Below are 144,179 nucleotides of genomic sequence, written 5' to 3'. Positions count from 1 at the left end.
GACTCGTTTCTCCTGAGAAACCAGTTCTGTCGAACTTCTCATATAGGACAAAATTTTCAGCATCCAACAAACATGTGTACTATTCGGTGATTTAATGTGTTTCCAATAGGTAAATATTTTTTAAACTGAATAATTTAAATTTACAAGCCGAAACATTAATAGCACATCCTCTGTCACTTTATTTCTCTGTTTAAATTTTTAAGATAGGAGATGTTCTTTTTTTTAACTAAAGTCTAAAAACCATCCAATGCTGTGGCTTTTGGCTTAAGATAAACAAAAAATCGTACTTAATTAGAACAGATTATTGTGACATTTCACGGTATAGTCCGCGGGTAAAGGAATCTTGCCCTGTCCGAACAAATCCATTCATTGACAATGTATCGTATTCCATAAAGCCCGCTTCCAGAGCTACCAGAAAAGGGGCCCCCACGAAGAAGCGGGTCAGCCATCTCTGAATTGTACGGGACTTTATTCATACCGAACACCCACGCCTTTCGATTTACAACTCACGATCTTTAGCCGGAGCTGACAATATTATTTTATAAAGGCGTTATTTCACGCCACTTGTCCTCTTGTTGTAAATTACAGTAATTCTCTTTGCTCTCCAATGGGACAAATGTCACCCCCGTAAATATCTTGTGTTTAACCCATGGAGGTGGTGTGTTCATGGGGTTTTTTCTTTTTCATGTTCGTAAAATTCTCCTGATGCCTGTTTATGTATATATTTGAACTGTATTTGTGAACTCCCGAATATTTTTTTTATTGAAAGAAATATAGCTGACTGGATTTCTTCTTCTTCTTTTTTTTTTACAACTGCATTCTTCAATGCAACAAGAAAACATTAGTATATACAAACTATAATTGAAGCCGTTATTACATCAATATGATGAGTAAAAAGAGGAACATTTAGGTCGGCATGGATGGTGATTGACAATTTTTCTGAAGATTTTAAATTGAAGAAATCGGATTCGATTATGGTTGGAACTTTCCGAAAAGTTGAGGTCCCTATGTCAAAATGGAGGCCAGCAGGGCAATGTAATGTTTTCTTTCGTTTTTCAGTGAAAGTTTAGATCGTCTTTCGAGTAACATGTTTTAGCATGATAAACAGTATGCTACGGTCTGTGCGCTTAAGTCGTACGGGGGGGTCCCACGTCAGTCATTTGACCAGGTAGGGATGGCCATAATATCAATACAAATTGAAGAGCTGCAATAACTGTGTCAAGGTTTAGAGGGACGGATGTTTTATCATAAAACATAGATGCTTTTTATGTAATAACTTTCTAGAATTTGTTCCTTTTCGTCTATTTTGTAGGTTGCGTATGCGAGATATTGGAAAGTTCTTGATTGATAAATGGCAAATTTTAAAGCCTCTTGTTTAATTTTCTGACTGGGCTAACTGGAGTACTTCGAACCTGTAAAGAGGGTATAATATATAGTTATCAATAACTTCTTTTAGCTGGACATTTCATCTTCAAAAATAGCTTGTCATCTTCACAAAGTTAGTCTGTGAAGTTTATGTTCCAGCAATCCAAATTAAAATTAGAGTTTTTATATATTTATTATATAATATTATATTTATATTGTATTTATTAATTATATTATATTTATTAAAAAGTGGTCAGATTTTATATATTTATGTTGGGATTTTTTGTTATTTTTTATGAATTTGCCGAAATATTTGGCCAATATTTTGAATGGCCAAAAAGTCCCTAATCGTATCGGTTTATACCTAGCCCGTCTAATTTCTCTGATTCTCTTTTGTTAAATAACACAATATATTACATACAATTTATTTCCTTTATGATTTATAATGTATAATTTAATCGTTACAGATCTTCTTGGTGTGTCTATTCTCGCTGTATTGGTCCGTCAGGCGCGTTTCGCCATTTCGCCATCTTCACTGTCGGATGTTATTTATTGATGTGAATATTAAATAAGTAAATATTTACAAACATATAAAATTGACAGGTCTGACCAAATATCACACAGATCATCGAAAAAGAAGACAGTCATTGTACCAGATTGTAGAGTGAAAAATGTCGATGTAAGCAAGCATAAGAAAGGCTATTGGCTTAAGAGTTATGGGCAATGTCCTTTCTGATAATTTAGAAAAGTAACGAAACAAAAAAGCTACCTTGAAATACATGCTGGAACATAGAAAGGTACAGAACGTGCATTATAAAATTTCAGCGATCAACAGTTGTGAGCCATGAAAACCATATAAACTAATAATAAAAAGTCTATATATTAAATCGACCTGCCCTTCTAACCGAAGGACCGAAAAATACAATCTAACTTATGTGAAAAATTTTGTGATAGTAAACTTATTTTTGAGAAAAAAAAAAGTTCGTGTACCATGAGAGTGAAAATTAAAATAGACAATTTGTCTACCAATAGACCCTCGACAAACTTTGAACAACCAAGACAGTGTGGTAATTGGCCTATAATTTATTGTAGATGAAGGATCGCTAATTTTGAAAACTGAGTTCATTTTTTAGTATTCTAGGGAAAAAATCGGATAAAAATGGAAGGCTGTGAGAGAAGGATTTTGAATATTATAATTTCAAGGATTTTGGAGGTATTGTGATAGGTTGAAGGTTGTGTCTGATATGTTAATAATATTTGACGGAAGGTACTTAGAGATGGGAGCATAGAGTGTTGAGAATTTTGTTAAAAATAAGTTGTTTATTCTATTGGCTTGACTTTTGGAAAAGCTTGGCATCATTTGGGGTCTTCTTTGTTACTTATAACACAAAAAAGATGCTGGGTTGATTGAGACATGTTCTGAATGAAATACACAATCACAACAGCTAATCCATACTTCCTAATCCTGTATTCATATATAATTTATGAAAGAACTTTTATGCAAACATAAGATTTTTGTTTTAAATCAGAGTTCAGCAGGGAAGGTAGTGGTGCTTTTTGGTAACAATGTCCATCAGTTTGGGTAAGCCGGAGTACTTAATCTATTTGGAAGAATGTGACGTTTTAGAAGAAGGTTTACAGAGATTTAAGACCAGTCATTATTTGAGATCATACGACCCTTCATGACGCGCATGAACAGGCTACAATGCATGTATGGTTTCAAAATGGTACATCCATAATCAAGAATTGGTGCCACAATAGCTTTTTAATGTAAAAGTAAGCTATAAGACTGAAATTTACATTTGATGTGATTTTTAATTTTCAAGTTTTCATTTAAATGCTCACAAAGATCTTTTCTAGACTCACGTAGTTTAATGGTAGACCCAAATAATTTATAATCAAGTACAGAAATATAATAGGAGTGATAAAAAGTAACTAGTTTATTGTTGTAATACTAATATTCAAGGTTGAACAAGGTATTTTGTAGTCTTTGATTGATTATATAGAATTATAGATTTTTTAGTGAGATTTTTGTTTTAGCTCAGAGTTGAACCAGGTCAAAAAAGTGTTGGGATAAATTATTGGGTAATAGAAACATATTTCTATATGAAGTCTGTTGAAATTGTGTAAAATATATTACATGAATCGTCGAGATGTAAAGTATTATAAACCTACATAATATCTTATTTGTATAAAAAATAGTCAAACAAAAAATATAATAAATAAATGAATATATTAGATTTTTTAAAAATTAAAATTCTGACCTTGCTTGTGAGGTTTCACCATGTGTTTTCCCTTGTTTGTATTTCTACTTCAAAAATATTTTTTGTTAGATTTCCTCTTTGTACCCTGTTCTTTAACCCCGTTATAATTTATATATTTTTATTATTTAAATATTCTTCGTTTGTTTTAAATCCGCACAGCGTTGGTACTTAAATTTTTCAACAGTCTCGGCTACTGTGTCTGCTTCGATCAAGGACTCGGTCTCAAGGATAGATCCATTTGGTAGAGAATTTGCTATAAAGAGGCTAAGCTTTTCTGAAAACGGTCAGGTAGAAAGCTCATCCTTTTTAAATGGCTTGAGATTAAGGGAATTTTATTTACCACATTGTTCAGGATTGTCTAAATCCACTACTAAACATCATTCAAAAACCATTAAATCATTCATATAAAAAAGAGACAAAGTTTATACTTTGATTTCCCATTTAATAAATTATTCTGAATTTTTAGTTGCAATTATGCTTCAAGGCTTAAAACCGTTTATAATATTTTTTTTGTTTCTGTCTCGAATATAAATGATTCTAAAACGGCCAACGCTTGAAACTCAGCAATCCTCGAGGAATTCGGAAGGCTGACTGCACGGACGTGCCTTCAATTAAAATCTTCTCCTGTCCTAAGAAGCAGTAGGACATAAAATACGACTTGACACGGTAGATAAATAACCCGAAAGAACCAGAAAAACAGTGTTCAGTGTGGAGGATGGCATCCAGGTAGTGCGATCTTATCTGGGTAACATAGTAGCGACGGCTCATTCATTGATTTTGGAAGTCTCCGGTTTCATTGACTAGTTCCGACTGACTTTGTGTTAAAAATGCACTCTTTGCAGTTTTAATTATTTCACTTTTATTGAAAAATGTTATGTCATTACAATTGTACAATCAATATATTTGAGGTTTTTAAACTCTTGTTGGTTGTTTGATAAATTTTATTGCCGATCACCAGGTAAATATCATAGGTAAAAAGTTGAAAGTTTGTTATTTCCTTTTAGACTTCCGCTCCTTGGAATATTGATAAACGACATGGACTCTCGATAATCATAATGCCATTAGGAATCTTTCGGCCCACAAATCCCGTTCAATAAATCGCACCTCCTCATTTTTCCCGGTCGAGTTGCAAAGGTAACGATTCGATAAGTGGGTGTCGGGAGCCTGGGAGAAGCCGATGCGGAACAAAGAAGGCTGGAAATACAAAAATAACAGCTAATTTATGGTACCCAGCCCGGTCTAATAAGTGTTTGATAGTTGAGTTTATGGTCGGTGGCCCTTGACACCAAGGAGACCCCCTGGCCCATTACAAGACGGCACCCAGCAGTGCATGGCTAATACTATTGTCACACCGCTAGATAGTCAGGCCAGATCGGTTTGATCCAACGTACCTACTAAAAAATATACGAAAAATTTTCCACTTATATCTAAACCAGCATACCCTAAAATTTTATTTTTTAAATATCATAAAGATAAAAACGAACAAAAATAGAATTGAAAAAAATAAAGAAATCCTGTTAGGCCGACAAAGATGTTAACAAAACTGTTTTTCGCATAAGGTGTGATCGTTTTCTAAGCAAAAAGTATTTTATTCTGTTTGGTTATAACGAGAGAGGGAGCCTAAAATCATAAAACCGCCTAATTGGAAAGATGGCATTAGGTGTGCCCTTTGATGTCTTATCTTCTTTGCTGCCAGATTACTGTCTGTTCCTCGATTGATATTCAACAGAAGTCCCTCCTTGCAGTTTCACTTTGAACATTCCAAGAAGGAAAACATGTAAACAAGTAGAAATTTGGTTAAAAAATAATATTTTTCATTTATATTGGGGCTACTGTATTCGTTGTTTACGAAAATACGTGTGTAACCTGTTTTTATAAGTTTAATAAAATATTTGTTTGGGACAATTATAATAAATCTAGCACTGTTATAGTAAAAAATAAATAAAAAATATAACACTTATCCTGTCATTTATTCAAATCCAAAAAAATATTTTATAAATATTANGTCAACATAAAAATTTCAAATACAACCCTAGCACATCGTTTTAAAAGATTTGTTACGCTGAAAACAATGGTCCAATCGGATTTTAAATTTTTAAATTTATATTATAAAATATCAAGAGTGAAGTATAAGAAGTACTTTTATTTACAAACTCAACACTATTCACTTTCCTCGCTAAGGAAGAAATCGCGAAGTCATTAGTGCTTTAGCCATCTTAGATGAATGACCGGAAAGTTTCGGGATGAAAGGTGTTTGACTAAGGGGTAAGGAAGAACCTCGGATTTTATGTAGGCATCTGTATCGACTTCTTGTGCTTTCAATGATAAATGCGATTCGATGGTTTTTAAGGTAATAATAAGGTTGGATACCTAGGTGGAAGTTTTCGAAGGATTTGGGATTAGAGCAAATCGATTCTTTGGATGTTGGAATCCCACAGTTCAATATCAATTTCCAGACTGGTGGTTAGGGAACGAAAAAATTAGAGATGACACGGGTGAAAGTTACTTGCTTGGATTTGATCATCAAGTCTGATCATCTATTTTTTGAACCGTTTTTCCAAACAGGAGAGGCTGTACGTTTCTGAAGTACTCTACTGCATCATTTGCTGAAACGGTGACGATTTATGGCTGCAGTGTTTTTATTGAGTAAAGAACGGGACTGAGGACGCTGTCGCTGACATCCATTTCGGCATAGTAGCTCAGAAGAATGTTCAGATTTGTATTTTAATGTCCCTAACAGACAGATTGGATTTTCGGATGAAGTAATAATGATGGTAGAATGACCTTGAGCTTCTAGAGCATGCTCGGAATACACCCGATCGAAGGCATGCCTGACTTCTAGCATAGCACTTCACAAGCATTCCTTCCGATTAATGGTGAATACAATGATGTCTACCACCCTGTAGCACTGTTAAATGGCGTAGTAATGTTGCCTGAACTCGAATTGATGGGATGAAATGACATTGACAGATGGGATATAGTTGTATCTAGAAGAATGTTTCAGTGATTTTGCCAATTGATATCAATAACCTATGGGGTAGACGTACATGTATTTTGATCGATTCGAACTTTTTGGTTCAAAAAATGTGGGAAACAAAGAAATCCTTTTGGAGAGGCTAGTCAAGCATGGGATGAATCTACCAATCAGAGCAATTGATATATTAAGGGAAGTAGAAAACATCAATAATAGTGACCGTGGCTAAAGCAATAATTGATAACGACATAATAATATGATAAAAGAAAAAAATTAAAAACAAGAAATAAAATAGAATATTAAAAATGAAAATAACTGAAGAAGTGTGAAAACATGTAAAAAATAAAAATAATAAGAAGTGCAATCCTTGTCATTATGTACATAGATATATACGGATATTTTGAAATCTATTTGTTTAATCAATTTATTATTTATTTTCTAAATTAATTTATTAAAATTATTTATTCATTATTTATTCAATTATTTACTATCAACATCTAGCTACATCAGGAATATACGTCTTTTTCTTAAAAAAACTTTTCTGTCAGACGATTTTATGGCATTTCGCCATCTTCAGTCCTCTTTCGAGGTTGAATATCTTGAGTTTTTGTGTGTCTAAATTTGTATGATGCTTTTTTTACATTGTATTCCATGTACGTGTATGTCCTTACCAATTTTAAATATTTTTTGTGTTCTCTACTGTGATGATAGATAAGAAATATCACATTTCAACCTACTGGTTCCTCACCCCTCAAAATTTCACAAAAAATGTCCTCTTTTGATTTCTCTCAGGCACTAGAAGAGTCAAACATGTCAGATTTAACTAATAAACAAAATTTCAACTTAACAGTATATTAATTATGCAAGGATACTTGAACTCTGAAAGTTGAAGGCGTTCGAGAGAAAAAAAAAAGTGTCGTGTGTTGAGCGCACTCCCTTTACCGAGCAAATATTGACGGTGGTACCCCACTCGGCAACCTGTTAGCTCCGCACTCAACTAATCTACTGATTTGCATAAATCAAACAATCAGACACTTGTTGAGGGGGTTCCTAAGCCTTGGGCAAACAATGCCTCCAGCACCCCCTGAGACGTGGAATCCTCCTTTGGAATCCCAATAACAATATACCATCCAGGCTGGAATTCGGAAAATACTGGAAAAATGTACGAGAGAGTTTCGTACTAGTTATAAGCATGCTGGGACTGTGGCCTCCGTGGCGCAATCGGCTAGCGCGTTCGGCTGTTAACCGAAAGGTTGGTGGTTCGAGCCCACCCGGGGGCGTTTGTTTTTATTTCTATTAATATATACTACACTCATTTTTATTAATTTGTACTTACATTTTGTTGAGTCTTAATAAATTAATTATTAACAATTCACTGAAATTTTTGTTTGTTTAATAATTGTGATCAATGCTGTAAAAATGATCGACCAACTGTTAATCAACAATATATTTGGTTGGATCGGGATTGTGGTCCATAGAATGTTCTGGTGTTGAAACAACAAACGCTGTTTATTTCACCTTCCTCAGGGCTCTACAACAGATATATAAACATATAATATTTTATAATTGCTCATCTGTGTAAGTGAAAATCAAATATCAACTTGTTTTTACAATTTAAGCTTCTCTGTCAGTTCTTAAAATTGTTCTCTCTTATCAACATGTATAAACATTTTTTCTCTCTTTTTACCATTTCTTATACTAAATACAATGTTTTTTAATAAATAAATGTTACTTTTTACAAACTATTATAACAAGCAATTGTCTTTTTACAACCTATTATCACAGTCGTCTGTGATAATAGTTTGTAAAATGTGCCATTTATTTATTTAAAAAATAGTACGAAAAAAGTCCTAATTAACTATGGTCCGAATCTCGAGAGTTTAGGAGTTATTCTACTCTTTTTTTTAAATTTAATTTTTATTTTTTTATTTAAGATTTCACGACCTTCCTTCAAATAAACAATTTTGAATTAAATGATTTACATGTCAGGATTTTGAAGTTGAATAGTTTATAGTTGGGCTTACTATAAACTTACTACATTGTATTATAAGAATCTCGCATAAAATGTTGGAGAGTTTTGTGATTTTTATATTTTCGTTTAAATCCTTGCGTCATAAAACAAACTTCCTTTAATCTTCATGAGCTTAAAGGGAATGCTAAAGACTGGATTATTAAAAATTCTTCGTCTTCACAAGATTTGTATTACTATTTGTTTTAGTAGTCTGCATTTATAAGCTTATAATAATATTTTTAAAAAACATCAAAATGATAAATTTATAATTTATTAAATAACGTAACAATTAGGCCACTGGTTGTAAAACCGGCATAACCCATGCAGGTTTATTATAGTATTTATAGGGTGACTTTTATAATGTTTTAGTATAAAAAAAATTTTATTACTGTAAATGTAGTCTACAGTTATACAAATTAACTTGTAATTTTCGAACTCTTGTTTAGAGTGAAACAGAGCGAAAACTTTACTAATAAATTGCTTAAAACAATTGGTTGTTCAACAGGATCAATCTCCATCCCATCAGAACACAAAACAAGCACAACCAAGGGGGAAAAAAGGATAGCATTTACAAAGAATAATTTTTGTATTTCATAAAATATCTTCCAATTTTTAAATTTTATAGGTTTGTGCCAGCGTAACGGAGTTTGTCGAAAAGGGTTGATAACTCATTCTTTAAAAAATTTTATATAGAATTTATTTGTTTAAACGATATCAATTTTGATGGAAAAATACAATGGAACAAGTTGTTTTTATGTGAAAAACCCTTTAAAAATCCTATCTTCGAGATGGACTGAGGCATTGTTTGCATCTCATAGGGAACCATCCTTCATTTGGTTTTTATTTATTACATTTATTAATATTCTTATGTTAAATTTCAAATACGACAATCAATAGGGTATGTTTTGAGAGTAAAAAAATTAAATAATTTAAAAAAATTAAAGATGAGATGATGGATCGACCTGCTACTAAATACGTGGAAAAAATATTATACAGCAGAATTACACATATTTAGTTTGTCTGATGTCAAAGGTTTGACAGAAAATATTGCGAAATCTTTATTCAAAAATACCACATCTCATAGTACCAAGATTGGTTACGAAAATTAAAAAAAAATTAAATACCCCAGTATCTCCATTACACAGTTTACCAACGTAAATAACCTGTGAAAACCATATAAGATGTGAATACTGCTTTTTCTCGGCATGCCGAATTGCATCGCATGGTTCGGGTACCCTCGATGAAGATCAAATCTGGGCGACCTTCCATAGAAATGCCTGCCCATACCATAACCACCTCCATAGCTTCTCTGGAGTGAGAATTTTGCGGGAATATATTGCGCGCCTGTTCTCCTCCATGATGGCCACCAGATCCATGCCTTCTTGAATACTATCCAGTAATTTGGTAAGGATGGAAGCCCCGTTGGACAGTAGTTCTGGGAATGTTAAGCACCTAGCCGAATCTGTACCACTCAACACCATCACTCGACCGAATTTGAAACTTAGAAACGTTACAACTTAAAAACGACCGGTACGCCACAAAGAAGCTTTACAGAAAAACCAACAAAAAAGAGGATGACTATTCCAAGATTTATTTACAAAATCCAATTGTAAACACAAGTAGATTTTATCTGTGTTTTATTTACCTCTAATTCTTTAAAACGGAACAAATATTGTTATAGGATAATCAAAGGAGGATTGTTTTACAAGAGATAATTGAAAATATTGAGGGTGGGCATTTTTTTTCCTCTCAGCGTATGTTTTAAATATAGTATTTATATATCGTCTATTGTGATTTACATTAACATTTCATCTTACAGTATGATGTGGTAAGTTTGTTAGTAACAATAAAAGCGATATCAATTATTTATATTTTTTCTTCTTCTTATTATTTTTTTAATAAATTACGTAAAAACATTTTTCAACACCAAATGTTCATTATGAAGCCTTATAAATGATTACTGATGCGTACTGTAGAAATGACAACATTTCAGCGGAGACAGGGCTATATACGCAAATAAAATTTTCAACGATATCGTACGACGTACCGCACAATGACTGGTGTGGAAATTGTTCTTTCGTTTTTTATTTTTTATTAAACTCTGCCAAACAAGGTGTTCAATTAAAAAAATTTCTGACTTTGGAAGGCACTTGTTTTGCCATCAGTGATTTTTTCAATCCATACTTGCTGAAAACGATAATAAAATTGACCTTATATCCCGTTTGAAGAAGGTACGCCAAGACGCACACATGACATATAAAGGGCACAGAGGAGGGCCAATAAAAGTCATATGTAACGTTCCATAAAAAAGACAGTACTGTCATTAATTAACCTAAACTGCAATACTCCCGAGGTTATAACGCACTGTTAGCGGACGACGTTCGTTCATCATTCCCTTATCGAAGGGGAGAAAGTAAATTGCGTCATGGACAGCATTTTCAACTTACCTAACGAACAAGGAGGGCAAAAAAGTTTTTAAATGAAACTAAACTTCACCGAGTAGTACAAACATATCGTTACGGGTAATTTATGATACGTTATATAGGCTCTGCGCTCTTTGCCGTTTACGGCCGGCTAATCATCACCGACTGAAAACAGTAAATTTACTTTCGAGGTATTAATATTTTTCACTAAATTTTATTAGCGTTGTGTTTGAACATTAGTAGAAAATTCATTGCGAATAAGTTACGGTCTAATCATCATAAACAAGATGGTCCGAGATGTTGTTTGATAAATGTCAATTCGTGGTGGGCCGACAACCATGTCCTGCAGATTCATGCAGATTTAATGAAGAAAACTAACAAATGAATTTTCTCTTTCAAAAAGATAGTTCTTAATTGCAGTTGGTTGTTTTAAAACGCCGATTTCGAGCATTAAACGGTCATCATCAGTAGGAGTTACAAACACGCAACATTCCGTAGACGCGACGTTCCAATGAGAAGCTTGTTTTAATACGTAATTAACGCGTATCGGCGGGTTTACGCTAACAATACATGTCGAGAGACATGTTGGTAACTTTTTCAACCTGATGATGAGCTTTCCAATTTTAGTATATGTACTGCGTACCGTTTTAGTATATGTAATTGTATTCGTCCAAGATGTAATCCACTCCAGTTACCGAAAAATTTACACCTCCAACCACTATAAATTCTCAAATTCAAAGCCTCTGATACCGACGAATTCCTTCCAACCCTCTTCGCCGACTAAAAAGACGATGGCACGGGATCTTCTATCCAGTGACAACAATTGAATAAAGAATATTTAGGAGTACTACCAAAGGGTTTTTCCACCCTTGTTTATTTATTTACTTATTTATACACTGTTAATAGATACCAAAATGAAGATAGTTGTAAAAAAAAAAAAATTATCAGCGTTACATGCTCGAAATCCAGATCGTTGAAAACAACAAACTGTTAGTAAAAACTCTCTTTTGGAAAGATTCTTATCCATACTCACCCCACCTTTATCATTTCTAATATTTTCTTTTTAATTAACAATTTTATATTATCAGGGAACAATAAATCTCTTTGTAGAATATTCGGTTTAATATATCGTATTAAGGATGGACAGAACGGTAAGCTTCTTTTCTTTTTGTTTTCTTAAATAACCAAAATATCGAGAAAGTGAAAATAAAATTGTCCAATGATATTTACGTTGATTGTATTTTATGTTTTATATAATTGTTTGTTGATTATTTTTATTATTTTTTCTTCTGAAAACAACTCAAAAATAAATTTTTGAATTTGTTTGTCTGTTGATTAAAGAAAAAAGTCATGGACTCTCTTTCTTGTGAAATTTAAATGACTATTCATTCAATCTTTATTTTAATCACCAGTTGAGTGCCAGATCGGCAAAGATTTTTTAAACTAATTGTTACTGATTTCTGAACAAAAATTTACATTTTCACAATTTGTTGGTATCGATCGATAAAAATGTAGGAGAAACCTGTCACACTGCTGGATGGTGATGGGGTGAGGAGGCGGCCATGGAACTCTATCCTTAGGATGGTTGGTTGAGGTTTAGGGTTATGTTAAGACGCCACGAAACCACTGTATTTTTAGGCGGCTAGGAGGATTGTTAGGGTGGTTGAAGAGAGAGCTTGAGTAGTGGATTGGTATGGAAGGAGACCTTGGATTGGAAGTTGTAGAAGCGTTTTGGATCATGTCCTTCACAAATGGGACATCCTAGATCTTAGTGGATGGTTTGCTTGTTTTGTGTTTCCTTTTAGTGTTCTAAGATTGAGTGTTTTCATTTGGGTGAGTGTGTAGTGTGAGAAGATGATGGCGGAGTACAGAATATCCATCTATTTTCGATTAGATTGGTTACATGATATGTGTAAGGGTAATGAAGGAATACGGGCATCCCAGTACCATCATCAAACCGAATCCTATTTAAGCTTATCATGCACTGGTGCAAAAGCACCCATCCTCTCTACCTCAAACGCATCATGCCTACTCAGGATTAATTTATCTTGGAATTCTATTTAAATAGTAGCTGCAGAGCAATGTGCGGCAAGGGGTCCTCAGAACAATAATGCATATTATTTATGCTGTTGCCTTTCCTATAGATACCTTCTTTTCTATACCTTCAACCTATACCTTATTATTTTTCTAATTGGAACTATGTTATGTAATGTACTGAAAGGTCATTGTAATAACCGTATCTAAATAACCTTCAACATACAAAAATGATGGGTTTGTCAAAGGCTGACGGAAAAAGTGGAGTACAAGTCTAAATGAGTAAAAGTAGATGTTCATTGAGAAAACATCCTTTACATCTAAACCATCAAGAGATTTAGGAGCTCATAAGGCTATTGAGTTTTACTAAAGTCAGATATTAAAATCCCTACACGATACTTAAGAGACAATACCACCCTATTTTACTATGTATATAAATAGGAAAGAATGTATTTAGGATTGAGTTTCTTTGGGTTTAAAAACCGTATGTTTGGGGGCTGAAAAAAATGACTTTGTCGTGTATAGCCCCAAGAGTCTAAATTCGACGTTGGTATGGATAAAAAGCGAAGTTTGTGATTCTATGGCTTGACCATAAAAGGAATCCCTCTCAGAATAAGGAGAAAAAGTCCTGGTTATACATTTTTTAATTAGGAGGACGCAAGCTGGCCATTAAATAAGATCACGCGATCCTATCCATTTCTCAATACAGATAATTACTTCTCTAGATGATTTCATAGTATATATAAATGGCCTTGAGCGTAATAAGATGAGCTAAGTAAAGGATTTTGTGAGAAACATCTCGATACTTCTTCCAAAACGAGCGTCTACGGATCATAAAATGATATTCATAGATATAGTGTAAATTTTAATCTGATACCAGTTTTAGTATTTTAGAATAATATTTTATTACGTAGAAGTTTTTAGAATAAATAATAAATGGTTGGACCAATTACCATTTGAATTAGACGAGAAATGAAAGACTTGATAAAGAGACATCACTCTCTAAATTTGGATATAGGTTTAAAATTGGCATAACACTATTTATACTGTGATAAAGTCGAACTTTTATACTGGGTGTCCCAGTTCCTTCTGACGAAACTCAGGGAATCGATTCTACNTGAGCATTTTTTGCTCCAAACGAAGAGTAGAATCGATTCCCTGAGTTTTGTCAAAAGGAACTGGGAAACCCAGTATTACTTGAAATAAACTAGAGTAAAAATCACTAGACTTGTATTTCGATATTTTTATTATTTAAGAAAAAAGTGTGTGGAACATACAACTTTGGACACCCTGTTTATGATCGATCGAATGCAACATTATTAATATATAATCAATATAAAAATGTAATCGATCTTGACTTATCGTAACTTTACCAAAACAACTAAACGATAGCAATTTTACCCCTCTGGAGGATAATGCATTGATCAATAAAACGTTTAATATAGCATCAATCAGGTTTTAAATACTGCCAAGCAAATACATTTTGGATGACCCAGTAATACAATTTTCCAAGTGGTGTGCTTGCAAGCTTATCACAGACCAAACAATAATGACGTTAAATTATTAAATTGTTTCCGCGGCACCATTTTTATTGAACAATAAAATTACAATTTGTAATTAGAAATCGGGCAATGTTGACCAATTGAAACATTTAAAATCTTTCGATTGCTAAAGGGAGCTTACTCCACAGCTCAATTTGAAATTTTCGTAAAAATTGCAAAAATTAACATGTTCCCGAATTTTTAAATTTACTGTTGAGTGGGGGAAGCTAGGAAAACATTTAAAAAAGCCATCTTTTTCAGCATAAAATTACCTAAAAAACGAAACTTGGCGCAAGTCGGTGACTTAAAAAGGCTGTGAAAATATGCATTTGCAAAGTTGGCAATTTTTTCGTGCAAAAACCAGGTAGTCGATTTATTTGATGGGCTGTGCTTAATTAATATGTAAATTTTTTTTACGATTCGGTATAATATAAACATCAATAAATTTGAGTTTGTAAGGTTGTTTGTTGACACTTGAACACGGACAATGATAAAATCTGATTAGGTCAGTGAAATTTCACCCTTTCTGAAATCCATCTTCAATAGCGACGGAAAGTGAATAACTCAATCGTTTAAGACGGCCGTTTATTTCATTCCAAATTGATGATGATGAGCCCGATGATGCGAAGGGTTGCAGGACGATGCAAATTGCCGGAGACGGCGTTCAACCCATTACCGTTTCTTTGTCGACGGGAAACGGTCACGTTTTTAAGTGTCATAGTAATGGGGTATGATTCACCCCCTCCGGGGATGCCGCCCGCGGGAAAGGAAATATCCCAGTAGTGTTCACACACAATAAATTCAGGGCCGACCTCTGTTTCTCTCCTTCTCTCTCGTTCTCATATTTTATAAGCATTGTTATGTTTGGAAGTGCCCCTCGACCAAAAAAGAAAAAAAACTGTTATAGCCTACGAAAATCTGCTGACCCTTATTTTAACAGGGGGTGGATCTTTTTCACGTCCGTTTGTTTATTTATTTAAGGAAATTGATCGATTTTACTGCAGTGTGAGAGGGAATTAATCGTTAAATTAACAAACACTCAATTATCATGTAACATTAGTAAATATAATAATTAAATATTTTTCAATTAATTAAGGTTTTTAGTTGAGATTAAAAAAAATCAGTGTCACGAGCGGAATTCGAACCCACGACCTTCGGCTAGATACGCCGCTACTCTACCACTTGAACTTGAAAAATGGCAAAAAGGAGGGAAAATTCAAAAGGTGGGGTTGAGATGGGAAGTTAGTGTCCGAGTGGACCGAAGTCACGATAGCTCAAGTGGTAGAGCAGCGGCGTATTTAGCCGAAGGTCGTGGGTTCGAATCCCGTTCGTGTCACTGACTTTTTAATCTCAACCAATACCTTACATAAAGGTTATTACAATCAATTAAGTTTTTTAGTTGATAAAAAAATTCAGTGTCACGAGCGAGATTCGAAACCAAGATCTTTGGCTATACGCTGCTGCTCTACCACTTAAGCTAACATGACCTGACTTTTTTTATCTCAACTAAAAACATTAATTGACTGAAAAATATTAATTGGTCAAGCGGACCACGAAAACTAGTGAATTTAATAATTAAATATTTAATTTATATTTTAAGGGAGTGACTACCCGGACTTATCTAATGGCTAACCTAATTTTAAAAATATGTTTTTCAAGATAGTCGTGAGGTTTAAAATTTTCACTGTTTTCTTTCTTGTTTCTAATTTAAGAAAAGAAAATGTTTTCCCCATTTGAACATTTTAAAATTTGTAGTACAAATTTATAGTACAAAATATGTACTATATATCGGTTGAATAAAATACAAAAACAGAACTATATTAACTTAATTTGAGGAAAGTGGAACTTCGTTTGGATAAAGGTAACGTTCAGGAAGCTCAAACTTAATGAAGCAATTAATTTTTACAACAAAATATCTTTTTCTTACTGAAAGAGAGAGTTATAAACCCGTTTTTGCATTATTCTAATACATTTACACTCTACTGTCACCAAAATTTTTCTTGCACCATATAGCAAACGATTCTGTACGCATATAACACAAAAGTCTACAAAAATTTCAAACAAATTCGTTATTAATAATTGTTATCGTCTTCGAATTCACTTTTGAGACTGAAGACGGCTGACTACTAGACGTTCTAACCTGACGGCGATTGTCTTCATCGTTCAATGTTATCATTAATTAGTTATCAGTAATTAATTACGTACAATAGATACAAAATGCATCACGGACAATCTACACGAATGATCTAGATTCATAGCCCGAACGAGACGGTGATTAAATTCAGTTTTATAATAAATGGTCGGCAAGTGTCTCAAAGTTCTTGAGGACATTGTCCGTGGCAGAACTTTAACAAATGGTGCAGTCACAATCGAAAGCCCAGAAACAGAAAAACGCGTTATAGGTATAAGAATATAATATAGAAAGAAAAAATAATTTTTTACTCCAAAACAGTAGAGAAGTATTTTTTGCAGTATGTGATGTACCATAATCTAATTAATTTTTACAATAAAACATTCATTTCCTTATTAAAAGAGAGTGTTATAAACCTCTTTTTGCAGTTTTCTCCTATATTTACTAACAGCGAAATTTTTCTTCCATCATATAGTGTAGTTATTTCTGCAATATCGGCAATATCTATAGTTTTTATCAACACAGAACTTGGATCTGCAAATGAAAATGTAAATTACCATTTAAACAAAGTCCATTTGTTAACTTTTTAAAAAATTAGAGAAAATGAAATTAAGTAGTGCAATGTTTGAGAGTAGAGTTGTGCTCAAATCTTACTTAATTATGTTTAAAATATAGCCGTGTTATAAGTTCAGCTAAAACTAAGGAAAATGTATTACTGAAATAATTATTTTTATGTTGGCTTATGTGACAAATGGAAACTCCTTATGTACGTTGGTGTGTTGTTTAGTTATATATGCGTGTTTGTGTGTGTGTGTGTGCTGTGTTAAAAATATAAAAAAGCTTTTACATTTTACACGCCTATCTTTAAGAAATCAACAATGTATTAAAATAGGTAAGCATTTTCATTTTCATAATGTTTAACAGAACATAAAAATTTTCAGCTAACAGTACAGTAACGGAAATAAAAGTTTTAATAAATAAATAGTTTATTTTAAATAATAAGATTTACATTACATGTGTGTGTGTGTGTGTGTGTGTGTGTGTGTGTGTGTGTGAGAGAGAGAGAGAGAGAGAGAGAGAGAGAGAGAGAGAGAGTGGAAATTGAGTAAGTAAGTCTGAGTGAGAGGGAGAGCGAATTATGTACACAATTTAAGCAGAATTTTTTCTCAATTTATTTTTTGAAAATAGAATATCATCTTTATTATTATATAATTCAAATAAATTCACTTTTTTCCACATCCTACATGGTTTTGTTAAATTTAAACAATGTTTGTAAATCCCAGACCTTGAAGATGATCTCAATAAAGATCGAAACGTTGGCACGATAAAGAAAATGTTTTTCTGAAAACTACACCACAGCAGACCGCATATCACGATTTCTGAATAACCATTTATTATTTAGATAATACCAAGAGACCAATACCAAAGAAAGAGAGAGAGAGAGAGAGAGAGAGAGAGAGAGAGAGAGAGAGAGAGTGAGTGAGAGAGTCACAGAGAGAGGGTGCGAGAGAGAGTGAGTGAGTGAGATAGATATAGATAATAGGCTTCATTTTCAGTTGTCTGATCAAAACTGTCACACATTTTTCATTGTACAAAAAAATTGTTTAATTATATTATAACATAATTTCGAAACAGCAATTAACAACGCACAAATAATGTTTAAAACTGTTGATCGATAGTCATTTTATATTCCAAGTTTACGCTGAAAGCTCGAATAGAATTGTGGGGAGGCTGGATTGTGTGGAAAAGTTTGTTTAATGAAAGTTTTGGTAGTTATGAACTAGAAAAGGTCCTAAGTGCTCCCATTCCCCCCTTATGAACGGCGGCGGCCGAGTTTCTCGAAAGATCAGCGCGTACGCATTCTTAATGGGAAAGGCTCGTTCAGCTTAAAGACAAGGGTCTGAGGCTGGAAAGGGTAGCTCCATTGAATAAAACGAAGAGGGAGAGAAGAAGGATAGGAAAAAGTGAGAGGGTGAGGTGTTCGTTTGCGGACGAGGGCAGGCCTTGCATAACCGGAAACCGGAACATATCGCCGGCGACGCGTTACGCTTGGTGACTGGAACATCCGGCAATGGACCGCCCTCCACTGCGTGCCCGGGGAATATCGTGCTCGCCACTTTGAGAGGAACAAACTCTCCGGTCCACTTTGTTGAGAGAGTTCCGGCGTGTTTTCAGATTTCACCAACGGTCAAATGCTCGTATCGACGTGTTTCAACATTTGAAAGATGTGACGTTAAAATCTATTAATGTGTTTTCCAGTCTAGGAGCCGATCAGCAAGCTGGCTATTTAACAACAAATATTTTTTTGTTAAATTTGGTCTAACCATCAGTCATGGTTATAGACTATTAAAAATAACGTGCGCTGATTAGTGACGTTAATCGATAATTATTCATAAATCGTGAGATGCGGTCTGGTGTGATGCAAGTTTCAGAAAAACATTTTCTTTATCGTGCCAACGTTTCGATCTTTATTGAGATCATCTTCAGGGCTCAAAGTGTTTGTCTTCTGTGTAACTGTGCCATTCTTGCGTGTCGTGTTGAGAGTGCCCGCAAGAATGGCACAGTTACACAGAAGACAAACACTTTGAGCCCTGAAGATGATCTCAATAAAGATCGAAGCTTTGGCACGATAAAGAAAATGTTTTTCTGAAACTTACATCACACCAGACCGCATCTCACGATTTCTGAATAATTATTAAAGATAACACTATGTACTTTCAATTAAACATTAATATTTTTATTTCATTACTACAATCGAAAATTAATATTCAAAATATAGCCAATTGTGATCTACTCTAAGTAACTACCTTTCTTCCAGATGCTCACCACATTTTTGGAATGCTGTCAAAAAATCTTTGCATCCAAAATTCATTTGTTACTATTTTTCATTCAATTGTTACTATTTCTTTGGAAAAATTAGGGCCCTGGATTGAAATGCGTAATAATCTAACAAAATAAATCTTGTACTATATGGTGGGTGTTATATTGTGTAAGAAGTTCGATTTCGAGAAAATCTAATAACTTTTTCTGCTTTTGACTGAAAGTGTGTTTACTGATGCGTATTAAATAACCATTTACTGGAGAAATAAAGAGTTCACAGTTTATTGACCATCTTTCACAACAAAAATTTATTCGTAGTTCCCAAAAACGCGCCGTGCTGTTCCCATGGACAAACTGGAAACGTTTACCCGCTATCAACCCATTTTCTACAAGTATCAAGATTTTGTCAGTAATCCCACTTTTCATTAGAGGTTGGTAAATCTAAGATCGCTTACACCAAGGGTTTTTTCAAAGATTAACAGAACGTCTAGTCAAAATGGGTTGTTGACATGGTTCCTGGACAAACAAATAGGTCTGGAGTGTAATTAAAGGGCGAACGATGCGGTTAAGGCCGGTACGGCCTAACCTCCGGACTTAGCCACCTCGATCTGGCCCTCTGACACTAAGAATGCAAGAAAAACATGATTAAAAGGAGTTGGCAGCGTCAATGGGCAGGATCAACAGATAAGCTTTCGCGCATGACGAGCACTGTCGATGGGTTCGGAGGATCTGATTCGTGGAAGTGTCATCCTCACCTGATTAAGAATAGGCCATGCGAGGTTGACATACTGACACTTACTTTTAAGTCAAAGCCAGTGTATGTATCCGGCATGCAAAGAATTGTTGCTCGATGTGTCCCACCTAATTGAAGCGTGCACTTCCTTGGCTGCATGCAGAGAGAGTCCAGGAATGCCACCCGATTTGCGAATTGTACTTGAGTACGGCAGTGAGAATTTGGGTCCCCTGTTCCGATTCCTGGAGGAAAAAGGGCTTTTCTATTGTTTATAATAATAACGGTTGTGTACACCTAGTTTGAGAGTGAATGTATTTATTAACGTGAATGTGTGATGTGAGATGGCGGAATCTCGAGTATCCACCCTCAATTAGGCTAGTTGTATAATATGTGTAAAGAGTGTTGGAGGACTATCGAGTATCCCATCACCATAATTGAATAAATGGTATGGAAATAGGAGTGAACGTATTTAAGAATGAGCATGAATACGAATGAGTTTGGAACTTTTTCTATTGGGTGTTGAATGGACCTAGCTGTTGACAGCACCCCCCCCCCTGGAGCCCAACTTCTTGACGGATAATACTGAAGTCTGCCCCGGACTGCCAACACCCGTGGTGGGGTGATTCTCGAGACTGCCGGCAATTTACTGTAAACTGCAAAAGCTGGAATTGCCGGGGACTGCGAGAAGCCAATAGGCTCAACTCGGCACAAGTTTGCATGTGTATGTGCGTATTTGAGCCTACATAAATTCAAATCAAAGATTATCTAGGTTTCAACCCTGCTGGAGCATACTAAAGTGTATGTGGATCTAGTGTAAAGTTATTTCTCACCTTGCTCCAGCCGTGTAGAACTAAATTCTAACAGTATCTTTCGACACTTGTAACTTCTGACAACTATCGTGTTCTAAACTGGTCCGTAACGTTTTGGATGTTTAATGAAATGAGTAATTTCGCTTTTTATCGATTTTGAAAGATATCACGTCCTGGCGTCGGAAAATCGTGATATCTTTTAATCTAAACATTTCTCTTAAAATCTATANAGTAGGAACTGGTGGAGCTCAAGAAACTAGAGGAGAAGATTTGTAGATAATGGGAAGAACTTCTTGTGTTGTAAGAATTTAAGTATACACGATGCTCAAGCAGTAGCTTCAATCAGGGATTTGGTGTTCAAACTGCAAAGACCATAATTTACAAGACGATGATGAGTCTTTGAAGACTTGAGTGAGAGAGAGAGAGAGAGAGAGAGAGAGAGAGAGAGAGAGAGAGAGAGAGAGAGAGAGAGAGAGAGAGATAACGATGGGTAATGAGAGTGGGAAATGAAGTTTGTGAGAAATATCTTCGGCTAGGAAAATGCGCGCAGAAATTGGAGGATCCTCAAGAATATGGAGCTTTAACAGCTCTTTGGCAAAACGAATATAGTGGCCAACAGCAATGAAAGAAATCTGAGGTAGCTATGCTTCGTGCAGAGGAGCTAAAATGATGTGACCGATGGTGAGGTGGTTGGACGACACGTAGGAAAACTTGAGGTAGAATAAAAGAGTAAATAGTACAAATACAAAAGAAAGACTATATTGAGCTGTGTCTGTATAAAATAGAACTATAGCGCCAGTTAAATGTTTCACATAGAAAAAATTTGCGTACCCTTGATATCGATCCGTTCGGACACTAACTTCCCACCTAAACCTCACCTCTCGATTTTTCCCTTACCTATAACCAATACCTTACATAAAGAAAAACTAATTAATTGAAAGAAATTATTTGGTCGATCGGACCACGATCTCTAATGGATTTAATGATTAAAATGAAGTATCTTCACGAAAGCTCTCCGTAGCCATTTCATTTGTCGCCGAGAATCGAATAGATTACACGCCATTTGAAAAATGGCAAAAAGGAGGGAAAATTCAAAATGTGGGATTGAGATGAGAAGTTAGTGTCCGAGAGGATCGAAGTGACGATAGCTCAAGTGGTAGAGCAGCGGCGTATTTAGCCGAAGGTCGTGGGTTCGAATCCCGCTCGTTACACGCACTTTTTAGTCTCAACCAATACCTTACATAAAGATTATTACAATCATTAAAATGATGCATTTTTATTCTTTGAGCCTTCGTCAACATCTTTTCGTTGATCTATCTCTCTCTATTTACTGTTAATTTACAATTGCAATTTTCCAGAAATGAAAATTTCAATGCTTGCAACTCCCGTAAAAGAAACATGTTGAGCTGTGAGCTGTTAAAAAGGTCTGAGATGAGCGAGTACACACGGAGCAAAGGCCATCTTTAGTAATTACGAGTTAATACACAGAAAAAGATTCTGCTGTATACAAAACGAAAAAATGGTTATATAAAAACCAATACAATAAAAGAAAGAAAATCAATAATTCGTTGGAAATATTTTTTAAAGTAGAGAAATTCAATTTGTAACGCCTTAATTAAAATAATGGTAATGCTCATGGAAACCATTTATCGATGTTACGTTTGTATTTTCATATTTTTGCTTAATCTTAGATAAACATTAAAATAATTGGTTTAAAGCTATATTTCTGTCGTTTTGAACGGTAATGATTGACGTATCAAATATGGTGAGAAACTCTGTTTAAAGAATATAAATGATATGATTATTGATTCTCAACAATCGTGGTGGTTAGATATAAGCGTTTTTTCTTGTGATTGTAACGATAGTGTTACAAATAAAATTTAAAGTACTGAATTTTGATAAGTCACGGTCGCATGAGTTTCGACTAACTGGGGAAGTTCATTCATATTAAACTCTGTAAAATGTTTAACCCAGAAAGAATCAGAACAAAAAACATTCTGCCTACCTGGCGTTACCGTTATATTCAATTAAATTCCAGGGTAAATAACATGTTCTTATTTTTCCACTCGGTTTTTCATAAGGTGCGGGTGGTGTTGGGTAAATTGAAAATCAGAAGAGGTCTCATTATTTATACATTCAATATTCGCCTAGGGAAGGGGAGGAGCACACGCATTCTGTCGTGAGGGAACAGTAATTGAATATATATTTGTAAAAACTGGGGGCAGCATCCTAGATGTGGGTCGCGGCCAGGTAGGACTCCGGGAGGGTTTATGCTAATGACGCCCTGCTTCCGATGTGTTTTCATGCCCGGACGACAAAGACGAGGCCATGTGTCGACGGACGAATTCTTTAATAAACGCTCTAATGAATTGGTAGATTTTTTGTTCTTCTGTGTTCGTTTTCTGGCGTTCGTGACGACGGGATGTGAAACAGTTGTCGTGGAGGGTCAACCGTGTAATTTTCCACTCAACAAATGCCCAATCAATATATTATGTTAATAACATTTTTTAGAGGGAGTGTTAGGGCGTGTGAATCTCGGCGAGGATCCCAGTGCATTCCTCCTTGGAATTCTGTATGCTAATTTGTAGTCCGTATTGCAGTCTCGAAACAATCACCAATATGTACTTTTATAACAATAAAAATTCATAATACATTTTGCAATTAGTTTAGGAAAAATCACAAATTAGATAATTTTAAAGTTAAACTTTGTATTATGTATCCCGCTCGTGTCACTGACTTTTTTATCTCAACTAAAAACCTTAATTAATTGAAACATATTAATTGGTCAACCGGACCACGAAAACTAGTGAATTTAATAAGTAAAAATGAAGTATACCTTCAGTGAAGCTCTCCGTGGCCATTTCGTTTGTCGCCGAGAATCAAATAGATTACACGACATTTGAAAAATAGGAAAAAGAAGGGATAATTCGAAAGGTTGGGTTGAGATGGGAAGTTGGTGTCCGAGTGGATCGAAGTCACGATAGCTCAAGTGGTAGAGCAGCGGCGTATCTAGCCGAAGATCGTGGGTTCGAATCCCGCTCGTGACACTGACTTTTTATCTCAACTAAAAACCTTAATTAATTGAAAGAGGTTAATTGGTCAAGCGCACCACGAAAACTAGTGAATTATGTATTATGTGAACGTCATAAAATTGAATGGTTTAAAATGAAAAAAGATAAAGATTCTGAACCTTTGCTAGTTGTTGATCAAATAATAGACTTATACAAAGGTAACAAATCGTTGATAGTACAATTATAATTTTTTTTTATTATACAGCATTCATTATTGGACATAAATTTATCTGCCGCTAAATGTTTATGTACTGACAATTTAAAAAAATTCCATGATTTTTTTTTTTGAATTGGTAATAATTTGTACAACTTCGGCATCCAATGCTGATTGTCAGGTCTCAGCTGTCCTTAAACTTGAGACTGGAAAATCACAGTTTTGATTTATATCAGTTTAAACTACGTATTCATGTTAAAAGCATTTACATTTTTATGTGCATTTAAAACATAAATACATATAAAGGTAAGGAAGAGTCGAAATTTTTAATATTTTTCAAGTTTTCCCTGCGATCTTCCCGATACTTCAACTATCCAAAATTCTCATTGTTCTTCTCTGTAAAACCAAGACATTCTGCCGATAGTGAGTCCTGATGCACCCTTACATGCACTTGATGTAATTTCAGAGAATCTATTCCTATTCTTACTAAATTATTTGTGACACTTAGTTGACTTAGCGGGACTGTACGGACAATCAGTCATAGATTGACCAAGGGTGAAAGATTCATATGCTCGGTTTCACATTCCAAGGTACGACAGTAAAAGTAAGTCACCGAAGTCCGAACAATTTTAATGACGCTTATACTGACTGAGAAGGTCGACAATATTTCATTTTAAATTAAAGGCTAATATTAAATAAACGTATCACATAGTGTCGCATTAGATTGGTGGGTCGATCCATTTTTACCGGCCTAATTCGTTTTGTTGTCGCCGTAACTCAACAGTCCAGTTCCTCTCGCGTCCTCTCCTAATTGGGCCACACAGGATAATCCAGGACGTGTTGGACCTTTTTCACCCTCGGCGATGATCATCAACATCCCCCTCGGTCTGGTTGGATATAAATTTTAATCACGTCTTCCATTTGATGTAAATATGACGATTTGGGGTACATTGCATTTATCTTCACTGGACGGATTCGTTAAACCAAGAATCCCTCAGGCTGGTTTCTTACTTCTGCCTTTTTGGATTATTTTCGGAATAATATTTTCGATAAATATATTAAAGTCCTGAATTGAAGTCTTTTTGGTGATTTGATTATAGGCGTACTTGAGACATCCAATCTGCGGATATTTGAAATCATAGTTTCTCAATAAATTGATGATCATTTAAATTATTTCTTGGAATTTGTAAAATTGAAAATATTAATGATATCAATTGATCCTACATATACAAAAATTGACAGATAAAAACGTACCATATATCGCTGAATTCATCTAGAGAATTAGTTTTGTAAGACAATTTTTAAATTGTTATTTTATACAGATATGTTTTTAACCAAATTAAGGCTTTGGATCTAAGGCATTCCATTTTTATTCATATTATTGGGTTGTCCGGAAAATAATGCAGGATTTTGGTATTAAACAAAAAAAAAGAAACTAGTTACTTTAAAGCAATGTTCTTTAATCAAAATTTCTCCCAACGTGTTGGTAACTTATTAATTCCGTCTGAGTAGAATTCAGAATTTTTAGAATTGATAAAGTCAATAAATGCATTTTCCAGTTCCGTTTGATTTTTGAATATTATGTGTTGTAAGTAGTGGTCCAGGTGTCTAAAAAAATGGTAGTCAGTAGGCGAGAGGTCCGGAGAGTAGGGTGGGTGAGGCAAAGTTTCATAGCCAAGCTCCAATAATTTTTGTGACGTTACACGTGACACATGTGGTCGAGCGTTGTCATGCAACAAAATGGGCCCTTTCCGATTGACCAAAGAGGGCTTCATTACTGCCAATTTCTGATGCATGGTATTAATTTGGTTACAGTATGATTCAGCATTGATGGTTTCGCCAGGATTTAAGAAGCTGTAGTGTATTAAACCAAATGAAGCCCACCATACCGTAACCATTACCTTTTTTTGATGAGTTGGGGGCTTTGGAAAATGTATTGGAGCTTCTCCTTTGTCGAGCCACTGTCCAGAACGTCTAGTGTTATCGTAGAGAATCCACTTTTCGTCACATGTAACAATTCTGGCCAGAAATGGGTCATTTTTGTTTCGACAAAGAAGTGATGCACAAACATCAAAGCGCTGATTTTTTTGGCGATCGTTTAATGAGTGTGGAACCCAATTTTCGAGTTTTTTCACTTTTCCAATCGCCTTGAGGTGGTCAGCGACGGTCGTTTTACTGACTTTGAGTTGCTCTGCAAGTTCTCGAACAGTTGTTTTGGGGTTTTCTTCCACCACTGATCGCAGAACATCATCATTAAGAGAGGAAGGCCTTCCACGACCTTCTTCATCTTCAAGGCTGAAATCTCCCTCCCGAAATTTTTTAAACCACCTTTGCACAGTGCACTCATTAACACAACCCTCGCCCCAGACTTGGTTAATGTTTCTAGCCGTTTGGGCTCCGCTTCGGCCGAGTTTAAACTCGTAAAAGAAAATCGTACGAAATTCTCGCTTTGACATTATAAGGATGACTGAATTATTTCCAAGTAGCGGAATGCTACAGAGGTAAACAAACAATATCATTTGGAAGAGGATTAATAAGTGTTGACATTCATACAAATGAGTAATCCTGTAAACGTAAACAGAATATTTTATATAGATTTTTTTTAATGAAAACTTAAAATCCTGCATTATTTTCCGGACAACCCAATATAAGTTTTTCATATAGGTAGTACTTAAAAATATTGGATTCCTCCAGGGTGACTGGCGATAAGTGTCGAAAATTTCAGGAGGTGTTTCTACTCACCATATGCAACAAAAAACTTCCTATAAACCCATATCCAAATCTCAACGGTAAAGAAGTAATTTCAGGTGTTGGTTGTTTTTTAATTTTTCGACTTAGGTCCACTAAATTGTTTCTAAACTTCAGAATTACTGACTGTAGAAAAATCTGGTTTGTGCCACCTGAAAGAATATTAAATTTGCCGTAAGGAAATTTATTTACATTGCAGAACGAAAAATTCAGAAAAAACAAAAACGTTGAAATTTGAAATTTTTTTAAAATGTTGGATTAGTAACTGTTAATAACCTCAAACTCCTGGAGCTTTGCAAATTCCCTCAAAAGTTCTCCATTCAATTAGCTTCCAGTATACCCACCTATGTGGATCGCCCTTCTGGAAGGCTCTAAAATTTTTCATTTTTTGAAAAAAAAACTGGTGCCGATGAAGGGGGGCACGTTCTGGCTCTTGAGTTGTTTTCTACACTTAGTAATTCTGAAGATTATAAGCAATTTAGTGGACCTAAGTTGAAAAATTAAAAAACACACAAAACCTGAAATTACTTCTCTACCGTTGAGGTTTGGACGGGGGTTTATAGGAAATTGTTTGTTGCATATGTAAGTAGAAACACCTCCTGAAATGTTCGACACTTATCGCCAGTCACCCTGTATATCTTCACGTTGCAGTAAACATTGCACTATTTTAGATGTTTGTATTTCATACCTCTTAGGCTCATACTGTAATATGGTGCCAACATTGACGTTTCGCTCTGCTGTATTTTCGGTGAAATCTATAGTAAATTCCATGATTTGTAAATGCCATAGATAATTTCTAATGGTCGTTATTTTTATACCTATTCTGCATTTTATGATAGGTATAAATTTCTTCGTATACCTTCAAATGATCCCTCATAAGCAGCTTCCTTGATTAATGCATGTGCCAGCTCATTTCCTAAATGTGCCTTTATTCATTTTATTTATATTTTCTTGATACCTGAAGAGTGTTTTAAATCGTGTCTAATCTTTTCTATCAGCGAAGAATAGTTAGGATAATTTTTAATTCTTGAAATTTTTATTTCGCTTGGTTGTTCCTACACTATGACCCCTAACGAATTTTCTTGATATAAATAACCCTTCGGTTGTGTATACTGCCATTGAACACCCGACGTTGTTTTCCTTTTAACTCCGTCAGTATAAACTTGTAAGTAGGATTTTCGACGTGTTGATCGTTTCATTTTGAACGTCAGTCGCGTGTGGACAGGATATCACAGGTTAGGGAATACGGACGACGTTAGGAGGGCCTTATGCATCCGTCGTGTTTGGCTTTTTTACAACGTCGTAAACTTCCGCAATCTTATTTAATTTATATCTGTTGGTTTTAAACCTGACAGAAACTTTATTGTTCGGTTTTCGGACAAAACATTCAACATAATTATGTAGTTGTGTAAAAATCATACTTTGCAGTTTAGTTATATTATTTATTCTTTCTATTGGGTTGTCCGGAAAATAATGCAGGATTTTGGTATTAAACAAAAAAAAAGAAACTAGTTACTTTAAAGCAATGTTCTTTAATCAAAATAATTTCCTCCCAACGTGTTGGTAACTTATTAATTCCGTCTGAGTAGAATTCAGAATTTTTAGAATTGATAAAGTCAATAAATGCATTTTCCAGTTCCGTTTGATTTTTGAATATTATGTGTTGTAAGTAGTGGTCCAGGTGTCTAAAAAAATGGTAGTTAGTAGGCGAGAGGTCCGGAGAGTAGGGTGGGTGAGGCAAAGTTTCATAGCCAAGCTCCAATAATTTTTGTGACGTTACACGTGACACATGTGGTCGAGCGTTGTCATGCAACAAAATGGGCCCTTTCCGATTGACCAAAGAGGGCTTCATTACTGCCAATTTCTGATGCATGGTATTAATTTGGTTACAGTATGATTCAGCATTGATGGTTTCGCCAGGATTTAAGAAGCTGTAGTGTATTAAACCAAATGAAGCCCACCATACCGTAACCATTACCTTTTTTTGATGAGTTGGGGGCTTTGGAAAATGTATTGGAGCTTCTCCTTTGTCGAGCCACTGTCCAGAACGTCTAGTGTTATCGTAGAGAATCCACTTTTCGTCACATGTAACAATTCTGGCCAGAAATGGGTCATTTTTGTTTCGACAAAGAAGTGATGCACAAACATCAAAGCGCTGATTTTTTTGGCGATCGTTTAATGAGTGTGGAACCCAATTTTCGAGTTTTTTCACTTTTCCAATCGCCTTGAGGTGGTCAGCGACGGTCGTTTTACTGACTTTGAGTTGCTCTGCAAGTTCTCGAACAGTTGTTTTGGGGTTTTCTTCCACCACTGATCGCAGAACATCATCATTAAGAGAGGAAGGCCTTCCACGACCTTCTTCATCTTCAAGGCTGAAATCTCCCTCCCGAAATTTTTTAAACCACCTTTGCACAGTGCACTCATTAACACAACCCTCGCCCCAGACTTGGTTAATGTTTCTAGCCGTTTGGGCTCCGCTTCGGCCGAGTTTAAACTCGTAAAAGAAAATCGTACGAAATTCTCGCTTTGACATTATAAGGATGACTGAATTATTTCCAAGTAGCGGAATGCTACAGAGGTAAACAAACAATATCATTTGGAAGAGGATTAATAAGTGTTGACATTCATACAAATGAGTAATCCTGTAAACGTAAACAGAATATTTTATATAGATTTTTTTTAATGAAAACTTAAAATCCTGCATTATTTTCCGGACAACCCAATATATTGTTTAGTTTAAGTGAATGTGTTAAGTTACGAAAGGATCAAAGGTGTAATGGCAATAAAGAATAATAATTGTAAGATTTTAAAAGAATCTGAAAATAAATTTCTGCAAGATTATGGCACACAAATGTCGATACGCCCTATAAATCCAAAATACGAATTATATTTACTAAACATGCACCTTCTGATATTTTTTAGACAAAAAACAACTTTATAAACGTACAAAATAGAAAATAAGAGGGAAAATAAAAAATTAAATTTTAATTACAAGCATTTTTATTATACGTGAGACTAATTATTATCAAACACTTTGCAGATTGTAATTGTATTTTCTTACCTATAATTTTCCTTACGTTTTATTGATAGGAAAGACATGTACAGTTGTTCGAAATTAGTACTCGTCAATTTGGTGATATATCGTTCAACTTTATTAGCCACACATGAAAAAAAAATGAGAACGATTCCAAACTGGCAGGGGGCATCACAAACGACTTGTACGTCCTTTGGATCAATCGATATAATGCTGATGATGAAATAGATGGTCGCAACACGCTCTTGATGAGGGGCTGACGACACAGTGATGAATCCGAGTCATCAGTTAACCATGGCGTCGTTCGGTGTTAAGTGTCGGCTCTGTTTGTCCACGGTCGGCCGATTTCGGTATCGCTTTTCGACTTCCAAGCACAGGGGATCCTCTCTCACGTCTCCGTTTCTTTCACGGGCTTCTGCCGATCACCTTGTGGCTCTCCGCAAACGACACCTGATACACTTTGCAAACGTCCGTTTTCCACTTACGTTTACGACAAATTGACGGTTAATTGCGTTTTAACAAACAATTGTCAAATTTTGGGTCTGTAAAGGTTTTTCTTGTCAAAAAGACCCATTTTTTCGCTTGCAGAGATAGTGGTACGCAACTACTTCATTGACAGCCTAGCAAAACTGAACATTTCACTTCTTTCAACCACATTTGGACCATTGGACCGATTATCATTTTCTCATAAATGAAAATTCTGCCCTTAATTTGTCTCATTGTTTTATCAATAAATATTTGTTTGTTATGTTGTAAATTGGGAATATCAATTAGAGGTAACACAGTTAATGCTTAATCCAAAACAAGGATAAAGCATTTTTCAACGTCAATTTCCATTTTTCAGTCTCATTTGAATTCTGAAGAATAAACTGTTTCGTTTTCAGCTTTGTGTTCTTAATTTCAATTTTTGAACTTAAAATTGACACTGAGGATTCAGTATCAAATGTCGTTGCTTTTATTTTTAGAAGTACTCTCCTTTAACAATACAACATATACTTTCTACATTTAAGTCCTTGCTTTGTAAAACCCAACAAAATTTGAAATGTTTATAAAGAGAATATTTTTCTTAGTAGTATCCAAGCACTATCATTAAAGTGTCTTTTAAACGCTTTCTGTAATTTATTCAATACACTTCCACAAGTATATTGAAAATGTATAACTTACAATCATGTACATTTTCTCAAAGTATATTAACTTTTTCAATTTTGCACAGCTCCATTGCATTTGTCACGTCGTTAAACCAACCAGTGTTAAAACGGATATTTTCACATGCAACCAGCTTTGGATATCATGATGAATCCAAAGACAGCATCCTGACGACTTAGTCTTAGCTTAATTTGATCGCAAAAAAATGTGAACAGTTTCTCTATTGGTCTCCAAATGTAAGAATGCTGTCGGAGACCAAGGAGGATTTCTTAAGAGCTTCTTCAAGAAAAACCTTAGTACTTCTTCATCTTTATGGTGGTACCCCATATCAGCGTAGCATAAAAATGCTCAGATTGTGTATTTAAAAACGTTTATTTTTGCTTCGAAATTGATGTTCTTATTTTCGAAAATAGGAGCCCATATGGCATTAATACCTCGCTTATCCGCTGCATTTCTGTTTGAAAAATGTTTACTTAAGGAAGCGGTATGGTGACGCCTCGATACTTGTATTCGTTAACTATTTCAACATGTAATGGCCATTAAAATTCCATTTTTCAACTCTTTTACCGCCATTTTGAAAGATGATTATTTTCGATTCATCTAGGTTAAATGACAAGTTTCATAGCTTAACATAGTTCTCGATCGCACAAACGATTCATAGGCAGTTTAAAAATGACCAGAAACAGGATCTTCACTGAAGATTCTTCACATCTCAAGAGGACATCTCCCAATTGCATATTTATTTTAGGTTTTACTTTATACAATCGTAATTTTGCTAATCATTTTGAATTTAACTAAAAATTGTGGTTTGTAGCATCATTTTTTTACCAAAATCTGATATGATTGAAAGATAATTACTTAAGTAAAGCATTGAATTTATCAATTTTTTTTAACCAAAATCTTGCAAATATTTTTTTGATTACCATATATTCATACAACAAGCGATACTTACTTTTGTTATGCGATAAACTTTAACTCAATTTATTTAGAACACCGTATTGTATTCAATTAACATACTCACGTGTTTATGAATTATTTCTTGCTGAAAGGACGAGCGTTTTGGTTAATTTCTTACTCGCAGATTAAGTCCAACAGCCAGGCAGGTCATGTTCTTTGGCCCACAAGCAGATATTTGTTTTTGGGTGTCGGCCCACGTGGGGCAAAAACAAGGCTGGACCCGTGTAGGTGGGCGTTGCTATCTATTATCTAACTCCCAACTAATAGACATGTTTGCAAATAGCCCACACCGATGCATATATCAAGGGGTGGGTTGTCCCTTGTCACACCCCTTTTGTTTTTTACCGCACCCCTTGTATTCACGACACCCCGACAGGCTGTGTTCTGGCAACGCACAACATCCCGGCTAATGGCGTCTGTCGGCAGGGTGTCAAGTTTTTTGTGTCTTACACTAGGAAAGACAGAGAACTCAGAACTGTTTCTTTGGGTTTTTGTCCGTTTGGGAAAAATTGGGCAATTATCTTGGACGATAAAGTTTCCAAATAGATCATGTAGAAATATTTTTTGTTAAAACGATTGGTTGCTCAAATTAATGGCCTGCCTGTTCTCGCATTTTTAGAATCAGCCAAAAGGTTTCATGCAGTTTTCAAAAAATCTAAACTGTTTACGAGTCGTTCTTGAGAAATATTAATGAAAGTCTATAAAATTGTTTCATACAAAATTATTAAAAATATGGCAATTTAAAAAAAAATTATACATGCATCAATAAAAAAAAAAGATAATTACATAAGTAAAGCGTTGAATTTATCAATTTAATTTTTTAATGAGTTGGTAAAGCAAACACTTGTGTGTTATTGTCGATACAAAAATTTGTTTTAATACATTTTTTTCTGTTATAACTTGCCATATCTGAATTTCTCTATCACTTGTTAAAATAGTTGGCTCATTTAATTTGTTTAAATTAATTAATTTTTTTTGGTGTCTCTGTGATCTTACGATTTTAGAATCCATCTTAACCATTTCACACTCAGGTATAAATGTGAAAAAGTCATCTTAGCGAATTACCTTTTCTACGGATTTTGGTTTATATAAGAAAACTGGCTTATTTACCCCATAGATTTTAATTCTGTATGATAGGCATTAATTCATATCCGTTTAAAACGAGGTTAAAGAAACCGATTACTTTTATTTTGTATTTATTCATATTCATGGTCTGACTTAATTTGTAACTTAATTTCATACCGTAATATTCTTTTGTTTTCTCAAATCAGTTGAGAAGGGGCGTCGAGAGGGTGTAGACCAAGCTAGGGTTAAGTAGGATTCGCAAACAAGTGATTTGTACTTTACGTGCCATGGACGACCCTTATACCTTTTTCTACCCTTGGTTAATGCCCGGGAGACCGGAATGGGGCAGAATGAAAGAAAAAAAAGTCTCTGAGGTGCTTTTTTTTTATCATTGCCTTTATCTTTCATGTCCCCGTGCTTTATGAGAGACCCTTTTTCATGCCCGGGACTCAGATTAATTGTTATTACCCCGTGTATAATTTTTATTCCCTCCGTAAAACAAAAACGGCTTTAAACTTTTAACTACCGCCTCATTTATGTTTCCCAAAATTACATTTAATCAGCCGTTAAAATTCAACTTAACTATGTTTTAATAATACATTAAGATCTCAAACACAAGCATTAGACGTTCACTAGACTTGAATTGACGTTAAATCTTAGATGCTAAAGTTATATCTTTAAAAAATATATTATATGTGTAAATTTTAATAGCACACTAAAGCTCATTCCAAATACATCAGCTTTAAGACAAGGGCATTATTTATGTTTACAATTAATTAATAGATAAAAAAATAAATAATCGATTATTTTGTTCATACTTTAAAGTCATTTTCATAATTCGTCGTATCTAAAAATAACACTTTATATATAAGATAGATTATTTCTTAGGAAAAATTAAGAGTCATAAAAAATACTGCAAAATACGATATATATTTGTATTTTAATATATTTTTCTTATCTAAATTCATAACTTCACAATCGACGAAAAGGAAACGAACGCTGAAGTTTTTCCAGCCAAGCCCTTATTTTTCTTTTGGGACGAAATCTGAAACAAAAAAATACGGATGAAGAAAAATATTTAAAAAGTCAAGAATTGACGAATATGTTAAGAGATACAAATCTTCTTGACCAAAATTTTTGTACTTGTTATTTTTCGTAAAATAAAAAATAATTAAATAAAGTTATGACTTATAAGTTATGAATGTTAATTATAGAATAAGCGTCAACATTGATTTACTTTATTATGAAAAAAATAAACACATAAAAAGTCAAACAACTAGGACTATGTTAAATATTTACAAAAAATCTGGCAGTTCATACATAATATGTCATTAATGATTATGGTTTTGGTTTGTTTTTCATATGGTAAACACCAACCCAACTAAATGTGAACAATTGTGTACATAGAGTGATTTAAAATAAAATAAAAATTGTTTAAATTAAGTAAAATATATCATGATCAGAAACTACCCTCTCACTCATAAACTCTTCAGGTTTCTCAATAAAGACGTGAAGAGAAAAGATTTGTTGTTTGGAAAACGGAATAATATAATTTAAAACAGCCATCTCACTGGCTATTTCCACCTTCCTCCCAAAAACTGCATTTTGAAAATGTACGAAACTTTTCGGCTATAAAAGAATAATCTGAGGGTCCGATGTTCGGCAAACGCGGATGAGGTAGCACATCCAAGTCCAAGTTTCACAATTTTTGCAGCGTCATCGATGATATGTGAGACCTTGCTTTATCACAGAGGTCTTGCAATTCCATTTGTATTCTCCATTCACAAATCACAAGTGCAAGCTGCTTTTTCTTGATAGCTGCATTAAGTAGTTCACATTCATTCTATTTCGTTTTCATTAAGCGGTTTATAAGTAAAGGATTACTATTTAAATCTCATTAATGAGTACTGAATATACATAGCATCTTTGGGTCAAGACTACTTTCATTGATATTTTTTGTTCATCGCGTATCTTGATGTGATCTTGATTTAATTCCTAATGTTATAATTGTATTAAAAAATCGGGGTTACAGCCAATTGGAAAGAAAGCAAAAGCTGTCGAGAAATTTAACCGTTTCATAAAAAACTTTGAAACTATTTTTATTGATTTAAAAGATTAAAAAATATGAATATCTACTGAAATCGATTGATATATTATAATCATCTTGATATTTTTTAGAAATTTATTTATAGTTATTTGTTTTGCTCAAGCAAGACTTAAATGATACAATTTCCTAGAGTTGTTGAATTGCACCAATGAACCAATAGATTTTCCCCCTGAGGAAAGGTCACTTGGACTAATAATAAAAAAAGTTAATTAATAGCCTCTAAACATGCTTACGCGTATAAAAGAGGTATTAAGTTAGGTACCAGTAGCGTTGTGCGGCGAGAGTCTGCCCACTTCTGCATTCACATGCCAATAAGCACACCAGCCCTCCACCCAATTAACGATTATGGTTATGGTCCTGGTATAATGTCCCAGCTGATTTAACGTCCTCCTCGCAACGGACCATCTCTCATTTTAATGTCTCCTCGGCTTCTCCAACCGCGGAGGCAGAGGTGAGCATATCCCTCAAGTTATGCCCGGGTATAACTCAAAACCCGCTCCTTCTACTTCCACGGCCGGGCCCTTCTCAACAAATCTTCCCCCTTTCTCTTGTTTACCAATGTTCCATTTTGCCGTTATTGGCCGAGTCTGCGTCGTTTGTCAATACCTCCCCTTTTAAGACCGGTATTTCTAAAATAGGTAACAGGCTGGTTACCCTCTGTAAAAGGCGATGGAAAGTTACGTGTTGTAAAGAGACTTTAATGTATAAAACACCATAATGAAAAAACAAAAAAAATATAATCCTTGGAAAATAAAAAAGAACTTTGCACTCATAAGGTAAATATGTGTCAAACTGATATTTTCCTTGACTTTTGAATACTTCATTATATATTAATGGCTAATATCATCTAATTTATTTACACCTAAGGTTCAAAAGTAGTAGATACGTGGTATGATACTCTCTGAAAGTGATGACGAGATGAAGACGACTTTCTTCTAATTATTATTATTATTATTTCCCCCGGTCAGATAGTTTCTAGGGTCATTGCCGGCTCCTCACGTTTTGTCTATCTGCTTTCTCTTTATTACCTCTATATTTATTATTTTATCCTTCTACACATCATTGAAACGCCAAGTCAATTGAAAAACACATTCATACCATTAAAACAATTACCTAGTCGAAGTTTGGCGGATTCGAGAGTTTTCGGTATACTACTGCTGAAACCCTACCCACAAAACTATTCTTCTTTCATTGACATCAATAAATACATTTACAGAGATTAAAAATCACACATTCTCTATCCTAAGTTAACCGAATTAGTTCGACAGTTCTGTAGATAATCTCCATATTCCACACAGACCGTGTCCATATACACTTAACCACTCACGCAAATAAATAATTCAGACAATTGGGTGGTCATAAGGGTTTTGTTAATTCGCTAGTAACTAACCCCTATCACAAAGCAAATATAAATAAATACGGCTTTTTATTTCCTTTGGTACATAATAATTTTTTTATAATGTAATAATATATGGATGTAACGATACAATAATTAAAATCAACTTCTTATTTTTCTTTTTTTTCTTGAAAGAAATTCTTCTTCTTATGCTTTATCTTTTTTACTTTCTTCGTAACACAATCGCAGTTCTCCCTATTTACCAGCGTTCCTCTTGTATGGGAGACGTTGAAGTGTCATGTCTGATCTGGAAGGTTTTTATTTCCAAAATTTCACTCAAATTTTTGAATTATTTTAATGCATCGATGGAAAGCTCCACCGGGCGCAAAATTTTCATAAAGTTTTATCAATATGTAAATAAAACCATAATTTTTGACGTTTTAATCACTTTTACGATCACTAACGTAGTCCCCAAGTATTAAAACAAATGGAATAAATTATACTACTTTAGTGTGTTTGTGTACTCGTGAATCTCGTTATGACATCACAAACACAATCGTTCACGCTAATAAATACTTATTCGGAGATCGTAAGATGCGGTCTGGTGTGACGTAGGTTTTAGAACATTTTCTTTATCCTCTCGTGCCATTAACTTTTTTTCATCTCAACTAAAAACCTTAATTAATTGTCATGAATTAATTGGTCAAGCGGACCACGAAAGTAGTGAATTAATTTTCTTTATTGTGTAAACGTTTCGATCTTTACTGAGATCATCTTTAGGTCCTGGAATGACACATTGAATAACACAATTAGGCAGAAAAAAACCACTTTCAGAGAGTACAGATACTTTGATTGAATATAAAATTTGCTAGCATTGTATAAATTCACTTTTTTTCTCACATCCTACATGTATTCGTAAAATTTAAACAATGTTTATAAATTCCAGTCCCTGAAGATGATCTCAATAAAGATCGAAACGTTGGCACGATAAAGAAAATGTATTTATAAAACCGACGCCACACCAGACCCCATCACACGTTCTCCGAATAATAATTAACTAACGGTCACTAAACACCACACTCACGCTAATAAATACATTCATTCTAGCGAATTTACAATATAAATACTTACTCATGATTATACTTCGTATTTCTCAAATATTTTAAATCAAGTAATATTGCATTAGGTTAATATATTTTACGGATTTATAAATAAATTAGGGCGTAATGATCTTATGAATTTTAAGAAATGTAAATGATACGAAACTGAAATCTCACTTCCAGAATTATCAATCATCATAAATCGATAGTTTTGAAAATAAATATTTATAAATTGCTATGATTTTTACCTTTTTTGTGTATTTTCGTGGTTTGGGTAGAACGTAAAGCTTTCTTGTATTGCATTTTTATAACAACACAAATTTGAAATATTTGTCTGTATACAACTAACATTGTTGTGATCTCTTGCTCAACAACCAATCAACTAAAACGATTCGGCTCGTGCAGTACGAATAATTAACATTAAAAAGGAGTTAAGGCAGCTAAGGTCAGTGCTTTGAAGTTTTGACTTAATTCCTTTGCCTTGACCTACTGTCACCGAATACTTGAATTACACCGCTGTTTAGTTAATCAATTACATAATTTAGAAGGGGAGAAAATGTATTTGTAAAAAAAAACATCGTTGACATGAAAAACTTATTTCAATTTAAGTGATTTTGACATGGACGATGGCTGAAATAAAAAATTATCCTACAATATAAATGATCGCATATTTATCATCCATGAGTACACTGTTTTTGTTTCACATAGACATGCAATAATAACTTTTTGTTTTTTTAAATTTCAGCGTCGTTTACTGTCCTAAAGCGATTAGGGTTATTGCACTTGCTCTTGTAAAGCGCAGGCCATCAACGATTTGCATGCAAATTTTACATTTTAACTTCTGGTTTCCTTAACACATTTTGCAGGTGATGTGGAGCCATTTCGCTCGACCGGTTTTTACTATTAAATTTTCCTGCGTGTTCCACCGGCGCCTTACTTACTTTATTTGGTGGGTTCGTCTCGGCTCGGGGCAGGAGCCATGCCGGATTGGAGATTTAAAATTAACGCGTGGATAGGATGTAGGAGGAATGCCGATTATTATTGTTATTTTTCATTGAACCGAATGAAATTGATAAATTTAATGGTTTAAACTCGTAAAGCATGCTTTATATATTACATAAAGAAATATTTTTGACCAAATAGCAATTGGGTTTGCAGGAAAAGAATTAGATCGCTTTATGATTTTTCGCATTAAATATTTAAAAGAACATTAGGTGGAATTAAACGACTATAAAATTCTCGAAATTATTATATTCAATTAATCTATAATTATCTATGAATTTCAATATTGGCGATGTAATAGAAACAATTTTTAAACAATATTATTTCATAGCGTTATTCATAATTCATTTCATTTCAACCAAAACCTAACATAAAAAGATTAATTACTCGAAAGAAGTAATTTGGTTAAATAGACCACTAAATATAACGGTTAACGATTTAATGAATAAAACGAAGTATAAATTCACTAACTGCTCCCCGTGCCTAATTCATATGTAGCCCAGAATCGAATTCTGATTACACGACATTTGAAAAATGGCAACAAGGAGGGAAAATTCAAAAGGTTGTAAGTTGAGATATAAAGTTGGTGTCTGAGTGGTCGAAGTCACGATAGCTCACAAGTAGTTAGAGCAGCGGCGTATTTAACCGGAGGTCGTGGGTTCGATTCCCGCTCATGGCACTGACTTTTTTATTTCAACTAAAACCTTACATAAAAAGATTAATTAATTGAAAGAAGTAATTTGTTAAATAGACCACTAAATATAATGGAGTTATTTATAATCTTAGTCCAGGGGCAGGCAAACTTTTTAGAAAAGAAATTATTCAGAAATCGTGAGATGCGGTCTGGTGTGATGTAGGTTTCAGAAAAACATTTTCTTTATCGTGCCAACGTTTCTATCTTTTTTGAGATCATCTTCAGGGCTCAAAGTGTTTGTCTTATGTGTAATTGTGCCATTCTTGCGTGTCGTGTTGAGAGTGCCCAGGGGGTAATATTTGGTTGAACCTTCTTTTGTTGGAACACTCAACTAAATATTCTGTGTATCGAATAAACTAATTTATTCGTACACCCAAAATATATTAAATTTAATGCCATCTAAGAAAATGATATTATTCCTTAACGTTCTTTGCAACGTCCAACGCGTTACACACTACCATTCCTATTAGATTGATTTTTTACTTTTTCCATGCAGATACAGTATTAAACCAAGGCCCTGATTGAAAACATGCAATAATAAAAAATTGTATAAAACAATGATTTATAAAAAAATATCTACATTTACCATAAGTAAACTTATATAGTGTTATATTTTAAAGTTTAGTAGAACGATTACTAGATTTATATAATTTGGCGTGTTTATGAGGAGGAGTTATGATTTTATTCATGACCCCTTATCATTAGCAGTGTTTTTTACGTTGCCCAAAAAATAACAAATCGTTCATACCTATCTATTAAATTGGGCCCTATCAAATTATTTTTGTCAACATAAACCCTTTCTCTCACTCCCACTCTCTCTCTCTCTCTCTCTCTCTCTCTCTCTCTCTCTCTCTCTCTCACACACACACACACACACACACACACACACACACACACACACACACACACATTCTTTCCATCTTTTTTTTCTTTTCATCATTCATTTTTTAAATGGCTATTTAAATATAATAACTTTGTCTCATTCCCTTTTTGCTTCTACTAGTGGTGATCTCGTTCATAGGGATCAAATCTTTTATGTTAAATTAACTGATAATGTATCTTTTTTCTCTTTTCCTCATTCATTTTTAACTCTCTCTTCTCTCTCGCTCTCTGTCTCACTTTTTCTCTTTAAGTTCTTCTTTCCCTTCGTCTCGATTTTGAACATAGAGATTTACGCGCTCATGGTAGATGACCACAGCCTTTATTCATTTATTAATTATCTCTCTCTCTCTCTATCTCTATCCTTCCTATCTACGGTTTATATATTTATCTCTCTTCCTCTATCCCTCCCTTCCTCTCACTCACTCTCTCTCTCTCTCTATCTATCTATCTACTCTTTATCTATTTATCTCTCTTTCTCTATTTATCTTTCTCCCTCTCAATCTACCTATCTATCTATCGCTATCTATCTATTTATCTACTAATTATCTATGTATCTCTCTTTCTGTATTCCTCTGTCTGTCTGTCTATCTCTCTCTCTCCCTCTCTCTCACTCTCTCTCTCCCCCTCTCTCTCTCTCCCTCTCTCTCACACTCTCTCTCTCTCAGTCTATCTATCTATCTACCAATCTATCTATCTATTTACTTTTTATCTATTTCTCTCTCTCTCTCTCTCTCTCTCTCTCTCTCTTTCTCTCTCTCTCTACCTATCTACTCTTTATCTATTTATGTATATATCTATCCATCTATCCATCTACCATTCTATCTATCTATTTACTCATTATCTATTTATATCTCTCTCTCTCTCTTTCTACCTATCTACTCTTTATCTATTTATCTCTCTTTCTTTATCCCACTCTTTATCTATCTATCTATCTCTATCTATATATCTGTCTATTTACTGTTTATTTATTTATCTCTCTTCTCTATCCGTCCCTCTCTTACTTTCTCTCTCTCTCTCTCTCTCTCTCTCTCTCTCTTTCACTCTATCCATCTCTCTCTCTCTCTCTCTCTCTCCATCCATCTACACTTTACTTATCTATCTCTCTTTCTCTCTCCCCCACTTTCTTTCTCACTCCTCCTCTATCTCTTGCTCGTGTCATAAGAGGATGTTAAAACCTTGTTCAATCATTAACTGATCATTAACTCAATTTATTATCTATCAGCTCTCCAATAGTACATGTAGACATTTTTTATCTAATTTTGAAATGCATAGTTCTTGTTTAGGTACATTAAATTTTAGGGGGTTAAATAATTTCTATATTTAGTTAGTTAATGGTTTAATGTTTTATATTTTTAAATTTATCTAACAATTGTTAGAATTACCTTTAAAGAAGTCTAAATGATTTGAGGTAAAATATTTTCTAATTCAATTTGTTATCAGCTCATAACGGTTAGTTACGTGTAGTTTGATCTATTTCCCTCCCAGCAATCACTGGTACAAATTGTTACAGGTCCAAATGGTTATTATAGCAAGGCGTTGATAAGGTGTGTACGATTATGCCGGAGGAATGGGCCGACTCCTTCGGGGAAAAAGTCCGTAATGGGCAATATAACACTCACAATATTGACTATGCTCGGAAACACCCTAAGTGGACAGTTATATTGAGGGGACGTCAGTCAAACAACTCACAACACTATAAATCAGCGCGCTTTCGAACTCTTATTTTTGACGTCACCTACCCGGGCCTAGTTTATAGTCAAATTTATGTTATCTCGTTTAACTTCTCCTCTAAGGATTTCGTGGCCCCTTCCATTACAATATGTAAATATGTATTCAGTGATGCTATTTCAAGACAAATACAAACGAAGTGAGAGGGTATTAAAAAAATAGTTTTTAAAAAATTAAGAAAATCAAACTTAAAGCCATATATTTTGATAGAAATTTCATCCAATTGTATAACCAACTTGAATCTTCCAAAACGTTGTGAAATCCAAAAAAACAAACATACCACAGCAAAGGAAAAAACCTAATAGCGTCTGACAGACAAGACATTTGAGAAAGGGCGCACTAAACAATAGTGTTCTTTATATCTAATAATCTCATAAAAAGACCAAATGTATGAAATTTGATTAAATTGTACTGCACAACAACAAATAATCCTCGAACCAATTTAAGATGATGAAATGCAAAACAGTGTCAGACAAACAATATTGTTCTTTTAGACAATTAAGAATCTAGAAAAAATTCTATAATTTTTTAAAATGTAACTTGGTAAAATTATTGTACAAACCTGATCTACTTTCTTAATCTGTAGTGTAAAACCGCAAAAAATAACACACAAACTCATGACAAGATCCGGATAGCGTCACAACGACCAAGCAAGCGAGAATAAGCCGACCTAGATAGGAGAAAGCTTGCAAAAAAGTTCGTTTTTCCATAAATTTTTAATAAATTAATCATTAAGAACCACAAGATGACATTTCAATGCTTTTTGTGACCTTTATTAGTTCGGGGTTTCAGTATAGACCATTTAAACAATGATTTATTACGAATCAAACTTCCGAGGCTTCAAATTTTGCACAAAAGCCGAGGTTCAGTTTTTCGGAATTTTGAATTAAAAAGATCCTTCTGGGTTATATTCCAAACATGAGGACCGCAGTGGCTGAGTGACTGGGTGTCCGACTCTTCTTTGCCACAGTATGATAATAATAAGAATAAGATAAGTACATATCACTTTTTAATTGAGAATAATATGAAAAAAGCCCACGGCCCCCAACGGAATTACTTGAAAATTATTTTTCTAACCTGCCTCATTATTGACCGCTCCTCACGAATTCAACAATTTTTAAAAATATTTTTTCAGTGACTCAAAAAAAACATTGGATTCTAAGGATTTCCAAACAGGATCATTTAAATAATAAATATAATGTGTAGTATTTAGTGACCGTTAATTAATGATTATTTAGAGATCGTGAGATGCGGTCTGGTGTGATGTAGGTTTCAGAAAAACATTTTCTTTATCGTGCCAACGTTTCGATCTTCATTGAGATCATCATCAACGCCTGGGATTTATAAAGATTGTTTAAATTATACAAACGGATTTATACAATGTTGTACTCAATTTAGAAATTTTAGGTTTATTCAAAATATTGTTCTCACTCAAAGTGTGTTTTCTGTGGACAAATACTTAAACCTAAATAAATAAATCAATCAAACCTAAAATTTCTTTGTTGTGTACATCATTGAATAAATTCATTTGTATAATTTTTTATGAAAGGTATTGGTCGAGATAAAAAAAGTCAATGTCATGAGGTTGAGATGGGAATTTAGTGTCCAAGCGGATCGAAGTCACGATAGCAAGTGGTAGAGCAGCGGCGTATTTAGCCGAAGATCGTGGGTTCGAATCCCACTCGTGACACTGACTTTTTTATCTCGACCAAGACCTTTCATAAATATTAATCAATGAAAAAATGTTAATTGGTCAATCGGATCACGAACTGTAATGGATTCATTTGTATATTTAAACAATTTTTATAAATCCCAGGCCCTGAAGATGATCTCAATAAAGATCGAAACGTTGGCACTATAAAGAAAATGTTTTTCTAAACGTACATCACACCAGGCCCCACGATCTCTAAGTAACAAAAATAATAATATAATCCCAAAATCAAAGATGTATCAATGATGCTAAAACACATCTTACAGACAATTTAGGGCAGTGAGAATATGATCACTAGTGGACAAAAAACTTTTTCGGATATTCTATATGTCGTTTGCCACTTCATCTTCTCCATTAATTTCTCGCTGTTCATCTTTCCGTTTTACTATTTATATTTGCTATAGGTTTTTAATGTTTTGGGTGCCAAAATGCACACTTTTGTATGAATAAAAGTTTTTCTCTTCCTCTTTTATAACTTAGAGAATATTATATATTTCTTATGTGGAGCCATGTCAAATTTCTCGAACCTTGATGATTTATATTTTGGAACAGCAAAATAATAGTTTTATTTTTGTAATTCTCTAGTATTTATTCTTTAAGAATTTAGTATTTATTCTTTATAGAAGAAGAAACATCTTCAATGGAAATATAGTTTTGTAAGAAATAGACTAAAATTCGGTTCGTGTTCAAATGTACATGTTCGTTCCTTTGCTACTTCTTCAAAAATGCCTTCTCGTTTCTTTCTGTTGTTTAAAAGGCTTTTTTTTAGTATATTAATAGTGAACCTTAAAAATCGTGAGTTTTTGCGGATATGCTTAAGTCGCTAGGCTCAAGTTGGTGTTGATCAACGATGCATCGCCAGGATTATATTTTAAAGCTTCCCCTTTGACGAGTTTAGGATTTTAGGGCTGAAGGCTTTTGCAAAATCACGTGTACGGGATTTGTGTGACAAAAGACAAGACGTGTGGGACGTTAAAGTGTTGAGGAGACATACGGAGACTTACTGTAATGATCCTTGCATCCTGTCCGTCTGAGCGACCACCTGCACGCTTCGACCCCGTTGGAAACACTCATTGACATCTCGCCGTTACTTTTACATTCAGGGAATATATGACCGGGTCAAAAGGGCCGCGTATTTATTTGCACAGGCCGCACACTGGAAGACGATTCCATTAATGTAATTATTAAACGTTCAAAAAGATACCTTTATGTTTAAAATCATTGGACTTCGTTTTACGACGGACTTACCACATCAAAGGGGCGACAAAGATAAAATCAATCCCGGGCTTTTTCATCCTATTGAAATGATTTAACTCCGTATCCTTTAAAATATTTATGATCCATCATATCTTGGAACATCGACCTGTAACTTTCTACGTTATCGCTTCATTTTGAAAACATTGTGATTTGAACAGCAACCAACAAATTCATCTAGTATATATAAATTTTTTTTCTGTCAATTAGAATGTGTGGGTTGGCAGACGTTTCTTACCTTGTCTAACTTAAATATTAAAACAACAGTTTAAAAAATGGCAAAAAGGAAGGAAAATTCGAAAAATGGGACTGAGATGGGAAATTAATGTCCGAGTAGATCGAAGTCACGATAGCTCAAGTGGTAGAGCAGCGGCATATATAGCCGACGGTCGTGGGTTCGAATCCCGCTCATGACACTGACTTTTTTATTTCAACCAAAGCCTTAATTAATTGAAAAGAATTCATTTGGTCAATCGGACCACGAAACCTAATATATTAAAAAAAGTCAATCAAAAATGCCTTGAAATATATTTTGTATTAACGATTCAGAATAAAACGTTTTTTCATGTCGAAGAGAAATATAATATTCCAATTAGTATCAAATACAAAATTTTTAATACTTAGTACTAGTGGTAATAGTGCTTATGTAGCCTAAGATTTATGAATCCTCCGCATCTCTAGTTGGAGAAGTTATGTACTTGGGCAACTTAGAAGTTGTGTACTTGGTCTAATTATTAAAATATTTCCTGTCTTTCTGTACAATAGTCCAAAATATGTTTCATACCTTGAAACAAGAGCAGAACCATTGTACATTTTACACTATGCGGGTGCATTTTCAGTTTTCTCAAAACGTGCTGTCACAACCCGAAAACTGTTTATCTCGAATTTGGCACAAGTGAAATGATATTGTAATTTAAATATGCAGGTAAGTGGTGATAATAAATTTTGATGTATAAATAGTCTTTGAAATTATGACTCGAGTTCTAAACTTGAATTTCAGAGTTGGAAGGGAAGAATCTGAATTTAAATTTTTATCGCTTATTTTCAATCAATACGAGAGACACCTTCCAATTTCTGGCACAATGACATATTTTCAGAGAATTTAGTAAACGTGTAACGTAGTAAAATGAATTTAATTGATCTGATTGTTACAGAAAACACCACTTACATGAACTTAAATTTTGTGATAAGAATCAACAAAAAAAGATAAGATATTATTTAAAAAAATATTAATACTTTTTAGAATAGTAAAAACCAGAAGCGCGAAAATGAATAAACATAATTTCTTTATAGTCTTTATATTTTAAAAAAAATGAAGCACGAAATGATAAAACTAATAGAAAATTGGGATAACAGCTAATTTCATTCATTACCGAAAATGAAAATATACTTCCAGCAATAGATTGTATTGTCATAATAGATTGAAAATTTAAAAATGAACTTTTCAGCAGTTAATTATAATTTTTTATTGCTCTATATATGCAAGAAATCTTCAATAAAATTCAAACGCTTCTGATCATCCTGATCCGCTTTTCTCGCTCTATTATTCAATCTTTGTTAGAAGTTTCTTTCATGGAGTAAACTCACTCTAGATGATGGATTTTGAATTTTACAGCGTACCAATATTTGTATTGGTTGAAATAATTATTGAGCAGAAAGAAACCCAGGTATGGGGCTGTGGCAAGAAAGGCCCTTTTATGTCTCTCCTGCCCACATCCACACATAAAGATTTTAATTTTTCTTCTTGTTATCTCAACGCAATTATCTCGAAATTGGCCCAACACGTCGTTTTTTATGTGTAATTAATATGTCACACGTTTAAATTATTGACTAATTTTGCTTCGAGCGGGAAACAATTTTTTCATTGCAGCCGCAAAGCCTCAATGAATGTACAAAAATAAACAATAATAATCAAAACACGTTAAACAATACAAACGGAAACTGCAAGGAAAACAAATAAATGCCAATTGAACAAAAGCAAGTCTAGACAAACATTAGCCTTAGATAAGAAGATGACCCCCATTCGTAGAGTAGATAAATCTGTTAAATATAAAAGTACTTATTTACACGCAAGTATTTTTAAAACGACGATTTTTTCTTCGTTATAATACGTAAAATGGTTTCGAAAAACATATCGGGCTACGTAGTACAGAGCAAGTGTCGTTGCCATTGCGAGCGCAATATTTTTTCGACATTCGAGCCGAGGTCGTACGGCAAAAACTGCCGCGACTAAATAAACTCTTAGCCAAATTCAGAAGTTGTCAATTTATTCAGTTTTGCGAGATTTATTCTTCTAAAAAATTCGTCTGTTAAATTTATGTTTCTTAACGAAGTTTTTCCCAAACATAGTTAACAAAAGATTATTCGTATCTCTAACAGATAAGCGGAATAAGAATTGCCTTGTTTCCCCGATAAAATAACATAAAACAGCAAAAGCTGGCTTATTTTTCCACCCAAGCAGTATTAAGAATAAAAAGTCAGCGACTCCAGCGGGCTTCGAACCCACGACCTTCGGCTAAATATGCCACTGCTCTACCACTTGAGCTATCCTGACTTCCACCTTACACCATATTGCAAAGGTCTTTCATATATTTGTTCCTTGAAGAACGTCATTAACTACTAGCGAAATCTACAATGTGCTATCTTTAATACTTATAATAGGTTGAGATGGGGAGTTGGTGTCTGAGTGGATCGAAGTGGTAGAGCAGCGGCGTATTTAGCCGAAGGTCGTGGGTTAGAATCCCACTCGCGACGCTGACTTTTTTATCTCAATCAAGACCTTACACAAAAATAATTAATTAAATGAAAGAAGTAACTTGGTTAATTGACCACTAAAAAGTAAATGGATTAAGAAAAAAGTGTAACGACTACTAAAAAGTAACGAGACCATCTGAAAAAATATGTATATATTGATATCAATATATACATATCTAAAACAGCTATTATCCTGCCCTTTCCACCAGCTTCTTTTCCGGCTTCACTCTACTATCCACTCAAGGTGTTGTTAAATACATCGCATTGTGGATACTACCATCCTCTTTGAAACAAAAAAGTATTGCTCGGAGGTCTTTATCGATTTTGCTCAAGCGTGTGATTTGGTAAGGCAATTTGTTTGCTTGGAAGCTAATAAGCTCTCTGACTTCAACATAACTTTTAATCCATTAGATTTCGTGGTCCGATTGACCAAATAAGTTCTTTCAATTAATTAATCTTTAACGTAAGGTATTGGTTGAGATACTTACAAGAAGATAACTTTTAATATTTAAATCCTATCTGAATCCTATACGACGAGTACTACCGCATCATTAAGGGGACTTCCATTTCTTTTATATTTTCATTGAAGGAGGCCCCAGGGCTGTATCTTGGGAAGGTTCCTATTCACAATACACTGGCATACCTGTTCTCCCTGATCTCTGACAACGCACAGACCAAACCGCTGGATTTAAAGGGCTGACATTTTAACAGTGCATTTCTATAATGACATGGATAGCCGCTAAGATAGGATTTTTTGAAATTCCATCCTTTTCTTCTGTATGCATGAAACAGTTCCGTGACTGGCTGGCAGACAACGCACAGACCAAACCGCTGGATCTAAAGGGCTGCCATTTCGACAGTGCATTCCTATGGACAGTCACTAAGAAAGGATTTTTTGGAATTCCATCCCTAAGAGGATCATATAGACTTTTTACTATGAATAGACGTAAGTGAACTGAAGAAGAGAAGAATTTGAGAAACGAGGCATAAAATTAGAAAGCCATACTATTGGGTTGTCCGGAAAATAATGCAGGATTTTGGTATTAAACAAAAAAAAAGAAACTAGTTACTTTAAAGCAATGTTCTTTAATCAAAATAATTTCCCATACTCTCAATACATTTCTCCCAACGTGTTGGTAACTTATTAATTCCGTCTGAGTAGAATTCAGAATTTTTAGAATTGATAAAGTCAATAAATGCATTTTCCAGTTCCGTTTGATTTTTGAATATTATGTGTTGTAAGTAGTGGTCCAGGTGTCTAAAAAAATGGTAGTCAGTAGGCGAGAGGTCCGGAGAGTAGGGTGGGTGAGGCAAAGTTTCATAGCCAAGCTCCAATAATTTTTGTGACGTTACACGTGACACATGTGGTCGAGCGTTGTCATGCAACAAAATGGGCCCTTTCCGATTGACCAAAGAGGGCTTCATTACTGCCAATTTCTGATGCATGGTATTAATTTGGTTACAGTATGATTCAGCATTGATGGTTTCGCCAGGATTTAAGAAGCTGTAGTGTATTAAACCAAATGAAGCCCACCATACCGTAACCATTACCTTTTTTTGATGAGTTGGGGGCTTTGGAAAATGTATTGGAGCTTCTCCTTTGTCGAGCCACTGTCCAGAACGTCTAGTGTTATCGTAGAGAATCCACTTTTCGTCACATGTAACAATTCTGGCCAGAAATGGGTCATTTTTGTTTCGACAAAGAAGTGATGCACAAACATCAAAGCGCTGATTTTTTTGGCGATCGTTTAATGAGTGTGGAACCCAATTTTCGAGTTTTTTCACTTTTCCAATCGCCTTGAGGTGGTCAGCGACGGTCGTTTTACTGACTTTGAGTTGCTCTGCAAGTTCTCGAACAGTTGTTTTGGGGTTTTCTTCCACCACTGATCGCAGAACATCATCATTAAGAGAGGAAGGCCTTCCACGACCTTCTTCATCTTCAAGGCTGAAATCTCCCTCCCGAAATTTTTTAAACCACCTTTGCACAGTGCACTCATTAACACAACCCTCGCCCCAGACTTGGTTAATGTTTCTAGCCGTTTGGGCTCCGCTTCGGCCGAGTTTAAACTTGTAAAAGAAAATCGTACGAAATTCTCGCTTTGACATTATAAGGATGACTGAATTATTTCCAAGTAGCGGAATGCTACAGAGGTAAACAAACAATATCATTTGGAAGAGGATTAATAAGTGTTGACATTCATACAAATGAGTAATCCTGTAAACGTAAACAGAATATTTTATATAGATTTTTTTTAATGAAAACTTAAAATCCTGCATTATTTTCCGGACAACCCAATAACATTTTGCATCGCATTAGAAAGGTACGTTAAAAGAGAGTCCCGCGTGGTCGAATTCGTGTTGACAGCTAGTAATAATAAGGATATTCACGATGTTTGTAAGATGTTAACTAGTGTTAACTCTATAGAGAAATGTCCAGTAAGATCGTGAACGTCCCTTTCTTTTCTTAGCATGTTAAACGTTAATTTTTCGGCAATGCTGCATGTGGCGATTGGTAGACCCATAAATAAAACTATAAAAGTCCTTGGAGGCTTGTTTTGGTTTTGTTTACTGTTAAATTGTAATGCCAGAAGTTCATAAAAAAGGAAAATTAATCAATTCTTTCATTCGAAATGCTATCTATGCATCGAAAAGTCAAAAAATCAAATGACTCGCTTCAATTCGTGCCGACATTCCTAACTTGTATCCTAACAGCCTACAACTTTATACGATAGAGGATGTATTTGTTACATATGAGAGTATAAGGATAGGTCATAAATTAACAAAAGAAATCTATTGGTCTGATTTAATAATGCGTTTTTAAGAATAAAAATACGTGTAAACAAAAAAAGCTGTTAACTTTATGGGTGCCATGTTGATTACTTACGTCCTAACGGATAGCAATGTTTTCGACCTAACATCTTGTGTGGGCGAACCAAAAATAAAGCTATAACAGCTCTTGAAGGCATGTTGTTGTTTGTTTTGATTTTCTATTGTGTTAAATTATAATATCAATTACATACCTAACTTGTATCCTAATGTCTAACAGCCTCCAGCTCTATAGGATAGGGGATGTATCTAACTGCCTACAACTTTATAGGATAGAGTATGTATCTATTATCAATGAGAGTATAAGGACAGGTCAGAAATTAACAAAATAAATGTATTGGCCTGATTTAATTAATGCATATTTAAGAATAAAAATACGTGTAAACAAAAAACAGCTATTAAATTCATGGTTACCTTGTTGGATACCTACGCCCTAAGGGATAGCAATGTGATTACATTTTCAATCTAACATCTAACATTAGCTGAGCAATGGTAACTAGAAAATTCTTACAAGTCTACGTCCTCATTTTTCTCGCTCTAACAGGACCTAACAGAATTAACATGTTAACACAAAGATCGCGAATACCCCTAATATATGTTCTTTTGCTGATGGCAGAGCCATTCTATCTAATTGCGATCCTTCCACAGCCATAACATCGAATGTACAATACAAATTAACGATACTACATCCACCAGTATCACCTTTACTCTTAGAAAACATATTGTGCTCTACCAGGGACTACGGAAAATCACGAAACCACCCGTCGCGATGGTATAACGTACTTCTCACTAACAAGTTCACCATTTACATGACCCTCCTGAGATGATATATACATAGAGAATCAAAGTTTGGGGATCAAGAAAAATATTCCTATAAAATCCGATTCATCCAATCAAAAATATTATGAAAATATTGAACTATCTTTTCTACCTTTCAATCTATATACTCTACAATGACCTCCGAATCCCAGTTGTCATTTATATTACTAAATCGTGATACGAAAATTTCCACAAACATACAAACGTGTGGTGTTTAGTGGCCGTTAGTCGATGATTATTCGGAGATCGTGAGGTGTGGTCTAGTGTGACGGTTTTAGAAAAACATTTTTTTTTATCGTGCCAACGTTTCGATCTTTATTGAGATCATCTTCAGGGATTTATAAACATTGTTTGAATTATACAAAAACATGTTAGCATAGTATAAATTCATAATTTTTTTACACATCCTAAATGCATTTGTAAAATTCAAACAATGCTTATAAATCCCATGCCCTGAAGATGATCTCAATAAAGATCGAAACGTTGGAACGAAAAAAAGTCACACCAGACCGCATCTCACGATCTCCCAATAAACATATAAACCTTCACCCGCCCAGTCCAATAGATTTCTTGTTTCAATCTTCATGAAATTCCCATAAATTGGACATAGCTAGGAGATTCCTTAAGAGATTGGTTGACTCAGTCTGAGAGAGTGTCGCTATTTGGTGACTTCTCTTATCATGTGTAAATTATTACATTTTCTTGTTACGAATAAAAGTCGCATTTCAAAATACATAATAAATACAAAAAAAATAGAACTAACTGAGAGGAAATAAGTGCCATCTCTAAAATCGTTAACTCCCGTCCCACATATCCATCTCACTTTTTTCTACGTCAGTTTTTATTGTAAATGTTTTTATTATAAGAACCTTTAACGTAACGTGTTTTATAAACTCTTAAAAAATAATCGCGGTGACAGTTTTGAAATTAACAACCTTATTAAACTCCATATAAGCTTAAAAAGGGCTATTTACAGGAGGTAGAAAAACACCAACAGGCCGGCCCGACACGGAATCATATCGTCAATGAAGCCCGGGTGAAACCGGTTCCACAACGTCTTAAATTGTAAGAGTGACTTTTCGAGTGTAAATAATCACAAGGATTACATAAATGCCTAATTAATAACGGCGTAATCGTTTTACGTCAACTAACGACCGTCTTCACAGTTTTTAATATCATTTCGAAATTCATTTATTTATTTCCATCTTTAGCTCTGTCGAGAAACCTCTCAGATCAGGGCCCGCTGGTTCGCAACTCGTAAACATTTTGGTATTTAAGTACCGAATCCAAAAGAACTCATTTTTTACGTTTTTATCCGGTGCTAAATCTCCTTAATTTTAACCATTTTCAACGCTGGTTTGCAAAGACGGTTATGCTTATTATTTTTTATTTTAACCACTAAATTTTATTTTAAAATCTTTTATGCACAACAGGTAATATGAAATGCTGAAGATCGTAGCCTAATAAGTAATATATTACCTAAGTGATCTTTAGTATCCTTAAGGTTTCATGTTTATGTTTAAAATGAACGTGTATTTTAATATATTGCACTCCATTCTATTTTTACATGTTTGTAGTCACTAGAGGTATCACTAAAGATGGTGAAATTTGGTAAAATGATTTGGAAGGAGAGTGCTCAGGTAAGGGTTTGGAACCTTATCAAATCATTTACATTTATTAGATTTCGTGGTCCGCAAATAAATTCTTTTCAATTAATTAATGTTTAATTAAGGCTTTGATTGTGATAAAAAAGTCAGTGTCACAAGGGGGATGCGAACCCACGATCTTTGGCTAGATACGCCGCTGCTCTACCACTTGAGCTATTGTGACTTCGATCCGCTCGGACACCAACTCCCCATCTCAATCCCACCTTTTCAATTTTCCCTCCTTTTTGCCATTTTTCAAATGTCGTGTAATCTATTTGATTCGCGGCGACAAATGAAATGGCCACGGAGAGCTTTAGTGAAGTATAATTCATTTTGCTTATTACATTTATTAGGTTTCGTGGTCCGCTTGACCAAATAAATTCTTTATAATTAATTAATGTTTAAAAAGATCAATGTGAGCTAACCTCGAACGGAATAAATATAAATAGCTGACGCAATGTAAGGAGTTCGCAAGTTCTAATCAAAGAGTGCAAATTACGAAGTAGGAACTGGTGGAGCTCAAGAAACTAGAGGAGAAGATTTGTAGATAATGGGAAGAACTTCTTGTGTTGTAAGAATTTAAGTATACACGATGCTCAAGCAGTAGCTTCAATCAGGGATTTGGTGTTCAAACTGCAAAGACCATAATTTACAAGACGATGATGAGTCTTTGAAGACTTGAGTGAGAGAGAGAGAGAGAGAGATAACGATGAGTAATGAGAGTGGGAAATGAAGTTTGTGAGAAATATCTTCGGCTAGGAAAATGCGCGCAGAAATTGGAGGATCCTCAAGAATATGGAGCTTTAACAGCTCTTTGGCAAAACGAATATAGTGGCCAACAGCAATGAAAGAAATCTGAGGTCGCTATGCTTCGTGCAGAGGAGCTAAAATGATGTGACCGATGGTGAGGTGGTTGGACGACACGTAGGAAAACTTGAGGTAGAATAAAAGAGTAAATAGTACAAATACAAAAGAAAGACTATATTGAGCTGTGTCTGTATAAAATAGAACTATAGCGCCAGTTAAATGTTTCACATAGAAAAAATTTGCGTACCCTTGATACACAGACATTCATAGCAATCTTTGCTGACGATGATAGAATCTTTAAATCATAGAATCCATTTATGAAATTAGTTCTTTACAAAATTGTCTAGCCATTCTTGAACAGTGGTGCTAAAATAATAAAATATTCCCCAGTAGAAAAATGAAATTAAAGAAATGAAAAATCTTACATGGGAGTGTCCTCAATATTCCACCATAGGTCCTTTCAAACTATACATTCGCAACATACAAGATAAATACTTACACTCTGAATATACACATATTACATACAATGAAACAGCCTTGTTTCTCCAGAATTCGGAACACGAGGCTCAAATACTGCCATGTTAAGCACAATTCCCATATCGAGTTGCACACTTACACGCTTTCTATATGGACTCAAGGAATGGTGTACTATGGGGTAGTATGAATGCTAACCAGACTATTATGTTCTTATCTTGTTTCTTTGTTTCTGTTTATTTGTGTTATTTTTTACCCAATTGACGAGACCCTGAGGTACAAAGAGGCTAGCAATAGTATAAAAATGAGGTAGAGTCTTTTAACGTTATAGCATACATCATAATTGGCTCGAGAAATATGAAAAGAAATTTATAGGTTTATAGCGCGTAAAAGACTAGAAAAGAAAAATTAAGAAAGAGATGGCTAGCGATGACAAAAAATTCTAGTTCAGGTTTACAGAGATGAACTTAAAATTTGGTTAACTTCAGTTCTTCAGTGGTTGGTGCGTGTGTTATTTGGACACTTATGATATTTCATACATTATCAATGGCAATACCGTGAGACAGTCAGTGAAGATAGATAGATTGTGACATAAACTAAATTACAAAAATCATAACTTTTATTATTTAAAATAAGTTATTACCGACAAGGTAAAAAGAAGGGGAAAATAAAGATCAAGGTAGGCTAAAAGTTTACTTGCTTCGGTCGTCATCATAATAACACTGTAATTAGTAACCGTATATCATAAATTCACCGTATTTAACGAAGTTTTATTGTTTCAAAAAGTGAGGGATTGGAAGAAAAACAACATAATTAAATAGTGCAGAATGTTCAAGCAGTGAGAGGCAAGACGATAAATCCGTTACGCTATTTTAACTTATGAAAAGTGTACTTTCTTAAATTCTCTAACTTTATGACATAAAACATGTTTGATTACTTTTAATGGTACCACTGTCAGAGATGAAATTAAATAAAATGTTTACTACTATAGCGATTTATTTGCCAATAAAGTTGTCGCTTAATTTCATTGAATTGCATTCTGAAAATTGTAGAAACCACCCAGATCTAGATTTTGACCTCCGAGTACCTGTTGACAAGATGATGAGAGGAATAAGCTGTTAATTTCCAGAATTAGAAACCGGAGGATCTAACCCCCACTGTTAGGCCAAGGGTAGGAAGAGACCCCTGCCGAGATATCGGCTAACGGAATTGCTACTACCACTTCTTCCCAGTCGACAATTAGCTACCTGTTGTTCTCTGGGGAGACAAAACTTGTACAATGCCGGGGGCGCACGCGTTTAATTATATCCTTTCCGGGCGATGGGGATTTGACAGAGATTTACTATGTTTCCCCCGATCCCGACCTATTCGATCCATTCTATCCTCCCTGGTGTTCTTCAAGGGAGCATAGCAGTTACTTTTTAGCATATACACGATAGACTTCCCTCTCCGTTACGTTGCTGAAGACGCAGCAATCTTCTCCGCAAACGCAGGTCGATCTCTCCGAGAACATATCCTTACTTGAGGACGGTTTCCTAAATGAAGAATGTGTCCTTTACCCTCAAACGCAAAATACTTCCTCATGTTTAACTGAATCAAATTTAACTTTCTGCTGCAGATCACTTCAAGTCTTTGTGACTGTACCGTTGATTCTACACTTGCAATAGCAAAATACAAGGCAGCTAAAAAAATTGCTAGATATACGTTCTAGACTTGCAAAAAAAAATACTTTGCACTGCTCTCTTCCTATGAAATTACGGACTGGAGGTGTACGGAACGACTAGAAAATCAAACAGTCAAAAGTCGAAAACTCCATTTTTGTTATTTCCTTATAACATAATCTGTTTTTTATATAAACTATTTCAGGTGTGCACCAATAATAAAAGGAAAAAAATACTAAAACCTCATTTTAATTTCATTTTCTATTTTATTACTAACAATTTAAAAAAAAAATTAAATAATCCATTTTAAGAAGTAGAAATTTTGAGATGTTTCTTCTGTCGATTATAAATGATATTGGGTCCCGTTTCGAATTCTTCTTTCTCGCATCCCTTATTTATAGCACCGTCTACCCTGGCAGTACTGGGGGCCGAATTATTTCCAAGATTGAATCAAATCGAAGTAATCGTATCACCGAAACGGCAAATTGATTACAGTAGAGGGGGGTCGCATGTGATTTATGTTTTGTCCAGGTAGGAATGCTAATGGTCGCTGCACTGATTCACCATGGGAACAGGCCGGGTGTGTTTCTACATTAATTTTTCCACTTAACCCAGCTCAACATTAATCTCCCGTATTCGTTAGGTTGCAGTTTTTCGGTGTTTCCATTTCTTTTTTCTTCTTTGTCGGCGGCGTGGGGTTTGATTGCGTTTAATGACGAAGCGAAACGGAGATCCTCGGGCTAATTGTTTAATTAAGAAAACTAAATATTTAAAGTTCAACCAGTTCATTGTTGGCTTGTTTGTTAGTTTAAGATGAATTTACAGTTTAATTTGAACAACCTGGTTTGCATATCCTCGCCTGTTTATGATTCGAACGCGTTTTGGAATATGGTTTTGTTCAGCAGCAAATGGTCTATGTGTTGATTTGGGTCCTATTATAAATTGAAAATTTTGAAGAAGAAAAAAATGATCTTCGAGCTTTGTTTATATAGTATTTAATGAGTTTCCCATTTTTGTTCTTTTCAGACCTTGTGTTATTCCATTTCTTTTAATAAATAAATTCTACATCTTTTTTTCGATATTTCATTAGAAGTATGTTCGTAAATATTGTTAAATAGTTTATTTATATTCATATTATAAATCTAATAAATCTTAGAAATCACAGCGATGTCTTACTACCGAACAATCATATTATTTTTTAATTGATTCAGTTGAATTATATATCGTAGGACTTACAAATTGGATATGACAGTTTCTTAATCCTTATAATCTATTCTTTATTTTCTCTTTTCTCATAAAAAATATAATATAATTAGAATAAGAACACTATTGAATTACATACACTCGGCGTAAAATAGATCAAAACTATAGTAAAGAAATAATAAAAGATAATAGGGAAGATAGCATAAAAAAGATTATAAGAATTATGAAATAGAGATTCTTTTCTGCCTTATCCTAATGTGTGACGTCATATTGCTCAGAAAGCTAAAGATATTTTCTAGAAAATATTGGTCAGCATCATAAAGTGTCAAATCCAAGGCTGAGAAAGAGAGAGTATCCGAGAGAGTAAGAGAGAGAGAGAGAGCGAGAGAGAGAGGGAGGGAGAGAGAGAGAGAGAGAGAGAGGGATTGAAATTGAGAGAGTGAGAGATTGAAAGAGGGGGAGAGGGATTGAGAGAGAGATTGAGATGAGAGAGAGAGAGATTGAGAGAGGGAGAGAGAGATTGAGGGAGGATAGAGAGATTTAGAGACAGAGAGATGGAGAGAGAGAGGGTAGAGAGAGAGAGAGAGATTGAGGGAGGATAGAGAGATTTAGAGACAGAGAGATGGAGAGAGAGAGAGAGAGATTGAGGGAGGATAGAGAGATTTAGAGACAGAGAGATGGAGAGAGAGAGGGAGAGAGAGAGAGAGATTGAGGGAGGATAGAGAGATTTAGAGACAGAGAGATGGAGAGAGAGAGAGAGAGGGTAGAGAGAGAGAGAGAGATTGAGAGAGGGAGAGAGAGAGAGTAAAAACATACTGAATTACAGGTTATGAGGCAAATAATAAATCTGCGATGATCGCGAACGTTGCCGTAATTGTGGAAATGAAAATGATTTTGTCACGATAACTTTTAATATATTTGCTTGCATTGATTTTACAACTGTGGGATTGTTCTTGGAACCAGCCCTTCGAGAGACCGAAATTAATTCTAGCCACATACGGGGTCACATATGCGGTCATAATTTAACGTTTGTTCTCTTTTGAGGTTCTAATAGTATTATAAACAGATTTGTTTACGGATCGAAAAGCTTTGGCGTTCCCTCTTTTGACCCTGGGTAGCAAATTGCCAACGAGTGACCCGGAAAAACGTTTCGAGTTTAACTCGCGACAAAAATCCACTTAGGGCCTTTGTGATTCGACTGTCCGCTTTCCGGTAATCTTGTCTCGAAATTAGACGATTTCGTGTCCAAAATCCGTGCTTAATCATACAAAAAACATAACACGCCGTGAGGCTCGGCCCTTCTCCTCCCGGTATTGTTATCAAGAGCCAGAGATGGAGAGATGAAAATATATCCCCAGAGGAGAGCGCGAATGGTCTCCTTCTACCGGAACCGCGCGGAAGAGACGGACCGGAAGATCCCCAGGGTCCAAGAGGAAGTCCGGCAAGGGCTACATAAATTCCCTCATGAAAGACTCTGACGGCGAGAAAGAATTAGGTGAGGTTTTTATGGCCGGCGATGTCTGCCTTACCCGACCGACCTCATCCTCTCTATCTCATGCACAACTCGTAAAGTACGTCATTTTTACTTCCCACTTTATCATCCGAAACCTACATAAAAATTGTTTAAAATTTAGCCTACAGTATATATAGGACTAAGTTTTGCGCACGAAACGTACTCTTACCGGTAAAATTATGAGTCTTAAGACTTGCAATTTGTCGTGTATAATACACGAGACAAAACAATGTACTTTTAACTTTTAAAAAATACGAAAAAATAATAAACGCTTATTAAACATAAATAAAAGCTTTTTCTTTACTTTAGAGGATAATAAACCTACTTTTAAATGGTTTTAGAGAGTCAACATAGCTTAACAGTTACAAGTTTCCGTGTACTTGACAAGTTTTCAAAAACAACGACAACCCGAGGGTTCCTATCGAAAAAATTTATTATATTCATAATGTCATCAATGCTTGATTACTAAATTAAAATTATTAATCATCTTTAAAAACCTTTTAGTACTTGAGGTAATACAATTTGATTATTTGTTCATATGAATAGTCTGGAAGAAAATTCAAAATTTTTGCTTGTGGCAACAGTACTACCTAAAGCCATGAAACCTTTTTTGGTGATACTAGTTTGAGATTACGACCACTTACTGTCTTAGTAGACCATGAACATGTGTTTAAGTAACATGATGGATGTCTCTTTCTTTCTATGCAACATTTTAATACAATTTGAACAAAAACTTTTTCAAAAAGTAGCCTAGTCTCTGGAAGTCCTGCATTAAGTTCTCTACTACTGGAGAGGCATCGATTAGCGTAGTCATTCGTAAATCAGCATGGGAACAATGGGGGGTTTTTCTTTTCACAAATGATTGCCGGTTTGATTTGTGGCAGTCTGATGACTAGGAAAAGACTTGGGGAACGCTTTCCTTCACGCGAGAGTCACAGCCTTTTCAAAGAGTCAGTTACGGTATGGGATGGAACCAACCTTCACGCCCGTACCGAATATAGAGAATAGATCATTGACTGCATTAAGGTACATTGAGGAAGTTCTTCAGGAAGCTGAGGTCCCATTCGCTCCACTTATTGGGACAACTTCGTGTTAATGCATGATAATGCTCGACCGCATGAAGTTCGTGCTGTCACCCATTACTTGGGGGATGTAGAGATTACAGCACTTACATAAATCTTACAGAACACTTACGGTATATGATAAAGAGAAGGGTTAGACATCATTCGCCTCCAACAAGCGTTGAACAGCATCAAATCGAACCATAACCAAGACGAACTCTAACCATCCCTAACTAATCTGATCGCTTATTTATTCGTAATCCTACGAGACTTGAGGCTCTCCGCGAGGGCATAGGAGGTAATACGCGTTATTGAGAGCAAAACCAGATTGACTGTTAATTAAATTTGAATCAATCAGTAAATAATTGTCCAATGTTTCGGTGAATGTTTTTTAAACCATCACAATTAAATAATTTTTATTAAAACTTTAAATTTCTGATCTTGTTTAATTTGGTTTACATTAAAATATGAATGCTGTAATTAACGAGTAACGATGTAAGCAACGTATGACGATAGTTTAATAGATACAACAAAATACGAGAGACAAGGATTTATTTTTAGGGTTTATACGGTATAAAATAACATTGAAGAATATGATTATTTGGAGATCGTGAGTTGCGGTCTGGTGTGACGTAGGTTTCAGAAAAACATTTTCTTTATCATGCCAACGTTTCGACCTTCATTGAGATCATCTTCAGGGCCTGGGATTTATAAACATTGTTTAAATTTTACAAATACATTCTCATTTTCACATCCTACATTATTTGTAAAATTTAAACAATGTTTATAAATCCACGCCCTGAAGGTGATCTCAATAAAGGTCGAAACGTTGGCATAATAAAGAAAATGTTTTTTCTAAAACCTACCTCACACCAGACCGCACCTCACGATCTCCAAATATTCATTGGCTAACTGTCACTTAACACGACACACTTGAAGAATATGCACAACAAAGGTAGAGAAACATATATTAAAAACTAGTTAAATTGGCTAAAATATCAGGGTACAAATCCATTGGTAAGAACGCAAGTCGTTAGCCATCCGTTGAGCGCCGTACTTCATTGTTTAACTGAATCTTCAAAAACTTTAATAAATAATGTAAAAAATGCTCAAGAGAAGAAAATTATACATTGTTTCATGTAATCAATAATCAGATAAAAATATGATAAGCTGACGTTTTTGAATTTTTTTTTTGGGGGGGGGGCTTGGCAAAAGCGAAAAAAAACACAAAACATTATATTTGATTACTTTAGGATTTTTTTTTAGCTTTTGCCTATGCCTAAAACATTAAAAAGTTGTATTGTCGAGTATTATACGTAAAACATATTTTGTATCGTAACCAACGAACATTTCTAATTTTATGACTTCTAATTAAATTATAAGTTGAATTAAAGTTCTTTTTTAAATAAAACTACAAAAAAATTCAATTAGTATTGTAAAAGTTCTAATTGAATCAATTAGAGTCAGTGGAAATATTTAATACGCGTATAAATATGATGTAATACTTACCTAGTGTGTACTTGTAAAAAAGTCCCACAGGAAAATTTCGTTTAGTTATATCACGACGAAAGAAATGAAAGCTTTTCCAATTGCGTCATCGTGACATGCCAGAAGCTTCTGAAAGAAAGACAAACAACATATCAAAAACTCACAATTTCAAAATGTTTTTTTAAAGTATATCAATATATAGATGAAGAAGAAATCGACCACGACGGGTGTAGAGTTCATGTAGAGAAAGAAGTAGACTCTGTGATCACTTGCCAAGCTTTCGGCTTTTACAAGACCATCATCAGGGCCTGAATAAATATTACGACATTACATGATTTCATTAATTACAAGTTATTGTCATAGTTATCACTATTTTTGTGATTGTAGAAAAACACGAAAGGGAAATTCGAGCTATCTATTGAAATACAATAATTATTAATAATAATACATAATTATTTTGTGACCGAGTAACGTAGGAAAGCAGGTTAATTAAAAAAATAATCAAGATAGAACTTTAAGTCTATACTTTCACCGCGAAAATCAACTACAATTTTTGTTTTTAATTTTATTTACTCATTTTAATTAACAAACCTGAATTCCAATTTTCCCCAAAGTAGTGATAGCTTTGAAACGAATCCAGCAATACAAATGAGAGTTAAAAGGGTTTAGAACCTGTACCCTACATTTAAACCTGTACCTTACGTAAACCTGGCCAACATAAAGAATAAGAAATGGTCATAAAAATAAAGCATTTGGGGAGCTTTTGTTGATTTTATCCTTACTTACCAAACTTATACTGACACAAAAACCAGGTGGTTGACAGTGTTTCAAACTAAACAAATGCAGATTTTCACTGATTTACCGTGGATAGATTCCGGAGGAGTTATGAAATTTAAGTAGAACACTGGACGTCAGGAAAAAATGCACCTTGCTGATGACGCCCTAAAATGTATATTTTTTATTCCTGGAAAACTCATATTAAATAATTTTAACAAGTGCTTAAAAAATCCGAACTGGTTTTAAACAATAATTTTTTATTACTAACTATAAACAAAAGAAAAGTTTCACTGAAGTCTATGATACCATGTCTATATTCTCCCTTTGTAAGATTTGACTTATTACAGAAATCACCAAAATTAATTTCACAGACTAACGATTTCTTATTTATTAGGGTTCGTTTTTTACATTAATAGTTCTGAATTTTTGTTTTCGTTTATACTCCATTGATTATATCCAAAAGTAATTAAAAGCTGAAGCTATTATCGTAGTTCGCGTGGAATTTTCCATCGAGCCAGTATTACTTTGTTATTAACTTACAACGCTGTCCGAGTGATTTGCGCGAGTCGGTAAAACAAACCGATTTTTAGCCCAGGGGCATAAAATAAATTAATTACACAAACGACGTTGGAGGGATGGACGATAGTTAATGGTTTTCGCCGCTCCTCCCGACTTATAGCTCGTAAAATACTGTCATCGTTTATGATTGGCATTAATCCTCTTGTTTATTACTCCCGGTGTTATAACCGAAAACAAATACGTCAAGTATAAATCTTTGGCTTGCCGATAACAGCAAAAGCTTCCACGGCGTGGTACAACTCTTGCATACCCGCGCGTTAATAACGGCAATGTGAGCTAGTAAACTATTTATGATTGGAAAAGCCATATTTCATATGGGCTTAAGATTGTTTTTTTTTAAGTTGTTAAATAGTGTTTAGATTAGCATGAGATTATTATATTAGTAAATCAATGTTTTGTAATTGAAACTACAGTATATTCAAGTTAAACTGTCATCTTTGATAATTAATGTATCAGTTTATAGAAAAGGCTCGGTCAAGTGGAAAACGTCGTAAGAATGTTCATAAATAATTTAAATTTCTGGTGTAAAAAGTTGGTAAGGCCCGTGCCAGGACCAGCGGACCGTGTTCCCGGATAGTTTTTCAACAACCGAGAAATCAGTTCGTAATCCTCACGTCCATAGCTAGCCCACTATGGTCTAGTTAACGGTCGAGCAATTACATTACACGTTCGTTGTTGTTTTTTTCCGACCTTGAAACCAGCAAATATTAGGTGGATTGAAAAGCGTAAAATATGGAACCGAAAATGCAAGTGTAAAGGTGTTGTGCACAATTCTCTGATTAGTTGGAGATCGTGAGATCCGGTCTGGTGTGACGTGGGTTTTAGAAAAACATTTTCTTTATCGTACCAACGTTTCGATCTTTATTGAGATCATCGTCAGGGGTCAAAGTGTTTGGTTACTGTGTAGATGTGTCATTATTTTGTGTCATGTTGAGAATGCCTCATTAACTAACGGTCACTAAACACCACACAATTCTCAGTTATGGAATTTTCTAAATGAATTAGTATCATTTCTATTTTATTGGTATTTCCAGCATTTATGTAAAGATAAATAAAAGAAAGAAGAATTTTTTGTCTACATTCCAACATTTTCTAAATAAGCCTCTTTACTCAAAGCAAATACAGGGAAAACAAAATAATTTCTCTTCTAGCCAGTATTACAATCGCATAGTCTATAGTATTGTGTAATGTATATTTGGGCGTAGTAAATTATATTAAAATATATTTCGTGTATATTTGTGCTTTATATACATAATTATTCGGAATTCGTGAGGTGCGGTCTGGTGTGATGTACGTTTCAGAAAAAAAAAAACATTTTCTTAATCGTGCCAACGTTTCGATCTTTATTGAGATCATCTTCAGGGCCTGGGATTTACAAACACTTTGAGTGAGTAGAAATACTTTGATTGAATATAAAAAATATTTTTTTGTATTTTATAAATTCACTTTTTTCCACATCCTACATGTATTTGTTAAATTTAAACAATGTTTGTATATCCGAGGCGTTGACGAATGATCTCAATGAAGATCGAAACGTTGGCACGATAAAGAAAATGTTTTTCTGAATCCTACATCACACCAGACCGCACCTCACAATTGCCGAATAATCATCGACTAACGGTCACTAATCACCACACATTATATACATAATACAACATATAGAGAAAGGTGATCTTTAGGGTTTGCACGAAAAAATTTGAACAATATCTAGGAGAAATTTTTTAAGAACAATTAAAGTATAAGATTAATTTGCACAATGAGTAAAAACAAGGTTTAAATAATTCATAATTTAAATAAAAAATAACGAGATTTATCTTCTACTTCATTTTTTCAAAAACTCAGACATTATGCGAATTTGGAAAAAAAATTCAGTTTCATTGTCAAGCTTTCGAGAATATATCCCCCCTCATGATGACTTTAAAAAATATCTAATTATGATGGTTTGAAAGAAAATTCACTAAAACACCGGAAAAGTATTTAGAGATAGAATGTTTAAAAAAAATTAAATTTAACTAGGTTCATTTTTTATAATCCTCAGCGTGCCGGTTTGAAAAAAAAACTATTTGTAAGTATGTCGCGGCCCTGCATTCGAACCCGGGACCTTTTATCATGCATTGATTAGCGCCCTGTCAACGCCTAAACCGTTGCGGCCACCGACGCCCCCAAACTAAGTTTATTCAACCACTAAATGATTTTTTTTTTTTGTGAATTTTCTACAATTAAATAATTTTTGATAAAACATGAATATCTATCTCGTTCATCACGATCTGATCATAATACAACGTTGGGGTCGTCGGTGCCCGGTTGACACGGCGCTCAACACTGTTAGGTAAAGGTCCCGGGATCGAATCCAGCGGCCCTCCATCCGAACCCGACATACTTACAAATGGGCTTTTTTTTCAATAACATCGGCACCCTGAGGGTTTATATGACCACTGCTGTTGCGAACCTCGTAAAAAAAATTAAAAAAATACAACGTTAAAAATACATATGGTTTGAAATATTTTAACAAGATGAACTAACCTGGTTTGTGATAAGTATTTTGTAGTATTTTTGTTCCAAAGTAATAATCAGCGGAAAATTTTGGCAAGAATCAATTACAATTTCCAGTTAGAAAAAGTCAAGCATGAGAAAAACTGATAGGTGGCCAATGATTCCAAAATGAATCCTTATCAACAATAATTAATCAAAACACTTATCACGTTGCCATTTATCGGCAACGGGTAGATAACAAATTCTAAATTGAGCCAGTAATCATTGTAATGACGAATTAATTAGATTTTTGTTTAATAAGCTCGACGTTTATAAAAAATCTTTAACTTTTTGATGGTAAAAATTTGGTATTTGGTGTTTAAGTTTAAAGTTTTAAATTTTCTGTTTTGATGGCACGTGCATGTTTGCCCATGGCGCCCGGTGATCCAAATTGAAACTTAATAATCCTGAATATGGGCAGATGCAGTCCGGAAAATCTGCCCTCAATAAAAATCGAAACCGGTCCGACCCCCAAGCCCTTGAAATTCAAATCAGTTACGAAAGGGTTGGGATGGAATAGGGCCAGCCTCCTCTTCCTAATCGGCATGAGCAGGTGTGTGGGCGGCCGATCCAGGTGTATACGGACGCATTCATGAATGCTTGTGCATGGGAATGCGCGGACCGGAAGCCCTTGTTTCCTTCGTTTCGCGCACGCTATGCGACGCCCCCGAGGTTCAGATTCTCACACGTACATAAATTAGACCTGTTCCAAAACTAGATTTTCGGCCCGGGCCAAGGGCAGCAACGGTCCACACAATTTCTCTATTATTTGTCTTTCCAATGATGAAATAGTATTAGCCAATAAACCTGCTAACAAACTATAAAATTTTTCTTACATGAAAATAACGACAAGACCTACGAAAACAGAGTGGTTAAACGGACCGTAATGACAAAGGTATGATTATTAAATGGTACTTTTTTAAAATTCATTTGTTTCTGGATTTTTGAATAATAAAGGAAACATAGAATGTACATTATACAGCTCACTTTATCCCAACTATTACGTGGTCCTTCACCCCGTAGAGTATACTTCCCGAGTATACTTCAGGGGAGTTCATCTTCCCCGTTATGCCGGTTGGGCCGTTAGTATCCACTTGAGCCCGATGCTCTGATCATCGCTTCCTCACCAAGGACCTTTGACAGCTAGGTCATTTCAGCCCAAAAGCTTGCAAATTATAATATAATCTAAACTAACACATATGTACAATTGCACAAATAAATACATTCACACCTATACATTGCAATCATTCTGGTTAGTCTGTTGAGTATCTGCCCACACGCAATAGTAACAAGCCACTCTAAATTAGGGTCGATGACGTACTTTCACAAATATTCCACCATAGATGGTGACGCTAATTTCACCATCTACTCATTCACACAATCGGACAAAACACATCAGATATATAAAGAATAAAAAAAACCATGGCTCTAAAAGATGGAATAGGGGACCCAAAAATTCGCTACTTTGCCCGAGAACCATTCTTAAAGTGGCATGCCTACATGTTCTCCGGAAAGAACCACGGCATGACATGCTTCTATTATGACACATCGAGCAAACTTTCTCTGCTAATAGATATCTGCACGCTCAACTACAAATATTTTAACGTTTACTAAAAGTCAACGCTCAAATAAAATACGAAAAAAATCTTCAACCTAAATAAACAAACGATCGAATTATCGAAATATGTCAATGAGATTATACACGACAATTTTAATTTGAACGAGAGTGAAGAGAGAAAAAAGTCTAAATATCCAATACTCTAATCCCACAGAATATATTAAAATGTAATATAAACGAGAACAAATTAATATCTTCGAACAATTGGAAAGTGTTGAACAGAGTGAAAAGTAACCGTGCAAACCAAACAAAGGCCCATTCTTTTTAATTCACATGTTATTATTGAAAGCAAATACGTTTGTAAACAAGACTGGAATTAACTGTCAGTTCAATTTATCGCATTGTTGTCTATGCAGTATGAACTCCAAAATATGTCTCGGATTTTTAAGAATGAGAGAGATAGATATGTTAAAAGTACACTGTACTGAACTTGAAATTGGAACATATATGTCAATATGTTAAAAAACCCAGATTCATTAGATAATGACTACGAACTTGGGATCTCGGATTTTAATTGATTTTTTGTGTGAAACTAAGTTGAAAAATATTAAAAACGTGTCAAGCAATTATGATTGGCTCCATATTCCCTTGTAATTTGTATGGTGCAAAAAATACCTATTTACTTTGTTTCCTGCTAAAAGATATTTTGGCCTACTAGGTCCCGTTGCTCGGTCAGGAAGTATTTATGTATTGTATTTCAATAAATACAAATTTGCTCGTCAGCAGGTAAAACTTTTAGAAAATCCACCAAGCCTTCCGAAAGCATCCAATGTTTTTTGAAAATCATGAAAATGATGATAATTTTGGAATTAATGTTTAACAAAAAACAGTTGATATTCGTTTTTCTGCACCCACAAAAGACACTGAATACAAATTTTAAAAAAATTTAGAATAATTTTATCCTCAAAATTTTAGCTTTTTAAATACGTCCGATTTAATTCGTGCAAAAAGGTGATATCTTTAGAACGATTTAACCTATCTGCAGGAAACCTTTATGCTTTTTGGACAATATAAACTACCCATAATGGCATAACGATGGTCTTCGTATATTGGAGGTATAAAATAAAATGTTTGAGGAGTTTTTATTATTTTTCTCACTTCACACAAAATCAAAACCTTGTCAAAAAGAAGGCTGAAATAAGGAATAATAAGCTTTTTCATAGTTGTAATACGATGTATTTGGATAAAATCCAGAGTTGATAAAAATTTTTAAGTGGAACACCCGATATCGGCGAAAAAATAGTGGCACTTCCTGAAAAAAAAATTTTGTAATGAAAATTCTCATTTAAGGGTTTTAAAGAGTGCTTAAACGTAACCGATTTTTCTTTAAATAAAAATGTTTTTTGGACTACTTTACCGGCAAAGTTTTTTATGTAACTTTTACATGTCAAATTTCATTTAATATGATTTGCATAATATTTTCTTATCCTAGTTTAAAACAAATAATAACGGGTGATACTCAATAAACCCGAAACACCCGCACAAAAAATGAAGACAACTATGTATATTAAAAATTAAATATGTAAATAATTATTCTGAAATCACCACACATATGTAAATAATTAGAAAATTTTTTCTTCGGTTCCTAGAGTTCATTGACAAGAATGCTTGGTTACAAGTCAAATATTTTTCAACCTAGTATCACCAAAAAAAAAAAATCATTAAAATCTGTAGTACCACGTCCATATTGATATATCTTCTTCATTAGTGATCACGTCACTTAATCATTTTCTAAGTTGCATTTATAAAAATTTGTGGATTTATTCCAATATTTAAAAAAAGTTTTTGTTATCATTTTGTACATCTAAAATCCAATGATTTTAGTAGAAATGCAAATACATGCATAAAAATTGTTAGGAAAAATATAACAAGTTGCTAACTTGCCGTTGATAACTTCAGGTCCGCACACACTTTGCGTTTTTAATAAATGCTGTTCAAAACCGACAGAAACTATTTTTCTTATTATTAGAGCATAAAAATAAAACTAAGCGTATCGGACCCCAAATGATCGATTTTATATTGAATTTTTGTACATATTATTCATCTTTAAAATGTACTAATGTACACAAAAAAAATTTCGTCCATATATACTTCGTGCTTCTACTGGTCTCTTCGAAGCTGTTTCTGATATTCAGTGAGATCGTTAAATTGTTACAATAAATCTTGGGTAGTTATCGAATTAATTAATTACGAATGAAAATACGTACAGTTCTTTTTGTAATTTTTTGTAACTTTGTACCCCGTAATCATGTTATATGATAATTTTACAGCTATATTAACTTTTTTAAATAAAAATTTTCTAGATAAACAGAGTTCTACAATGTAAAATAACTAGAATTACTTATTTCGTTTAAACTTCACTTTCGCCTATTTGCGGGTCCCATTGTTCTGCATAATATACCCAATGTGTCAATGAGCGACCAAACAACATTTTTTGCCTATACGTCAAGGTTGGGGTTCGGTTCTATTAAGCGTGATAATATATAAACAGGGGGATTTTTGCTTTCACGTATTAAAATGGAAAGCATGTCAGAGTCGGTTCATCACATGGCCCAGTTGCGAGCCCTCTTGACCTAAATTTCGACATGTCTGACTAAAAGTTAAAGAATTAACAATTGCATGTGTTCTGTATGATAAATGATTTACTTGGAAGTCACCAGTGAGGTTGATCTAGATTGATTAGTCTATAGACGTTACGTTGGGTGCAATAAGAAAGATTTAGCATATTTGTATTTTTTTTTTTTTTTTGCGTTATGAACTATGCATATTAGCCATGTGACAATTCGTATATGTGTGTTCAAATTTGGGGGGGGGTTATTGTGAAAAAAGGGCCAGGGGCAACGGTGGGAATCGAACCCACGACCGCGGCGTGAGAGTCTCTCATGCTAACCACTCGGCTATCGCGGTCCCCATATTTGTATATAGTTTTACTATCCACTATTAGGAGGAAAAACAATTCATTGAGTCCTATTTTAGTTCATTTTAAATTACATTATTTTTCAAAAAACCTGGCTAATGTGGGGTTTTTATATGTTGTATTACTTCTGACTCAAATCTTGGACATTAACGGTAACTGGTGAAGTCATCCTGAATTTTTAAAAAAATTAAGCATTTTTTTAAACTTGTAAAATACGTGTCCATGAAAATCGGTTTTACGCTGATAACATCCAACAGACCGACAATCTAACAAAGATCCAAACGGAGGCAGTTTCTTAAAGAAAGTAAAGATAAAATTTGTTCGTGTTATTTATTCAGAAATCGTGAGATGCGGTCTGGTGTGATGTAGGTTTCAGAAAAACATTTTCTTTATCGTGCCAACGTTTCGATCTTTATTGAGATCATCTTCAGGGCCTTGTGTAGTCTGCATTTCAGCAAAAAAGTTCTCTGGTTGATAGCCGATGCGAGTTTCTTCTCATTGTTGGCGATGTCCAAGTACTCTGAAGGAGAGAGATCACACCAGACCGCATCTCACGATTTCTGAATTATTATCGATTAACGGTCACTATTCACCACACATTTGTTCCTGTGTTTTGTTGTTTTTGCTACCTCTCTCATTCTCTCTCTCTCTCTCTCTCTCTCTCTCTCTCTCTCTCTCTCTCTCTCCCCCTCCCTTCTACTGAATTTCATGAAAGGCGATGAAGATGGGGATAAGGGTTTGGCATGCACTTCAGCCTCCTGGTTTCTCGTACTTTTCGTAGTTCTTTGCTTCAGTTACAACATAAGAACTGGGAAAGATGTTAGATTCAATTAAGGACTATTATAATTTTTTCGAATAAAATATAATTGTGCTAATTCAGTATTTACAATATTTTAATTTTCTGTAACTTTTTGACCTACAACTATGAAGATTAGCATTCATGCTTCCCGCATTTGTAAGTGAAATCTAAAGAGCCAGAACAATAGTCAGCATTAACAGTTGTGTCATTTTTCCTGTAGCATCACACACTCGAATACTTCAAAAAACTAAATAATCCGGTTTTTATAATTTTGTGCCACATTTTTTGGGGTGTGCGATACGTACGATAGATCTGTTTGAATAATTATTTTCCGTTTATTCGTCTTTATTTTTAAACTTTATTTATATTTCATTTTTTTATACAGCAAATATTTTGTTTGTTTTCTTGTTTTTTCTATTCTATATTCCATGTGAAAACACTAGCACCCTATATTTGCCAAAGCAGAAGACAACGGATGGACACTCCGGTAATTGATAGATCAATTTGTGTTAAAGTGATGTTCATCATCTTAGTATTATGAACACAACTACTTTACCCCAAACTGCTCAAATTATCCTGCGTAAGCTGTTTTTTTAAAAGCTTTCGACCCGAGCCTAATCCTGTCGGCCACACAGTTTATTGTTTATTTAAGACCGTTGAGGAGTATTAATGTCTTTCTTTAATATGCGAAAAGAAATGGACATTGAAGTGGTGGAGCAGCGGCGTATTTAGCCGAAGGTCGTGGGGTCGAATCCCGCTCGTGGCACTGGTTTTTTCATTTCAATCAAAACCTTAAATAAAAATATTAAATTACTGAAAGAAATAATTTGGCCAATAGACCTCTAAATATAATGGATTTAAAAAGGGCAATTATTAATAAAGTTTGGCGCACCGAGAAAATTTCGCATTTACAAAAACAATGATTTTGTGTAGGCTTTAACGAAGTGGATAAGCCAAGTCGTAATATAAAAAAGGGAATGGACGTTAGTTTATATTTAACTAATGTAAAATAAGTTAATATTGTTTGTGTTTAAAAAAATTTTATTGTCAAAATGCATGCAATGTTAATCACAATTCGTTCCGAGACCACTTCGGGATTTGTCTGAAGACATCAGCGAGGATAGGCGGTCGAGACTGATGTTTTTCCATCAATCGACTAACCAAAATAAAAATGTTTCTTATCGCTATGAAAACAAAATTATCTTACCGTATTTGGACAGATTTATAAATACCCACACTTTTAATGCAATTAGTTATGTTATCACATTAATCCAAAAATCGGATATTAAGCGACAAACAAATCCTCTTCGTGCATTTTGTCGTTTATGTGGGAGCGTGATAGCCTCAGGGAGATAGCGACTACACTAGATAGATCATCGCAGTTTGCCGACAACCGCCCCTCGACACGCAACCACCCATTTAACACAGGGCGTATTAATATTTCACAACAGGTAGAAGAAAATAATGTGAAATCGCGATTGTGTAATCACCTTTATCATGATTCACAGCAGTGATTTAAACGTATGTTTCCACATGTCTTTTACTTTGGTACTACTACGGTTATTTTTGTTAATTTATTAAAAATTGAGAAGATTCATACTAGGGAAGTAGAAAAACTGTCTTTCTTAAATATAAAATCATTTGACGCAAAAGTAAGTCAAGTCAAATTCGTTATTTTATTAATGTATTGATCATGTCTCGTTACTTTCAACATAGTTCTGTAACATATAAGAAAATGATAAAAATACTGTGTGTACGTATTAGTTGGTCATTTAATTAATAATAATATTAACTATTTATGTCATTTGTTTTTATAGTCATAAAGTAAGTGAAGTACATTGTACACACTGAACAAGACCATATGTCAAAACCAACCCTATTGAAGATTTGAAGATATTCTACAAAAACGATCCCTAACGTCCAAATTACAAATATTTATTTTTTATATAAATTTGTTAATTGCACGCCTTTGGGGTTACTTCAAACCACTTTTTCTACAAGTTCGAGAGATTTAGTTTCTACGTTGACCTTCTTTGTTTCTCTACGCACTCAAGGAACAAACAGATTTTAAAGGGTTGAGTGAAAGGAGATTATTTATTTATCCTTACTATCTTACGACATTCGATGATGTGATACAGGTTTGAAAAATGTTCTTACATATTTTCACTAGTTGGTAATGTTTAGGTTCGAAAATTGTTTTACATGTACATATGGACGCATATAGATAGATTTAGGGATAAATAGATAGATAATAGGTGGATAGATAGACGTTAGGTGAAAGTTTCATTTTTCTTTCTGTCTCTCTCTTTCTCACTATTTTTCTTTCACTCACTTCCTTTTTCTCTCTCTCTTTCTTTCGTCCTCTTTCTCAATATTTTTTATTTCTCTCTCGCTCTCTCTCTCTCTCTCTCTCTCTCTCTCTCTCTCTCTCTCTCTCTCTTTTATTCCTTTTTCTCACTACTTTTCTTTCTACCTCTCTCACTCACTCTCTCTCTTTCTTTTTCTTCTTCTTTCTTACTATTTTTCTCTTTCACTCTCTCTCCCTCTCTCTCTCTCTCTCTCTCTCTCTCTCTCTCTCTCTCTCTCTCTCTACACACACACATCAAAGTTTTAATTGGAATATGGGAACAACCATTATGTATATAACAAAAATAAATGATAATCTTCAACCAAATTTTAATAATAAAAATACATATTTGATGAGTTGTCTTGTGAAAAGGGCTTGTATGCTAGAAGTTTATTACAAAAAATATAAATAAATTTATTCCCACCAGAGTGGACTGAATATTGATAGGAAGGTTTCAGATTGCTTCGAGATTGATTGTAGTGACGGAGATAAACGCAAATAAAAAAAATACTCTTACAAAATAAAATACCAATTATTCTATCTGATTTAAATACGAGAATGGCAAATACGTTATTAATTGTTCGGCTACAAAGAAATTGGCACTTGTGACATTGGACTTCTTTTGTTTCGTCTTCTTAATGAATAGTCATTTCATTCATTGTCGGGCGACCACATTTTGAAGAGGGTAAATATCAAAATAGCCTTATATTTTTGTTTATTTTTACATTTGTATCCAATTTTGGCTGCTTGACTAATAAAGTATATTCATTGTTTTATAGATTGAGGTTAATTCCTTTGGTTATTTGATCTGTCTATTCTCGCTGGTTTTGTATTATCAAATCCATTTTAGGCATCAGTTCGGGTTCAGTTAATAAATTATTTCCAAATTCTACGAGTATTATTTTATTTTAATTAAAAACATTTTTTGCGCCAATTTAATATTTTTTTGGTTCGTGAAGAAATAATTTTTTTCTAATTCTATAAATATGGGATTTTCAGTATTATTGAGGCTTGTGTTTCTTTCATTTTTCAATTCAAATGTTTGGTAATTTAGTGTATTTTATGGGGTTTTTATTATTATATATGTATTGTGAATACATGTTTTTATATTTGAAGTATGAATATACAGACATACCACACAGGTAATTGACTGGCTTTAAAATTCTTTTAAAGCTTTTAATTGACCAGTCATTAATTTATTACTGATTATAAGGTGAAACAAGAATTTTCGTGAGTACGTTATATGATGGGTTTGTGTCCGGAAGAATAGCAAGGTGGAACAAGTAACACTTTTGAGTGTTGATTCAGACACACCTGCTGTGTAAACATTTACACACATCCTACTCCCGTCATCAGTGTATCACGATTCAGGGAGTCACGCTGAGCTAGGGCTATAGATGATTTTCCCATTAACTTCTAAGGATGATAATTTCGTTTTACTGAGACCAAATTTTGTATGATGATGTTGAATTTACCTATTCCTGGTAAAAGTTTCGCCGATGGGGGTCCTTCCCTCTATAAAAAGAGAGGCCACGATAATCTCCACGCGACGCTCGAATCAATGTGATTGATGGTAAGACGTATGGAGGCAATTGCCGTCAGGCACGCACTCGGATAGTTAGCAGAAGGGAGGAAATGCAACATGTCCCGTGATTTACCGGAAGTATCATCAGACATCGCCGCGGCAGGAGTTTTCTGCAATTTTTAAAACTCGCGTTTCGTTTTTGGAAAAAAAATTAGTAAATAAAAAAAGTTGGATTTTACCTGTTTAATACTCTTTTCACCTTAACTGTACAGTTTAATTTGAAGGAAAAAATGAAAAATTCTTCTTAAGGGATTAGGCTAACCCCAAATACCTTGTGGGCCAAAGCGTAGTAATAAAAGAAAAAGCCTTTACTTTTAAGGGCGGCGTTTACCCTTTAATAACTGGCAGGCCATAAAGTTGAACCAAAAAAACGCGAAGTAGGTAAGAAATTTTAAAATATGGTCACTCTGTTTATGGTAATTCACTATACATTCTCCCTGAACTCGCCTGATTCAAGCTCAACTTTTCTTAACAGGATTATTTTTTATTAATTTAAAATAACTTAAAGAAATGTATATTTAACAAAAATCATCAGAAATAATTCATGATGTCGGCGCATTACCAAACAAAACATGGGAAAGGCCAAACTTCAGACCCGGCTCGCCAAGCCAAACGCCGTAGGAACAATGCTTTACAAAAAAAAAAACCTATAAAATACTCCATGACGATTCTAACATTATTTTGGACCACACAGCTTACTATTTATTAATTTTTAAAAACAATTCATCAAACGAATTCTAATGATCTTCTCATTTGTATTTCTTATATTGAAACACGTCGAACTCAAACTTACACTGCCCCAAGAAGTTTATTTTTGAAAATAATCAAGAACAAACGAGATGAGTTTATCAGTTACGGATCCAATGTATTTTTAATGTGACGGGGGTAAAAAAATTCGAAATACGTAAACTTTCATTTTTTGTCTAGTATCTTTTGAACCAAAAAGTTTGAAAATATTGTACTTTTTTAAAAGGCTTTTGACGCTGAATTCAAAGGTGCAAATGGTTGTTCATGTGAAGCAATGGTTTTTAAGTTATTCGCAAAAACCAATTTTCCAGCATCTTCTCCAACTTTTTCAACGAAAAACCAATTTTTTATATATAATTTAAATTTATAGTAAATTAATTGTTTCACGTGCTTCAACGCTTTGCAACAATTTTCTCAGATAACGTCGACTATTAAGATTTTCTGGATGAAGTTTATTTAAACACAATTCAACCTGGTGCAAATTTAGATATCCTGGAGAGTCACATCAAGACGTTTAGACTCATGAGAATATGTGTCTTTGGGTTTCTTCACAAAACGTCCCAATAAACAAGAAAAATAGGAAGAAACGGAAGTAAAACCCACCACTTATGAAAGGGTGGTCCACTGCGAGATTTAAAAAAATAGAATTGGGCGATAGTACATAGTAAATTTAAGTTTTCTACTGCACTCCGCCGAGAAAATTTCTTTGTTCTTCTTTTTACATAAATTGTTTTCATTCGTTTAAGTCAATTTTTATTTCTATTAAGTTGATAAATAATTTTTTCTGTGAAATAAAAACTTTTATCATCAATACTAATCAAATATTCTCCTTCGCTTAAAAGATCGATATTCCTTTTTTTTATCTACCATACACCTGGAAAATAGAATGTACCGATCCTACCAAGCACACCCATTCTAAAGCTTATTAAATTCCGCAGTTTTGTCAAATTTGCCAACCTCTAGGAATTTGTATCACTGCGTAGTGCATTTCTGAAATGTTTCAAATATCTTCCAATGTGTATTATTTTGTGCTATTAATTGGAATGAGAGGGTTCAGGAAATAACTCATTCTTTAGAAAAATTTAACAAAGATTTTTAAAATGATTCAATGAAAAAATCATAGTTAACGGAGAGTTTTTGTGACAAGTCCGCTTTTTCCGAAAAAGTATCTTTTTCCATATCATATCGAATATATTCTGCGCCTATGCATACATATAAACAAATTCATCAGAATGAATATACGAATCATGAAAACCAGGAAGGAACTCGTCTTAAAAAAGTTTCCCTTTCCAAAACGCTTACATTTATATTTACGTTAATTCAAAAATTTAACACATTAATAATCCAAAGCCTTCACTAATTGACATATTGTTTCACCTTCGTTTGCAGTTGTTCAACCAAAACCTGTCTTCTTACTCACGCATCCTGCTTTATACTTTTTTAATTATTAATGTATCAATGATTTGGAAAAAAAAATTGTCAATAAACAGTTCAAATTCCACTTTATTCCAGTTATAGTTGACAAATCCTGTTTTATTTGTATTTTCTTCCTAAATATCCTCTTCAAGTTTACAGTTTTATGTTTGAACTATTTTTAGATTGGTGAATAAAATTTCCACATTAAATTTTCAAAATTTTCTTATTTTATTATCGTTTAAGTACAATTATATTAATAATTTTCATTTCGTACTCTTTTTGGTTAAAACCTGATAACAGATGAATTATTTATTTTTATTATCCATATGTATTACATAAAATTCCAATTCTCACACCGGGCAAGCATGTTATTTATGCAATATAGTGGTTATTCTTTGATATAATCGTCTTTGGCGGTAAAAATTTCTTTTTTTTTGGTTCATTTTAAGTTTTAACTACTTTTTTATTGATCATTAGTTTATTACCATATACACTTTAATTCCCAATTTACACGTCAATGTCTGTTAAAGTTACTTTTCATTATTATAACCAATAAATTTATGTTTTTCTTTAATCCCAATATTTCGCTCTATTTTGCAGTTTTTGGATAGTTTGGTTGTCATATCTAGATTTCGGTCTCGATCGAAATTATTGCTGCAATGAATAGTGAGTTGAAAATCTTTTTCCATGTTTCAAAATCCACTGTGTAAACACGTTTCAAGTTGTCTTTAACATATGCGCGGCAATACAACTTTTTTTCTTACAAAAGACATTTCATATCTCCTTACTAATATTTTTATTAATATTTATTAATATTAATATTAATATTTTAAAATCATGATGGTTTGGAAGCAGTTACCTAAGAGCAATTTGATAAACCTTCGTTCAACTATTGAATCATTTTTTTGGTTTTTATGCATCCCTGCATTACAGGAAAATTTCCCACTTCCTATAATATATATTTTCGTTTATTCGTTATTATTTTGCACCACTGAGATTGGTAGCGGATTTGCCGTCTGTTGAAGGAAGTTTAAGCACTACTACTGGCGCCAAGGGCGGGTCGTTGTTTAGTGCCAAAGAGATTACCAAATTTTCACAAATCCCGACTTGTGAGTTGACACTTTTTCAGCCAGTATATTTTCCGTTAATCCACAAGGCTGTTTTTCCCCTCCTAGCCTTTTCCCGGCCATTTAAAACCTGGCTGATGATCAGTTAATGTCACCTAAAGGACGTCTCATCGTCGTTCCATGAACTTGAGTCGACCGTTATTTTAAAGAAGCAGGTATTCGGCGAGTGGGTCATTTTTGAAAAAAACCTCGACTCGCTGGACAATGCAGACGAGAAATAAAAGAAAAACACAATCTCTTAAGCTTCCATTAGATCGGAAATTCATAACCCACAACTTTCCCTTTCCCTTGCCACTCGCCTACACTTTTTCCTATTTAGCTATACACAAAGTCAGGTAGTATTTTTATTTCAATATTATTTTTTTAAGATCAAAAATTCTTCAAAGTCAACAATTTTTTGACATTAAAATAACTCAACACGTATTACTGTTATAATAAAATATGATGAAAGGATAAATATTACATTCGTTTAGAAATTTTGTTTCGTTGTTTCTGAATGAATGAAATAATTGTTAAGAATATTAATTTTTAATAATTTAAAAATTTTGGAAAATTGTCATTTTCAGCTGAGATTTGTTAGATAAAAGCAATCGTGAAAGGCGATTATGTACAAATCAACCATGTCATCTAATTTTATATTAATAGTCTAAAGACAATATTTCCTTGCTTTGAATAATCGCTTAATCTTATTTAATCTCTTCAGCGATTTTCAACTTTCTTTTTCTTAATGTAAAAATAAAATAATTTTTTAGCCTTTCTCAAGCGGCAAACATCAAGCGAAAATATACCAATGTTTAGAGTCAGAACACTTTTTAATAAAGTAAAAATGGAAATGAGGAATAAGCATACTAAAAGAAAACTGAGAAATTGCAAATGAAAATATATATACCCAAAAATGTGTGGTGAACCTGACAATAATATTGATTTTTTTCGTTTCAGTTCGCAACAGCAGAGATCATATCAACCATCGGGGTGCCGGTGTTTTTGAGAAAAAAAAAACATTTGTAAATATGTCGGGTTCGAATGCAGGGCCGCTGGATTCGAACTCGGGACCTTTACCTTACAGTGATGAGCGCCGAGTCAACGCCTAACCGTTGCGGTCACCGACACCGCCTACACATCTTGTTTTCATATAATTTTCTTCCTTTTTCACAAGAACTAGTCTAACTATAAAAAAATACAAATTTGCATAATTTCAATCAAAATTAAATAAGCATAAACGACTAATAAGTTTATTAATTCTATTTAATAGTATAATAAGGATAATAGCAAAACTACTCTTATTTATTGGAGTTATGAGATGTTTTTATATAAATTATTCCTGAAAATTCATCGAAAAACAATTGTAAAATTAATCACACACGTAAATTGGACTGGTAGTTATTTATATTATGACCTATTATTCTAAATGTTTATATATAAATTTTTGTGAAAATATGAGCAATATGTTGTTTTAATATATCAAGCAATTGTTTGTAGTTTTTCTTTATATTTTAATCCATCAGCTTGGAGGTATCTTGTTCTTGTGTGTCCGTGGGTTGTTACGTTCCTGGCTGTTTCTGCGTCTATTACGGCTTGTATTATGTTACGTTTCGTGTATTTATGATGTGTTTTGGTTCTTTTGATAGAAGATTTGCATCGTTAGTGTAAGATTTACGAATGTGTTCCGTTGAGTGTTGGTTATTGATGGGTTGTGTTTTAAGGGACTTGTTTCTTTTTTTTTGAAATTACGTATTTTTGTTAAATTAGTTTTCAAAAATTTCAAAGTTTGTACGACAACAAGCTTAGATCGCTTGGCCAGGCTAGTGAAATTTGGTTTTTAATTTGGATAATAATCTCGTACGATTGTTAGGTACCGAATTTACAATACAAGATGCTAAGAACTTTCTTATAATTCAGGTATTTTTTCCACGGTAATCCTTTTCTCTGTTGAAAAAAGTGAGAGTGAGATCACTGCACATTTCACCCAGGGGATGCATACGCGCCAGAGGTAAAAAGGGATAAGAGGTTTACAGACAGGTACGTACAGTAAGAGCTTCGATTTCAAAACCACCCAAGGTTTAGACTCGCTTGACTATCTTCGAAAATATTATAATAGTTTGCATGTAAAATTTACTTTCAGGTAGTTGATTCACCATTTAACAATTCCTCAAAAGTGTTTTACAATTTTGTTGATTAGGCTTGAAAACAAATGTTTGCACTTATCCGCCTGTTCTCGCCGTCTGTGTTGTTCTTCTTGTAAATATAACATCTTAACGATTAAACTGTCTTTCCTTTTTTGCATATAAATTAAAAATTTATTGTGATGGATGATAGAGTCGAACCTTGAAAATATGATCTAAATTGGCAATCACAAATGTTTGACAGTCGAATGCATCTGTAATTTAGTCGTTAAATTTCTTTTTTGGTTTCTCGATCCTTCCTGAATGGGGCGGCATTCGTTAATTCCCTTGCAGTACAATGTAGAGGCAATGGTCTCACCTCTAGGCAAAAAGGAGTAGTGAATCCAGCCATGGACCATCATACGATCACCATCAATTTTTTGGGTGTAAATTTGGTTTTCGCATGTGCCCTGGTCTTTCGTCGATGTTCAATCCCCGGACCGACGCTGATTGTCATATGCCATCCATTTGTCATTACAAGCTATTATTCTTTCAAGGAAAGGCTCGGTTTTATTGCCTGGCAAGCATCGAAACGCATGTATCAAGGCGCTTTAACCACTGTCGCTCAGTTATCTCATGAGGGACTCATAGATCAAGCCTTTTGACTTTTGCTATGTTCCTTAATTGTCTGCGCTTGCATTTATTTGTGCTGTGAGTCCTCTGACTATTTGATAGTGGTTTTCTTCCACCTGAAGCTTCAGGACATCGTTGTCAATTAAAGTTGGAGGTGTTCCGAAAAAGAAGAAAAAAAAAAGAGTATAAATAAACCTACCATTCGCCGTTGGTTTGCTAAGTTCCCAACGCCTTACTGATGTTTCTTGCAGCCTCAGGCGCCGAATTTTACGTTCAATTGTTGTTGCATGTCGTTTTAATTCAGTTTTTCGTTTTTATTATCTTTCTTTTTTTAATCTTTATTTTGTGTAGGTTCACTATTTTATATAAAACTGTATCTTTTTCCAATGTAGTTCCACAATAAGTGAAACCCCTAAAACTTAAAACTTAAGGTCAGGTTTTTGCAATATTTTACGATCCAGATAAAACTAACGTTTTTGAAATCAATATACAAGTAGTACTTTTATGATGGTCAATGAATATTGTCATAGATATATGCATGGTGACTGTACATGTTACCCATATTTATAGAAAAATAAATATCCTAATCGCCTACAATATGCATACCAAGGTAAATTTATACTTCGACCAGGTACAAGAGAAACTACCAACATAACGACGAGTAAGGCTATAGCGACCAAGAAGATGCACTCTGCGCGCCTGTTCAGACGACCCAAACACAACTTTTATTTTACACAGCCTATGTACAGAGTTGTTCTTAAAACTTATCGCAGTCCATCGGCAATTCCATGTTTTGTAATTTACAATAAATAACCTGTTAGGCCTCGAGAATCACCCTGGATGTTTGCAGTCCGGTGTGAGACCTCGGTCTTATCCGTCCAGCAACCGAGGTTGGGCTCCGGTTGCTTTCAACAGTTAGGTCTTTTCAGTACTCAACGCATGCAGTTCCTAAATATCATCATGCCATACGTTCTTTCCTATTTACATACTCGTTTTCTCCCTGACACTTCACTGAAAATATTCACGCCAATAAATACATTTACTTTCAACACACGCTAATTACTCAAACCTCTCATTACTCTAGAAACAGGGGACCCAGACACTCCTTGTCGTGCTCATGCACGATTCTCATATAGAGTGACACGCTATCTGTTTGCTGCCAAATATAGTTGCACCCTTCAATTATTAACTATTGTACAATTTTTATTTGTAAATAAATAATAAATTGTGATATTTCTTGATGAAGTCTGCAGGTTGATAAACCATAGTTTGATAATGTAATAGGTCTAAGAATGTATTCAGTAAAGTAGAGATTTCATCGTCGTGCACATAAATTAAGGGTAGTTATATCAAGGGATACAATGTAAGTATGATTCTGTTTAAGAGTAATGGTATGAGTATGCAATGCGTAAAATTTATCACACTCTTGCTCGAAATGTATAAAACGTGAGGGTAGTCTAACGCAGGGGATGATCAATGTGTGGAATTTTTCAAAACAAATGCGGATGTAAAGATATAAAGGACAGTAAAATCTCTTGCTAGGGTTAGACAATTCCGACAGAAAGTGTCCTGCTGCAGTTGCAAGAACGTTTAACGGTAATTTATGCATTACGCCTTGATGTCCTTTTCAACATCGGGAAGGCGAGGTAGTTTAGCATGCACTGATTAGGGCACCACCCAAATCGGGGTGTAAAAGGAAGTGGGTGTTGGGATGTAATCAGCAGACTCCGGATATGACGGAACTTCCTGGGTCGTGATACCGGACGTCCGGTTCCCGACTTCATTCCTTATCTACCTGTTGCCAACTGTACCACGTCACTGATAGCCAGTGGAGGAACGGTGGACGGTCTGTCACAACTTGAACCACTTCGTGCCCCGGCCGGATCGGGACGACGGGTACCGATTTGATCGGGAGCGTGTGACAGCCAGGGGGCCGTGCTGAAAAATTATTGACGCCCTGTAAACGGTTTTCGAGATTGGAAGGCAGGAGATGATGGAAAAAGTCGAAGGATGCAAATAGCCCTATTTTCTTCCTGGGTGACATACAGCTCCGCGGGTGGTTCGGCATCATAAGCCATCCGTGTCAATTCGTATTGACGGCCAATAGTCGTTAATATTAAACACGTCTCAGGTACACAAAAACCGAACCCACTTCCCAGCGTGTGGTCGATTCCATCTACAAACAGCAACTGGAAACGATAGGGAATGTTTTATTTTCAATTTTCTATTGGGAGAATTCTATAAAGATTTATTAACACCAAATCCTCACTTGTTGGACAATGAGTTCATAAGCAACCAACTATCTAGTATGCCTATCATATTCTCAGTTGGTAAAAAATAATTTGGAAAATAAAACAGCATGTGCATAATTGAAGAGACTATTTGAATTTAAAAGTTCTATTTAAAAAATTGTCTTTTTATAGGGTAAATTTGTGGAATTACTCATTCATATAAACTCTATGAATTTGGAACTGATTAAAACTTAACGAACCACACTGTGAGTTCATTCACTCGTAGATCAACCTTCAAACTAGCACACTTTTTATGTAATTACACTAGTTGGTCTATGAGTCGATGAACTGTGGAGTGTCATTCAAAGCTGATTTTTGGTCCGCCTGTTCTCGCTGTGAGTCCGATGAAAAATTCTTTTCACGGTGAAATAATACTACGAAGGTACTTGTTACTAGGTGAAGTCAAAAATTTTGAACTAGCTAATACTTTTCGTTTTGCATAATCATTTTTAGTTTTACAAAAAGTTATGACTTGTAAAACGCAAAACATTTTTATTTTAAACGATTTGCAGATGGCCAGTGATATTTTCTATAATGGTATCAAAAACATATTTTGAGGAATAAGGTTGCGCAGTTCATACAAAATCCCATTACATGATAATCTAAAATCTTTCCAAACATGCGCGCCTACTCACACATACACACACAATATACAAATCTAAATATGAGAATTATCATTATTGAAAATTCCACTAGTATCTTTTAAATTTTAATTATCTACAATATCGATGAGTTGCCTCGTGAAAGTGATAGTTATGATTTGACTATTGGAAATCATATCTCACGCGATGTCACCTGTTGTTCTAAACCTTTTGTTCCGATATCTACCAGTTGGCAGTCGAACTGGCCACCGGCTTACACCTGTATAACTGCTTCCCGGTCATTATCCAAACATTAATTCTACCCCTTGCCGTGTAATTTTGGACGATGGACTTGGCGAAAACCTTTTCCTTCGAAACAGACTTCTAGTCACGAACGGATCAATTGCGATATTCAAGGTGACATCGGACCGTTTGACTTGTGCTAGGATCACACGAAAATTATAAGAAACGACTTTCTTTTAAATTGTTATTTTGTTAATACATTAAAAAACAAATTGGAAAGAAAATATTCAGTTTCTTCGTCGCGCTTTCGAAGAATACTTCCATCATCAGGAAAATGAATCTAAAAGATATATTAACGATTATTCACCATTTTGAGGCATCCAAAAATTCAAGTATAATAAAGTTAAAAAATATCAAAAATGTAAAATGAATATTATAAAATAAATAAAAATTATATAAATATATAATATATGATACAGTTTATATTTGATTATATTTTACCCTGATTAAGGTTTCATTTTTGTTATAAAATATTCCGTTGTGTTTAATCTGGCCCTAAGTATCCTGCTTTCTAACATACAATTATAATTTGGAAGGTTGTTGTCTAATTAAATCGGCAATTATATAAACTTGTATTGATTCACGAATTAATAAGAGATAGTAAAAGATTTTAAATTAAAATTTAGTTTTAATAATCGTAGCACTAATTCATAAACAGAAAGCTTTGTTTATAAAAAAGTTATGTATGAAATGTTACTAACAACGGGAAGCTGCGGTTCGGCAAGACTATTCTATACTACTTTATTAGGCCAACCAACACAAATAATATTTTTACAAAAATCAGCCCTTTTTCAAAGACGATGAGAAACGGCTTAAAAAAAATCTTAGCTCTAGATAGATCTGAGGTTTTCTTGATGATCTTAAGAAATTTAAATGGCTAGATTATCAGTTGTGATTAACCTATAGTTTGATCTTTTTTGATCATTTTGGCCTTTTCCCCACGTTGTTTTGGTCTTCGCCTTCTCGTAATATATGTATGCTTAACTGTAAGAAGTTGAAAATGTATGCTTAATTCGATGTTTACCCATTAGATGAAATGTTATATGCTTAAAAAAATTAAAGTTTGCAATGGAGTTCAATTATTAGCCAAAATATTGGCTTAGTTCATAATTTAAAATACATATCAAACCGTGACCCACAGAGAAAAAAATATAGTATAGGCCGCACCCGACTCACAATTGATCCTCTTCTGGTGAGAGGTCCTCTTACTAGTATAGTTCGATGGGCTAAAAATTTGTATAGAACGGTGTGATATGTTTACCTCATATAAAAAAATAAGATTAATAAACAGCCCCTTTTCTGATTATATTCCCCAACTTGTGCGGATGAATGTATGTATTAGCAAGAAATCTCGACTGCCTGCAACTAGGCTCTTTATGTGTGCCTGATATGAACCAAATGAGGCCGTAGGCGGAATATCGGGGCATCTCGGTTACCCCAATATTACGTTTTTAAATATAAATAGTGAAGTATGCATATGGTGTGTAATACAATGATGGGAAATAGTATTTATTGGAGATATGGATTAAGTATGGATGAATCGGTATGAATGTTTTTTATAGTTCTATGAGTCTATAGGTCATTTGTCTTGAATAATGATCCTCTGTCATCGGAATATAGAGCACCATAACCCTACAATAAGGAATTTGGTAAGATCATATTTGTTGTTGTTTAGGATGAAGGCAGGCCATCGACAGAAGTTACGGCGACTTGTCAAAAAATACGTAGCGATTTTTTTCCCCTTTTTCGGTAGAGAACCTACTATTACTACGCAAAGGGACGATGGCATACCACAGATGATATATCTCAGGTATCAAGATAAAACAGAATTACAAAATATTGCTAAGAATTCATGAAAATACAGAAGAGGAAAAAATACATCAAGAGCCCAGCTATGGCCTGTTAACTTGTACGAACTGTTCACCAATTTTTTAAAAAATGTATATATATATAAACAACATGTTTTTAATGGTATTGTGTTTCTCATATTAGTCAGAGTAGGAAGTATGTGTATGTACAACATTTGCTCAGGGGGAGGGTGGCAATTGAACCTACGTCAACAGGGTCAACGAGCTATCAGCTATTACGGTCCTCCTGATATTGTGTGTTCTTGTGCAATATAATTAAAACACATATTTTTCAAAAGAAGAAAGTTACACAGATGAGGAATGAGTAAGCTAGGAATAAGGTATACAACTGGATTCAACTATTTTTTGTTTTTCAACAATTAATTTACATTAACAGGTCTATAGGTATATTAAAAAAAACTACAAACAGAAAATCTATTTAAAATAAAAAAACCTAAAGGTTCACCATTAAGAAATTACCCGTAAAGAAAACACTGGAGAACGGTGGAGCGATTTCACGGGTTTGACCCGGCCGGGTGAGATATGCGTGAAGTGAAATGACAAAAGAACTGCCCTATCTAAGTGGCGCCGATAACAAATTGCTCATCTTCTGGTGGTTCTTTTCTTTTCTTCGCCTCGTCACCAGAAACAATAAATTAGCCGCAAAAGGTTATGAACAACGGGCGAGAACGGAAGAATTAAGCGGGATCGTGTCCGGAAAAATCATTTGAATAAATGCTTTTTTTTTTTGGAATTTCTCCTAGGCGGTTGTCAAATCTTTATTAAGAGAACAATAAAAACATAAACACATGACACCTACTTTTCACGCTTCCCACCTCCCCCGGTCCACCAGCGAGAAACGTCGTGTTACCTCCATTCAAGCTAATAAATTACTTACCCTCTCTGGACAACACACTCTAACCCCAGATACCCGATATTCCTTAGGGTGGGGATGATCCACTCATTCACGTTAATAATTTACATTTTCACCAACATAACACGCAACGCATAAAACAAACACATTCTATATACATTTAAAAACTTATAACCATAAATTTTACGGTATGTAAATAGCGATCCGTGCCCGCTGCCGTGTCATAAGGGGTGCCAGCTGGGACTCCGTAGCTCACAGGCTTCTAGAATTTGCTCAACGCTTAATCTTTCGATACATGATGAGCATCGACGCGGTCTCTTTCCCACCAGCAACCTTCAATATGTTCAGTAGGACCTATGCGTAACCTGGTAAGTATGGCCTTTCTCCTTCCCTACCCTTATTAACAATAATTTAATGTGCTATAATGCGAATATTGTTAGGAAAATTGCATACATAATTACAAACGAGCGAATTAATAAGGCACACGTAGTTTTTCTCATCTAGAATGTATTTATTAGCCTGATAGGTTGCATGGATTGGTAGGTTTGTGGCAAAATGTAGAGTATCCATCCCACAGACCCACTTCCTAGGTTAGTTATTTTATCGTTCTAAATGGTTTCTGGATTGGTTGAGTGAGTAAGTTTGGTGCAGGAAAGAGAGTATATATATTTAATTTATTGTGTTATATATATATATACACCGGTGCAAAATCTCGTTGCTCCCCACTAAATTTTTAATTGTAGAAGGACTATATTTTAATTGGAGAAGAAACATTTCTAGATAGTATGACTGTATTTATTAGTGTGAATTTATCCGCCAAATGTAGGTTAAGCTGTTACATTTTTCAGCATGTGTGGAAGGACAAATTAAATAAATGATCAGTCATTTTTTCAAAAGTCTCAGAAGTTCAAAAATTAAAGATCGCCAGGCCCTCCCCTACAGGCCAAATTTTACCAATCAATACAAACGATGTGCCTTCAATAGCCACGGCACCTAGCTGCTAAGAAAAAAATGTTAAAAACATAAATTAATAAGAAACTATATTATTTTATAGCTGGGCAACAAAAATTCAACTTAACTTTATTATTCTGTTGATTTAATCATTTTTAGTAGTTCGGTTTCTCCGGGGGTCACTTCTGGCCTTGTAGTACGCACTTTCCTATCTAAATTCTTCCTACTGGAACTATTTTTACGCACTTTTGTATTAGTTATTCTATTTTTTGTTTACCTAGGTAGTTTGACTAAAAAGAGCATGTCGATGATTCTTCCAAACGGAAGAGGAATAAATAAGTATTATTTGGGCCAATATGTGATGATTCCCTATTGTGCCAATATGTGTCTTTACTAAGCCAACCTGCTCATTAACTTTTCAATTAATAAATTTTTAATTAGCGTTTTGGTTGAGATAAAAATGTCAGTGCCTCGAGAGGGATTCGAACCCACGATATTCGGCTTGATACGCCGCTACTATACCATTTGAGCTATCGTGAGTTCGATCCACTCGGACACTAACTTCCCATCTCAACCTCACCTTTTGAATTTTCCCTCACTTTTGTCATTTTTCAATGCTCGTGACACTGACTTTTTTATCTCAACCAAAACCTTAATTAAAAATTAATTAATAGAAAAGATTTATTTGGTCAATTGTACTACGAAACCTAATAGAGGTTACACACTAACCTTCAGTTTGACTAGAGTTTAAATGATTTTCCTTTGTTCAGACAAAACATCATATTTATGATAATTATTTACTGTTTCAAATGACACTTGACCATCACTTAAAATGTGTGGTGATTAGTGACCGTTAATCGATTATTATTCAGAAATCGTGAGATGCGGTCTGGTGTGATGTAGGTTTCAGAAAAACATTTTCTTTATCGTGCCAACGTTTCGATCTTTATTGAGATCATCTTCAGGGCCTGGGAGTTACAAACATTGTTTACATTTAACAAATACTTTGATTGAATACAAAAAAATATATTTTGCATTGTATAAATTCACTTTTTTCCACATCCTACAAGTATTTGTTAAATGTAAACAATGTTTGTAAATCCGAGGCCCTGAAGATGATCTCAATAAAGATCGAAACATTGGCACGATAAAGAAAATGTTTTTCTAAACCTACATCACACCAGACCGCATCTCACGATTTCTGAATAATTATCACTTAAAATGATGAAGTTGACAACCTCCGCACCATATTGCAAAGGTCCACACATATTTGTCCCTTGAAGCACCTCATTAACTATTTAGCGAAATCTAAAATGTGCTATCTTTTTTACTTAGAATATTGAAACTTATAGATCTGCAACCTGTATATTACAGGGGGATGGGTCAACTGCGATCAGATGTTCATTTTTGTTAACTTTGGGAATTATTAATTATAGTTTTAGATGTATTCCTCGAAAGCTTGACGAAGTAATGGAGTATTTTCTTTCAAATTTGCCTTATCCCCAATTTTTATTTCAAAAATTATTGTTATCCTCTATGAGAATAGTTAATTGTTTGTACACATGCAAATATTTGTGTAGACGAGATTTTTTGCCGAGATAATTTAGTATTGTTACAGTCATAATTCATTATTACGTAAGAAAATAATAAAAACACATTTATGCTCAATCGAACAGCGAATGTAGGCGGACGATTCGCTGAGGTCTGAGAAGTGATGATGATGAAGTGCAATATGCCAGCTTATTCTCACATATTTAATATATTATGTCGTGATCATAAAAAAATTAAACTCAAGAAACTTGTACGGCTCGCATTACTTTTAGTTCAAAAGATTTAACATAATTAAAAACTTTTCAATTATTTTTGTTTTTAAAATTAATTATTAAATATATTGTTTTAAACTTTTTATAATATTACGTTGGTAAACAACATAATATTATAAAACATTATATAACAACATAATATTATAAACATTACAATTTTATAAATTTGCTAATACATATAACTATTCATTAAATAATAATTAAAAATAATTATTAAAATTAAATACTCAGCACTTACTTCATCCGAAAGACTATATGGTACTATATGAACATGAATAAAACAGATTATTATAAAAAGCAGAATTTTCATGAATATGCATATGAGATCTCTCAAAAGAAATAAACGTTGCACGATATAAAAAGGGCAAGATTATCCTTTGGTTCCAACTTGTTTCGAGTTTTATTGACTAGTAATGATTACCGATGGGTCAGCTTGATCCGCTTTGTGTTCAGCACTTGTTAAGAGATATAATTGCAGAACAAAGATGTTCTAAACCGTGTCATAACCAGGGCAAACAATTCTCTTTTCAAAACATTATCGTTTGGGACCTTTTACGCGTCACAACTACGTTTAGCCGTTCAATACCGGCATCGCACATCCGGGAAACTAAATGGAACAGGAAATATGGATAATTATCCACGGCAAAACGCGACACTCATAACCCCGGAATATTCACGGAAACTCGTTTTAAATCAGTCTCGCCGGGAGTTAATTAAATCACAACAATAACAACAACAAAAGTAGGGTTTACCGAAGCTCGGAGACATTCAAAGATCCTCTTGATCTCTCTTTGTGGAATTCATATTGAGATTCAGAAAAATAAAAACTACAGGAAAATCCATTTGCTAGAAGCTGGAGCGAGAAAATTAACACGTAACTTTGAAAAATATGGAATGTTAAAAAATCAATAATAACATTTATTACCTGTACTTAAAAACCTTTTTCTCCTATATTCACTAATCTTAGAACAATAGAACATATATCCTTTTAGCGGAAATAAATTTCATATTGTATTACTTATTACATTATTGGTTTGTAAATCTTTAGTAGGTAAATGTGCATAATCTCCCAGATAAAAAAATTAAAAAAAACGATAAATTATAATCGCGATAAATAAATTATTATTAGTATTACAATACCTGGAAGGATAGATATATAAGTAGTTGAAAACTAAATATATTGTAATGATCTATAATAAAATAATATATAGGAAAATATTTTAGAACACAGAGAGAGTGAGAGTGAGAGAGAGAGAGAGAGAGAGAGTGAGAGAGAGAGAGAGTGAGAGAGAGAGTGAGAGAGAGAGAGAGAGACAGACAGACAGACAGAGAAAAAGGGAGTGTCAGAAAGAGACCGACAGAGTGAGAGTTAGGGAGAAAGAGATCTAAAGTACAATAAAATTACCAACAACTTAAAGTAATAATCAAAATCAACAAGAGATTTTTCAAAAAAACAACTTCATTAACTTGTTTGTTTCAAATTTGTCATAAATTTTTGTTCTATTATTATCCTAGACTTGTATTTCAACACACCTGAGTAAACCGTTGTGAACCGTTTTCGCTAGATTGGCTGATGTTCTCCCAAAAGATCCGATTATCGTGGACACTCTTGGAAAAAGTGTTGTTTTAAAAAGTTTTTAACAAATAAAATTTACAATTGGATAAAAGCAGACAATAAACTATTAAAAAATATTAAACGATTAAATGATGAGTTTCTTTACTTTTTAAAAGTAGTATAAGTTAAGTCTTTACTCTAGGTCATCACTGAACTGAATATTGGATTTGTTGGAGAACTTTCGATGATGATCAAGTTTGAGCGACCTTTCATAGGCCTGCTCAAACCATGACATCACTACGTACATTACTTCTCCGTAGTGAAAATATAGCTGGAATCGGGAGTACATCGCTCTCCAGTTCTTTTCCAAATCCTCACGTTGGCGACCTCATCCATGCCTTCTTGAGCAACCTCCAGTATCTTGTTAGCGATGGAAAACCCCTTCGGACAGTTGTTCTAGAAATATTAAGCACCATGGCCACATACGGTTGACTTCTTCCAACTTTCAATAATGCTATTGCAAGCCGAATCTGTATCACTTAAAACCATCACTCAAACAAATTTGAAACTTAAAAATGGTACAACTTAAAAAAAGTCAAATCACCGGAAGGTCAGAAAAATGCTTTACAGAAAAACCAACTAAAAAAAGATTGACTATTCAAAGATTTCTTTACAATATCGAAATTTCAACACAAGTGGTATATTTTATCTGTATTTTATTTACCACTAAACTTTTAAATAGACTAAATATTGTTGTAAGAAAATCAATGGACGATCGTCTAAAAGATAATTAAAAATATTACAAGAGACCACTTTTTTTCCTCTCGGTGTACATTGAATTTGATGAAATATGAGCACAATAAAAACACAAAACCAAAATTTGTGCAAATAGAATTTGTGAATTCGTACCAAAAGTCAATATTTTAAAATCGTAATACGGAAAAGTTCTATTTTTTACTTGTAAAGTTTGGCCCGAGAGTACAGAATTTTTTCCTATGGTGTATATTTTATTAACTCTCTCTATTTTGTACATAAATAATATTAATACACGTTTCATTAACTGTTTGACAAACAAGTCGGTATGGTCGTAATTATGTAATATTACGAGGCTCCTGGGGGAGAAATTTGAGCTTTTAGTTCATTTTGTCGTTAGCTTTTGTTTCTTTATTTCTATTTAGCTATATCCCTTCTGAGTGCCATAATGCTCTGACTCCAAACATTCACTCATAAACTTATCTATCCTACTGCCATCCAAAGTTTTAATTTATCCTTTTACAATTCTTAATTTGGAAGGCCAAATGTATGCAAAAATTCCATTTCAAATTATAAAATTTATTCCTGTTTTTTACTTAGAATTTCGAATTTTTGTTCAATAATTTAAACATTTCTCATTGTATGGCCAATAACAATAATAATAATAATAATAGGCAAAGGCTCAACCTTTCGAGTGATTTACAGGAGTTACTGGGTCCTCAAGTGTTTCTTTCGAAGTGCACTTTTCAAATTTATTGGAATTTATAATGAGATTTAGGCCTTTTCCCAAATTGTTATACCATTCAACGATTGCCTGCTAATGTTTGAATGGAAATTGTGCATGCAAGATTTCTTTTTTTGCAGAAATTTTTGAGGCTGCCGGAGCGGAAAAATGAAATGGAAGAAAATACAAATTGCGGGGTAATAAACTGCAATGCCCAAAATCCAAATATTTGAATGGAAGAATAAAATGATAAGGATGAGCCTATACTCATGCTGAGACTGTTGCTAGTCTGACTCCATTATTATTATTATTATTAGCCATACAAGCCTATGGGAAATGTTTAAATTTTGGAACAAAAATTCATAATTCTAATTTAAAAAAAAAACACAAAAAAAAAACAGAAATAAATTTTATATGTAATTTAAAATGTGATTTTTGCATACATTTTGCCTTCCAAATTAAGAATTTTAAGAGGATAAATTAAAGCTTGGATGGCAATAGGATAAATTAGTTTAAGAGTGAATGTTTGGAGTCAGAGCTTTATAGCACTCAGAAGGGATATAGCTAACCTAAGATAGAAGGTTTGGGATGTTAGGGCGTGAAATGGCCTTAGCCGTTAAAACGCCCTTAAAAATTAATAATAATAATAGTAATAATGGGACTATAAAACATGTAACAAGCAAGAATTTCCGCTCCGGGAAAAAACCGAAGTTTTGAGGTATATTGATTTAATAAGTGCATGATAGTGGTGTGTTGTGGAAGCTAGGACGTCCTTTTGACAGTCTAGTGTTTTTTTGGTGAGATGAGTTCAAATGGATAAGTTTTTTTGAGGATTAAACAAGTCTGCTGGGTGCTAATTTATAGCTCGTATTCCCTATTGGGAAGTGTGGGGCCTGAATCTCTCTAGAAACCTGGTTTCAGGGTTGGGTAAGATTTATTTATTTAGTTTTTCTCTTTTCTTTAAACGTCATCTGTTTTTTCAAAATTTTCCCAGTGGGCCGAGAAGGTTTTCGAAATCCTCTTCTAAATAGGACTCCCTCTCCTGTTGTTTCTACTTCTGGGGCAAGACATTTTACTATTTGTCGATCGGATGGGAAAGATAATGGCGGCCTTCACTCACTATCGCCAATAAGAATATGTAGAGCAATAAATAGAGAAGTAGGAAAAGTAGTAAACATCAAAAAAGGTCGTGACGGTTTAATTTATATTGAAGCGTTCAATGAGGAGCAAGGGAGTAAAATAATGAAAATTAAAAATTTAGAAAAGGTGTAATTTCTTGCTGGGACTTGAAAGAGTGTCCTGATGAAGAACTCCTCGAAGAATTAAAAAGTTCTAATGTTATAAACATTCATCGGTTAAAAAGAAAAGATGGTAGGACATCTTTTTCATGGGTTGTCACTTTCAAACCCCGTGTCCTCTAAAAGAATTGTATGTTGCCTACATGAAGACAGCCGTAAGGCCATTTATTCCTACTATCCTTCGATGTTTTAAATGTTTAGATTTTGGACATACAATTTCTTCTTGTAAGAAGACGGTTTTTATGTGTGAATGTGGGCTGGAAAGGCACGAAAAGACTGTTCCTTGACAGTCTCCAGTGTGCACGAATTGTCAAGGCCCACATAACACCTTGGCGCGTTATTGTCCAAAATATAAATATGAAGTTTTGGAGCTGAAAGTGAAAAATAAAATAACGTTCAATCAAGCAAAGTCCCTAATAGGCCTTATTCAAAGAGGGATTACCTTTGCCGAAAAAGTTAAAATGGCCACGAAAGAAATAGGTTGTCAGACGGAGTCAGGGAACACCTCACTGAACGTAATCCAAAATCTAATATGATAAATAAACTAATGCCACTTAACAATAATAAGAAACAAAAACCCAATAACACTTCTTTTTCTTTATGCTCTTTTTTTGGAAAGATTATTATTAAGTTTATTAAATTAAAATTTACGTTTATTTTATTCAATATTATTAGGTGTTATTGAAAATGTTACTTTTTAATCAGACTAAATATTATGAAGTTTTTTTCTAAAAATGTTTATAAAAATTTGTTTAGTGTAAATAACAAAAAAAATCTGTAGGAATACAGATCCGAAAACTTCTCAATGGATTGCAAGCGATATACGGAAGTTAGTCGGCGGTGTATTATGCACTTAAAGTGTTCTATGAATTTTTATACACTAATAATTTAAAATATAAATATGATTTACGAGGACCGAAATGTAAAAATCATGTTTTAGTACATTCAGTATTGTCTGGATCTGAATAAAAAAATTTTGCCCCGGGTGAGGATCGAACTCACGACCTTAAGATTATGAGACTTACGCGCTGCCTACTGCGCTACCGAGGCTGGGTGCCAGAACTTTCTATTTAGCCGTACTACACCGAAGCGAAATTATTTGCAATAAATTGATCAAAGAAAAAATAAATAATAAACGTTAAATATTATTTTTTTACAGTTTGAGTACGTATTTATTGAATTTATTTTCGCATAAAACGAGAACAATTACGTAAGTTAGAAAAAATGGTAGTTTTTAATCAGGCCAAATGTTGATAAAACGGCTATTTTAACTGTTTGGTTTGATTTTAGTTCCTTTAGGTTCGCCTTAATTATTACAAAAATCGTAAAAGTGTTTGGTGTTGTGAACGGAGTTTTGGGTCTTCCAGTAAAACGTACGAAAATCAGTAAGACGTACGGTAGAACATTTTGGATTACTAACATAATAGGTTAATTTGAAGTTTATTTTTTCATAGTAAGTTTCTGTTGAAGTGTTTAATTTCATATTTCTCACCTCTAGATACCTGGGCGGTATTAAAGTTGTATTCCAATTTGTTTTAAAGTGAACACAAATCCACATTGGTCAATCGACTGGGGTCCATTTGTCCTCGCTGGTTTCTTAGATTTGGCACAAACGCTTGTCATTCATCATGCTGATCTTTTCGGAGAGTACCACACTGAAGTTGGCGTGAGTGTATGAGACAAGTTTTTCGTCTGTCGTTTCCTAACAAGCGATAAACGCATCTAGTCAAGACGTGAATGTCAGATCAGTACCACATGCATTTATTATAATAATGCTGTATCTTGTCCATATAAGTTTGTTTAAAACGTTTCACACCAAAATAAAAAATGTGTATTAATTCTTTAATTAATTTAATGAAATTAGAAACAACCAAGGATTTATTTTTTCAAGCAGTCTAAGTTTAATAGATTTCATTTTACTTAAGAACTTTTGCTTCAAATGAATAGATTAAATGGGAAAAAGAGATAGGCAAAGTAAAAGAGAGAGAGAGAGAGAGAGAGAGAGAGAGAGAGAGAGAGAGAGAGAGAGAGAGCACAATGTAGGAGAAAAGGAGAATAGTGAGATGTATTTAAAAAAATAGAATAGGACAAGAAATCGTAACAGGAAAAAGTTGGAAACAATTGTAGGAGAGAATGAGTGAATGGGAGGGCGGTGGGTGTTGAGGAAGGGTGAGAGAGAGGGTGGGAAGGAGGGAGACAGAAAGAGAAAGAAAGAGAGAGAGAGCAAATAGTTAGATAGATAAAAATGAAGGAAATAATGTAAGAGAATAGGATAACAGTTAGATATATTTAAAAAATAGGCTTGGGGAAAGACAGAGAGAATAGTCAGAAAAATCAAAGAAATAAGTGGAAAATATCTTAAAGGAGAGAAGATGCCAGGATAAAGAGAGAGAGAGCAAATATTTAGATAAATAAAAATGAAGAAAATATTGTAGGAGAAAAAGATAATAGTTAAATATATTTAAAAAATAAACTGGGAGAGAGAGATAATAGTCAGAAAAATCAAAGAAACCAGAAGAAAATGCCGTAAAGGAGAGAAGATGCCAAGATAAAGAGAGAAAGAGACAAAGAGAGAGTGAGTGAGAGAGGAAGTGAGAGAAAGAGCGAGACAGAGAGAGTAAATAGATACATAGATAAAAATAAAGAAAATAATGTAGGAGTAAAGGATAATCGTTACATATATTTAAAAAAATAAAAATTGACTAGGGGAGAGAGAGAGGAAATAATCAGAAAAATCAAAGAAAGAATAAGAAAATATCGTAACAGATAGATGTTTCTTGGATAAAAAGAGAGATTGAGTGAGAAAGAAATAGTGAGAGGGGGGCAGACAGACAGACAAACTAACAGGGAGACAGTGAGAGAGAGAGAGAGAGAGAGTGAGAGTGTGGAAGTGGGTGTGAGAGAGGAAGAATGATGTTTTAATCCTTTACATCTTTTATTAAACATTAGTGATAAGTACCAACGTTAATAACAAATGCGGTTTTAGTCAATTTCTTTCTTAAAATAATGTTTATGAAGTATTTCTCTCTAAATTATAGGAACAAAACAGTAAGTAGATGATTACGAGTAGAAGTGGTGCGTTAATCGTACACTTTTTATTATTTATTTATGATTTATTTTCGTTCTTGCGGTACTTTGTCAGACATGAAGTAAAACAACCCCCATCTTAGCCATTAATTACAAAAAGTATCTGATTGAAAATCTTTTCTAGTAAATCGACAATCGAGCGTCCAATAATAGTCCACAAATCGTTCAAAATGATGGAAATGCGCGTTTACAGCAGCACGTTCATTTTAAATAAGTGTTCTGCAGCGAGGGGGTCTACTCGATGCGGAGGCGAAGTAAATCTGTGTGTAGGAAATGACATGACATTTGTAGGAAATGTCAGGTGTCAGGGAGCCACTTCCAGCACCTATCGTCCTCGGCAGTTCGTGCCCTCCTATTTTTGTCACTCCTGCACCTTCCTGGGCGGCGTTAGACGCTCATTCTGTTAACGATTTAATCTGAAATGTTAACTGAATAAAAGTCGTTTTGTGTGTGGTATAGTTAATATAACGCTAACTCAGTTTTGGTGTGTACGAGAGAAAAGCAGCAAAGAACATCTGGTTTAATAGAAAATCGTATTGTTTTCACTCAGTACTGTTTATCAATGTTAAAAACGAATATTAACTAATTTTGTGTGGTGTATTTATTTATCTATTTTCCTATGAAATTAATGAGGAAGTCAATAAACACAAAACAGTAATTTATCAGAGTAAACAAGGAAATCAAATAAAAGCACATGGTTGGCAGAGTCAGACATATAAGTTAGATCAGAATTAATTATTATCGACTTTTCTCGGCGGGAGTGGAAAAGGAAGGAACTATAAAGTACAGTGGTCACTGGGAAGGGCAGGTTCGGAAAGAAACGGCAAATTTATGTTGGAGGCCATGGTCTGGCTATTAGGTGGAAGGGAAGGGGCAAAAGGGTCCCAGGAATATATAGCCAATAAATAAGGGCTTAAGGGCTGGAGGGAAGGAAGCTGTAGCGTAGTCGGAAGTTGATATTTGCATAGACGGACCGGAACATGGCTGTTCTTAATTATCCCCGAAACCCCGGTTCCAGGCCGCCTCCGCTCAAGGGATAACTACTCCAAAAATAATGCACGGATTGCGTGATTCGATACAGACAGGCATTAAAGGCCGAATGCCTGACTCAACTCTACCGATTATGTTTTTTTGGGGATTCCTTTCATTTGGAAATACGAAAAAGTCTACTTTATGAAAAATTCAGCGACGTCCCCTTAGCGGAACGTCTACCTGTCTTACCTGTCTTCCTAACCCTTGGAATGAGACAACCTCAACATAGTTAATCCACATGATTAAAACACGCTTTTCAAATATTTAATAGATACTTAAAAAAATAATCAAAAATAAATTCTATTCTAACCATGAAACCTTCTTTGACGTGATGGAAGCTGTTGAACATTTTTACATGATGATCTTTGGAGCTATTATTTTGCCTATTGCAGTTGCCATCGTCTGTAAGGAGTTGAGGATTTCGACTTATTCAGTAGTGGGTATGTGTGATATTCAGTCAACCTTGTTCTTTTTAGGAGTGAAAAAGGATCCGCAATATCTTAGAAGGAATAAGGCTGGATTTCTTTCCATATTCATTCCTATATGTAGTTGTTTTCACCACTTCGCTTTCTTTTGATTTAGGGTTTCATACGGAGTAAATCTTACATGTGTTGTGTTTGTATACATCTAAGATATCGAGAAAAATTGGATAATTGTTTGATTGGTCGGTCCGCCTATTCTCGCTTTATCTTTAATAAACAGTCTTGGAACAATAGTTCACAATTGCACCAATCTTTATTCCTTTTCCAACTAGCTTATATGCGTATCTGCATGAGTACGCAGATTCCTCCAATCTTGCTGTTTTGCTGTTATATTTATTATCGTTTTATTAGGGATGTTTTCTGTAAATTAGCGGATGAAATGACAAAAAACGGATCCAAACATGATGGTTAGGATTAGTCCGTGGACGTTAATCACTCCTGCATGACGAGAATAACTCCTCTCACTCAAACATAAATTTTCTACCTTTTTATTCTCTTTATTTTATTTTTGTAACTACCTTCTCTCTCACTCTCTCTCTCTCTCTCTCTCTCTCTCTCTCTCTCTCTCTCTCTCACTCTCTCTCTCTCTCTCTCTCTCTCTCTCTCTCTCTCTCTCTTTAATACATAATAATCTGGAAAAAATTAAGCAATTAAGCGGAGGGAGAGAATGAGAGTGGAAGAGAGAGAGAGTGAGAGAGAGAGAGAGAGGTAGTAAGATTGTCATTTCACCTGTTATTTTACAGAAAACGTCCCTAATAAAACCGAAATTAAAATGGAAAACGCAGTGGGACGTTGACCAAATTGTTTACTAAAACCAACAAATAATTATCTATGGCTATAATTGAAACGAAAAAACTACGTTAAGTCCCAAACAATTTCTAATTTAGCGGGCTCATGTTCGAAAATTGTTTAGTCTACGTTTACTTATTAGACATCGTTGGCGGATATTTATAATGTCCTATAATTTTTCATTTTACTGAAATATAGACTTTTGCTGCTGGTTCAATTTTCACTTGAGTATCCCGATGCACACCTGTTGGTAAATAAAAGTGAGTTAGTCAACAACGAACAGATGCAATGTTTACCGTAATGAAACAAAAGCCTTTTCTACTGCTTGGACATATTAGTCCTGGTACCAAAAAAAAAAAAGGAAGTTTAAACTATTCTTAAAAAATTGTATGTACAATAATAATAATAATAATAATAAGTGGGAAGTTTATGGGCCAACAAACAGCTGAGGTCATCGCCGGCCCTCTACGTGTTTTCCATCTTTTTCTTTCCTTTCGCGCATATTTTGTTTTAAACTGCAGCCATTTGAGCATCTCGATCTGGTTACTGACTCTCTGATTTCAGATATATACTACGTTGATATTCTAGAATGCTAGTCTCTCGTTTGTACCTCAGGTTGTCAAATACAGAATAAAAACAAAACATACAATACATATATATACATCACCACAAACATAGATGTCTGGTCACATTCATTCCCCCAGAGTACTCGATATTCCTCGGGGCGGGGTTATAAGCAACCCCTTCCTTTCACGCTAATAAATTACATTCATTCCGATAAATTAACACAAACACAACACTCGATAGAAACATAGAGGTCTGGTCACTTTCACTCCCCCAGAGTACTCGATATTCCTCGGGGCGGGGTTGAACCATCTCCACTCTCGCTAATAACTTACTTTTACTCTCCAGACGTCACACACTCACCCCAGAGTACTCGATATTCCTCGGGGTAGGGTTTAATCACCCCTTCCTTTCATGCTAATAAATTACATTCATTCCAATAAATTAACATAAAGTCAAACACAAACACATAAAACTATATACATTTAAAAATCCCTATAGCCCTGAGGTACCGGAACAGCGATCTGTGCCCGCTGCCGTGCCCCAAGACTACGCACAGGTCCGATGATATGCCAAAATATTGTCTATATACATCAAGCCTTCTGCACTTGAAGAGGTGCTCGACCGTTATTCTATCCTTACATAACGGGCACCTACGCGGTCGCTTTCCGGCCAGAAGGTGCCCGTGCGTTATTCTCGTATGACCTATGCGTAGTCTTGTCAGTATGGCCTTTTCCCTTTTCGAACCGTTCTCCGTGGACCAGGGACCGACTTCTTTCTTAACCTGCCACAGTTTGGCAGGGTTAATTCTATTTCTTCGAGCCCAGCGGGTTTCCCATTCTTTTTTTACTGAGTTTGAAATTAGTAGTTTTAGGTCCGCTGGGCGTATAGGTTGGGAATCGTCGTGGGGCATTCCAGCGGCTCCTTTGGCCGCCCTGTCTGCTTCTTCGTTCCCGGCTATCCCTATGTGGCCGGGAACCCATGCCAACACGACCTTCTTCCCAACTGCATCGATCCCTTTTAACTGTTCTTTTATCTTGTTTATTAAGGGGTCCACGGAGGCTTTTCTCCTGAGCTTCTGGTCCGCACTGAGCGAATCGGTACATAACAAAAAAGAGTTGTTGTTTTTATTTTTTATCGTGCTCAGTGCGAGGGATATGGCGTTTAGTTCCGCCGTGTACACACTTGCGGCAGGAGGGAGCAAAAATTGTTTAAATTCTCCCTCCGTGTACACGGCACACCCCACGCCCTCTGCCGTTTTGGACCCGTCTGTAAAGACGGGTGTCGCATGTCTATATTCATCTTTTAGGGCTTCAAATATTGCTTTATATATATACTCGGGTGTTTCGTTTTTCTTTAATTTGGCCATATCCCACCGTACGAGGAAGGCGTGTGTATGTACAATAAAAACTAATAAAATTTACAATGGATATATTTGTTTTCTAGTAATACGACTAATTTTGTTCAGCTTAGTTCATTCATTAGTAAATTTTTATTTGAGAAAAGCACTAAATATTTGATCATGGTAACTTTCTTTAAAAAACTTCTTCGTCTCTAATAAAAAATCTTCATTGTCTTTAAAAAAAACATCGGGAAATGGACAATAACTTTCAAAGTGGTTAATTAACAATGAAGGTTAAACTAAAAACAAATGTAATCTCATGAACAAAGAAAATTAAAATAGAGCGTAGATAAATAAACTTTATTACTGAAACGGAAATAAAATTTTTAATTTTGTATTTGAGGGCAGGTGAAATGAAACTTAGCATGCTTTAAAAAAAAAAGCTAACGGTTAACAATGTTTTAATAACATGGTTAAAAGATGTTAATGAATAATGAAGAGTTGTACTACATCAGGTTAAATGAAGGTTTAATGTGTTTATGAATAATGAAGTTTTTGTTATAACAGAATAAAATTTAAATTTTTGTTGACGGTCGTTTTAAAATGAACAGTGAAAATAAGGTTAATGTGTGTTAATGGATAATGAATAAGTTGTATGATATGATGTAAGATTTAATTTGTCTGAGAATAATGAAGGTTTTGTTATAAGACAAGGAAAGTAACACTTTTTGTCAAGGATGGTTCTACTCACAAAACATTTTTTTTAATAAGGAATGATCCTGATTTCACGCATTAAATGCCCATCATCAGATTCAAATGGTATCTGATGAGCATTAAACGCTCGAAATCCAGACCCGTTGATAAAAACAGTTTTGTGAGCAGAACCAACCTTTACAAAGTGAATTGGTATAATCAACTCACCTCAATTATTTCGTAGGAAATTACATTTTACTAACGGTCCTTTTAAAATTAGCAATGTATAATAAGAATAACGAGTGCCAATGGATAATGAATTAGTTACACGATATCAGGTTAAAAGAAGATTTAATTTGTCCATGAATAATGAAAATTTTCTTATAAAACAACAATTTCAATAGTTGTGTTAAAAATACTAAGGAGTAATTAGGGCTAATGGTTAATGAATAAGAGAATAAGTTGCACATAAGATTAATTGAAAGTTTTATTGGACTATGAATAATGAAGGGTTTGTAATTTGATCTGCCTATCCTCGCTAGGTTGGTTTGTCAGAAGCGTTTCGGCATTATGCCATATTCAGAGTGTCTATTTTCTTTTAACAATTTTATGATTTCACACAGCAGCATCTGTTTTTGTATTATATAAGCTTTTATGATGCACGGGATTCCTGAAGATAATCTCGAGTCCGTGTGTACTCGTTCTTTTCAGAGATCTTACTTAACAATTAAACCTGTTCCTTTAGCGATAATTGCATGCATTTGTATTTTTATTATTGAAAAATTAAAATCATAAATAAACAAATGAGGAAGTTCGATAGATAAAAACCAATTGTTGATGATGTAGGCTCAAAGAAGAGAAATGGTCCTAATAACATTGGATGTGGATACAATCCAGAGAAGTTTTGCCTTGTTTGGAACATAGAACCAACAACACGGGATACGGGAAAAAATTCCTCCTCGCTGATGCAGACTATTTTTATCCACTAGAAGTGTCGTTTGTTAGTAACGTTTTATATACCTAGTAATTTAATACGATCCTGTATATTATTTTCCTATTCTAGGTTAAAAAAAAATTGTAAACTCTTGCAAAATTTACTGCCGCTGCAAAAGAATATCAACCTTGTTTCTTATTAAAAAAATTATTTTGACCTATTGTACAAAGTTGCTCTGCCAGAAAAGAAAAAAAAAAATATATATATATATATATGATGAACATGCACAACAAAGACAAATATGTTAATTTAAGAAAGTTATACTTTTATTCTCGGTTCCTAGGGGCAATTAGCAAGAATAGATATGGGGGCGAAAACGTAGGAAAAAAACCGTTTTAATTTTTCCATAAATTTGTATTCAGGTTTATTTTGGAGGTGTAAAAACGAATATTGACTTTGTTTCCTGCTGACAAAAATTAAACATCTTTGCTAAATCGCTCGGTGACTACGTCAAAATTAATTAGCCACCACTTCAATACAAAATCAATGATAGAGCGACGTTGCAAAGTAGGCCAAACTATTTTTTTTAACAAGTTTTTTGCACCTCCAAAATCAGCTGAATACAAATTTTTAGGAAGAAAAAAAATTCTATAAAATTGTTCCCCTTTCAAATGCTTTCCATTTTTGTCGAAAACTCACAAAAGTAATATAGCTTTGAAAAGATTGAACGGATCAACAGTATGCTTTTCAAGAATTTAGAACTTTATAAAGTTCGCGTAATGGCACAATTCCGCCTATAAATAAATAGTACTAGAGATCGAATACCAGTTGCCACTCTCAACACGACACGCTAGAATCGCACAATTACACAGAAGACAAACACTTTGAGCCCTGAAGATGATCTCAATGAAGATCGAAACGTTGGCACGATAAAGAAAAGGTTTTTCTGAAACCTATATCACACCAGACCGCATCTCACGATTGTTGAATAATTCTCAGTAAGTTTCTAACTTATGTTTACATGTTAACTTTCGTATTTGTTCACAAATAGGTCTTGAATATTACACTATTTGCACTTAGGATTTAGTAATTTAAGAAAAAAAATTACTAGCACTCATCCGTGAGAGTTCATTCAATTTTCAAAATTACAAGAAATTGCTTTTGCTCATATTGCATAACATTCTCACGATTGTTCAGGATTGTCCCGGCGTGAATATTACGCCGGTTCAGACAAAAGTGGCCCTCAAATTAATATATTAATCTTGTTTTCTCCAACGTGATTAGAGCTATTTCCAAACGTAAATGCTTAACAACTCTTGACATACGAACAGTTTTGCTATTTTAAACTTATTTTTTAGTCAATGTTAAAGATGTAGGCGTTTTTTCCCTTTGGTCTTTAACGAGGACAAATTGAATAAACGTATTTAAATTTATAAAAAGCATTGTACGCGTTGAGCGTAATTTGAAAACAGCAGCCTGAAGCTAATTATGGCGAGAGGATGAATGAGTTGGATAGTTTCATTCAACGAAAATATAATGTGACCTCCCCGAATGCAAATAGTGTCCATTGACTAGGTATCCCGTTGATTAAAAATTGATAAAAAGCCTGAAAAACAACCCGTTTCAGTGTTTATGTTTAAAAAAAAGGAAGCCGTCCTATTTGCCACGGTTGTAATTTTCTTAAACGACGAAGCGCTTTGGTTTTTCCGCCGTTCTCCATCACAGTAATATCCGTGTATTTCGCCGGTAGTGCACGCTCGCATATTTTTCCCTCCGCCTTCCTCCAGTCATATTCGGGGGTTTAAAACGACTTAAGCAAAGTGTTATTGATTGAAGGAGGCGGGAGGTGTCGGCAGGTCGGATTGCTAACGATGATAGATGCCCCGGGTAATTAGGTTCAGGTAGTTTCTGGGAGACTCGCCAGGTTGTGCCTTTTGCCCAAAAAATTATAAATTATCCCCAAGAGTCAAAAGTCTGCCTCTATGGGCAAACAGGAGATTTTTTTCTCCCTGGAAACCTGTTGTCTTGGGTGGCTCGGAGCATGTCGCTTCCGTTGCCTGACCAGTTAAATTAAGTGCTGTTTTGATTCACTGCGACCCACGGCTTGTTAGCCGTTCATTCATTTTCATTTTTGGCGTCTGTCTTCTTTATAAATGAAAAAAATCTTCGAGTCTCTCATATGTCCAATGCAAATTCACTGAAGTTGTTTAAATATCAAATTTTAATGTGCCGTTTTTAGAAAAAGTCAGGCATAGCACATTAATTGTTATTTACATGGTGATATGTTTGTAATTGCGTAAAATCGTTGATAATTCACATAAATTGAAGAAATAACAAATACAAATTTTTCATTGAAAAAATCTAACAATAAAAATAATCAAGGTTTTTGAGTTTATACCAAAAAAAATTAAAAAGGTAAGGTACAAATCAACTAGTAAAACTGCGAAAAGTAAAACTTCTCCGATACAAAAAATTTACTCTATTTATTACTTTACACATACAAAAAATTTAATACGAACCGTTGAAACATCTTACAAAAGAAATCTTATACATTTTTAATAAATAGGTGTTTAATGCTATTTTTCATTTTGTATAAATTTACACTATAAATAAATTGGAGATTCCTAAGTACCAATACATTAGATGTTGGAACAAACCACACAAATGTTTTATTTATATTTTCTCAACTATAAAGTTAAGGCCTCGTCCAAAAAGCACAAAATAAAACTTGAGTGGTTGAGGGGGCCTAGGTGGCCACAACATTTTAGGTGTCGACACGATGCTCATCATTGTGAGGTAATGGTCCAGGGTTCAAATCCAGCAGCCATGTATTCGAAGTCCACATCCTTCATTTTTTTTTCAAAAACACCGGCACCCCGAGGGTTCATATACCTTCGCAGTTGAAATACCCCTGTAAAAAATGTGTTCGAGGTTAAAAAAAAGAATGTCAATTTTTAAGTAAACGTACCATTGATATTACAATTTTATACCAAAAATACTGAAGAACTGTATTAATATTATATTGAAACTGACAAATCAACTAGTAAAACTCCGAAAAGTAAAACTTCTCCGATAAACATCTGCAATCTTCATGAACTATTAGCCTGCATTATCCTTTATTTTTCATTTTAAATGCTTAAAAGTTTCAAAGACTCATCTTCATGATTACATCTAATCTTATTAGAAATCGTTAATCTTCTTTGAAAAAATTGTGTATTCATGTTTATGGACAACTCATGACATATTCACTTATTTTTCAAATATTTCATATTTGACATATTTCAAATATAACATTTGTATCTTTGTTGTCTTTTAACATTTTTTATATTGATTGTTTATTAACATGTGTAATACACTAAAGAAATTTTAACATTTTTTGTCTAATGAACTTTAAACATCGCTTTTACCATGAATGAATAAATTTAAACATTCTTTTATGTTTTTTGATCAACCTTCTAAGATCTGTTAATTATCAGAATAATTAATCTTGAACAAGCTGGAAGGTTGCCGCACATGGATTCTTTTTATGCGTGTGCAAAGTACGTTAAAATATTTTTTTCACAAAAAAACAAAATTGATAGTCGTTTATTACACCCCCAAAAACCCTACAATACAAAATTTCTGCCAATTTTTTTTTTTTGAAACACAAAAATAGTGATGGCGTTGAAACAACTTCACTAACTACAGACGTTTAGAACCTTATATTAATTACCTTTGTTTGCATAACTTTCTCTACCGTAAATAAATTTGTATTTAAGATATATAAAAAAAATGTTGGAAGAGATTTTGTAAATTTCATCCTTAATTTTTTCTCTTATAATAGCAGAAAATTTAAACCTGGTTGACAAATTCGAATTGAGGAAATCAGAGAGCTTTCGAACATTTGTAATAATTTTGAATTTGAATAAAATTCAGAGGTTTTATGGATTGTTAAAAAGAACCAAAGACTTGGTAAAAAAAAAGTGTCGCGATGAATCCAGCTTAAAAATTTATTCACTATTTTCGTGGTCCGCTTGACAAATTAACCTTAAAAATTTATATATTTTAAACGCTATAAAAATTTATATTCAAAGTGTGTGGTGGTTAGTCAACGTTAGTTAATGATTATTTGGAGATCGTCTGGTGCGGTCTGGTGTTACGTACGTATTAGAAAAACATTTTCTTTATCGTGCTTAACGTTTCGATCTTTATTGAAATCATCTTCAAGGCCGAGATTTATAAACATTAATTACGGTTTTTAGTCGAGATAAAAAAGTCAATGGCACGAGAGAGCTTTAGTGAAGTATACTTCATTTTAAATCATTAAATTCACTAATTTCGTGGTACGCTTGACCAATTAATATATTACAATTAATTAAGGTTTTTAGTCGAGATAAAAAAAGTCAATGGCACGAGCGGGATTCGAACCCACTATCTTCGGCTTGATACGCTGCTTTACCACTTGAGCTATCGTGACCTCGATCCACTCGGACACCAACTTCCCATCTCAACCCCACTTTTTGAATTTTCCCTACTTTTTACCATTTTTCAAATGTCGTGTAATCGGATTGGATTCTCGACGACAAATGAAATGGCCACGAAGAGGTTTAGTGAAGTATACTTCATTTAGAGAAATTAAGAATTTATATTATTTCACATCTTACATATATTTGTATAATGTAAACAATGTTTATAAATCCCAGGCCCTGAAGATGATCTCAATAAGGAAAATGTTTTTCTAAAACCTACGTCACACCAGACCGCATCTCACGATCTCCAAATAATTATATTGAAAGGTATTAGTGGTTGTTTAAAACGAATCAGATTTTTTAAACTTATTTTTTTAACCTACTGGTTCGCAACGTATTTTGGTTGTTGTAACTTTTCATCTAAGTAAAACTCATTTAATACGATCTTACAAATTATTTTAATTTACTAGATAAAAAATGAATCGGCTGATATATAACAATCTTGAAGTAAAACACAACACAGAACCCTCTATTTAAATTAATTAATTAACTATTTTTTTATTGTCTTTTACAGTTCATCGCAAGAACGCTTGGACATGTCTAATATTTTCCCAGCTAGTATCACCAAAAAGTTTCATTAGTTTCATGAAAATCTTTTAGATCCAACCTCCGTAGTCTCTCCTTGTAATAAATTTTCATTTTATTGGATTTATGAGTATGTTTATATATTATTTATAACGAATTAACAAAAATGTATTATGTTTTTCTTGTTTTTACTTTTTTACTTGGATATTTATTCCAAGATGTTCGGAAAACATGTCGATAAGCTCCAAGTTATATAATTATTTACTTTCGTATTGTGACGTTTTATTTATTAAAGCCATCACCAAAAGGTAAAAAATGTGAAAAATAAACGGTAACAAACCGGTTAGGATTAAAAAGCATAAGCAAACAAAAAACATCGATACATTTCTGCAGTATTTCCATTAGTAATTATCAAAGAAATTACTTAAACAATGCACTTTATAAATGTTATTATTACTACACACGAAACCTAGTAGGCCATTATGGACTTCTTTTAGACAAGATTCTTAGCAACTCAGAATAGGGTTTAACGATAAGGGATTTTGTTTGTTTGTTTATATAACAGAATAAAGACAACCTTAAACGTATTTATTTATTTTTGTTTAAATCAACAACTGTCCCTATGTTTATTTTGATAAGATGAGAAATAACAAAAAAGTAAAAAATATTTTGTGTCTGTAAAAAATACTGCACTTTTACTATTGGGTACCACAATTATATTGTTTTGAAACATGTGTTTATGTATTCTCGATTTTGAATTATTGGTAGTGTATTAAAATAATAATATATATGCCAATTTAACAATCTTGCTGCTCTCTATTTTAGGTGTTTTACAAAATTATGAGATTTTTCTGTGTGACCTGTGGCCTGCGATTTGTTCATCATCGATAATTTTAGTCTTTTGGTCATCGTTGCTTTGATCTGTCGGAACCATTTCTCCTATCCTCGTCATCTTCAATTGTTGCCTGTGCGATGTCTAGTCGTATAGTTTTGTTAGTCAAGGTGAAATGCGGAAAGAACCAAAAACGATCGTGAACGGTCAAACGGGTTTATCACGTGTAAGAATTAATAATTTTTAAAGCAAATAAACGATATGTTATTATAATCGATTATAGCGAACATTCATCAACAAAGTATGTGAATCTATTGTTGACATTATTTCTTGGATACAGTACTGATGATGGCGAGATGCCGAAAAGCGTCTGATAAATTACAAGGAAGATAACAGAACAAAAGTGAACGAAAACTACTAAAGTGTCAATTTTGTAAAGGTTTGTTTAAAAAATTAACTGTAATAAAACACTATTGTTATTATTAATATTAAAGCAGATAAGGAAAATAAAGAAAAATAAAACAGTTGAAGTTGAACAATAATTCCATTCTCGAGTTTTCGTGGTCCGGTTGACCAATTAATATCTTTCAATTAATTAAGGTTTTTAGTTGAGATAAAAAAGTCAGAGTAGTAGAATCACTTGAGTAGTAGAGTAGCGGCATATCAAGCCGAAGGTCGTGGGTTCGAATCCCGCTCGTGACGCTGACTTTTTTTTATCTCAACTAAAAACTTTAATTAGTTGATTGAACAATAATGTTTGATTATTTTTTGGTTTAAACTATTTGTTTTATATTCTTTATAATGCAGTGGTAAAGAATAAATTGTTTTGATTACATAATTTTAATGGTTATTTCTGACTGAAATAATTGACGCAAATCTAATGTTGTTTTGTAATTAACTTTATTTTATGTGTGTGGGTTAAGGTTGATTACATTTTATCAGGATTTGGACCATTTGGCCACAAATTCTATACCGTCTTTCCACATCACAGGATTTATATCCTACTTTCAACACCCCTTCGAACACCCCGACAGCCCTTTATCCCCCACAAATGCATTATCGATTCGCGTATAAATAGTGGATCGGTTAATGATCTGTCATTAAGCCGATTCAATGACCAGTTGATTCGAGTATTTTCTCCCCGTTTTGCGGTGGGGATGGAAACAGATTGGCCGCCCTTCTGTGGGAACCCGGATCAGGTGGTGTGATTTAATTTGGGGTCTGTTTGGATTGACCACATGGCAGTGAGAGTCATGCTAGACTTACCACCCTTGGTTCGTCGCATACCGTTCAATTAAGTTTCGTGCTCTCCCCGTGGGACCCTGGGCGACCTCAGGATATCCCGTGTATGATTTACTTTATTAATCGGTGACTTTTTTCCACGAGAGAACGACGCGATTTAACTTACATCACACCGGCAGCCACCTGCTGTGCTAGTCCTGGAACTCGGAAGCCCGAAATCTGTCGATGTTCGTGCAAAACAAAATTCTATATCTCTTTTTTTCAGTAATCTTCCTTAACTTAAAGTTAAACAAAAGGTTCTGTTGTGATATTTCCTCTTGCGATTTGTCATGCGTTTTGGTACCGTGAAGATGATGAGAGAAGCCAACATTTGTCTAACAAACCAAAATTGATTAAATTTTATTATGAATAATTATGTGTAATGGTAGAATGCTATTTAGATATGATTTAAGTGTTAGATGCAATTATGAAATTTAAAAAAAAATCTTTACTCAAATGTAGAGTAGATTTTGCCAAATTTAGAAGAGTACAAACCAGATATATGTACTTACACAAGATCCACAAATAAATAATAACTTGCTTGAACCTTTAATTCATGTTGTTAAGGTCTTCTTTTTTATTTTATTTTTTCTGAAAGGATTCTTTAATTGCTAATGATTTGAACAGTAAGATGAACGAACTACTTTTAATTAATTATTCTTTTTATGTAAGGTCTTGGTTGAGATAAAAAAGTCAGTGTCACGAGCGGGATTCGAACCCACGACCTTTGGCTAAATAGGCCGCTGCTCTACCACGAGCTATCGTTACTTTGATCCTCTCGGACACCAATTCTCCATTTCAACCTACAACCGTTCGAATTGTCCCTCTTTTTGCCATTTTCACTTTTTATCTCAACCAAGACCTTACATAAAAGAATTATTAATTGAAAGAATTAACTTGGTCAATTGACCACTAAAACGTAATTGGATTAAGATGAACGTTTGATATATCACATCCAATAAATATCATCAAATATTATCATTTGATCAAAGAAAATCTAAAAAATAATAATAATCTCACCTCTTAAATAATAATAACAAATCTTATCCATTTTGTTTTTGAAATGTTGAGGATCAAGTGTTAAATATGAACTATTTCTACCACTTCACTCTAATTTAAGTATTGTTTAATGTTCCATAGAATTGATATTTCAAACTTCAGTATTTCTTGTGGTTTATTATTCCCGAAAAAACAATTGTGTAATAAATTAACCCTAGATATCTACCAGATCATAATTTTTTAATATTGCATGATGAAAAAAATGTGGAAAACCATGATTTACGACGTACAGTAATAAAAAATACCATTCCGATCTAGAGAAAAAAAAGGCCAAACCGGATATATTACTGCCCAGTTCTAAATTACTAATATTATAAACAAACATTTTTTAGTATTTGGCTCCGGTTATTCCGTTATGATTAGTGTAAGGCAAATATTAAGTTGAGCAATTATCTCAAATTAAAGTTAATAAAAGGACATAATGCGGAATAATTTAGATAAACCAGATAAACGAACTACCTGAAGGGTTTGCATTATCATTATAAGATTATGTATGATGATGATGACATCCAAGTATACTAACTTTAGTAATAAAGAGAAAAAAAATCGACAATATTAGGTTATCAACTGATGTGCTATGAGTTTAACATGCTATTTATAAATGGTTTATATATATTTTTTTAAATGGACCTTTCCTGCCTACGAATAGTCCAAACCAGATCAGCAAACGGTATGTCATTAGCACAACACAGTATTAGCTGAACGCTAGATTTGGAAATAACCATCTTATTGTTATTAATTAAATAACAAGAGAAAATAAATTATTAACCAGATGATTATTCGGAAATCGTGGGATGCGATATAGGTTTCAGAAAAACATTTTCTTTATCGTGCCAATGTTTCGATCTTTATTGAAATCATCTTCAGTGCCTAGAAATTACAAACTTTGTTTAAATTTAACAAATACATGTAGGATGTGGAAAAAGTGATACTTTGATTGAATATAAAAAAATATTTTTTGCCTTGTGTAAATTTACTTTTTTCCACATCCTACATGTATTTGTTAAATTTAAACAATGTTTGTACATCTCAGGCCCTGAAGATGATCTCAATAAAGATCGAAATGTTGGCACGACAAAGAAAATATTTTTCTGAAACCTACGTCACACCAGACCGCATCTCACGATCTCCGAATAATCGTCGACTAACAGTCACTAATCATCACACATTAACCAGAATGAAGTATATCTCTACTAATGAATATCTACTAAATAAAACCCAATTATTTCACGATCTCGAAATAACAATTTTTTTTACGAGGTTCGCAACAGCAGAGGTCATATCAACCCTCAGGGTGCCGGTGTTTTTGAAAAAAATAAAAAGGCAGTATGTCGGGATTTAATGCAGGGCCGCTGGATTCCAACCCTGGACCTATACCTTACAGTGATGAGAGCCATGTCAACGCCTAAACTGTTGCTGCCACCGACGCCCATACAATTAGTATTATTAGATTATACATGTATGTAAAAACAAAAGAAAATAAATTATTAACCAGAATGAAGTATATCTCTACTATTGAATATCTACTAAATTTTTTTTCAATTTAAAAATTGTGTTTTTTTCATTATTAAATTTTACAGAAAGATAAATTGCGAAGCAGGTGGTCACACAACCAATAATTAGGTGCGTGCAAATTTGTTTTATGTTGTGAATGACTGCGTACAATTTATTATCCCATTGTATAAATCACAACAGACGGATGATAAGGCGTACAAGATTAACCTGAATAGAAAGAACCAAAATCGATATTCAATCACAACTTGAGCCGATCTGTCTTTATATTTGTCTAAGGGCCGAAAATAGAACGTTCTTACATATATTAAATATAACGAAGCAAGCTAAATAATAGTTTTATACAGTTGAGATTGGATAAAAGAAATTTAATGGTTTATAAACAAGTACAGAAAGGTTAAGGGGAGCCACGTTGTGTATATTTTTCAGAAAAACTAATAAGAACTTTTATAAATATATGTAAGAGCTACCTTTTTCTTCTAGAGGCTAAATGGACCGAGAATCAAACTTCCGTCGAAAATTTAGTAGGAGTAAAACGCGTCCGACCAACGATAATAAGCGGACCCGGAGATGATGAGTAATGATCAAACTTTTCCAAACAGTTCGTCGATCCACTAAACTTTATAATTTTCCCCGATCGACTTGAAGATCCATTATATCAACGAACATAGTAAAACAAAGCTGTTAAATTGTTCTCTCACACGTCAATCATGTCACGCTGATCCAAAGTAGCAAAGAATTACTTTAACACTTGTCGTCGTACCGAAACTGTTTTCGATTTTAATTTGTGATTTTTGAATTAATTGTTGTCAAATTCATTCATATACAAGTGAAAAAATACATAATTGTTTTACATAAGGACTTCTGACATTTTACTGTTCTTTGAAAAATACGATTTGACCTTTGAGTAAGGTAATGTTTTACCTATAAATAAGAATTTTTTTTGTTTAAAAGGCTGTTTATAAAGTATAAAGGCCCGAACAGGGAGTGCATAACAATTGTGTTCTTTAGAAATACCGATCCACCGGGTGTTGATGTGAAATCCCACCGACATTCTTCGAAGTACTTACTGCTTTTTCGCTTTTACTTATTACGATGTGTATCCTGGTTGTACAATTACTGCTGAATTTTTCAGAAGTTTATTGTTTATGTAAATGTTATTATAATGTATAAGAAATTAACTTACCTTGATGAAAACTTGTACCAAAAGTAACGTGATCTTCCTAGAGCAGTTTACCTGAAAAGAACCTGTCGAAATGCAGTACAATAAACTTTTCAGTCTTCTTTAATTTATTTTTGTCCCATGAAAACAATATAATCGAGAAGTTCTCCTATTTTAATAATGTTTATTACAATATATTTATTTTTGCCCATTTAAAAAAAAAATTATAACAATTTTTCGCAGTTAAACTAAAGCACATGCTGTCATTATTTTACTATCGGTTGGACGTTTTTATTGAAATTAAAATTCTTACAGTATACAATCAGAGATAGGATCAGAAAACAAAATTGAAAAATCGTCGGTCTGGTTATTAATAGTGACGCCAGAATTACCCATGAAGGGTCATATTAATCTGACCTAATGTCTGACTTAAAAAAACTCTCGAAGAGGACTTTAAGTAATGTAGGTAAACGAATTCTATCAAATCTAACCATCCTCTACTATATTTTGAAAATGCAATATTCTCCTAATACGTATAAGCAATATGATTCGAAAAATAATATTTAAAATTTATTTCAGTGTTATTTTATGCTTCAGAGATTCAAAGCACCTTCATTCGTTCACTCTGAGTTTTGATCAGATGGGTGTTTCACAACATTGCATTGTTCAAGTTAATGGAATAATTGATTAAATTTATTTTTAACATAAATATATTACGAAAGATACGTAAGTGATCAAAATTGAATGTTAATGAATGTGAAAGTTTATCAGGTAAACTGAAAGAAAAAATAAACCGTTTCATGATTTATGGCTTAAACCGAGCATTTTTTGTCTTAATTTTGTCAATTCATTCAAAGGTCTTTTTTGAACATAATTTTGTATAATAACATACAAGTAAGCTCTAGACCGGTATGTTTATCTCGGTAGAAACATTTCTGGCTTTACCTTGGGCCCTGGTTGAATAAAACAGAGGAAAAATGTACGAATAAGCGGTGAAACTGAAAAGAAGGCGGAAAAGACAAGAAAAGAGGATTAAGGCGATTTAAAAATCTTCTTCCCCTCGAACTTCAAAGGAGGTGCAATCTGATTTGAGAAAGGAGGAAAGAAATAGACGAGAAATTTACAACTTGGTACTTAGTCATGTTTAAGGAAAGGCAAACGATTAAATTAATTTTTCGCTACTCATTATAATTTTCAACCGTAGAACTCTCTTGCTCTAACAAAACAAAAATACCATCGTTTAAGAATAGTTTAATAAACTTAACACATGTGATCTTTTATACAGTTTTAATTCACATTGGCCACCTTAGGTTCATAATTAATTTAAAAATTTATTTTCATGAAATATTGTTACCTGATTTAAAAACCAATAACTATTCTACTATGTAGAAAATATAATCAAGTTACTTACCTGACAGTATTCGATTTGAATTCTATACAAAACATATTAATCTATGATTAACCATTTATTTATTGTTTTTGTAAGCCTAAGTGTATTTATTTCTACAGTAGAACAACTATAAATATCATCTATCGAAATATGGAAGAAAAAATGTTTGAAATGTAAGCAAAATCAAGTAAATTGTACATGTGAAAAACGTAAAAGTACTTTATATAAACAAATAATTATCTTATTTAATATATATTTTTAAAATGTAATTATGTATATTGGGGGAGTAAGTAGTCTGTAAAACAGGGCAAAACAATTATGGTTAATTGCTAGATTCATAAAAAATTATTTACTTATGCCACAGTTTTTCTTCTGATTTTAAAAAATACGTGTCATTGTTTTCATCTATGTCTAAACTTACTGATCTGGTGAAAAAATAACCTTTTAATTTATTTAGAAAATTTATGTTTATAATCGGAAAAGAAATTGTTCATTTTTACCATTTACAATACTGAAACACGTCCCAAATGAGACAAACATGTCCAATATTGGATATTTTGATTTGTCGTTGTAAGAATTCATGATAGATTTTCGATTGCCATTTATCCTTTAGACCCGCTTAGTCCCTTATAGCGTGAAGCCAAAACGCACCTGAATAAACTAGTGTGACTAAGCGGACCCAAAGTAGAGACGAAATGATCAATTTATAACGGAAATCCTCTTCCTCCTGAACTTCAAGAGGTAATGTATTATATTTTTTAAAAAGTTTAAACTGATATTAATAAACGGATATTAAAGTGAAATATATGGAAAAGGGAAAAATAAAATTTACGCTGACCGTTATTTGGCAGCTTTCCTCTTTTGACAAACGTATCCACGCGGGCAGATGTTTGCCGGCAGCCCCTGGCCTAATTTTAACGAGGAGAACTCACAGGCGGGACGATTTATTTCGTTTTTTCAACTATATACTTCATATAAACCTAAATGTAGCAAACAATATTGAAAAATATATTGTTTGTCATATATACTGGGTTTCCCGAAGTCGAGTGACGGATAAAATTTCTTAAGAATGATTATTCGGAGATCGTGAGATGCGGTCTGGTGTGACGTAGGTTTAAAAAAAACATTTTCTTTACCGTACCAACGTTTCAATCTTTATTGAGATCATCTTCAGGGCTCAAAGTGTTTGTTTTCCGTGTAGATGTGTCATTCTTATGTGTCGTGTTGAGAGTGCCCTAAACACCACACATTTCTTAAGAATATCCTTCTTTGATTCTCTCAATATTAGTTGGCGTGTTTTTTTTTCGACGTATGTATTTAACTCAATTTGAACAATTATTGACATAACCCTCTTTTCACTGCAACCACATATACAGGGTGTTGCAAGGTTAAATGGCAACACTGCCATGATGGATTCGCTAAATAAAACGTAGTTCAATGCTACCAGAAAGAGGTATATTTAGAGGTATCCATCTGACTTTTTCGCGAGATATTAACATTTTTGTGATTTTAGTTTAAAATCAGATTTTTTCACATTAAATTGTAATTTCTCAACTTTAGAGGCGTCCAGCAGCACAAATCTGATTTTCATTTCGCAAACTACTTTAAATTTTTCACAAGATAACAAAATTCCAATTGAAAACTTCGCGCTTCCTAATGCACACTGCTCAAATAAAAACAAATGGGAAAATCATGTTGTGTTTTTAAATATTCAATCGTGGCTTGTGCAATCACTTTTCCATTAAAATTTTCGGGGATTTCACTAAGTTACCTTATTTTATAAGTATTCTAAGGACATATTCAGTTTTACCTTTTTTAGAACTTCTCTTAGTGAAATCTCCTTTGCAAGATTGAAAAACGTTAACCCAAGGAGACAACCCAAGAACATCGTATATTGACATATTTTTAATAAAAACATTTATTGGTTATATAGTTATAAAAGCCTTGTTCTGCTGTCACTTAACTACGTTTTATTTAGTGAATCCACAATGGCAGTATTGACATTTAACTCTGTAACACCCTGTATATGCAAATGGTTGCAGTGAAGAGAGGGTTATGCCAATAATTGTTCAAATTGATTGAAATACATAAATGAAACAAAAACCACGCCTACTAATATTGAGATAATCAGAAAAGTATATTCATGAGAAATTTTATCCGTACCTCGATTTCGGGAAAAAGTTTAAACTTTTAAAGCGATATCACGAAAGTTTTTTTTCTTGTCTTATCTCACTTTTCACTGTAAACACAGACATTATCATAAAAGTGTTAATAATTTGTGTAAAATTATTAACACTAAAACACTAAAAAAAAATCAATTTCAAAATTACAATAGTTTGACTTTACTAGGGGATGTATGGACGCTAAGAATTGTTTTCTACGCACTTATGAACTTGTAAGTTGAAAGATTTTAACGACCTGTTTCTTTATGCTATTATCAGAGAGATCTGCATATAAATCTAACGTTAACGAGCTGAACGGATTAAATTAGATTTTTTGATGCTTAAACGACTTAATTACGACCCGTATTTCTTCTATTTTCGAACAAATAAATAGATATATGGCGGTGGGATGTTGTGGACCTCAGCTTAATACTCTGTTTATGAGGTTGATGATATCACAATATTACGGTCACAATAAAACTCTTCTTTATTGTGGCCTGATATCATCAACCTCCTAAACAGTGTATTGAATAATTTTATATTTGAAATATAAACCATAGAGGTGTTAAAAAGGTGTAGTCCTACATTTTAGAAGACGTAATTTCTAGGATTTTCGGAACATGGAGGACTCGGCGTCAACCAGGTGGCGGAGGGTACATGGTAAACATGAAGGCCTCTTGTTCCCATATAGGAGGGGTTACTCCCCTCCCGAAAATCCACCCCTCGAGGGGACCCACGACCACTCACCGGGTGGGAAGGGGGTTAAATCCGGAGAAAATACGCGCCGGGATTTATTTACCATGGCGTATAACCCGAAGCATGGCCCTCAATTATTTGCCGATGTAAAATCTCATCAAGTAGCTGGGAATTATTAACTTGTTAAATAGAATTCGATTTGCAGTTTGATCGCTTCCAAGCATCCCTAGTTGGTTTGAATTCGCGGTCTCGTTTTTACATTCGACAATAAACAAATCCACAACTGACTATGGCGAAATGTGCCAGGCAGACCAAAACTATCCTCCCTGGTCCAGCACGATGATCCCCTGGCAGACCAGTAAAATCGGAAACGACCCAACTTCAGACCCATCTATGTCCTAAACCATCACAATACATTATATAGATACATAAATAATACCTGTGTCTAACAGCGATACGATATATTATGAACTTATAACAATATCGTATTATTTCTGTGATAATAGGCATTTGTTAACCTGTTCTTGTTGTGACAGTTTATTTTTTTCTACAATATTCTGGTAAATTGGGCATTCTGTACAAATAACTCAACATGACACGCAAGAATGGCACAATTACGCAGAAAACAAACACTTTGAGCCCTGAAGATGATCTCAATAAAGATCGAAACGTTGGCACGATAAACAAAATGTTTTCTGAAACCTACGTCACACCAGACCGCATCTCACGATTTCCGAATAATCATTGAACAAATAACGATGACAAAATCATCTCAGTATTTCAACCGTTACCTCATTAACTGAATAATACAGGTTTATTTCATAAATCACAAATATTTTCGCATGTTTTTAATTTGCATTCTTAAAAGCATAAATTGTCAAAACCTCTATTATATTGATTTAGCGCCAATTAATTTTTCTTTGCCTATTTGTAGTATGTTTATATATTTTATGTTTTTTCTCTTTAAAACGGTGTTTTTAAACATTTAAACAGTCATGATCCCATAGACACTTTTGGGCCAAAATCCGCGTATGCTTTTAGCATATAGGTACTGGACGATATTTCTCAAATAAAAAAGAGGTCACATAAAGAAAGGTGTACTCGTTGGCTCCATAAAGAGAGCGTGCAGGAAATAACGGTATGAGAGTTGTCCTTGAGCGCCCTCGCTGGCGTATTTGTGTCCCCTGTCCAAATTTTTGGGCATGTTTTGTGCATAGTTTTCACAAATGAATTTATTACCGTGCATGTGTAGTATGAGAGGGCCGATAGTGGAATAATGCCCCCTCGATCAGGGTAGCAGAATAATAATAATAGTATAATCTGGTGATGGAGGAATATCAAGTACTCCACCTCCCTAAGCGAATGGTATGTAAATAGCAAAAGAATGAATTTAACAATGAGTGAAAGTGTTAGCGTTTCTAAATTTAAAAACTGCATGTTCTGGCTGTCGAAATGACTAGCTATCGACAGCCCCTGGAGCCTACTTCAACAGCGGGACGGATAAAGTCCTGGACTTCCAAAACCCGAAAAAAACTCGATTCTGTACATGTTGGTATGTATGCAGAGGTGATCTCAGATAAATCAATCTGTCAAGCACGCCTTAATATATAAAAACATTCACCGATCCTTATAAACAATTTTGGTCCAGAAGCAATTGACATTAAAACATATTAAATAAATCTTTTTAAAGACATAGGAATTGATAATAATGCAATATTAAAAACAAAATGTAACTAAAGTACTGAAAATATAATTTAAAGTAAATAGTGGTTATTAATATCAACAAGTATATTTTTTCGGCTTAGAATTAAACTTAGACAAATTAAAATAATTTTTTGGTTTTTATCTGTTAAATTTATTTGACGGTAGTTAAACATGGAAAGACCATTCAAGCATTTGAACGCCTCTAATGTGCCTTTTGACGCGTTATTATTTTTTAGCTGTAAACTATTTTTCGTATTATTAAGTTCAAGATAAAATAGTGTTCTAGTATTATACAAATAGTATAAACAGATTGTAAAATAACAAACCGGTGTTAGTAGTTATAATAGTAAAAATTGAAAAAGGTATTTAAAAGTTCAAAATTTTTGCCTCGTTGAAAGTCTCAATAAATATGTTCATATTGGAATAAAATTTATAAAAAAAATCCGGATGTGGAGTAAATACGCAAATATCATAGTTGGAAATTAACAAAAAAATTATATTTATAAAACGGTGATATTAAAGGAAAATCGTTTCAAAAGATCGGAGCCACACGGTTCTAATGAATTGGAACATTTTCAATAACAAAAATTCCGAAATATACCCTGATTTAGACATACAAACATAGAACTGTCATAGCGAGACGTGCCTTCATTCAAAATCCCGTATAATTGTAACGCTTTTGAAAATTATTACGGCATGACGGGTTTACAATTGTTTTGCTTGAAAATTGACGAAATGACTACTCCGGGTGGACTGGAAATTATTCTAAACTCTATAATTTCCCCATTGTGCGTCCCTCCTACCCAGTCGTTCAACTCACTTTAGGGGGAGAACTCTCTAGTTGGTTTCTTTTGAACCATCTCTTGTTAATAAAGAATAAAGTGTGAAAAGTTTGTGAAATGAGAAAAAACTCAGACATTATAAACTTATTTATAATATATTCACATAATTATAGCCAATGACTATATGACACTCACTGTACATAAATAGCATAGGAAAATTTGATTTGTACATTTAAAAAAAATGAAAATTAATAACAAATAATGAAATAGCGCCATTATACACTATACAAATGAATTGTATTTAAATATTTTTTTTGTTTATTCAATAAATTACAAAAATCACGAGGACAATTATCCCCAGGTAGGTTACCGTACAAATATTTATAAATTATACAATTTCAAAAACAATTGACAATAAAAAATAAACTTGATACATATAAACAGATTTTTTTTAAATATTTATCAATGTTTTGTCGTATACTTTCAGCCCGAATGCAAAACCAGTTAACAAGTTGTAAAAAAAAAGAAAAACAACAACAGGCCAAATGTTAACTACAATTTTAAACGACGTGAGAAATTAAAAAATATATATATAAAAAAATTTTACTATGACAATTATTAAGAATTACGTACAAACTATTAATAGATCGAACTTCCAACGATGCTCATTTTACATAATTTACTTTTTAATTTGTAACATTATTGCAAGTGACGGCACTTAAGGTACCATTTGAAAAAATTTGTAATCGCACAAAATAAAAATTTACCCAACGTCATGTTCTATATGATTAAAATTTGTACTGTTTTAAAGCTTGTTGTAAAATAAATCACTCGTTTTCGGTTTCCAACGGACAAGATAACGAAATATGGCCTACTTTGTTTTAAACATATATATATAATATATATATATATATATATATATACTTTAATCTATATATTTTTATTTTATAACTTAACGCGATATATTTACAAACACCTAGAATCCTTGAGCACACAGAAATATTATTTTATTTTCCGGGTAAATGTTCATCGTCCATTATTCTTTTTGAATATCAAACCACTAAAAAGCAACTATTTTACGATTTACGCAATTAATTAATACGTAAAAGAATTAAATTTATATTTACCAGACAAACAACTGGATGATGTGTTGATGACATAGTGTGGTCTTTAGTGGTTTGTTATAAAATCTCTCTGTCGATCGTGGATCACTAGGTAACTTAACCCTATTATGTACACAGTGTGAGACAGCCGCTTACAGGCAAGTTGGCACAGAAAGAGATGGATCACAAATTGTAGTCGAATTGCTGCTGGAAGCGGCAGTCCTGTCCCTACATATGGGATAACGCCAGCGGATCGGGCGAACCCGTGGGATATCCGGAGTGAAGGTGAGATAGCCTGGCGTTCTGCTGATGAGGGTCGACGGAGTTGTTGGGATCCGAGGGCAGGTACATAGAGATCATTTGTCTCAGGTCGCCGGTCCCTCCCGTCGGTACGTATTCCCGCTTGATGCCCGAACCGACTAGCGGCGGCTGAGGCGTCGGCGTGTGGATACCGCCCGAAGACGGCGATACGGGTTCCGATTTGATGCTGCTCCCTCCGGGGCTGTTCTGCTGCATGCTCGAGTGGTAAGGTGAGGCTCCGCCCGTCCCGGTCGTTCCATACATCCCGTACGAACCGCCGTTCATGTACGCCGAACCCGGGTGCATCTGGCTCATGTCGTACCTGGGGTAACCGGGCGTCATGTGGCTCCCGTACGCCGAATGCTGCTGGTAAGCGGAAGGGTCGTGAGGCATCATGTATCCGTTCGGCATGTAGCCGTTGGGCATTTGGTACATTTCCCTGTTCACTACTTGTTGTACTCCTCCGTTGTTGGACTGTCCTCGCTGTTCGACACTGTTGTTCGGCAGTAGAGAACCCGCCGTCAACGGATATTTGTCCTTCTTCAATAGCGTCTTCGTTTTCCTCCTCGGCCGGTATTTATAATCCGGGTGCTCCTTCATATGGACGGCGCGCAACCTTTTCGCCTCGTCGATAAACGGCCTTTTCTCGGATTCGCTCAACAACTTCCACTCCGCACCCAGCCGTTTCGAAATTTCCGAATTGTGCATTTTGGGATTTTCTTGGGCCATCTTCCGCCTTTGGCCTCTGGACCAGACCATGAAAGCGTTCATCGGCCTCTTCACCCGGTCCATGTTACTGTTCTTACTCGTATTGTTGTTATTATTGTTCTGTTGGTGGTGAGGGTGTTGCTGCTGCGGCTGGACCAGCTGGTGCTGTTGATGCAGCGACTGAGGGGGCGGAGGAGGCGGTTGTCCCATCACGTTACCGTGCACCAAAGAACCCAAACTACCGTATGAGGATACCGAATGACCGTGGTGGTGAGGGGCCAGCAGGCCCCCCTTCAGGTCCGTCTCCATCGTAAGCATATCGTCTTCCCTTTGGGCGTACAGTTTGGCGTTACACACTTAACACTTTCACGACAACACTTGACCACACAGAGAACGTGTCTGCTCTGCCTAGCGATATCTTGGACACTGAACGGATCGGCAGGCAGCTCCGTCGGGCTGCTATTCGCCCCGCTCCCCACCCGTCCACCGAAACCCCCTCCACGACTATTGATTGACGTTCCCGCCTGCCATGTTTCCCCTCACCCAATGGGAAGCCTCCTCCTCCCGACGTCACCGGCTCACCCCGCCTTCCCACCCCCTTCCGATACACCGCTCTTCCCCCAACCAGGTAAACGAATTCCACAACTTGTTGACTAACAACTATTTCTACTTACTTATTGCAACCACATTGGATTATTTTACGTTTATTTCCACTCATTAAACCATTTAAAAGACATAAAACAATGTACAAATACAGACCCATCAGCTATAGCTTTCTTTTCGCGTTACAATCTCGAAGTTCAACATAGCTTTCCACCTATCAGAACATACAGCACGCTATGTTTACACTTATTTCAAACAGTAAAATAAAATTAAATTATTCTAAAATCATATTTATTCACCCAAATTAAAACCATTTATAAAAATAATCGTGATTGGCAGCTATTAGAAATTCATACAAATACAGAAAAAGTAAAATCCTGGAATATATTGCATATACATTATTATTTTTAATTTAATTGTTCATTAATAAGAGAGAAATGAGATCAATCCTACACGTAAAGGGTTTATTAAAAATTATACTAAAGATTATTATCAATGCAGGTGCTGTAAAGTTCCCCGTACAATGTTAAAAAATGATTTTAATTACAAAATAATGAATCAATGTAGTTACTTTATATACCATAAAAATTATATAATTATGAAAAAGAATTATAATGCATTCATTTACTTTACAACTACGCTATAGACTAAACTTTAAGACAAAGTTGGCCAGTAATAAAATATTTATATGAATAATATTTAATTTGAACTTTGAACATTTTTATTGGGCTTCATAGAAAAACAAAGTGCTTCAGTTCAATAATTTTATTAGATAAACCATAATTTTATTACTGCGTACAACCGCAAAGATAAACATATATCAAATATCACAAAATTACACAATGTACGTCCTTTTAACGATGAAAATCTATACAAAACATTTAAAATTGATTAATTATTTATTAACAGTATTGACCTAAAGCCCATAAATACCAAAAATCGTATGTCTTTTTATCGATGATAATGTATACCAATACTTAAAACTGGTCAATTATTTATTGACGTTATTGACTTAAAGCGCGCAAATACCACAAAATGTACATCCTTTTATCGATGATATTGTGCACGAACATTTCAAATTGATCAATTATGTATTGACATTATTGACTTAAAGCGCGCAAATACCACGATATATCAATATTTACATCCTTTTATCGATGCAAATATAAACGAACATTTAAGATTGTTTAATTATTTATTAACGTTATTGACATAAAGCCTACAAATAGACCAAATTATCATAATGTTGTCTTTTTATTGATACAAATGAACACGAACGGTTAAAATTAATTAATTAGTTATTAAAATTATTGACTTAAAGCCAACAAATACAAAAAATTATCACCATGCACGTTCCTTTATCGATGGAAATGTCCACGAACATTTAAATCTATCTAGCTAAAAGCTTGATGTAAACGACGAATATTTAAAAACGATTTATCGACATTATTGACCTTTGTTTTAAAAGTAGTTATCACTTCAGGTACATAAGTGGGACTGATTAAAAAGATCGAACCTAACATTATAACAGAGTTGAATTATTCAGTAATTTTGATTTAGTGATTAATTAGCGACAATATAAAAAATATTGTGTCTAATATTAAATGAAATTAATCGGAATGATTGTAGACCCTTTGATCATTCTGTTTTCTGTCAAACACGTAGGTCCGACGTAATTTGTTTGGCCTGTTTTGTTCCTTGCAGACTGTCTTCGAAATTTTTTTGTGTGGCTATTTTCATTTTTTTAAATAAATTTTTTAGTATGTTAATTCATTTAAAGCATTTACGGCCGAAATGAGTGATAATATTCGTGTTTGTGCGACTCCGACAAATTTGTTCGATCGTTTTATCAATCACTTTCCATTTTGAATTGTTCGCAAAGTCTTTGTTGAATAATTTAACTTAACGAACTGGTGCTAGTATTGTACTTGAATGATATCGTTTGACGTCGGACACATTCACGTTAAAAATTAAAAAAAATAAAAAAATAAAAAAATTGAAAACTTCATTTTCATTTGTACAGGTAAAAGTATCCTTCACTGCTGTATCGGTTGCCTACCTGTTTACATTGTTCTTTGTCTTTTATAAGTGTTTGTTGTTGTATTTGATTGATGTCAAGAGTGGTATAATGACTAATCCGCTGCGAGTTTTGATTAATATTTTATTTAAGTGTTTGTTTTCATAATGGTCACTGTTAACCACAGTTGGCTTCAGGCTTCAACAGGCATTCGCATGACGGTCGAACCGAGATTCACGCTCGCATTGTTAATTGTTTCATTTTAAAAGGAGAGTTGACAGTAGTCGCGAAAGGAAACGGAAACAGAGCGCGTCAAGCGGACCGTAATAATATTATTATATAGAAATAGGTGAGGGGGTACAAGGCCGAAGATAATCACAGACTAGAGAGCATCTGTCAGTCAACTCCGGACCATTGTCCACATTCTAAGTGACTTGTACAAAAATTATCTTCTTGAACGGGAAAACGACAAAAACGTAATAATTCCGCTTAGTTTCCAGTTGGCAAATGACAAACCATTCTGACGGATAAATATACGCGAATGTTAATGGATTAAAAAACCAGGGCCCTTTGTAGTTTTTTAAACTAATTTTCTAGGTGAGCGATATTGAAAGGTTAAAAGGAACAGAACGGCGTTGGGGCGAGCAAGTGCTACTTTTCAAACCTACCCTTTGTAATTTGCCTTTGTTGCATTGAAAGAGTTACACCGTACTTGCCCTACAATTAAATTGAGATGACCGAACTTATAAAAAAACACAAAACTAACCAGTTTTCCTTCAGCAGTAGGAGAGTCTATTTAAAACATCGAAGAAAACAATGTTTTGCCTAACAAATAAATGATTTTATTTCTACAGAAAATCATAAAAATAACATACCTCCCACTACTGGTGATCCTATCGTCAGGGAAAATGTATTTGATTAGTTTTAGTAATAAAATTCATTATACATTAATTGAATTGAAAACATGTAAAGTTTTTAAACAACTCTTTTCAATTAATTAAGGTTTGGTTGAGATAAAAAAGTCAGTGTCACAAGCGAGATTCGAACCCACGACCTTCGGCTTTTTGCCATTGTCCGAGAGAATCGAAGTCACGATAGCTCAAGTGGTAGAGCAGCCGCGTATTTAGCCGAAGGTCGTGGGTTCGAATCCCGCTCGTGACACTGACTTTTTATCTCAACCAAGGCCTTACATAGAAAGAATAATTAATTGAAAGAAGTAACTTGGTTAATCGACCACTAAAACGTAAATGGGTTAATATTTAAAAAGTAAAAGAAGTATCACTTCACTAAACAGCTCCCCGTGGCCACTTCATAAGTCGCTGAGAATCCAATCCCGATTTAAAAAAATTTGAAAATGTCAAAAAAAGGGAAAATTCGAACGGTTGTAGGTTGAGATGGAGTGTTGCAGTACGAGTGGGTCGAAGTCACGATAGTTCAAGTGGTAGAGCAGCCGCGTATTTAGCCGAAGGTCGTGGGTTCGAATCCCGCTCTGACTGACTTTTTTGTCTTAACCCAGACCTTACATCGAAAAAAAATTTAAACAATATTTTATCATTGGTTAATTTTTTTTCGAAAAATTGTTGACAAATATTGAAACAAAAAAGAGAAATTTGTTATAAATAATCAATATTGCATACTGACAATATTACTACAGTAGAAATGTTTACACGTTTTTATCACACCATCCTAAGTTAGTTTTATTCATTTTGTAATAAATAAAAATAAACATAATAAGTACTTGTAAGGAAGTAAGCAAGGTACAACTCTCAGTACAATAAAAGAATAATTTGGTTGTACAGCTTAATTAGGTGCACCTTTTTCACCATACATAGTAAAATTATGTGGAAAAGTATATTATAAAACCCACTCTAATAATTTGATGGTACGGTTTCAAACGTTGGTCTCATCAGTACCACTGCCGGAGATAGCTACAGGGGCTATTTTATTTTTTACCATTTTATCAGGTCCGATTGGGCTGACTTCAAAACTGTTTTTTCTGCATTTTCTTGCCCTGAAACTTGAGAGGTCCATTTTGTCCATTTTGACTCGATCAATAATCAATATTTACTATTTCCCAATATCCCTTTACGAACTGTATCCAAATCATATCAAGTGATTTTTTTAAAAATCTTGTGGCATAATTATACTGATCGTTTTAAAACCTAATATGACCGTGCAAGTATGATTTTCAAAATTTTACCCCTGTGGTATTTTTTCCCTGCCCCCAGTAGCCCCGGAAGAAGGTCGTTTATTGCCATGTACATTCCTGATCGCAAAGATTACGCGAGTTCAACATTTGCATTTATTTTATTTATTTTTTTTTTTTACATTATTCATTTCATTTTAATATGGTGTAAAGTTTTATAAGTGGAAGAAGTTTTGTTAAATAGAGTATTCTTAGAAAATGATCACTGTATGTGTAGTATTTAGTGACCGTTAATTAATGATTATTTAGATCGTGAGATGCGGTCTCCTACGGTGACCTACATCACACCAGACCGCATCTCACAGTCTCTAAAAAATCATTATTACTGCATGTAAAACCAGCACTTTTGTTGTTGACAGAATTTTATGAAATATTTTCACTACACCGCCCCTGTGCTATGGAACTGGTGTAAATATTTCGTTAGAAAGTAACATTATCTGTGAGAAAAAGCAATTGTGCGATTTTTATGGGGCTTCCTTTTGTCCAAACATTCCTAGGCCGGATTATACGATCCGTCCGTCCCACTATTGAATTTTTAATCCGGGCAAGATCGGGTACGGATTAAAAAGGTTGAATACACCTGACTTGTCCTTGGGCAAAATTCCTTTTCCATTGGGATATTGCCAATTGCATAAAATTGTATGCATGTTCACAATTGAACTGTTATTAACGAAAATATGAGCGTTTTAAAAAGTAATTTCCAAAGAGACAGATGAAAAGATATTTTTATAAGTTGAATTTTGTCAGAGAAAAACGATAAATACGACCGTAGAGTACCTTACGTACTTATATGCTCAATTTACAAAATTTGAATGAGAAAAAAAATTGTATGCGTTTTTTTCGCGCGTTATGTAGTATACTTCGTACTTTGACAATTTTAGGTTTTATTTCGAAAAACGAAACGATATAATAACCTTTTTTATACATATCATTACATACTTCTGCATATTATACATAATTTCAGATCACACTTTAGATACCAAGATATTTAGACGGATTATTCAAATACTCATAGATCTTCAGGTGCCTCATTTCTTTCCCATTCCTCTTCCTTTTCCTCTCGTAACATCATGCTGAATCGGTCTCTCACACCCTCTCTCTCAGCCCCTCTCACTCTCTTTTCTCTTTCTCTATCTCTCTATCTTATACACACACACACACGCACACGCACACGCACACGCACGCACGCACACACACACACACACACACACACACACACACACACACACACACACACACACACACACACACACACAGAGTTGTCTAATTTTCTAGCTCTATAACTCAGCCATCAAAATAATACAATATTATTATTTGTACATTATTTATTGAATTCTACTTCACTACATTTTGCTCTCATTCTCTTTTTTCTATTTTCTCTCACTCGCTCTCTCTCTCTCTATCCCTCTTTATCTCTTCTGCTTTTTCTCTTCATCTGTCCTCATTCTCTCTTTTCTGTCTCTCTCTGTATTTTGCTCTCATTTCCTCTTTCTTCTTGCTCTCTCTCTATCCCTCTTTATCTCTTCTGCCCTTTCTCTTCATCTGTCCTCATTCCCTCTTTTCTCTCTCTCTCTCTCTCCCCGCATTTTGCTCTCATTTCTCTTTCCTCCCTCACTCGCTCTCTCTCTCTCTCTCACATGCGCGCGCGTCGTGTGCACTCTCCTCATCTCTCTTTATCCCTTATGTCCTTTCTCTTCTTCTGTCTTTCGCTCTCCATGAAAAATCTATTCAATACGACATCCAATTTCTTGGTTTTCGTATTGGCTTACTGTCCTAAGAAATTTCGTCGTTACCAATCATTTTGGTCGGCCTTTCCTCGCTGGGACAGATGCGTTTCGGCATTTCTTCTATTGTTGATTCTATCCAAAGAAAATACAGAATATGGCAGACCAAAATGGTCGGTAACGATGAAAGTACAGGTTTATCTATAATTAAAGTTATGCCTATAATTAAATAATAATTACATACTTTAATATGACTTTACTGTGGCATTATTGTGGATATTGTCTGTTAAAGATAAGTTCTACAAAAATTACGATACTTGATATTAGTGCTAGTGCCTTTTGTTTTTCATTATTTATTACTTATTTCGTTGTTCTATCATCAGCTTCCGAATGAATCCCGGACATTAATAAAACACCTTGTTAAGGTTTTCCCAGACACTAACTAGGAAGAGGCGTGAGTTTGGGCCGTTAAGATCGAGGACCGTTTTGCCGAATTGCATCTTGCATGTCTAGACAGGCTGATTGAATTAAATGTGGCTCGACACGCAAAAGTTTCGGTGCCCCTCGCACCAAATGATAGGGCGGAGGTTGGCGTGTTGGCCACTGTCCCAGCCCAACTTTCAATTTGGTGGGCCTCATCAGCGGTCCATTAATGCACGCACCGGCCCGCCGACAAAGGAAGGTGAGAAACAAGTCAGTGGTAAAAAAAAATGAAACAGGGGTCTAATTGTTTTCGTAAAAAAAAGATGCGAATTTAGGCGGATTTGAGAGGTATCCGATGATTACCGTAATTGAAGCTGATCTTCGTTTCGCCATGAAAAAAGTCTTTACTGTTTTTTTGTTTATTCATTTTCTTGCCTTAAGATTCTTTTCTGAGGATAATAATAAATTATTTGGTAAAGGTACGATGCCCAAAACACACAGTTGAAACATTGTTTAATTATTTTCTGATCCTTTTTTTATTTTGAAAAAGAGTGAATTTTTAAATATTTGAATTTTTTAAAGTATTATAAAAAGTTAGGGTAAGAAAAATTGTATACGGTTTTCCTTATCCAAAAAAACGTAAAACTATTTAATAGGTTTTACTTGATCTGCTTTCTACTAAAGAAATTAATTTAATTTTTTTATTTACAGAATGCAATGTAGTCATGATGTGACGTTTCTTGTGGGCGTGTGTGCTAAGTTTAACAAGGTTTTCATGGGAAGAAAGCTCGGAAAAAATGAACCCAATAAAAAAAATGGCCAAATGATTTCCCAGAAATTCAAGTCCTTCGATAATTGGTATAAGTGTGTCCTGTAGCTTTTTTCTTCGTGACTAACAAATTTGTGATTGTAAACTAATATTTTTTCAATCAAGGGTTTTACACTATGATGTTATATAAATATTCTATGTACATACCGTGAGTCGTTTGTAACGTTCAACCTAAAAACAAAATAATAATCATTACAGTTATCGCATATAGTTGGTGAATATTTGAAACAAAACAAATCAATCTCATGTAGTATGTGTGTTGATTAATGACCGGTAGTCGATAATTATTCAGAAATCGTGAGATGCGGTCTGGTGTGATGTAGGTTTCAGAAAAACATTTTCTTTATCGTACCAACGTTTCGATCTTTATTGAGATCATCTTCAGAGCTCAAAATGTTTGTTTTCTGAGTAAGTGTGCCATTCTTACGTGTTGTGTTGAGAGTGCACGACCACCACCAAAATTAAACCAAAAACCAAAATTACCGTTAACGACGAAAGTATGACTAGATCCCAGGACATGAATCAACCAACAAACTTTCAAAGTAAGGTGCATCAGTCACACCCATGTATCCAAAACCATCAGTAAGCACACTGCAGAATGAGCTTTAAGTATTTTACCCCCATGGAAAATTAATGAAATGTGTTCCGAGCAATTGGTAGTTTCATGTTACCATTTGGACTGTTATTTGTGGGCGTCTAGCTGTTTAATACAATTTCGCCAGATCATCATCTGTTGTACAATTTCTTGGCAGGTTTGCGAATATGCGACATCAAGTAGAGTCATTATGTCTCTAAGAAAATCCACAAATAGCTTTCCTTCTTGGTCAAATCCTTTTAAGGGTATGTAAATAAAGGCTGAGCTGAGTCATATGAATTGCAGAAATCTTACCATGTAGAGAAGATACAGGAGGACTGGGTCACTGGGGGTGGCGAAATGCCGAAATGTCTTTGACAAACCATCCCACCGAGTACAGGCTGGCAAAAATGAGGAATGTCGTTACGATCGAATTTCAGGTTCATCCCCCAAAGATAACAAGAAGAAACCTCACAATTTCGAATTATGTTAGCAGAGTGACTTACGCTACGAGACTTGGATAACTAAAATAATGCAAAGGCCCAAATCAAGCATGACTATTAATATAACCACGGGATAACGCGTAGGGTATCCACTATCCATCCCATTCAAGTATTCCAATCAAATGTCCTCAGAGATATTCTCCAAACTACCTGTTAAGCCTCTAACCTCACCATCCACAATGACCTTTCACTTCTTTCGTTCAAGATTGTATTCCCGCTTCGTGAAGTTTCCCTACAAATTTTCGTCTTACCTTAATCCTTCCCAAGCCCTCTCTACTATAATATTTAAGTCTTATGTCCTCCGGGATCACTGCTTCTCCTAGTACCAGTGATATTATATAATCAAGCACAAAGTTATAAGATGTATAAATGTATTTCCATGATACAAATAAAATTAAATGTATCGCAAATAAAGGTACAATAAAGACTTCTTCGCTCTTTCTTTGGCGATACCTACTTCATCTGTGATATATCGTTGACGAACCTATTTCACTTTTATGTTATAGATTAAAACTGACAAAAATCATAAGGAAATTCTATCAGGAACGCTACGGAAAATAGTTTATTGCACTAGGCGTATTCGCGATGTTTATAAGGTGTTAACTCGAATAGAAAAATGTCTAGTAAGATCGTGAACCCCCTTCTTTTCTTAGCATGTTAAACGTTAATTTTTCCGCAATGCTGTGTTTGGCGATTGGTAGGACCAAAAATAAAACTAACTATGCTCTCAAAAAGTACTAACAAATGACACGCATCAATTCCGACATACCTAACTTATATCCTAACGTCTAACAGCCTACAACTTTATAGGATAGGGGATGTATCAATTATGAATAAGAGCATAAGGACAGGTCAGAAATTAACAAAAGAAATATATTGATCTGATTAATTAATGCTTATTTAAGAATAAAAATACGTGTAAACGAAAACCAGCTGTTAAATTCATGGCTGCCATGTCGGTTACCTACGCCCTAACGGATAGCAATGTGACTAAATTTCCGACCTATCGTCTAACATTGGCCCAGGCCTGTTAGATAGAGCAATGTTAACTAGCCGATTCTTGCAAATCTACGTCGTCATTTTTCTCCAACTAACAGGACCTAACAGAGTTAACAGGGTTAACACAAAGATCGTGAATCCACTACTATTGTACCGTGTATATTCGTAAAACAACAGATATTTTTGTCAATTGTCTGTTTTTTCAATATAGTAATGTCGCAAATTGATTTTATATTCATTACAAATAAGCATATAATTGATATTATGCCTTGGTAGTATGTTAGGTTGTAACTATTGTTTTTAGTATAATACATATGTTCCAATTGCTCACGTCGAGGAGAATCGTAGGCAGAATGATTGATTTAACGATGTTCCATATCACTTTCTCTACAAGGTACGACCAGGTACGAGAACACAAAGGCAATCGATTCGGGGCCAACTCTCAGGATTGTAGCTTTTGGCGAAGCCTTTACTGGTTCAATTTGAACTCTGATTCTTAGTAAACCGATTCTAAATTCGTGTCATACTGACTCAATTCGCCGAGTATCAAAAAAAGACGCCTTCTCAGAATTTTGCGCATTAGACTGTATTCTGAATAACGATCAAATTGTTATTGCCAATAATATCCAGGTTATCGAAAGGACAAATTAGCAAATGATAATATTTCTTTACAACAATATTTTTTCCCTTATATATTAACATTCGTGGCAAATTGACGTTGAACGGAGGGGGAAAAGCTTATTTCTGTGTACGTGTTTACCACCTAGTGAGTCGGGCTATTGAATTGGCTGACTGAGAAGGGCAGAATGGTTTTGCTAAGTGGACCTGGTTGTTTACTGTAAGCACAATGGAGAGTAGCTCGCGATTTAAATCTCAATAGCCTCAATACAGTCTAGACGCTGCCACCCCTCCTCTGACCGTTTCACCTTGTAAGATTATCTCCTTTTTTTATATACTTTTTTAATTGCGTCCGCCTTTGCTCCAAAGATGTCACTTGTTTACTTTTACTTTTAAAGGAAGAACAAAAAAGAGAAAAAACACCACTCTTTTATACTCATGACGCCCAGTATTTTTAATTACTGTTTTCCTTTTTATTCTTTAGTAATTAAACTATAATATACATTTTCACAGATAACTAATTAAATTAGTAATTATTTACTAAAAAATTAATTCTACCTTTTGTTATACGTATTGTTCTACATAAATATATCCTCTCTGGTATTTTACTTGTTTTGTTTTTATTAGGAGAAGATTAAAGAAGACTATAGGGGTATTCCCGATGATTGTAAGAGTTAACTCGTATAGAGAAATGTCCAAGAAGATATTGAATGCCCCCTTCTTTTTGTAGCATGTTAAACGTTAATTTTTCCGCAATGCTGCGCGTGGCGATTGGTAGAACCGAAGATAAAGCGATAATAGTCCTTGAAGGCTTATTGTTTGTTTTGGATTTCGTTTGTGTTAAATTGTAAGAAGCCAGAAGTTAATACAAAATAAAAATTAAACAGCTTTTTTATTTAAAATGTTATCTATGCAATCGAAAAGTACTAACAAATGACATGCCTAATTTGTATCCTAAGGTCTAACAGCCTACAACTTTATGGGATATAGGAGTATCTATTATGAATGAGAGCATAAGGACAGGTCAAAAATTAACAAAAGAAATGTGTTGTTCTGATTTTATCTTAATAATGCTTATTTAAGAATAAAAATATGTATAAATGAAAACCAGCTGTTAAATTCATGGCTGCCATGTTGGTTACCTATGCCCTAACGGATAGCAATGCACTAAATTCGTGGCCCTGGCCTGTTAGATCGAACAATGTTAACTTGCCGATTCTTGCAAATCTACGTCGTCATTTTTCTCGAACTAACAGGACCTAACAGGGTTAACAGAAGATAGTGAATACCCCTCATGGCTTTGAATTTTGCTGTGAGAGTACAAATCCTCCTTGCTATTGTTTTAAAGTTACATTAATGCAGCATTTTTTTAAGTTAACAATTATAGCTATTTTATTTTAACATATAAAACCTGCGAGGTTTACCATATTTCAGTTCAGATTTCAAGATTTTCTGAATATGTCATAAACTCATAACAGTTGGATTGACAGGGGACGCGCCTTCTAATAGCAGACGCCGGTAGCTACTTGTTAAAAACCATCGAATTAATGACGGGTAATTAAAGGGAATTTGAAAATAATCCTGGCCGCCTTGTTGTTAACGAGACCGCTGTGTATTTAGCACATGGACAATTACTTTATTATTAAATATCTCTTGTGATTTGTGTATAAAAAAAGTAAAGAAGAATCAAACGATTTTTGGCTGTTCGTCTGGAGTCATTTTAAATTATCAGATCAAAATAATTGAAAAATGCTTTTTTTTACCGGTATTAGAATCAATTTTCATCATGTTAAAAATCAAATCGTATTCAGTGTTTTAAAATTAAAAACTATTCTGGTGAAAATTCTTAAATCAAACGCATCCGGTTAATAAACTGCTCAAAAATAGGGATATTGCCAATTTTGTAGTATTTAAATTGTTACTTCCACGGCATTTCTACACACTCTCTATAGGGAACCAGTGAATGGATTAATTGAGACACCTTCCTCAATATGCCAGATATGTCGGATTTAGCCCAAGAGTAAGTATTTGTGTGACGAATTATTCTTACTATTGATTATATTGTATTAAGATATTATTAACCTTCATAACTGGAACAGTGTATGAGCAATTTGAAGCGAGCTGAAAACGAGAGGGTCTGGAAAAAAACAAATAAAATACATGCTGTCTTACAGATTTGATAATAACACTTATCAGTTGTATTACTATCAGTTTGGTGTTGCAGGTCAACTGGCTGTTGTTGTTAATCAAAAAGCTTTGTCTGCAACGGATCCCACATGTGCATAATGGGATTGAGGCCTGAAGACAATAAGGGAAGTGAAAATTTCCAGGTTTTCTAAACATTGATGAACAACTCTGCCTCTATGAGGTCTATTGTCATCCAGAAATCAAAAATTCCTACCGATCACTGGTTTGAGGGATGTAGTCCTCGATTATTTCTTGGACAAAAGTGAGGTTGCCTTCAACAATATGGAGTCCAGTTCGCCCTCCAGTGTAAATCCCAGCCCAGATCATTAAACCGCCCCATTGTAAAAATCCCGTGTTCTCGGTGGACTTTTCGGCGCCTGCAATCACCGTAGAGACAGAAACGCGACTCATCAGTAAACATAACAGCATTCCAATTGGTTTCACTTCTAGGCGCTCGATGCACCATATTCTCCTGAGACTGGTGCTGCAGGACGTCTCAAAGGGGCATACGATGTGACCAACTTCGTGTTGATAAAAAGGCCAAAACATCTTGCAATTCATTTAGGATCTGGCACTACGGAAAGGATTCTGTCTTTGAGCAACGACAATATTTCTATCCTTCCTTAGCGTCGTAATGCGCTAAAATCCACTTCCAGGCCTCCAATTGGCCCTTCCAGTCTCTACGAAACAGGCTAAAGCCCGAGAGACCACGCTTTTTGAAACGCCAACTGCCTCTTCAATATCCACTGCTGGTGACGTCAATGACTCATTCTCACAATGATATTCCGAACTTCTTGTTCTTTCTATGGTCAAACAGAATGCAACTGGATTAAAATGGAGAAACGACGAGAAAGGTATTTGTTTACAAAATGAGTAATCATCATGTTTACTATTATTAAGTAAATCCATTATTAAAAATGAGGATTAATATTATTTTGTTTGTTTTTGGTTTGTATTTTCTATTTTGTTTTATCAAACTAACAAGAATATCGGGTAATCAAATTAAAATTAATAGAATAAGAATAAATTACAAATATCCATATTCATTTTTGAGCAGTTAATATTAAATATCGGATTAAACTGTCTAACGCATATCCGCGTCCCACACAGATGCAAACCTGGGCCAGAGTGGGCGTCTCGAGGCTCCATATGGCTGAAAATTTCCATAAAGTAACTGTTCAGACACGTGCAAAATTTAAACAACTTATTTTTGTGTAAATAAAAATGGACAAAGTAACTAAAGTAAACAGATTTCGATTTTATTTTTTTCCAAATCTGTTATTCATCTGTCATTCCGGTTGCTAATATTTTGCAGTTTTGTTGCCCATGCAGTGTAATGACAGAGCTGCAGTGTAATCCGCAAATGTTGCAATACTCGTGTTTTCTGTTTCACTGAATTACACTAGTTTTTATATCTAATAGTTATTTATTCGGAATTGTCTCTAAAAGAGATTACATAAATGATTATATGGAGATCGTGAGATGCCGACTGGTGTGACGTAGGTTTAGAAAAACATTTTCTTTATCGTGCCAAAGTTTTGATCATTATTGAGATCATCTTCAGGGCTCAAAGTGTTGGTTTTCTGTATAGATGTGTCATTACTGTGTATCGTAATAAAAATTCAAGTCAAATTTATCCTAGCAGGAAAAATCGCCATTCGTCATTTTACGGTGGTTTCTTTATTACTAGCTAACTATAATTAATTATCCAAAATGAGCACTATAATAAGTTTAATCGATATATGTTTAGCGGTCATAATTGATCTAATATAATAAGTAAAGAAGTAATCTCTCTTCTTTTTTCGCTGAGAATTTAATCCTGATTACTCGACATTTGAAAAATGGCAAAAAGAGAGAAAATTCCAAAGGGTTTATGTTGAGATGGAGAGGTGGAGTCCGAGTGTATTGAAGTCACGATAGCTCATGTGTTTAGAGCCCCAGCGTGGGGTCGTGGGTTCCAATCCCGCTCCTGACACTAACTTTTTCATCTCAACCAAGACCTTAATAAAAGAATAATTAATTGTGACTGTATTTTGATTTTCAATTTCCTGATAGATGTATTACTACAAAACGTATACAAAACAGTTTTTTGAGTAGGTAATTCTTTCTTATCGAATACAACAGTACATACAATATATTGTTTTACAGAAGAAATTTTTTACCTGGAAAAACACGGCGATATCTTCAGCTTATCATTTACTGGGTTATTCCGTTTAAATCTAAGTTAGCCTGAAAGCCTTTCGAGGGACATGTCCAGGCAAACAACCCTTTCTAATCCGCATCGAGGAGATTAAAAACTCTGGGTTTAAGATAAACTTATCTGGATAGATTGTGACTCAGTGAAGAGCGCAGTTGCGACAAACAAACTGGAGGAGATCGAATTTTGCAAGAAAGATCAAAGCGGACCTGCCGCTCTAAAATAATAGGAAATACTAGCGGACTTATGAAGTATCACAAATAAGTCTTTTGGTATGTTTATTTTCCCAATTTAAAATTGAGATAATTTTGAATTTACAGTAGAAGAAAAAGTTTAAACCGTCAACGGTTTTTCGTTTTTACTCCAAATAATAATTTAACTATTAATATTCTAAAATGTTACAAATAAATAATCTATCCTTGAAGGTAGTACTCGGTAGTACTGAAAATCGACTTTGGAATCGAAAGTTATTATTGCTGATTTTGAATTTGATTCTGAATACAGCTTTTTCTAAATAATATTTAAAAAAACATATTTACTAAATTGAAAAAATTAACTATATTCTGGAATGTATTTTTTATATTTTCTCTAGAAAGTATTGAGATAAGTAATTAATTGATCGTTTAAACAAGTAATAAACAAATTATTATTACATTATACAGCAAATACATTTTGGCTTTTTCTTTATTTATATATACATGTTATTTTATAGACTCTTTCCAAGTTGTTGGATGTAAGAGTGGCCAATGTAGACTGAATTTTATAGCTATAAATAAAACTTTCTCGTTAATTCATTCCCGTAGGACTGACTTTGTTGTTACTGCAACGTATTTTTCCCATAAGAAAATGGTTATATATTGATAATTATTTATAGATTTAGATAATTATTTTACCAAAAAAGGTGGGTTTTTTTGAAGCCAGTATAAAGATAAAAGAGATTTAGAAATGTTATTATTAGGCCTTTTGAATGCAGAGTTAATTCTATGTTATGAGGGGTAATGTGTATGACATAAATTACTGGACGACTTGTTGACATGCAAACAGGCAAAAAACAAAAAGGAATGAATCTCAATGACTTAATTTTTTTGTACACGCTATGATAATTATATTAAAATAAAGTAATACAACATAAATATTGTAGTTCTTCATGTAGAATGCTCGATGTACAAATAGTTCATTTTTTTCTATTAAAAAAACTGTCAGCGCTGCTTAATTTTATGCCATACTTATTTTATTTAAATCGAAAAAATGTTTTTCGCTAAAAAATATAAGCAGACGCACAAAACACAAAGAGATAGATTGATGTAGATAAATAAAGAAAATAATATACATATGTACGTAGAAGAAACGTAAAACAAGAGAGGTAGATAGGTAGAAAGAGGAAATGAGAGAGAGAGAGAAAGAGAGAAAGAGAGAAAGAGAGAAAGAGAGAAAAAAGAGAGACAGAGATAAATTGATAGATAGAAGTAGATAGATGTATAAGGAGATAGAATGATAGCGAGAGAGAGAGAGAGAGAGAGAGAGAGAAAGAGAGAGAGAGAGAGAGAGAGAGAGAGAGAGAGAGAAAAAGGAAGATAGAGGTAGATGGCTAGAGAGATATAGAAATATGTAGATAGATAGAGATAGGTAGATGGGTAGAGAGTTAGAGAGATAGATTGATAGAACGAGAGATTAGGTGAGAAAGAGGTGGAGGAAGAGAGATGATGATCATAATAATATGCTTTATGTTACTCGCAATGTTAAGACATTATTGCCATTTAACGTGGAATGGAGAAATGGTAAAGGTAGTGAGCTAAAAAGAGAGGAAAGATGAGAGAGAGAAAGAAAGAGAGAGAGAGAGTGAGAGAGAGAGAGAGAGAGAGAGAGATAGAGAGAGAGAGTTAACAGGAAAGATGATGATTTGATGGATTATACTTTATTTTATCCCGCAATGTAAAGACTAACGTGGACAATATTACCACTTAACGTGGAATGGAGGAATTGGAAAAGCAGCTGAAAAGATCGATAGAACGGAGAGAGAGTGAGAGAGAAAGAGAGTGAGAGGGAGATTGAGTGGATGATAGTGTGCGTAAGTAGAAAGTTTGTGTCAGATGAGAAGATATAGATAGATACATAGAAAGGTGATAGATGATACAAATACAAAAACAAATGAAAATGGAGAAAGATACAAAAAATATTAAAGACGTGGATATTAATTTCAAAAGTCACAAAGATTTTATTGCCAATAGAATTAATAAAAAATCATCTTCAGTGGAAGAGTGATAAAAGAATTTTTTTATCTGAAGAATGACCTACATTACAATAAAATTGTACAATAGGCCACCACGTACAATAAAATTTAAAATGTATAAAAAATAATAACGAGCAATTTCAGGTAGACAAGACAATTAAGTAGAAATTATTACGGTGCTTTCGAAACAAATAATTATGCATGATTTTCTTTTACAAACGTGCGGATCAGCGAGAGGAGGTCAAACAAATAAAAAAAGTTTGAATCTGCTACGATACATTTCATGTGCACTCAAAACAAATAATCAAGACATTTGCTTTACTTACTCCTCTACATAAAAATGTGATACTTATTCATCTGAGGGTTCAAAAAGGTAAAAACAGAAATCTAAATAGCCTTGCTTCAATCTGCGGAAGGATTGCGTGAGAAAATTTTTCGCCCCGGCCTCAAAGTCGGCCCGTTGCTTTGATCGTTCGGTTGTTATTGTAGTTTCCAAGGGGAGATTTCAATTTTTCTGGAAAGAAGGGCAGAAATGCCGAGCGATTCCGCAGTTAAGGCTTTCCGTTAGGGGCCCCTCCTATTAGTATATTTTTTCACAGGGCCGCCGGCCTCCGAAGGAGTTCCATCCGGCTACCGTGAGTGAATTAATATATATGGGGTTGGGGCCCCAAGTCATTTTCCCAGGGTCATGATTGACACCGCAGTCCTATCCCCCTTTAGTACGATTTTTTTGTTTTATCCCTCCCCCCTATAATGATTTATAATAGTTAAACACATGGTCCTTCATAAACAATCGAACAGGATTGTTTACTGGGATCTCTATCTGAAATTAGCATCTGTCATCAAGTGTTTGAAAAATTAGGAAAGATTGAACTGGGATATGACACTCCCAAATCAAAATGCTACTAAAAATATGCTTTTTTAAAGCCCAACTTTTTCAAAATACATCGTCTTTCAAAACGTTCCCCACAAAGAATAATTATTATCGGTGGTTTTATTAATTATTATGAACAAAGTAATCGTTATTTTTTCTTTCAACAATTTAAAGAATAATGTCTGTAATTATGGCCATAATCATTATTACCAAACATGTAAAGTGATTTCCCGAAGTAAGTGAGCCTAAATAATTATTGGCTAACGGTCACTAAACACCACACACACTAATTATTACATTTAATAATTAGTGCGAGATCAATAAATAACATTATTTGGAGATCGTGAGATGCGGTCTGTTGTGCCGTTGGTTTAGAAAAACATTTTCTTTAGCGTGTCAATGTTTCGATCTTTATTGAGATCATCTTCAGGGCTCAGTGTTTGTTTTCTGTGTAGATGTATCATTTCTGTGAGTCGTGTTGAGTAATTAATTAAAGGTCACTAAACTCCACACTTAAATAATGTAAATTTATTTATAAATATTTTTTATTAATTTTGATATATATTGCTGAGGGTCTGTAAGGATAACCTTCACGTATAGTCTGTTCGCTTCCTACCCTCCTGGTCCTCTTATTCTCGCCGGTTTTTTCCAGCATTTCAACATTTCACCATCCTTAGTTGTGGGTTTTTAATAAACAACTGTTAAATATAGGAACACTAAAAGCTAGTATAGTACTCTTGCCCGTCTATTTTATTAATAAATAAATTAACTGTATAAAAAAGATATAAAGTAGGATTAACTTACTTTTCACGTTATTTTCGCATTAACCCCTATAACAAAATACGATTTATTTGAATACAAACAGAGTGCATTTGACCATATGACAAGAATAGAATGGGTGAAAGATAACCTCCAATGTGATTTGTGAAATCCCATAACTAGTCGTTTTCTCCTTAACAAACCAGTATGTAATTCATACTCGTTCATTTTCACGCAATTGCCTTCGTGTCCGTGCTTTTTTTTCTGAACTTCATTTATTTCTCACTAAACTTTAAATATAACATTTTCTTATTTAATGTAATATAATATAATGTTGTTTGCCGAAATATGAAAGCAGAAAATGTAGCGTAAGAATATTTTTTTGTGGCAGTATGGCAAATATGCACATATTCAAGAACTAACCTTGATTGATTTAGGATCTTGACCACCGTTGTCCATATTTTGATCCCACATGAAGTTCAAAAATGATGAAAACAATAATGGGCTGTTGATGAACAACTGTACACACCCATCTATGATGGTTGAAATTGTTTGGGGAAAAAAGAAAAACAGAAAATACTTAAAAACAGACGGAAAGGACTAGAAAGAAAGGTCAATCTTTTAGTCTCTTCCTACTCAGTTTAATTTTCTCAAGCTAGTGAGTATGAAATATTGTTAATTATAGATTCACTAGTTACGTGGTCCGCTTGATCAATTAATTAAGGTTGAAACATGGCAAAAAGGAGGGAAAATTCAAAAGGTGGGGTTGAGATGGGAAGTTAGTGTCCGAGTGGATCGAGGTCACGATAGATCAAGTGGTAGAGCAGCGGCGTATCAAGCCGAAGATCGTGGGTTCGAATCTCGCTCGTGACACTGACTTTTTTATCTCAACTAAAACCTTAATTAATTGAAAGTTAATTATAGAGTATGACTTTCTGTATTCATGTAATAGTTTTTCCCAGACAATTTCTTTACCTTATCATTAATGGTATTGACTAAGGAAAGTCCTCCGTTATTTGCTACCTTAATTATTGCACTATTTTTTGCAAATTGGGAAAATAATTGATTTTTTAAAACCTTCAGGCATATCCACGTTCAAATGGTTCACTAAAGTAAATAATTATTCTATTTTGAAAAAGTTTTGGGGAAAATTTTAAAAATTCTTAAGAAATGACGCCATTCGATTTGGTTCTATTTAAAACTAGGAACATCACAGGTAGTGAAAAAGTGTGTAGAGATTAGTGACCGTTAATCTATAGTTATTCAGATATCGTGAGATGCGGTCGGGTGTGATGTAGGTTTCAGAAAAACATTTTCTTTATCGTGCCACGATAAAGAAAATGTTTTTCTGAAACCTACATCACACCCGACCGCATCTCACGATATCTGAATAACTGTACTGAAAAAGGTTCAACGAAAAAACCATCAGTTATTTATGAAGGGTGCCGCGTAAAGAAATCTATATGCAATAGGGGATTTGGTAATGTTTGGAAGTTTGTAAGCCCTTTTGATCTCAATTTGCTTTTATCAATAAAAAAATTTGTCAATTTGAACTGATACAACACCAGAAGTCTTTAAATCCATGATCTCACTCAATTCAGTTATAATCATTATATTATATCGTTTTTTCTTAAAGATACACTAAACATCACAAAACATACATGCATTATGTTTAGTGGCCTAATTGACCAAATTACTTCTTTACAACAACCAGAAGTCTTTATATCCATGATCACACTCAATTCAGTTATAATCATTATATTATATCGTTTTTTCGTAAAGATACACTAAACATCACAAAACATACATACATTATGTTTAGTGGCCTAATTGACCAAATTACTTCTTTCAATTAATTATTCTTTTCATGTAAGGTCTTGGTTGAGATGAAACTTATTGATTCTTTATACAGTTTTTTAATATTTAAATAAAAAATGTTATTTATTAAAGAGACTGTTTTTTCGATAAAATTGGGTAAATTTAACGTGTGACGTAGGTTTCAGAAAAACATTTTCTGTATCGTGCCAACGTTTCGATCTTTATTGAGATTATCTTCAGTGCCTGTGAAAAAAAGTGAATTTATACAATGCAAAATATATTTTATATATTCACTCATAGTATTTCTATTCACTCAAAGTGTTTGTCTTTTATATAATTGTGCCATTCTTGCGTGTCGTGTTGAGAGTGCCAGTGAGATATTGCTGTTTTATGTTTATATGAACATATACATTTATTGTATAAATTCATTTTTTTCCATATCCAACATGTATTTGTTAAATTTAAACAGTGTTTGTAAATCCTAGGCCCTGAAGATGATCTCAATAAAGATCGAACGTTGGCACGATAAAGAACACATATAATAAACACAAACACATAAAGAACAGCAGAACGCATCTCACGATCACCAAATAATCATTAACTAACGGTCGTTAAACACCTCACATATAATTAAAAGCTGATCACTACTTATATCAGAGAACAGTTAAATACAAAAATTGTACAGCCTAAAATTTCTTCCACTTCCTTGAAAGTCTGATGATCTACTTGAAAAACAGGAAAAAATGAAATTGTCAAGAGTCCGTTGTTGATGAACAACACTAACAACACCTCGGTTCATAAAAAAATACTATGAGAAACTTCAACAGCGATGGGATGAAACTACAATAAAACGTAGTTGAAAATGGATTTTCTCGCTGGTTCCAGCATGTAGGTATCTTTAAATCAAAAATTCCTTATTTTTTCTGATCATCAGTTTTCAGTTGAGCATAACTTTAATTAATAATAGGCAGTGTATAGGGTTTAGTGATTTCAATGCCAATAATTGAGTTTTTGACCCCACACAATTAGCACACATTTAGCGAGTTTTTATTTTTATTTTTTTTACTATTTTATTAACACAAAACCTTGGCTAACCATAACACACAGTTTTATGTTCTCTGATTAGTAAAGGCGTTTTTTAACGTTTCAATATTAATAATGATCTACTTAACTGAACTTTTTAATATTGTATACCACTTTTATTCCAAATGAGGAAAAAATATATATAATAGAAAGTTTAGATATTTTTTATTATGCAAAAAGTAATTTTTTGAAAACAATAAATTCAAAACCCAATATTCCCGAAATCATTCACGAATAGGCAAACGTGTCATGATTCTTTTTTTACAGGAAAAGGAAAAATCCTAATACTCGATTTTTACTTTTCCCTCGTTGTTCATATTTTCGAAAGGGAAATTTTCAACTTTCCGCTCGTGAGGGAAGGAA

The 144,179-nt window shown here is 34.1% G+C and overlaps 1 protein-coding gene, 1 long non-coding RNA gene and 2 other non-coding genes across 4 annotated transcripts; 1 reads left to right on the top strand and 3 right to left on the bottom strand.

Moving 5' to 3' along the window:
* The first annotated feature begins 7,809 nt into the window (after positions 1 to 7,809).
* Trnan-guu lies at positions 7,810 to 7,883 on the top strand. The gene has a single exon. It is a non-coding gene; the product is annotated as a tRNA-Asn (tRNA).
* Positions 7,884 to 34,223: 26,340 nt separating this feature from the next.
* On the bottom strand, positions 34,224 to 137,105 carry LOC112126680. The gene is made up of 4 exons (XR_002910137.1): positions 137,018 to 137,105; positions 130,122 to 130,145; positions 61,368 to 61,475; positions 34,224 to 34,325 (listed from the first exon to the last, which is right to left on the bottom strand). It is a non-coding gene; the product is annotated as an uncharacterized LOC112126680 (long non-coding RNA).
* On the bottom strand, positions 94,503 to 94,575 carry Trnam-cau. The gene has a single exon. It is a non-coding gene; the product is annotated as a tRNA-Met (tRNA).
* LOC106665864 (transcription factor Sox-3-like) lies at positions 120,194 to 122,633 on the bottom strand. The gene has a single exon (XM_014392665.2). The coding sequence runs from the start codon at positions 122,488 to 122,490 to the stop codon at positions 121,393 to 121,395; it is 1,098 nt and encodes a 365-aa protein (XP_014248151.1). The 5' UTR covers positions 122,491 to 122,633; the 3' UTR covers positions 120,194 to 121,392.
* Positions 137,106 to 144,179: the final 7,074 nt, after the last annotated feature.

This window comes from Cimex lectularius, unplaced genomic scaffold (assembly GCF_000648675.2).
Source record: "Cimex lectularius strain Harlan isolate CLEC.00 unplaced genomic scaffold, Clec_2.1 scaffold54, whole genome shotgun sequence".
Classification (NCBI taxonomy): domain Eukaryota; kingdom Metazoa; phylum Arthropoda; class Insecta; order Hemiptera; family Cimicidae; genus Cimex; species Cimex lectularius.
Note: the sequence above shows the minus strand (reverse complement) of the source record. Positions and strands in the feature narration are given on the sequence as shown.

Excerpts from the sequence above, each read along its gene's own strand:
- LOC106665864 (XM_014392665.2), bottom strand. The coding sequence starts at position 122,490 with ATGCTTACGATGGAGACGGACCTGAAGGGGGGCCTGCTGGCCCCTCAC.